Source organism: Labeo rohita, chromosome 24 (assembly GCF_022985175.1).
Source record: "Labeo rohita strain BAU-BD-2019 chromosome 24, IGBB_LRoh.1.0, whole genome shotgun sequence".
NCBI lineage: Eukaryota > Metazoa > Chordata > Actinopteri > Cypriniformes > Cyprinidae > Labeo > Labeo rohita.
Window position 1 is genome coordinate 8,314,278 of NC_066892.1, and position 144,179 is coordinate 8,458,456.

At 36.5% G+C, this 144,179-nt stretch overlaps 2 protein-coding genes across 16 annotated transcripts; both read right to left on the reverse strand.

Moving 5' to 3' along the window:
• Positions 1–12,180: 12,180 nt before the first annotated feature.
• ntng1a (netrin g1a) lies at positions 12,181–116,211 on the reverse strand. 15 transcript variants are annotated; one of them, XM_051098174.1, is made up of 10 exons: positions 113,736–114,473; positions 105,404–106,074; positions 68,188–68,831; positions 39,545–39,717; positions 29,946–29,972; positions 27,296–27,340; positions 26,035–26,094; positions 24,466–24,633; positions 20,650–20,784; positions 12,181–14,340 (listed from the first exon to the last, which is right to left on the reverse strand). In XM_051098174.1, the coding sequence occupies exons 2-10, from the start codon at positions 105,647–105,649 to the stop codon at positions 14,096–14,098; spliced, it is 1,743 nt and encodes a 580-aa protein (XP_050954131.1). In that variant the 5' UTR covers positions 105,650–106,074; positions 113,736–114,473; the 3' UTR covers positions 12,181–14,095. The 15 variants fall into 15 exon arrangements, with proteins under 15 accessions (XP_050954131.1, XP_050954121.1, XP_050954119.1 ...); XM_051098164.1 differs by lacking the exon at positions 24,466–24,633 and having other exon boundaries at positions 12,182–14,340; positions 26,035–26,091; positions 113,736–114,472; XM_051098162.1 differs by lacking the exon at positions 24,466–24,633 and having other exon boundaries at positions 12,182–14,340; positions 113,736–114,472.
• Positions 116,212–122,218: 6,007 nt separating this feature from the next.
• prmt6 (protein arginine methyltransferase 6) lies at positions 122,219–123,703 on the reverse strand. Its single transcript, XM_051097614.1, has one exon. The coding sequence runs from the start codon at positions 123,637–123,639 to the stop codon at positions 122,572–122,574; it is 1,068 nt and encodes a 355-aa protein (XP_050953571.1). The 5' UTR covers positions 123,640–123,703; the 3' UTR covers positions 122,219–122,571.
• Between the last annotated feature and the right edge of the window lie 20,476 nt (positions 123,704–144,179).

A 144,179-nucleotide genomic window follows, 5' to 3' on the forward strand; every position in this document is an offset into this window, starting at 1 on the left:
TATTGGGGTGTTATATCTGTGATTCATGATCTAAATGTCTGCTACTATGGAACGCCAATGGTTAATTTGAATAAATCTCAAACAATCAGAATAATTACATTTCACCATATAAAAATGAGGTTCAATGTTTCTGTTTTTGATAACAAACAAACATGTACATCTGCATCCTAACTCAAGTTACTGTCAGATGTGTATTTCTAAGAAGGAGCACACTGCAAAGTGTGCTGAAGATACAGTTTGAAACAGTATCACTCATTAGAACATGCAGAAACTAAGAAATTAAATGTTTCTATTATGATATTTTTTTGTAGAGGAAAAATGACTGGAAAAGTGTAGAAGTGTAAACGTTTATCATGTTCTAACCACAAAGAGTAGTTCAAAACCACAATTAACCGTCTGGTTTCTGAAACTTTTACTTTGGAGCAAAAATCTTTATTTTATTGAATTTTCTTTATAAAATAAAGATAAATCAAATCTTTATTTTATTTATCTTTTTAAGACTGAGCTACAGTTTTGATTTCAGCTAGTCTGTCTTTGACTTTTACTTTGTTGTTTGAGCTCCTGTCAATCTTTTATTGTGTATTTTATTCAAAAGGTCATGGTTTTATGGTGCTTTTGTCACTTTTTTGTAGCTTTAGTTCTCATTCACTTTTATTATATTGAAAAACAGAGCCAGAATATTCTTCAAGAAAGAATCTTTTGTGTTGCAGAGAAGAAAGGAACAACATAGAAATGATGTGAGGGTGAGTAAATAATGAATTTTCACTTTTGGGTGAAATTTTCCTTTGCACTTCAAAACGCCGGCGCAAGAACACAGTTGGGTTCATGTTGTCCCTTCAAAACGTCTTGGCATGGTGGTGGTACACTTTGAATTTTAAATCCAACATTCACAAGATTATACTAAAGTCTGCGGCTCAGAACCCGTGACCTTTGGATTCTTCTTTGTTGCACTGAGTAGCAACATTTGTGAGAAAAACATGTGCCTTTATAATAATGTCCCGGGTTGCACCATATGTTGTTCACTGAAAAAAAAAAAAAAAAAAAAAAAAAAAAAAAAAACCCACTAAACCCACTTCCCTTTTTTCGTGACACTTTTGAATGTCTGTCTGTGTGCATAATGCAAAATCCATCGAGAACAACTGCACAGTCGGGAGTGTTGGCAGGCAGACAGAAAGCACATGAAATTACAGTGTTTGTATTCCCCATGGCTCGTATTCAGCGCCAAGAGCTGGTTTATTAGCCAAAAACCTCACACTGCCAAACGTGACTAAAGGTAAGTAAGATCTGTATCTTTTCGACTTGCTCTGAAGACTGATGCCAGATTTCCTTCCAGTTTCTGATAGCATATGCCAGTTTCTTGCCAGTTCTGCTGGCAAATCTTGCGTTGGTGCTTGTGTCTGCTTGCGTGTGTTTGTATCATAGACAGCAGTGATTAAATGGAAAGCAAATTGAGAGTTTTGCTAACACAGAAGTGATCTTATCAATGTCTTAAACTGTGCTCAGACCTGGTAAGATACCAAAGTTAACAATGAAAAGTTATGCCATCCACATTAACGTTTTACTGTTACTGTATGTAAACAGTTATGTCATTTGATTGGTTTCTTTTTTACCAATATATGCAATATATTTATTTATTTGTACAACAGTTTTTTTCTGGTCCTTGAATCTGATTGGCTGAGAGGAGTGTGATATTCTAGTGATAACAGCACTCCAACCATTTTTACTGTTTGTATCACTCCGCTTGAGGTATTTCTCACATCGAGTCTCATGGCGGACGCCCAAATCTACTATAATTTTATACATAATGTTGTTTTCATCATGGAATGTAATTTTAAAGTTTTTAAGGTGAGAATGTACTTGTTTAGACATCAAATACACAGTTTGTTAATAAAAATAAAGTCTATTTGAAACTTTTTTTCAATGTTTTCGGAGATGTGAACTCCAGCGGGCGTTCAGTGCTCATGAACCTGCTGAGAGCAGCCTTATCTCGGCCAGATCTTCTGGAATTTACCGCTAAGTCTGATCTCTCCATATTGGTCAAACGTGAGATATAATTTGTTTTCAATACATCTAACGGGCAGTCTTTGGTCTCACTAATCTGTTATTTGTTTCAGAGCGAATAGTTTTGGCTGAGGGCAAAATCTCATCACATTATATTTTATGTCAATTTAATGCTGTATCTCAGAGTGCTGCCTTTGTACTTTTGACTGAATTGCCTAGCAACTTTTATGATGCCTGTTGTTGTTTATTAAATATTATTATTGAATAATAATAGTGCTTAAAATTGGGAAACGTGTGTGTGTTCGTGATGGGGATTTTTGTTGCATTGTTTCACCAAGAGATGAGTAAGTCGAAAGTAAAGACTTTTATATTGAAAGAGACTGGAAATAAGGAAGTTATTTTTTCTTTCAACAACACTTTGTAAGATGTAGCCAACAAATGTGCTGAACAGCACTGTCTTCGGAAATCACCCTTAACAGATGAAAGGATACTACGACAAAGATAGCGCTTTCCTCAGTGAACATTTAAACTAATGTTTTATTGTGAATATAAGATTGAGCTGAAGAATGAATGCAGGTAATCACACTCACTCAGTCCATCTCTCTCTCATAATACAGTGAGCTTTTAATACAGTAATACAACAAGCTTCAATGAAGAAACTCAACTTTCCTTCGTTACTAGTTTTGTAGTGACATTTTCACATTATTAATGGATGCTTGGTATCAGGTGTTCAACTGTAAATTTGAGATTTTAATCCGCAGTGGAAGGAAGTAGTTTGCACAAAATAGGGTTTTTAAAGACACTCCATTGTTGTTTCTTATCTATTTACACACTCGTGCTGTCAAACTGTTGTATAAACGCAATATCACACTCGTAGCCGTGCGATATGGCTGTATATAATGCTAGAAGTAAATTTTAATCAAATAAAAGTGATTTGATGAGAATAAAAGACATCTACATACAGCTGAGGTCAAAAGTTTACACACACCTTGCAGAATCTGCAAAATGTTAATTATTTTACCAAAATAAGAGGGATCATACAAAATGCGTGTTATTTTTTATTTAGTACTGACCTAAATAAGATATTTCACATAAAAGACATTTACATATAGTCCACAAGAGAAAGTAACAGTTCATCAATTCAACAACTGAAAATCAACAATTAAGTGTATGTAAACTTTTGAACAGGGTCATTTTTATTAATTCAACTATTTTTTTTTCTCTTGTGGACTATATGTAAACATTTTTTATGTGAAATATGTTATTCAGGTCAGTACTAAATAAAAAAATAACATGCATTTTGTATGATCCCTCTTTGTATGATTCTGCAAGGTGAATGTAAACTTTTGACCTCAACTGTATCTTACCAACTCTTCAACTCAACTTTTCAACTGTAGTATGGGAAAGTGTGACAGCGTACAGTATGTAGCATGATTCACCAAATAAAATGGGCCAGAGGTTTTAACAGGTCTACAGCAGCAGAAGCAGCTCTTATAGTTGTAGTCGTATCTCTGCGTGTGCTGCACTAGTGAGAGCTGCCGGTCCCCCTGAGAGAAGCAGGGAGGACTGCATTAGCCTAATAACGGACATCTGGTGGCCATTCATTACCTTGACCATCCTTGATGTCCTCGACCCGCAATGTCATTTTTCACTTTGTAGAGATCCAACTTTGGTCAAATCAACAAAGGAGATGGTGAAGAGGAGTGAAGCTTTACAGGGAGGGCAGAGGGACAGTGGTGGGATGCTCATTAGCTGAGTGGGTGCCTGTGGTGGGACGTCTTAGAAGCGCTGATCAGAGGGATGGACAGGTTGAGGGATGAGAGGCTCTGATCTCAGATGACCTCTGATTAGCTAAGGGGGTTTTTGTGCTTGTGCGACTCCGGACCTTTATGTTTTGATTTGCTGCTCTTAAGACAATCAGTTCAGCTTTATGAACAGGACTGCTCTGTCCTACCTAAACCTGCTGAAAGCTCATATTCAACCATATCTGTATAAATAAATGTAAAAATAAACTAAGAATTTTAAAAATAAATTAAAGCTAATTATTTTTTAAATAAAAACAAAAATATAAAGCGCATGAAGAATATGAAAACTTAAAGCTAATTCAAAATATCAATATATACTACAAATAATAAATCCCAATGTCATGTGGAAATGGAAATAAAGTTAGCTGTTTTACCATTAGCCTGGATGCTGCACTAAAACTAAATCCAGTATATTTTCTGAAATATATCAATAAAAGTGTGAGTTGTGCTTATAAAACTCCATGTTGCTATGCAGTTTGGTGGGTCATAGAGTTTGGACAAAATATTGAATCTTTCCTGAGCAAACACTACTTACAATTATTATGAACTCATATAACCTATGTTTATTTTCTATAGCGGCGCGCTCTTCAGTTGTGTAGGTTTGCTTTGGCCTTGAGCATGGTCAAAGACTGTCTGACTAATTTATAGTAACACAGAGCTGATAAAAGCAGTGAAATCCAGAATAATTTACCGTTTAAAAGACATTCATACTCATGTTTCCTTTACATTTTTGGCAGCATTGCTGCAAGACATAAAGGACCTGAGAGAAATATATATTGCAATTACGAGCGTTTGTCGCATAAGGGTAATTCCTTTTTTGCAATACATTTTTATGTCCCTATCCAGTGTTGCTATGTTTAAATAAAACCACACGTGTTATTATCTTTAAATAAAAGTAAAACCATAAAAAAAATTGGAAATAAAATAAAATCAAAACAAAATATAAAATACAATAAAAATAAATTATTGTATTGTAATGTATTGTATTGAACAGAGATTAAAAATATATATATACAACAAAAATGTTAGCCAAAAAATATATTAGAGAAAAGTAACGGTTACATTTTTTTAATGTCCCCATTCAGTGTTGTTAAATAAAACTAAAACTATTAAAATGTTTTTTGAAAATAAAATAAAATAAAATAAAATAAAATAAAATAAAATAAAATAAAATAAAATAAAATAAAATAAAATAAAATATTGAACAAAGATAAAATAAATGTAAAACAAAAATGTGCCCAAAAATATATTAGCTGAAACTAGTGGTTAATTATTACTAACTACACTATAATAATATACAATTAATTTAAAAATAACACTCAAATATATATCTCATTGTAAAATATTAATTAAATAAATAATTAAATTATATTAATAAATTAAATTGATAAATAAATTATTTTTTATACTAACCTCAAACTAAAAATTTTTAAGGGAATGTATAAATGTTACATTTCATATTAATCATATTAAAATTAATTACATGTTTAAACATTGGGAATATTGCTTTAACTGGCAATCAGTTTATAAGTTTATCCAAAGCCTTTTTGATTAACTAGAGGGGGAACAACAGCACAAACATTAAGTATTAGCAATGAATTTAATACAATTAATTTGTATTTGTGATTGAGCCTGATTAGAGCACATTTCTGTTTTATCCTTTACTACAGAATTAGCAACATCTTTAATAGAATTACTTCCAAAGTTTTCAATTTTTAAAAGGTACCACATAACAGAAATGACCCACATAACATACAGTGGAGCCATACATGGCTGCCAGATTGATTATGAAATAGAAAGTAGTTACTCTAATGAGACAAGTATTAAATCATTCAGTCCTAACCCTGAGCCGAACTGTTATTCAAAAGTGTGTGTGTGTGCACATCCATCCATTGAAATTACATCCACAATGTCTGGTGTTCACACTTCTTGCTTATCTACCTCTGGAAAGGGCATGCCGTAGGTCTAAATAATGCATTACATCTTTAGTTTATCTTGGCCATACTGCAAAAGAAGTCTATTTCCCCACTGCCAGAGAAAATATGCTTGCAGTGCTGCTAAGGTGTCAGTGTGTGTGTGTACCTCTGAGACACACAGAGGGAGAGAGCGATACACAGCAATATACTTCTTGTATATTTGGATCTCTGAGTTTTGTATTCTGGAGAGGTGTGAAAAACTAACTCGGAAAATGGCAAGAATAATCTTCAGTCATACACCTGCCTCTGCCCCAGGGACTCGTCCGAGCCGGGAAATATTTTTATTTTTATTTGTATGCATTCGTCACATGAGGATAGGTGGCTTAATGAAGTTGTGCTGGAGTAATATGGACTACATTAGCTGATCACGTGTAGAAACTGGTTGGCCCACAATTCTTCTGTAATGAAAACACTATTTAAATATGCATTCAATCATAAAGAAGAAAGAGGACCTTTAAGTCTAACTGTTTTTCCATTGCAAAACTGTATATCAGTCCACTCATCTGAGTAACCACTCACTACTTTAATGTCTTTTATTACACCACTTTGTTATATTCAAACACAAGTTATTGTAGACTAAAGTGTTAAAGGAATAGTTAAGACAAAATGAAAATTAGCTCAACATTTACTCAGTCTCAGGCCATCCATGATGTAGATTAGTTATTTTCTTCATCAGAACAGATTTAGAAATTCAGCATTACATCACTTGCTCACAAATTTATGCTCTGCAGTGTATGGGTGCCGTCAGAATGAGTGTCCAAACAGCTGATAAAAACATCACTATAATCCACAAGTAATCCACACAACTGTTGTTTCTGGCCACATTATGAGTCTATGATCCATAATAATGCTTCCTCCAGTTAAAAAGTCCATTCCATGTTGTCCTCTCATATTAAAGTCCACAATTTAGAACTGTTTTTGGACTATTTTTTTATTGTGATGAGATGTTTTTAACAGCTGTTTGGGCTGTCATTCTGACGGCACCCATTCACTGCAGAGGATCTACTGTTGAGCAAGTCAAGTAATGCTAAATATCTCCAAATGAAGAAACAAACTTGTCTACATATTGGATGGTCTGAGTAAATTTTCAGCATTTTTTCCCCAGGCTAATTGTTTTGATCAACTTGAATGGGCCATTCTACAGAATTGGTGCAAACTGCTGTCCCACAACCAAAAAACTCAATTAAAAAACATTTAAGTATTTAAATCTTAGATTACTAAGATTCTTTTATTATCTGTTGAAACAATATATTTTAAATATCAGTAAGGTTAATACATATAAAATCATCATTTAGTGGGTACTTGCAATTGGGAGGTGGCTGTCCTGAACCCTAACCTTTCATGTCACTACCAAAACATGTTTTAGTCTATTGGCAGAGACTGATTTTAATATTAATATTTTAATATTTTTGTGTCACTCTCTCTCATAGCTACATGGTGTGAGTACATAGGCCCGATTATTTTGAGGTACAGTAAATGTGTTCAAAAGTATGAAAATCTGTGTGTCACTACCGAACATAATTTTTCTGTAATTGAACACATTTTTTTGGGGTGTTATTCCATAACATTTAGTTTTTATATGTGTACAACTGTTCAGAACTGTGCTAGCTAACCATGTGCTGATTAGCATCTTAGGTTCAAAATTATCTAAAATTGTCACAAGTGACATCCTTGTTTTTTTTGGGTGTTGTCCCATAAAATTATCACTACCAAAACAGTCACTATCGAAACACTTGGTGAAGTTTCAGTAGTGACATCTTAGTTTTTTGGGCATTTTCCCATAAAATCATCACTTCCGAAACATTTGGTGACATCTTTGTTTTTTTGAGGGGTGTTATCCCATAAAATTATCACTATCATAACAGTCACGACCAAAATATTTGGTAAAGTTTTGGTGGAGACACCTTTGTTTTTTTGAAGTGTTATCCTATAAGATTGTCACAACCAAAACATTTGGTGAAGTTTCGGTAGTGACATCTTAGTTTTTTGGGGTGTTATCCCATAAAATTGTCACTACTGAAACAGTCACAACTGAAACATTTGGTAAAGTTTCGGTAGTGACATTTTTGTTTTTTTGGGGTGTTTTCCCATAAAATTGTCACTACCGTAACAGTCACGACTGCAACATTTGGTAAAGTTTTGGTAGTGACATCTTTGATTTCTTGGGGTGTTATTGTATAAAATTGTCACGACCTAAACATTTGGTGAAGTTTCAGTAGTGACATCTTAGTTTTTTGGGGTGTTATCCCATAAAATTCTCACTACCGAAAGAGTCACAACCGAAACATTTGGTGAAGTTTCGGTAGTGACATCTTAGTTTTCTGGGGGTGTTATCCCATAAAAATCTCAGTACCGTAACAGCCACAATCACAACATTTTGTTAAGTTTCAGTAATGACAGCTTAGTTTTTTGGGGTGTTATCCCATAAATTGTCATTACTGAAACAGTCACAACTGAAACATTTGGTAAAGTTTCGGTAGTGACATCTTAGTTTTATGGGGTGTTATCCCATAAAATTTCTTACTACCGTAACAGTCATGGCCTCAACATTTGGTAAAGTTTCGGTAATAACATTTTAGTATTTTGGGGTGTTATCCCATAAAATTGTCACTACCGAAACAGCCACAACCGAAACATTTGGTGACGTTTCAATAGTGACATCTTTGATTTTTTTTTGGTGTGTAATCCTATAAAATTGTCACTACCAAAACATTTGGTGAAGTTTCGGTAGTGACATCTTTGATTTCTTGGGGTGTTATTGTATAAAATTGTCACAACCTAAACATTTGGTGAAGTTTCAGTAGTAACATCTTAGTTTTTTGGGGTGTTATCCCATAAAATTGTCACTACTGAAACAGTCACAACTGAAACATTTGGTGAAGTTTCGGTAGTGACATTGTTTTTTTTGGGGGGTGTTATCCCATAAAATTGTCACTACCGAAACATTTTGAATTTTCAGTAGTGACAGCTTTGTTTTCTTTGAGTGTTTTCTCATAAAATTGTCCCTACTGAAACAGCCAAGACCAAAACATTTGGTGAAGTTTCAGTAGTGACATCTTAGTTGTTGTTTATGTGATGTGGTCACTACAAAAACATTAGTCACTACCAAAACATGGGATGTTTTGTCAAAAATAAAGTATACTGAATTATCAACTAAGATGTTATGATAATGTAAACTTTCTGAAAATACGATATGATAACTAACTGCACAATTACAAGAAATGTGTAACTTATATTGTACAGTTTGCATACATACAACATTTGTGGAAAAAAAAATTTCAAGACGTTTCCAACTCTGACTTTGAACCAATTCTGTCGAATGGCCCATATAGCCTACATAAATACACCATTTTTAGCTGGATTGTTTCTAGAGATGTACATTGCCACTATAATGATTTATTATTGTGAGCACTCAGTGCTGTAATAGACTCTAAATGAATTCAGATATGATTCCCATTTCTTTTTACTCACCTTTTATCACCTCCTATGTTTAAATACACTGAAGGTTATGATTAATGAAGTTGGCGTTTTTCATATTTCGCATACGCTTGTGGTCTGTAGGGAGTCTCGAAGTTCCATAAATGTTTTGAGTTTTATTAAAATGTTCTTTAATATTATTCTTTGCGCTGGTGCTTCTACTCAGATTCCTACATTCTTATGACTTTTTCTTGTTATTGAAATGAATTTCATGCCAAGCAATCTTGAAGACCTTTTACATTTCCACAATGATTTGACCTTCAGGATTCTCCAGCGCTCACACATTCTCCAGTGCTATACTTCATTCATGTATTCTACCTTTAGCGTGCAAACATGAACCCCTCCACCTTGTTTTGCTCTTCATACAATGGGCTGAGCTTCTCCATTCCATCAAATCTGACAAATGAATGTCTTCTTGCAGCCAAATACCAAATGGAGTGTGTTTGCAGAGATATTCCCATTAGCGGCAGAGGGGAACAATATCACCATTACTCTTCCCAGAGAAGGACTTAGATGCCGAGCCAAAGTTGGGCTTTTGTTCTGCGAAGAAAAGCGAGGCACTGAATGGTGGATAATGATCTTACCGAAGCCTGATGGTCGTCTGAGGTTAGGTGGCGGTTCTTTGGGTAACCTTGGTTCACTTTTTTATATAAAATGGGTCATTTCAGAGACATATTCTGCAGTTGTTAGAAACAGAAATGTCTGAATTCTTGGTATTAGCTGATAAAAGTGTAACTTTGTAAGTTTTACCCTGAGTAGGAAACCATAAATCAAGACCCTGAAACGGTCAACGTTAAATGAATCCTCAGTTTTTCATTCCTGTTATCAGTGAAAAAGCTGGATGTGCCTGAAGTAAAAAAATCATCATGTTTACTGAAGCTGAACTTCTTAACAAATGGAAAAGCTGATTTAAAAATCAATAGGCTGCCTTGTTCAAGGGCAGATTAACTCCAGATGCGAGAAAAGTTCGACATGTCGCTTTAAGAAAAATAGAAGTAAATGTGATAAAATATGCAGAACTGGATCTTTTTTAGAAAATAATCTGCAATATCTTTCCTCCTATAAATAGGAGTGAACAACTGGAACGATGCAGCTGATTTTGGCTGAGCCTGTTTGTTGGCTTGGTTCAAAGAATTTGTTGAATACACAGTGGATGCGCTGAGTATATAGATGCACTGAATTGTTTATTCTCTTTGGCAGTGTTGCATATGTCTGCCTTGATAAAGAGAGTGTTGCATTTCTCAGCCAATATAACACAAATGTACACAGGGTGAACTCCATTTTTCTCAGCCAGGGAACAACTACAAGAGCATCTCTGGACCAGTTGATCTTTTTTTAGGGTGTATGGTTAAAAAAATCACTTTATATAACTTATATAAATGTACAGTTTCTATAGAAAATGTGCATTGTGTATTATTTAAAAAGAAAGTTTTACTAGGTATGTGCCTGAGCACTGAATCCGTATTTAGAAAGGCAAATAACACGTTCTACATGGTTAGCCGTTTGCTTGCGGTACAGTACATAAAATTTCACTTACCACATATAAATGTGTAAAATGTGTGGTAAATACTGCCGCTCCATAGTATGTGTGATTGTGAATCCAAACTGCATTCAAAAGTGATTTTAATACCCCGCTAACTAATGCCTGCAATTTATATACAGTATAATTAACCAATTATATAATTGTGAGAGAAAGCACTGAAATATATTTTTTCTCCCATCTCATATTTATTCTCCGAATTTCCTTTCCAAACACAGTATTCGGATTCGGGCACATCCCTTGTTGAAACTCACTATACACTATCAGTCAAACGTTTTTGAACAGTAAGATTTTTAATGTTTTTTTTTTAAAGAAGTCTCTTCTGCTTACCAAACCTGCATTTATTTAATCCAAAGTACAGCAAAAACAGTAAAATTGTGAAATATTTTAAATATTTAAAATAACTGCTTTCTATTTAAATATTTTTAAAAATGTTATTTATTCCTGTGATTTCAAAGCTGAATTTTTAGTATCATTACTCCAGTCGCACGAGCCTTCAGAAATCATTCTAATATTCTGATTTGCTGCTCGAAAAACATTTATTATTTTTATTATGTTGAAAACAGCCGAGTAGAATTTTTTCAGGTTTCTTTGATGAATAGAACGTTCAGAAGAACAGCATTTATCTGAAATAGAACCTTTTTGTAACATTATATGTCTTTATTATCACTTTTGATCAGTTTAAAGCATCCTTGCTAAATAAAAGTATTAATTTCTATTAAAAAAAAAAAACACCAAAAATTTTTTTTATCTTTCTGTTCATCACTAAATTCGGACAAAAAAAAAAAAATTGCACTCAACTGTTTTAAATATTGATAATAATAATGATAACAAAAAAATGTTTCTTGAACAGCAAATCAGCATATTAAAACTATTTCTGGAGAATCATGTGACACTGAAGACTGGAGTAATTATTCTAAAAAAAATGAATGGAATTAATTATATTTTAAAAATATATTCAAATTTAAAAGATATTTTAAAAAAGTAAAAAGTTTTCAAAATTTTACTGTTTTTGCTGTACTTGGTGAGCAGAAGAGACAATAAAAGTCTTACTGTTTATAAACTTTTGACTGGTAGTGTATATATACTGTTACAACTATGTATTTGTTGTAACTATGTAATCGAAAATGAAATAGCTCACGGTGTGTTGTGTAATTTGTTTATCAGTGTAACCTGTGATAGCACAAAGACTGTTGCAGGGATCGGCAATAATTGCTCTGCAATAAAGATGCAAAATATCACTTCAGCTCTTATCGAAAGTTTAACAAGTGAATCTTTCAAAACAACCATAATTTAGATAAATAATACTGTCATTTCTAAAACTGTCATTCCAATATAAAGAACCTGGAGAAAAAGTATCATTTATTGGGCGCTAATGTAAATTTCCAATATGTAGACTGGTTTATAACTAACATAAACGTGCAATACTACTTAATCCACATTTGTTTTGTTTTGAAAGCAGACACACAAACACATAAAATTACACAATTAGTATCCATATAAAGACAAATGCTTTTGAAGCATCTCCTTCATAATGAATCATTTAGCAGGCCCGAGTTGTCACACGCTTTATAAAGGCCGTAAAACTTTCTGTTTAAAACAAACCCGTGCGATAGATGGGCAGTTTACTCACAGGCAAGAGCAACTCCATAAAACAAGCTCTCAAACAGACATCAATAGCTGTTAATATTTAATTCTGCCCATCCGATAATGCGTTTCACTGAAACAAATCATTACTGTATTGAATTTGAGATAAATGGTGTGCAGAAAATTCTGAGGCTTAAAGCATTTTCCACTGTTCTGCAAAGTATGCAATTTATATGCATAAAGACATAAGCGATTATTTATCACGCTTTCATCGCAGGGACAATTTCGATTCTTCAAAGACAGTACAACACAGCTACGTAAAGTCCTTTTAAACTTTTATTCACTTAAATTTCTCAGTGTTAAAGCAACAAGAAAACATTTAGAATGTCCTTTGGTGTGATTCTTCTTTTTTACACGTCAGTATATATACTGGATGTAAACTGATATTCTTTGATGCCAGCACGTTGCCAATATACTTTAGGAAAACTTCACAATCCAACTGAAGGAGAAACGAAAAAGTGTAAATGAAATCAAACATAATCAGATATATTGAATTCAGTATGCACCTTGATTGAACGCACTAAAATGTTGCCCTTAAACACATTTCAGCAATAATACAAAAAAGTATATGTTCTACATTATCTTTACTCTGTCAAGAAAATAACTTCTGTATTAATACAAAAATTAAATACACTGATGACTGTCTAAGCACTTCATCTGTTTGGGTGAAAACATACATCTTTGACCGTGGCCTCAGCAAACAGTCCGTCACATTTCAAAGTCATGGGTTTTCAGTCATATTTTTTTTTTCAGAGGATAAGGGGGTGTGCCACATGAGTGTGACTAACATCACACAGACTGAAAGGAAAACCAAAAAATCATATATTTTTATATATATATAGATATATCGGGAAAAAAAATATCAAGGGTTACAGAATAACATTCACAAAAGCACAGGGTGGAGGAAGGACGGGGCTTTTGACACAAAGGACACTCTAAAGTTTGTTTTCGAAGGTGGGGTGGGACGTGTTGGCGGGACGAGCTCAATTTGAAAGCGGATCGAATGTGACAGTCTGAGTAGATTTCCTTATATCCACAATGCACTGACAGCAAAGAATGCTTGGTTCTTTTATCGCAAGTCTTTCTCCATATTATTACTGCTTCTTCTTCTTTTTTCGTAATTGCCAGTTCACACAATCCGGACGGTTTTCCATCGCTCCGTGTCACAATAGCCAAAAGCAGTCTACAGCCATCATGATACCCAGAATGGCTCAGGTGAGGGGCAGCAGCTGGCTTTACTCGTACATGCCGCTGGCTGAACGCAGCTCCCGTTGCCTTGGTGATAAAGGGAGGAAAGGGATGAGTCTTGTCCACTCCAATCCCTGTCACTCTCTCGTTCTGTTAAGGGGAGTGAGTATCTATTATGGCTTAGTTCACGTCTCTACTTCCTCTTATTTGCTTCATGAAGCATATGCTCAGGTAAATTCTATAAATAACACCTTGATGTTTTTTTTGAACTTTTTAGATTTTTATATTGAATCAATTTTTATAAATACTATTTTTATTGATGTATTATTTATTGTATTTTGTCTGTCATCCTCAGGAATTTCGCTTTGATATTTGGGCACATTCCACATGGCCGGCCGAGTGTCGGTGGGTCTGGTGCGCTGCTCATACAGAAGAAGCTGGACAGTCTGGAGATCTGCCTCTCAGAGGACTGTGGTCCAGCAGATCTCCACGAGGAAAACCGGACCCAGCAGCAAAAGCAGGAGCGGCCCAGGGGGGCGGAGGGAAGCCTGGCCCGAGTCAGACCCTCCGCAGCCGCCTGGCTCGTTCTCGCACCGCGGCTTCTCGCACAGCAGGCCGGTGTATGCTGGAGGACACTGACAACGGATGTTGTTCACACACACGCCGCCGTTTTGGCAACGCAGAAGTTCGTTGTCGCACACTCGGGCTGTGGCATTGAGAGGAAAAGGGTAAGCAGAAGACAAACACCCACACACACACACACATATAGGCTACACCCAAACAAGTATGAACACTTCTATGATTACATAGAGCTCTATCCTGAGATATCATATATTCATCTATTGCTGAAAATAGACAGAAATAGTCAATACAAAGTGCAGGCAAAGTATTGATTGAAATGAATCACAAGTAGAAAATTTAATATCATTATTAATAGAAATTCATAACTGAAAAAGATTTCAAAACTCAAACTGAGATTTGATTAAAAAATGTTTTAAAAAGGCCACCTCGAAAAAAGTAGAGAACCCAAACCATTAAAGGTAGAAGTCCACTTCCAGATCAACAATTTACAGATAATGTACTCACCCCCTTGTCATCCAAGATGTTCATGTCTTTCTTTCTTCAGTTGTAAAGAAAGGAAAACATTTCAGGATTTTTTTTCCATATAATGGACTTATATGGTGCCCTGAGTTTAAACTTCCAAAATGCAGTTTAAATGTGGCTTCAAACGATCCCAAATGCGTCTGTAAATGATCCCAGCTGAGGAAGAAGTTTCTTACACTCTTAAAAATATAGGTGCTTTAGAAGGTTCTTCACAAGGTTCTTCACAGCGATGCCATAGAAGAACCATTTTTGGTTCCACAAAGAACCATTCAGTCAAAGGTTCTTTAAAGAACTTTCTCTTTCTTGCCTTTTTAGAATCTGGAGAACCTTCTTTTGCCACAAAGAAACTTTTGTGATACAGAAAGGTTCTTCAGATGTTAAAGGTTCTTCATGGAACCATTTAGACAAAAAAAGTTCTTCTATGGCATTGTAAAACACCTTTATTTTTAAGAGTGAATCTAGTGAAACGATTGGTTATTTCCATAAAAATGATACAATTTATGTACTTTTTAATGTCAAACGCTTGCCTTGTCTTGCTCTGCCTGAACTCTGTTTTTCCCGGTTCACAGTCAGGGTATGTCGAAAAATCCCATTTCATGTTCTACCTCAACTTTAAAACCATCCTATATTGCTGTTTTACCTTTCTTGTTAAGGGTGTTTGATCTTCTTTGCATGTTCACTTTGCAAAGACTGGGTCGGTACTTCTGTAGCGATGTAGGATGATTTTTAAATGATTTTTGAAGTTGAGGGAGAAAATGTGATCAGAGTTTTTCAGCATACCCTAACTGAGCCAGAATACACAGAGTTCAGGGAGAGCAAGACAAGCGTTTGAGATTAAAAAGTATTTAAATTGTTTTTTTTTTTTTTTAATGAAAATAACCGATCGTTTTGCTAGATAAGACCCTTCTTCCTCAGCTGGGATCAGTTACAACTGCATCTGGGATTGTTTGAAGCCGCATTTAAACTGCATTTTGGAAGTTCAAACTCGGGGCACCATATCAGTCCATTATATGGAGAAAAATCCTGAAATGTTTTCCTTAAAAAACATAATTTCTTTTAGACATGAACATCTTGGACGACAAGGGGGTGAGTACATTATCTGTAAATTGTTGTTCTGCAAGCGGACTTCTCCTTTAACTTGATTTTTCCAAATCCATGACAATGACTTGCAATCTGCGTCCCATGGCGGCACTGCACCCCTCGGGTGCGTTAGTATATTTATCAACAGGGACACCAAGGCCAGACCTCGGACATAAGCTGTTGTGCAAGCTTCAGGCAAACAAATTCCAGCGCAAACTAGCAAAACCAAGAGACAAATAAAAACGGATGAACAAGCCATGCCTCTCACGTCTTCATCAAAGCACTCTAATCCTTCTGATTGGAAAATAATCATCACACAAAAGCTGACCTCTATCAGTCTGTAAAGAATGGTTCTGAGAGGTCTTGTGCGTTGCAGCATCTGTTTAATGGCTGTTACTGAGCTATTTTGGGATGGACTGAGCTGACAGGAAGAGCTGGATGATAGAGAGAGGAGGTGTAACTCTCCCAGTCATAACAGGCTGATTAGGGAGCTGGCAGAACTACATGGTCTCCAGCTTCTCTCTCTCCATCTCCTGTGTGGATTCAGGCTTTATGGTTGAGTCAGGGAAAAATGAGCCCCTGTTTGTGTCCATAATTCCCCCTGTTCATCACTGCCGAGTCTTTTTACGATGCAGATCAATCGTTCCCTAGTGAAAACCCACACTCGTACCACAAAACAAGACTCAGAAATTGTACCTGCAAGACGAACAAGCTATGTGAGTTATCGGCGATTAGCATGCATAAAGATTAAATGTGTTCAATTAGTATTAGTCTCATTAGCATTTGTAGGCAAATCATAAATTTCTTAATGTTTGGTCAAAATAATACTACTAATAATAATTTACAGTAAATTAAGTGCTAAATTATTTATTAATATTTGCTAAATTAATACATTCATCTAATTCACAACCCAGGCTCGTAAAAATACATGCCTCTTCTGCAACACAGTCATTATGTACCTTATTGCATGTTTTGCGGCAGTTTCAAAGTGAAATGTCCAGTGAGTGACGCTAAAACACACGTTCAATACGTGCCTTTGGCACGTTTTTATTACGTTGGAACAGGCACGTATTGCTGTGTGTTTATTACGCTGCTTGAGGTATGTACTGCGGCTGTTCAGAAATCAAAAATCAGGGTAGTGTCGCTAAATAGAGAAGCACCGAATGACTGACCAGGGACCAGGATTAGCCGGTTTTCCACATGAACGACCCAGACCGGTGACCAGCCAGTCAGTCTGCTTTTGGTTTGAAAGATTTTAATATTTAAAATATTAATCTTATAAAATTATTTATGCATTTAAAAATTTTGCAGTGTAAATGCATTGATAGAGAATATATGTAATTGAAAAGTATAGGCTTTTTTAATCAAAACTCTGTAACTGTAAATCGTACTTTGTGTGAAAAGGAATAAAAGTTTAACTGCCTCTAGTGTTAATTTCAATTGGAAACTGCAGTGATTTGTACATATAGGTATGTTTTTTTCAGTTTTGCATGTATATAGAGGCATATATTTCCAATGAACCTATGTTGCTAATTCAAGACCACCTGTTTCAGTCTTTGTCTGATCTTTGAAGACCTGTTGAAATCAGAGACCAAATGTACAAAAAAAAGTGACTGTGGACCACAAAACCAGTCATAAGGGTCAGTTTTTTGAAATTGAGATTTATACATCATTTGAATGCTGTATAAATAAGCTTTCTATTGATGTATGGTTATTGTATTGATATATGGTTTATGTATTAATTGTTAGGATAGGACAATATTTGGATGAGATACAACTATTTGAAAATCTGGAATCTGAGGGTGCAAAAAAAAAATCAAAATATTGAGAAAATCGCCTTTAAAGTTGTCCAAATGAAGTTCTTAGCAATGCATATTACTAATCAAAAAAGTTTTGATATATTTATGGTAGGAAAATTACTTAATATCCTAATGATTTTTGGCATAAAAGAAAAATCGATAATTGTGACCCATACAATGTATTGTTGGCTATTGCTACAAATATACCCATGCTACTTAAGACTGTTATAATGCCCATTTATGTGACCCTGGACCACAAAACCAAAGTCCTAGGTGCCTTTACTAAGCTATTTGTGTTTGAATTCAGATTTAAATTAGATTATCTAGATTGGATTAGAGTTTATCTAGATATTTTCTTAATAAAAGAATCTAACTAGAGCAGTTAAAACTGGTATAAGATTTACTTTGAAACAACTTTCACTCAGACATTGCTAGTAAATTTCAAAGAATTCCAAAGAAATGACAATAAATTGGATAAAATGTGAAATTTTGAAATCATGATGTGGCCATGACCATCTCTGAGCACATTTTTACCCTGTCTAGTCTGCCCTTTAAGAAAGAAATGATGAATCAAAAGATGAAACACAGCTGTATTTCTTATTAAAGCAAAGCTTTATTGATTCAGTGTTCTGGATAGGAGATTTTAAATCTTCTATATTGCCCCAAAACATGTTTAGAGTACTGTTTATAAATCAAGTGATTCTCAGAAGTATACGACATATTGACTGTTTGCAGTTGAGACATCAATGTTGCCTTTTACCAAACTGTTCATGAAAAGAAGATTGTAGCGAAAGAAGTAAAAGGTAATGAGTGGATTGTGTCTGCGGAAGGAGTTTTAGAACACCTCCTCTTTGAGGGAAAGAGAGCAAATTGATCGATTGCCTTTTCCACAACTGTGGCCTTTGGCAAAAGTGTTCCTGTGCTTCATCTGAAGAAAGACCTAAAAGAGGCACAGTTTTGCAGGTAATGTATCTCTCAAGAGTTTGGGTCTTTTTGGTTCACCCTGTGAGTTCAACTCTTTCTGTCTCCTCAGGTTGATATCCCCCGATGACCAGAAAAAGGTGCTGAGGCAAGAAGAGCGGCGTCAGTGATTTATAGCCATTATGGGTGCTAACAAACACCTTTACCTTTCAATGGAGGGGGGCATGGAAACTATTTACTCTGCTGTTGGTCCTACAAACAGTTTAACCTCTACAGCCTACACCACACTCTCTAGAGCCCACGTACGTCTAATATTTTAAGAAAGCAACTGTATGTTTTAAGCATGTGCACTACAAGCTGGAAAAACATGCTTAATTCTGCATTCGCAATTCGCTTTCATGTAAATAAACGGTAATAAGAGAATAAATCGAGCAATTCATTGGGTTTGCTTTTGATAAGAGGGATAATATTTATTGAGAACGACACTAGATTGCATGGTGCGCTGGGAAGAAAAGGCTTATTTGAAGAACGATTTCAGCTTTAATTGCATACCGAAATCTGCATACAGATGGACAAGATCTGGAAAATGAGCCTTTTGCATTTATCACACACATGTTATGGCCTTTGGGATGAGACGAATACAACAAACTTAAAACTCTTGTCTAGGACGTTCAACGAAAAGCATCTGTGTTGATGGCAACATCAAATAAAAATGGTTATGGTGCTTTACCGTAGTGCATACCATCGGCTGAAACAGTCACATGGTAATGCATCTTCATGTTGGTGAGTGATGGATGCTTATAAAGAGTCACGTCTCTTTATTTCTCTCCAATATGTCGCCCAGAACAGACAGTAATGGGAGTGCATTTACCACGTGTAAATTTGCAACTACATTGTAAAAAATAAAAAACACAATTTGTTGAGTCAGCATAAAATAATTTGTTACCCTGCTGCCTTACAATTTTAAGCAGAGTCAACTCAAATAAATTTAGTCAACTTGAAATGTTAAGTTGTACTAAGTAACAACTTAGATATTTGTGTTTGCTAAACTTAACAGATGGGTAACTCAAATCAACTCAAATATCTAAGTTGTCACTTAGTATAATTTAACATTTCAAGCTGAATAAACTGTTTTTGAGTTGACTGAACTTAAAATTTTAAGGCAGCCAGGTAACAAATTATTTTAAGTTGACTCAACAAATTGTTTTTTACAGTGTACATTGTAAACAAACAATTTGTTGAGTCAACTTAAAATAATGTTACCTAGCTAAGTACTAAGTGACAACTTATATATTTGAGTTGATTCAACTTTTAAGTTTTTAGTTTAGTCAACTCAAATACATAAGTTGGGTTGACTGAACTTAACATTTTAAAACAGCAGGGTGACAAACTATTTTAAGTTGACTCAACAAATTTTGTTTTGTGTTTTATGCTATAGCCTTGTAGTGTTGGTTTGAAAGCTGCACTCAATTCTATATACACATATTTACTAGACTGTCCATCTCACATTATTACAGCCAACGTCCCTTTGTGTTATCTGAGGCTTTGGTAAATGTTGACCTTTGATGCTGGAAGCCCATTGAAGAATACAAATCAATGCTTGACCTGCGGATCGTTTCAACCACAGCACTTGGAGCCAAGAGAGAAGAACCAGCCATCGCAGTGTGGCCATAACAGCAAACAGCGCAGGCGTCAAATGTTCTGCTCACTCCAAATATTAGCTCAGCTGCCTGTGTTCATCTGCGCAAATGCACATGCATGGGATTGTGCCCGGGGATTGTTTGCATGGTTTATCTCTGTGCTTGAGAAAAATTCTACAATAATACTATTAATAAAAACAATGCTGAGAAATGATTATAATAATTCCCTCAAAATGAATTCTGCAGTTAAACCACTAACAAGGCAGCATAACAGGTGTGACTGAGCCTCGGATGGAAGTCAGTCCAAGTCCAAGTGCTGTAAGCAAACCAAGCTGCTCATTCCCGGGTAAGCCAAAAAGAAGCAGCAAACAGAGAAAAAAGAAAGAGGGAGAGAGAAAGAGAAGGAGGAAGAGAGAGAGGCAAAAGAGAGTAGGGGACTGAAGCTGCAGGTTGGGTGGAGGTTCTACTTACATTTGCAGCCATTGTCCCACAAATATCCTGGCAGACACTCATGGCACTTAGCCCCTGTCGCTCCCTCCTTACATTTACAATATCCTGTGCCATTACAGCGATCAGTGTCTGAGCCAAAGGGATTACAATTACAGTCTGTAGAAACAAGACACACACATACACACAGTGGAGAGATGGGGTCTGCGGTCTTCAGCCTCAGATCAGCTCATGAATAAAGTCCCTCTGTTTGCTACACAAAAAAGCATTTTCGCTCAAAATGGGCCTCTGCTGCCTCCTTCATGCACATTGCTAGTCTACAAAGGACAGATTTATAACCCGTATATTTGAATATTTACCTCACATCTACCATTTCAAAGGAATAAAATGAGAAGCATCAGCTGGGGAAGGTGAGTGAGGGTGGAAAATGGAAACAATGACATTTAGTTTACTGGGGAAAACGAATGTTTCTGAATGTTCAACGTCCCATAATGCAAATGTCTAGACCATTACTGAATGACTGCATTGTGTATGCTGAATAATTTTACGAAAACGTAATTCTTTATTTAGTTTAGTGTCAAAAATGAGTGGCATGAAGGAATGGAACATACAAAAGAGAAACAAAGACAGACACTTAGTGGAGGATTTCTGATTAGCCAGTTCGCTTGCTGTCCACAAGTGCGTTAAAGTCAAATACTGATAACACTGATCATTTCTGTTCAGAAGTAACTCATAATTAAAACCTTTGACACTACAGGAAATGTCCTTGAAAGTGAACATTTTATTAAAGACTACATTAAAGGATATTTGCAGTACATATGACTTGATTTTTTTAATTATTTAAATGGTCAGTTTTGATTTCATGTTGACTATATGTGACCCTGGACCACAAAACCAGTCATAAGTAGCATGGGTAAATTTGTAGCAATATGGGTCAAAATTATTGATTATTATTTTATGCCAAAAATAATTAGGATATTAAGTAAAGATCATGTTTCATAAAGACATTTTGAAAAATTCCTACTGTAAATATATCAAAATGTAACTTTTGATTAGTAATATGCATTGCTAAGAACTTAATCTGGATAACTGTAAAGACAATTTTCTCAATATTTGGGGTATTAGCGTATTTTTTGCACCCTCAGATTCTTCAGATGAAAAGCTTATTTATTCAGCTTAATAATGCATACATGTATAAATCTCAATTTCAAAAAATGTACCCTTATGTCTGGTTTTGTGGTCCAGGGTCACATATGTTTTTGGCAATGTCAGTAACTTTTCAGGTCATGGATAACCCGAAGACATCTGGCCAATTAACCGGGGTCTGCTTATGGTGCTGAAGTGCCATTCAAAACCTGCATTTCTGGGATATCTGCAAAGACGACAAACAATTTGAGCAGATGTTGAGCTACTGAAGGGTTTTAAATATGCAAAAGTTTTAATATTATCAATTCAAAAGAGAATCTGATTAATTCTCAGAAGAACTTGGATGTGTAGCGTCAAACTCTGATGTGCGTAATGGCATTTCTGATCACGACTGCACATTGTTCTTAAAGAGCAGGTCATATGGGTTTTTGAAAAGTATCTTTTTTGCAGTTTGTAACGTAGCTATACTTTAATGTAAACAGTCTTCAAAGTTGTTAATCTATGTGAAGATGATAATGTGAAGAATCAGTGGTTAAAATTTTTTCCTACGATACCACAGAAATACAATTCGAACGTTTTGTTGTGTGCTTGTCATTTTACCGAGGACCACTTCTCTAATCTTGGCTTTTATCTTCTAATCTTCTTTATTTGGACTAACGCAGATAGCACACATACGTCTGCAAGATGTCTGTTAAAGATCACTTGTTTTAGAAAGCATCTGCTGCATACAAACATCTGACAGATGTCTGCAAGATGTCAGTTTTACATACATTCTAAATCATTAACATCTTAAAGACATCTAATAGACGTCTATTTCACATCTGATAGGAAACATCCAATACAAGTATTGCAGATAAGCAAACACTCTAAAAAAATATGTCTTGCACATGTAAATGTAGACGTCAAACAGATGTCTCTGTGATGTATGTGTGCTATCATGGAACAAGCGTCTCCAAACCACAACCTGTAAGTACGACTGATACGTTATGTGTACATTTTTAAGTGAGTGCTCAAAATATATAGTTTCTTGTGCTAATATGTGATGATACCTAGCTCAGCTTTAGGTTTCCAGGTAACCCACGATATTACTGTCATACTGAAATAGTTCTGATAATTTGCTGTCGTTGTTCTAATTACTGTTTAATAATAAAGAATGTAACTTAGACATATTTTGGTTTACAAACTTTGTGCTTTTATCAATTAGTCATGTTAGCACTCTAACGCTAACATAACCACCATTATTGTTTTGTTATACATTTATAGTTTAGCAGCTAAACTTTAGCTGTGGGCATGAATCGCTTGCATGTGTTAAATAAAATGTTTTTATGTCATTAGAAATGAATTGGAGCAATATATTATTGCTTTATGTAAAGGTGCTCAGGGCTGCCAGGTTTTCACAACAAAACCCACCCAATTGTCACTCAAAACTGGTCCATTGGCGTTAAAAACCATGTTCCGGGATGTAAAATACACGCTTTATATCGGGGTTTTCCCTGGTAAATTCGCATTCCAGGTGGTAAATATGATGTTTTTGGGATCGCTTCAACCCCGTGGACATCAAAAACAACCCCGGACTTGGCAACACAAATGGTAGCACTCGCTAACTTGTACAAATACTCCTCTCTGTGCCAATCACAACAGGCTTGGCCAGTTGACCAATCAGAGCCTAGTAGGCTAATGGAAGGAGGGGTTTACAGACATAAAGCTCAAAGCTAGTTCGAACGAACCGTTTCGAAATTACTGACAAATGACTCTATGTATAAATGTATATTCTGAAAAAATTACAATGATTTCTGAGCTTAGACGCATTTAAATCTGTTGTGACTCCAACACAATATTAGGACACTTTAAAAAAAACCACATGACCTGCTCTTTAAACATTCTTTTTCAGTTCTCTTACTACTTTTCAGTATAAATTCATCAATGTTTCGAACTCTTTACAAGCGTGAACATAGCCTTAAGGTTTTGCTACAGAGCAGATACTTGTTTTGCTTCTAAGTAGAAGACATTAATGCTTATTAATTATTAATGGTTTGCTAAAACACTCCCAAGATGCACTTTTCACATATTTTGACAGTTCTGTGACCCTCCTGTGACTACAGATATTGCTAGGTTGAGGTGGAGGTCAGAGTCTGTGACCTGTAACACCTAAAGATGTGTGTGTAAGTCACACAGCCGTGACCTGTTTCCAGACGCCTCTCTCGCCCTCTTCTTTCTCTTGCTTCTTCTTCCCAAGAGTGACATATGCAACACGCAGCACCTTTTTCCGTGGGTGCGAGCCCTCCCAGACACCTCGCTGGGGATATGTGATGGCAGACATCACCTCTGTCTCACAATGACACCTGTCTGGCTTTTGTTTTTTTATTTTCTTAATGCCTGTTCTTTTTCTTCCTTTTGTAGCAAACATTAAAAAAATTACACTATTCTTCGCTACAGTATCTGCTGTGGATCATCACATCATACTTGCTGGTTTTGTAGACTGGAGGGATGTGGATCAATGTGACTTTGCTGACGCACACAAGCATGCGTGAAGAGACTCGGGTGACGACAGAGGGGTGGACAGACACAGAGAAGGGAGTGAAGAGATGGAGGATGATGGAGCAATAGAAACAGAAGGCCAGATGGCAGATTTGGAGGTGAGGAGTGTGATGTGCGATAAGCCGTGTTGGTGGATGGGAGTGCTGGAGGACTGACCTATGCAAACATTCTCATCGTCCAGCTCTGCTGAGGCATTGCGGTAGTATCCAAGCTTGCACAGCTGGCAGTGCTGCCCTCTAGTGTTGTGCTTACAGCTCACGCAAATGACGGTGTTTAGCACCTCGATGTAACTGCAGCGATTGGAGTGACTGAAACATTCGCAGTCTTGCAAAAAGGGGAGAGAGATGTGGCTGTGTTTAGGGTAAGTGTGTGCGAGTCGCGGCGGCGCTGCAGAAGAGGGGCACCATGGCATGCGAGGTTTGGATGGTCTGAAATAGCAGAAGCGGTGTTAGATGTGAGATCACCTTAGGATGAATGGAGAAGCGTGTTGTTATTAGAGAGTTCGCCTCGAGCAAACCACAGCGATGGAGAGGAAAATAAGAACAGGAATGTTACATGGAAATCAAACACGAGCAGATGTAATTTTCAACCTCGGCAGAACGTGAGCGCACGTGCGATTTGAAATTTACATCCGCTGTATTTATATTCTATTGCTCATGGAGAGTTGTCACACAGAAATGATGGAAGGGTGAAGGAGCTGGAACTTTCAAACACGAGAATAAAACAATGGCTTCTATTTTCTATGCCCCCGAAATAACAAAGCCTCTCAGGTCGAAAACGGGTACACAAACTGTATCCTCTCCACAGAACTACTGCCATAAAAATGAAAGACAAAGCACTTTTTTCAGTATTGATTCTGTCAGCTCCAAAATGAGAAATAGCACAAGCAAATCAGAAATAACTTCCTATCTATTTCCCCATAGCCTCCAAAGAAACCAAACAACGTTTATCCAGGACCCGCAAGGAGTCTGTCCTAGTTTCAAAGTGAAGTTGAATCTTGACGCTCGGATGCTGCTCTTGGCATAACATAAACTTTACCCGTTACCCTGGCTTGCCAGGGACACTCGGTCAACCAACTGGCCGGCGCCCTCAACCCAACGGGTCTGACAAATCTTTGCGCACCGAGTTACGCTCATAAAGCCTCCACGTCCTTCCCTCCTGAGATGATTCCAGGGCTTTCGGGAGAAATGGAGGGCTTCTCATTATCGAGATCTGGATTGAGGTCAGGCCTCCTCTGCAGCCTTTTCCCCCGTCCCCCGACTGGAGGAGTTGAGACAGACATATCTCCTGTAAAGCTGCCTGGATATGTCAATCATCCAATGTTTTAGAGGGCCCACTTTAACAAAAAAATTGACGGGCTTCTCAGCTGTGAGCCACTGCGGAATTATATCAGATTCAATGTTCTCATCCAACCTCGGATCAGCAACATTGACTGAATGCAACCCATTGATTGACTGAAACACTTCCCGTCTAAATTCATCAAACTCTTCCATGATGGAGCTAATCATAAAACAATTAAGTAAACTCTAAAATCAATATATTTTCACTGGTATGTCTTGATGCAATGCAAAGTGGGAGTAGTAGGGTCAGGGGAACAGTAGGTGTTCTGCAAGTACAGAAGGTACAGGACTCACTCTGAATTCATTCAGGGCATGGTGAAGGGGGAAATTCGGACAACATACACTGACACAGAATAGTGAGAGTATATGAATCGAGTCCTCCTACCTCTCTTACTGTTTGCAACTTGTACAGAAGGAACGGTTGACAAAGCAACTTGAGGAGCTACTAGACAAAATAAAGACAAAATAAATCAAACAAAAACATATTAAATCAACAGAAACCCTAATGATGATACCTAGATAGCACACATACATCTGCAAGATGTCTGTTAAAGATCTCTTGATCTGGAAAGCATCTGCTGCATACAAACATCTGGCAGACGTCTGTAAGATGTAAGCTTTACATACATTCCAAATCATAAACATCTTAAAGACATCTTATAGACATCTGATAGGAAACGTCCAATAGACGTAGTGCAGATGAGCAAACCACGTAAAAAATATGTCTTGAAGATGTAAATGCAGACTTCAAATAGACATCTCTGAGATGTACGTGTGCTATGAGGGTATGAACATTACATACTGTCTGTACCAAAAGCATAACAATAAAACAAGAATGCAAACTATTTAAATCCGATAAAAAAGATACAAAAAGAACACAAGTTTGCACACTGCACATTCCATTCCCTGCAGCTGTTGAGGTTTGGAAGTTTTCGATGGCTTTAGAAAAGAAAAAGCCTGCATTGCTGGCAGAAACTGCTCAGCTGGCATTAGTATAGTTGAGCTTCCCAGGCTTCTTGTGTGAGAGCGCGTAAGGCTTAGATCCCTACGTCCCGCTGCCAGTCCGACACAGCAGCAGAACAACAGGGCTCAGAACAATCCCAAAGTTATCAGCTCATCATGCAGTCACAAACCAAACCAAGGGGCAATGTGAGCATTATGTCCTTTACTAACCTCCATCCCCCAATTCAATCAAAAACGTTGTTTACTCAGGGACGTTGTTTGCGTGATGCTTCTTTTTGGACATCTGCGCAATGGATTACCTTGAATCAGTCTACCTAAAACAGCCATGAAAACTCGCCAGCAGGGCTGAGAAAATTTTGAGAGGGCCCAAGAGAGAGCGCCGTGCCTAATTAAAAAGAAGGGTGTAATGCTTTAAATCATCTGTGTTTGTGTCTTTATGGCTGTTCAGCTTGTTTCTTAGAAATGCTGATTGCTCAAAAATCTCACAGATTTCAGACATGTCAGAAACTGGTTTGTGAAAAGGCAGAGAGAAGACGTTTGTCCATCTGGAATGATTCAGTACAACAAATATACAAAAAAAGAGACTAGCTGTCAGCAAACGTCTGCTGAGTCTGTTTCACTTTTACATCAGCCTAAAAATCGTTTTGTAAGGAAATTGTATCCAAGTTAAAAATATACCCTACCTTGATTTCGGTTAGCGACACCTAGGGATGAAATGTTCTGCCGAACTGCATGCATACAGGAGAAATCAGGTGTTAATTGAATGCACTGGCTGTCGGATGTCAGATGCACTAGGACGGGTCCGGTTTGGACTCATGTACACATAAACGGCTACAGATGGGTCATTCATAGAGTTGAGCTGATGAGAGTTCTCGATGAGAACAAGCAACCAATAGACCAATCACAGATCATCTCTAGAGATTGTATGTAATTGAGCTGTGTTTTGTGACTTACTCTAGATTAATACATGGGAATGGCGGCTGACAGTGTGAGACTGGATTGTACGCATGTGTAATCATGGTTGCTTACGATGCTTGTTCAGTTTATCAAATTGATTCTAACAATTGATGGGAATATCCTCATAATTACATACAATTCATTTCCGTAGAGGCGGAAATATTAAGGCTGGGAATGGAGCGGTCTCGTGTCAATCTCAGAGGCAGCACTAAAGCGAGAGGACCAAACCAAACGGCTCCTTCCATCCAACACAAACATGGTTAAGTCCCTTACGTGCTGCTTCATGGTTGACCTCAGTGTGTGGGCACGTGAAACGAAGACAGGGTGCAGGAATTCCAGTGAGGACACGTCTATGAATTTGAATTTGATTTTTTTTTTTTCCCACCAAGGACATAGCATGGTGTTTGGGGACTTGGAATGCATGCACACGCAGGTTACTGACAGAGGAAACCCATCTTGAAGACCCATTATGAAATGGCCTCTATGTCCAATCACATTGGGAGAAATGACTCTTTTTCCATGTGATTTGGGGAATTCCGTGAACATAACTATGAGGTTTCAGTTCAAGCTCCGGTAATATTTTATGACAGAAATTAAAGATGAACAACAAATAATTTCTGTAGGATTAATACGAGAATGTGAGTTCAGGGTGTGTCAACATCATAAAGCGCTTCTCTCTTTCTTTAGATTAGTATTTGGTTTGTCATCTCATTAAAAAAACAACCAAAAATAATGTTTTCACAATTATTTTGAATTGTGGTTAGCCTTTGGCTTTAATTTGTTAACTAAAATAAATGGATCCATCAAACTAATCCAATATTTGGAGAAGCACTTTTTTCCACAACCCTGTCATTTTTTTAACCCAGTGAGACACAAAGAGTGAGCATGCAGCAATGGAAAACCATTGGAGTCACTATCAGTTTGTAAGAGATCTGACCTCAGAGTGATAGACAAATCCAGCTGTCCTCTCTCATTACATGACATGACACTCGCACACACAGAAGCCACTATCGTGATACCCATGGGACCGCGTTGAGAGCTTTATTATTGATATAAAACGTGTTTCGTATTAGTAAGTGATTAGGAGCGATGCTCATCGCATCTGCTCTTCATTAATGTTTTTGTTAGTGAAAATTTGGATAAAAATTGGATAAATGAGAAGTGACAGATTTTAATCATTGCCATCCCAGTAATAAAATGCAGTCCTGTACAGCCAAAATCTCATCTTAAAATATTAATTTAGCTCTAATGCCTGCATTAGGCAATTCTGGCAGGCTTAATAAACTTGAAATAGAATTGGGAAAAGTCAATAAAGAATTCAATTACCCTCAAGCAACTCTGAGGAAACTGCAGTGTTTTCTTTTTCAGTCTCGGGCATAACATCTCCATCCTCAAGGACACTCTTTACAAGCTCCTTCTATAGTTTTGTGAAGGTGGAGAGAATGTTGTTTAGAATTGTTATAGTGATAGTCAGAGGACAGGAAGTAGCATCAAGCTGTTTGGAACCCTAGTTGAATTGTGAGTGCCTCCTCTTTGTGTCTTTCTGGATGGAGGTGTAAATTCACCATGAGGACAGTGAGTGAACGTTCATGGTACAGTAGCATGACGTTTGAATAAGAAATGATGGAGTGAGCCCATGCAAAAAATGGCACAGCACAGGCCATGCTATACGGCCAATCACAAAACACACTTGAGGAGAGGAGGTGAAAGAAGTGTCCACTTGGTTTGACATAAATTTCTGATTAAAAGTGCAACTTATTCTTCTTTATGCATATAATCAGACTCCACGTTCATTATTGAATATTTGATTTGTGTAATGTTATTCCATACACCTGTGATATATTATACCAATCTATCCAAAGAGGAAATGTGTATATTTGTCCTGGACCCATGAGAAGTCAAGCGTGTGGAAATATTCAGGGCTCTACATGCATTCTGACTTGTTCAATATCTCAATAACTGCGGCTCCAGTTTTCACATTCAACCTCCCTGCGCCTGTAACTCTATCTGTCTGCTGGCTTATGAGGCCCCTGGCAGGACCAGATAATACCACACAGACATGCATTTCTCATATTAAAATGATCTCCCTCTTTTTATACTTCAGATGAGATCCTGAACTGCTAAACATCCCCTGTAGCATTTATAATACATGTACAAAAACAATGCGTGAGTCAGCTTTTGAATTAGTCTGTCCATAAACTTAACTCCTGTTATAATTAACATCCAAACGCTCAGATTAGGTTGCACAGTTTCCAATAGATATAATGAAAATCAGAAATGAACGTTTAACCAGAAGTGGACCTGAGGTGAAGTGAGAAGCAAAGCTGTTCATCTCGCACTTCTTGTTGATATAGATCTATGAGTTTGTTTACTTACTAACTGGACCAACACTATTTGGCAGACCTGGAAGAGAGATAAGAGAAAAGATTATATTAGCAACAGCAAATAGCACTAGAATACAACAAATGCCAATTTTAAAATGTAAAATGTAACATCCGGACCATCTCTCACTGCACTTGCTACAGAATCTGTACGAATAAACAACCATGACACAACTATTTCAAACAACTGATAAAGTCAGAGAGCTTCTTTTGCAATAAAAAAAGCATATCCAAAAGAAGGAACATAGTGTTCAATCAGCTTTCGCAATCATTTGAAATTTGGAAAAGAGTCAATGATTTCCTGTATGATGGAATCTTGGAGACAATGCTCTGGTGGCAGAAAGAGATCTGAACTCATGCCCCTGCCATGTGCCATCGATCTAGTGTGTGCCATCTAATCTCTCTACCTGATCTCTGCTTCACAGGGACAGTTAAGAGCCAAATTTATGACCTTTGGAAGGAGGGCTGAGAAATGACTAGGAAAATAAAGGCTGCAGGCACCTCCAATGAACACGTGTGAAGACTGAGTCAGAAAGATAGAAAGCGGAGAGAGTGGAGAGGTCAACCTGCATATAAAGTCTAACAATAACAGAGTTTTGCCTTGAGGAAATTGAGAAATCTTGCACACTTCTCTGACTTAAATTTTATATGCAAACTATAGCACATGGGAGTTTTACTTACTGCATTGTTCCATTTTCACACCTTTTGTCCCATAAAAAAATTCTCTGACCCCCTATATTCTCTGACCCCCTATATCCCCCCCCCCCCCCCCGTGGACTCCCTCGGGTACCAAACCCCAGTTTGAAACTCCTTGCTTTAAAATAAACACTTGAGTAAAATGTCAATATAAAAAAATAAAAATGTATATATGCCAAATTATATCAACAGTGCAACAGCAACAGAAAAAAAGTGGTTGCAAGAGTGTTCTGTGTGTATTTTTTTTTTCTGGGTGATTTATTTATTTACTTAAGATATTTATTGTGACCTTGGACCACAAAACCAGTCTTAAGTAGCACGCGTATATGTGTAGCAATAGCCAAAAATACATTGTATGGGTTTTCTTTTATGCCAAAAATTAGGATATTAAGTAAAGATTATGTTCCATGAAGAAAGTTCGTAAATATATCAAAACTTAATTTTTGATTAGTAAAATGCATTGCTAAGAACTTCATTTGGACAACTTTAAAGGTGATTTCTCAATATATATATATATTTCTTTTTTTTGCACCCTCAGATTACACATTTTCAAATAGTTGTATCTCGGTAAATAATGATGTATCCTAACAAACCATACATCAATGGATAGCTTATTTATTAGCTTTCAGATGATGTATAAATCTCATTTTAAAAAAAAAAGTTTTGTGGTCCCTCTTTCAACACAAATCTATGAGTTTTTTTCTATTTTAGTTTTTTTACATGATGGAAAAATTGTCTCATATTGATGCTACATCTGACACCACAGAAACACATACAGACGTCTCGATATACTCCAAACAGCATCAACAGTGTAACACAGCACCTCTCATAGAACACTGTCCGCTCTCTTTGCTTTAAATACAGTCAGGCTTTTAGTCAAGGTGCGCATTCATCCTCACGATTCATGTAAGTGCAATACAACCTCTTTTTAAATTTATTTATTTATTCATTTCTCCTCTTCGGAGTTGGACAGTCGTCCGCCTGAGACGGACGCAAAATATCATGTGTCATATCATTAGATTACCTTTCAATCACAGTGGTTTTCAGCCCCCCTCACCTGCTGGAACTCTCCATTATGTCGGGGAGCAGGAATCGAATTGTGAAGCCTGATGCAGAAACACATTAGGCTGCTTATGTTTATTGCATACTCCATTGATTTTTACCATCTGAACTTCTGCACTCTGGGGGTACTCGAGTCTCCAGGATCAACCATTGATGGGCAGGAGTGTGTGTGCTAAATGAATACACATCCTGGAAGATTTTTTCCATTTTACCCACTCCTTACTTTACATGTCAGGTTGTCATTTTTATGCTGTTGGCTGTTTAACACAGCTGAAATATTATCTGACAAAATGTGACAAAATTCTTGAGGCCTGTCACTGTGGGTGTACCTTTAAAGCGACAATTTTCTATCTTATCTAGCCCTAAAATATGCATATTAGTACCTTAGAGTAGTAATGTGAGGCCTTAAAGGATAAGATCACTTCCAGAACAAAAATTTACAGATAATTTACTCACCCCCTAGTCATCCAAGATGTTCATGTCTTTCTTCAGTCGGATGTTCTCCATATAGTGGACTTCTATAGAGCTTGCAAGTTTGAACTTCCGAAATGCAGTTCAAATGCAGCTTCAAATGGCTATCTAGCAAAACGAACAGTTATTTCTAAAAAAACCTGACAATTTATATACTTTTTAACCTCAAATGCTCCTCTTGTCTAGCTCTGCATGAACTCTGTGTATTCCGGTTCATGACAGTTAGGGTATCTCATTTTCTCCTCCAACTTCAAAATTGTTCTACATACATTACCTTTTTTGTAAAGGGTGTTTAACCATCCTTGTGATGTAGGATGATTTTAAGTTGAGATGGGAGTTTTTCAACATAGCCTAACTGTACTGACTTGGAATACACAGAGTTCACGCAGAGCTAGACAAGACGACTGTTTGAGGTTAAAAAGTATATAAACTGTAATTCATTTTAAAGAAATTACCAGATCGTTTCAATAGATAAAACCCTTCTTCATCAGCTAGGAACATTTAGAGCCCATTGAAGCTGCATTTTGGAAGTTCAAACTCACGGGCACCATTGAAGTCCACTATATGGAGAAAAATCCTGAAACGTTTGCCTCAAAAAAAATAATTTCTTTAAGACTGAAGAAAGAAAGACATGAACATCTTGGATGACAAGGGGGTGAATAAATTATCTGTAAATATTTGTTCCGGAAGTGAACTTATCCTTGAAAGCAACTACAATGAACCATTTAGGGATAAATAAGTTAGAAAGACGTCCAAGAAGGCACAACTTTCACACATTTATATACTGTATATACTCATTTAATGTTCCTTCTATTCAAATTTTAAACAAATACGTCTTTGATTTTGTGCAAATTCACCTTTCCATAAATTAATAACAACCTTTTCTCACAATCAAGCAATTATGCTGTCAAAATACACCTATAACGTTGTATGAACCTGCACAGAATGATAAAGAATAGACAGTCTCTGGGGGGGAAAAAACCACCCACACACACCTAAACACATGTTATACTGACAGTTAATTTTTCAGGCTTCCTCCCAGAGGTTGACGGGACGTAATTAACCCAACCTGGGCAAGATACCAGATCTGTCCTGCCCTACATAACACACTCACTCGCCTGCCAAGTCATCCAGCTTGAGGGATTCCCGCTGGACAGCATGAAAATTGTGACGACTTCCCCTTTTTTGCCATTTGAAAGCCAATCTGTTTCTTAACCGCCCACTTCCGTCGCTAGCGAAAGGACTGCGATGCTTTATTTCACGTTTTGCGTTGGAAACGGAGCTGGTCGGATTGCTGGTGGCCTCATTATTGTTGTTCTGGTAGAACAACATCCTGACCTTCACAAAGTCTCATCTCTTTGCTTTTTCCATCCACCTGGACATTCCCGTAAAGCTTATCTACAAAACTTCCACCCTAGGCAAAGTTTGTAATTGCTTTCCCTAGCTGCTTACATCTCCTGGCCATCCATCATCCGTTTTCTACCCGGACATGAGGCGTGACATGCACAAGCAACCGCGTGGCTCAAAACGAGAGGAGATGTGACAATCCACACCGGTGGAACTTGTCGTCCAACCTCTGCTACAGTAACGGCGCCTCCATCCGAACGTCTAGATTTGTACGGGAGATGGCAAGTATGAAAAAGTGACTGGGATGAGTCACAGTCACAGTTAAGATTCTGGGAATGCGACGCATGGCGGAAAATCCTGTGATGGAAGAAACAAATATTTGAAAGAGAGATTACCGTTGCGGCAGCACAGAGAAAGATGTGGAAAAGGCAGAGTAAACAAACCAGGTCTCATGGGGGAATAAGGAGAACATAACACAAAACAAAGAAAGAGGAAAAAAGATAGAAAGTGAGCGTGAGCGTAATATGCTTTCGGAGCTGACGCTACAAGAGTCAAGATGGAAATGGAAACCGTGGGGGTTGTGGAGGATATGCAGCCAGGGTGGAGATGTTAAAATGAATAATTAGATAACACAAACGGTACAAAATAACTCTCCTCTTCTGGGAGAAGACAAGATGGCCACCTGGCCCTTCAGATCGCACTAATTAGAGCATCCGTACGGCAGTGGAACGAGGATTGAGGACACACTTAATTACACTTCAAGATCGTTCATGTTACAAAACAAGAAAGGCAAACACCTTCTACAGGACGGAACTAGGAATAGTCTTACTCTCCGAGTGTATGTTTCCCTTCTATAAGAAAGTTTGCATAAGGATGGCAGGTGGGGGAGGAAGGGTACAGCTGTTATAGTTTCAGCCCAGGAACGAACTGTTTGATTCAAGGACGCAGAACAACGGCAGGCGAACACACTGACATCTGGCAGCCCTATACTTATGTACACTAATTAAAAAACAAAACCAGCCATCAGTCGTACACTACGGCGCCGTTGATAATAATTTACTCTCATTGCGACTGTCATCTCCAGATGCGTTGGGCTGTCTTCGCTACCTAGGCTGAACGGAAGTAAATGAGGTATTATGAATCTCCTCCCCCGGTGGATCTCGCTCAAGCGTGATTTTCAAGGCTCCCGTTGTATGCCGAGTGGCATTTTGTATCCAAATAATTAAATGTTAAAAAGCTGTAAAATCAATAAGTTGCATAAAAGCTTATATCATGTTCAGCTTTTATCCTGGCGGACTGAAGCCGAGGTCAATGAGGAGCGATAAAAACCTTTACTGAAACCGTGTCGGGACACATCTCTCTCTTTAAGTGCTTTGATCGCGAGTAATTTACAAGGCCAGACCGGGTTGATTTGAAGTTTCATTTGCACAGTTTAATCCTGGCAGGACAAGAGGAATTAGTCAGTTCTCTGTAAAGAAGTGCTGTCTTAAAACCACAGAGTATTACTCAGCAGAGACGTGGAAAACAATTAGCATTGCTTGCTAATCCACCCGGCGTGTTTTTAAACGTAAGCGCTGTGTCGCTGTGTTTGGGAAACAGCAGGCGCGGTGCAGATCAGACCTTATTTTGACTCGTGTCATGAAGTCCTACATCAATCTGACAAGCTATAAAACACACAAGCATTAGTCAAGTTTAAGAAGGCATTTTAGATTCAGATCAGCACGGGCCAGAACACTGTGTGTGAGTCCCATCGCCACCTTTTCCAGGAGGGAGAAAATGGGGGCGCCCTCATCACTTCCCCTCTCCTCGAGACCAGAAATGGTCTGTCATGGCTAATTCCTGAACTGATCGCTCTCCGATTCGCCGTTCCGATGTGAAGCGAGAACCTAGACACTTCCCAGAAGTGTAAGCGGGCTTTGACGAAGAGTGATATCCAGCACTCCTTCCTCAATCTCAAGCTCTTTTCCTGGTTTGTCTGACCCAGTCAGACTAACTTGAATTACTCTAGTACCACCAGGGATGAGAATAACGGCGTTGGTAACACTTTAGAATACAGTTCCGTCATTAGTGAATAACTACACAGGAACAAATGACTAACACACCATTAACATTCCAGTAACTACTATTGACTAACAACAAATTCTGATTAATGAATCAGTAAGTAATAGTGCTCGGCTGAAAGTAGTAGTTCATTATTAGCTATTACTATATTGTTCATATCTCCCAAATAACTACTATATACAGGTTCATAATAATGTGAATGATGCTAAATGTATAATTAATTCTAAAGTAAAGATCATGGTAACCCACTAGTAATGACTCAGGTAATACCAAATACTTCAAAAGGAATTACTAATTATTTGAATCTGTATTCTAAAGTGAAGATCATGATAACTCTCTAGTAATGACCGAAATCATTGTAAGCTATTGAGGTATATGTAAGGTTTTGGATAGTATTGACTCAAGTATTACTACATTCTTCTAAAGGAATTACTAAATATTTGGATCCGTATTCTAAAGTGAAGATCATGGTAACCCACTAGTAATGATCGAAAGTATGACTATCCAGAACCTTACAATGACTTTAGTCATTACTAAAGAGTTATCATGATCTTTACTTTAGAATATGGATCCAAATAATTAGTAATTCCTTCTGAAGTATTTGGTAATATCCGAGTCATTACTAGTGGGTTACCATGATCTTCACTTTAGAATTAATTATACATTTTGCATTAATTAAATTAATTATGAACATGTATAGTAGTTCTCGGAAGTTCTCTGGGAGATATGAAAAAAAATAGTAGTTACTGATTAGCTAATGTGAACTACCACATTCAACTGAGGGCTATGACTTACTGAGTTAATTGTAGTTACTAGAGTGTTAATGGTGCATTAGTCATTTGTTCCTGTGTAGTTATTCATTAATGATGGAACTGTATTCTAAAGTGTCACCACGCATTATTTTTTTCAGTAACGAGTAATCAAACAAATTACTGTTTTCCTCATTACAACGCCATTCCCATTACTGACAATAAAATGCGGCGTTACTATAATTTATTATAATATTATTATAATTTTATTTTTCAGTTCATAATCTAGTGTGGAGACACACGACTAGCCGTCGCTTAGTCTCACACACACGCAAAAAAGATACAGGGTGAGAGAGTCTTACACCATGCAGAATTGACGCGCTACATGTAAACAATATTCTGTTGTATTTTCCTCTCAAAACTTCCTTTGGAGTTCTTCAGCTTTTAAGAACTGCCGGCTTCTCCGGTAGTAGGCGGAACTAATGTGCAAACGGCTGGCACTCACCTATTATCATCCCTGTTCTGATTTCAGCAAATCAGTTTGAGCGAATGCAGACAAAGCGATTAATATTCATGAACCCAGCAGCTCATTAATCCTTAGTGCGTTTTATACTGTTATTAATAGTAGAATTCGTAGTAGTTTTGTTATCTTATCAGTATAATTGTTTGTTTTTTTCCCATTTTTTATAGAAACACTAAATTACAAACTATATCTTAAGCACCACCACCAGTCCTAAGTTCAGTCAACATGACAAATATGCATTCATTCATGGTTATTCTAATTACTAAAGTTCTAATTGCTAAAGTTGAATGCTAAATTATCATAATACAATATTATAATGCTTGAGGGGCATCCAAGTTATTTGATTTATTTAAACATTTTTTAAAAAAGTAACACAGTAGTTACTTTCCCTGGTAATTAGTTACTTTATAATGATGTAACTCAGTTAGTAACTAATTACTTTTTTAAAGAAACATTTCCAAGACCGGGTACCACTACATACTATAAATTACCAGATTACCAAACTAATGCAACAACACCACTTTATAGGGTAAAAACAATAGCTTACTTGACATGCTACTCTGCTAGTTTTTTCATTGAGACTCCATTTGTCTTCATTGCCCTACCGTATGGTGTCAAGCACATGGAACTGTGTAAAATCATCTGCAATTGGTTTTAAAATGACAAACTGCCTTTCTCTCTGAAATATTATTATTGTTTAATCAAATTATTTTTAATCCAAAGCGGATGATCTAAGAGCCTGTCTTTTGCGGCATTATTACGTTATGGATTTCTCACTCTCCTCACACACTACTATAATAAGGGGTTTAAGGTGAGGCTGTGTTTTATAGTGGATTCAGAGTCTGCGCTGGCTTTTTTTTTTAATAATGTCCTGTCAATCTCAGTCCTTCAAAACACTCCACCAGCTCCTAGAGAGTCATGAGGTACAACAGCTGCCAGGAGGCAGGCGTCACTCCACTCATACACATGCATGCACACACAAACACAAACCTGAAAAGAAAGTTTTGGCATGCATACCGTTTTTGTGCATGATAAGGTCATATCTGTTGTATGTGCTGCTGTTTTTGTCCCAGAAACATATGGTGAATGTTTAATAGTGCTAGTTTACTTCTGGGCAAACATTCTGTGTGTTGGATTGAAGGCTCTGTCTCCTGCCATTTGAATTGAACTGCAGTTGTGGTGTAGTCCTCAGGCTGGAATTACAGACAGCACTGGTTTTCTAAAGGCTAACTGTCCTTCTGGTATAGTTTTAACATTTGACATGCACTGCTTTCTTTGAAAGAAAGGTCCTGCAAGTATTCGGCATCTTTTGGAAGGGTAAACACTCCCTAAAGCAACAGTTCAACCAAAAGCGAAGCTTACCCACATTACCATTTAAAAACTCTGTGACTTTCTTTCTTGTTTTGTGTTTGTATTATTATTTTTTTTTGGACTTTTGGACTTTTATTGAATGAAAATAAATAAATAAATAAATAAAAATAAAATTGAAACCTTATTAAAAATATCGAACAAAAAGTAAGACATACAAGTTTGGAACTACATGATGGTGAGTGACAGAATTTTTTTTTTTTTCACTTTAAGGGCAAAAGAAGCTTTGGAGTTGCCATGATGGCCTGAAGCCCCTCTTTCAAAATCATTAAAAATGTTAATTATTTGAGCAAAATAAGTGGGATCATACAAAATGCATGTTATTGTTTATTTAGTACTGACCTGAAATATATATTTCCAGCATTTTTGTGTATTTGAATCCTTTCCAACAATGACTGTATGATTTTGAGATCCATCTTTTCACACTGAGGACAACTGAGGGATTCATATGTAACTGTTTCAGAAGGTTCAAATGCTCACTGATGCTTCAGAAGGAAACACAATGCATTAAGAGCCGGGGGGGTGAAAACTTCTGAACAGAATGGAGATGTGCACATTTTCCTTATTTTGCCTAAATATCATATTTTATCATTTAGTACTTCCCTTTAGAGGCTAAAGAAGATAGTTACATGTTTCCCAGAAGACAAAATAAGTTTAATTTACCCTGATCTTCAAGTACAAAAAGTTTTTTCACCCCCGGCTCTTAATGCATTGTATTTCCTTCTGGAGCATCAGTGAGCGTTTGAACCTTCTGTAATAGTTGCATATGAATCCCTCATTGTTTGAAAGGGTTCAAATACACAAAAATGCTGGAAAACCAAATAATTAGTTGGACCAAAAGGATTTTTCTGAAGAACAGCAGGCAGTTTAACTGTTTAGGACAAACATGAACAACTATCACTAAACAAAAAAACGTCCACAAAAAAAAGGTGTGGATCATTTAGGTAACAACACAGTATTAAGAATCAGGGGGATGTAAACTTTTGAACCGGTTCATTTTTTATCTGCAGTACACGTTTAGTAATTCAATGTAAATAAATTTGAAAAAAGTATGTTTGATAGCCCTTCTTAAAGTTTAGAAGTGACTGTGTTGTTCAACGTTTGGTGTCAGAGTTCCTGTGAGGACCTGATTTTTAACTGGAAGTAGGGTAATGGCTTCTGGGGAGACACCATGAGCGCATTGTGAAAGTAGGACAGCAGTAAGAGAGATGGTTTATGGTCAGAGTAAAAGGACATGTGAGCCTTGTTATCCACAAACACAGAGCCCATATTGTTCTTTCCAGTAAGTGGAATGGGAATGTGTGTGTGTGTACTCACAGATATTTGCTGTGCCCTTGGGGATGGGGAGATAGGATCCTGCGCTCCAAGCTCTGGCCTGATAATTCCTCTTACAGCGGCCACAGTCAGGCCCCGTGGTGTTGTGCTCACACTCGCAAGTCAGTCTCTCTTTGTCAAAGATGCAGCTGTTGGCGTGAAGGTTGCACTTGCACCTGTCACGGTAAAAGAAAAAAAAAGAAATAAAACATATGCCCTTGTGGATTTTCAATCGTGGAGTTCAATTACACCCGAGAGGGAGAAAAAATTGGAACCAGCACTTAGAGACCAGAGTGACCTTGTAAATCATTTGCATTTCAAGTAAACGTGCATCTGCATGTGGGGGTATTCTGAAGCTTCCAGAAAGTGACTTCAAAACCTTGCACATGGTGTCAAGGATTCTGCAAAATCCACATCATTATTTTCCTGTTTTTTCTTTCCTCTCCAAAGATAGGTTATTTATAATTACCCCACTGGAAAAGAAATAATTACATACAGGTCACACTTTCAATGAGAGACAGAAAACAGTTAAATAATATTAAAAAGTATATTTGCTGTATATGTTGCACACTTTGAATATTTACATATATATATATATATATATATAGATATATATATATATATTCTATTTAATATCCTAAAGTACTCGGAGGCAGTCATGTTTTAAATGTTACTAGTAATACATTCAGTATAGCCACTGAGGACAAACCTCATGCAAGCATTTGTCTCGCATACACTCTATGCAGGGAGGTTTGCTCCCCCGTTTCCTCTGTAAGCACGGAAATTGATTTTGTATGCAGGAAGGCGAAAGATGGATATTTCTGTGGCACACATACAGTACTGACGCAAAGAAATGTGATGCAGTTATGTGAAACTGTTCTGCAGCTAGTATAGAGTAGCTTAACTTGTTCATATGTGTGTCTGTTCAGTTCACCTGTGATTCTTGCTTGTAATTTAAAAAGAAATGGACCATTACTTGCACACACACACACACACACACACATATACAGAAGGTTCAAATGCTCACTGATTCTCCAGAAGGAAAAACGATGCATTACGAGCTGGGGGTGAAAACATTTGAACAGAATGGAAATGAGTACATTTTTCTTATTTTGCCTAAAACCCATTTGAACCTGCTGTAATAGTTGCATATGAGTTGCATACGATCACTAAACAAAAAAGCACAGCTGTGGATCACTCAGGTAACAACACAGTATTAAAAATTAAGTGTAAACTTTTGAACGGGGTCATTTTTATAAATTCAACTACTATTTTTTCTTGTGGACTATATGTAAACGTCTTTTATGTGAAATATCTTATTCAGGACAGTACTACATAAAAAATAACATGCATTTTGAATGATCCCACATATTTTGGTAAAATAATGAACATTTTGCAGATTCTGCAAGATGTACAGTATGTAAACTTTTGATCTCAACTGTAAATATACTTGAGTACCTGGCCCACTTGCTATAAACATTTTACATTATTATTATAAACATCCTCTCACAGATGCTGTCCATAGCTAGAAAAAAACACAGTATCATTCTAACAGATTAAAGTAACACTGTAAAAAAATCAAAAGCTGATCAGTCGCTAGTCTTTGATCTAACTCTTTCCAGACTGAGGCTCCTTGCGGATTACGGGCATAACCAGGCGCTTGATGTCTGCCGTCTCTCTTTCTCACGCAGGTGTACGGTCTGCCCTGCGTGGGCACAGAGGAGCATTATTAAAACCATTAAAACCGGTGTGTCCGGAGAGATGTGCGTGCAGGGGCTGATAAATGTGATGCACCGAATCACGTTTGGAAGTGACAAATGACTGCTCAGGCCCCGCAGGTATACACCGGCAGAATAAATGAGAGGGCATTATTCTCCAGACACCCTGATTTGCATCTCATTATCTATAGGTTTTTTTTTTTTTTAATTTAACAGAAGGGCATGTCAAATCTCAAGATTCTAGGACATTCACTTTTGAAACTGGCACCTGTCAGCCAAGCATGAATCTGTTGCTTCTGTGAAATGTCAGCAAGCTTGCACACATAAAATCTCCCACCAAATAATGACATATGATGCAAATTAGTCACTGATATTATAGTGGGTCATTAAACTGCATATAAACAGCGAGTAATAGACTTCTGAGACATATTAAAAGCACACAAGAGTAAAAACCATAAAAACAGGCTGTTTTACAGTGACATGCAACATTTCAAGTGGGCAACGAGGTACTTATTCAGGAAGAACTATGCACTGCGATGAATGGCTCACCGGCTTGAACTAACAAGGCTGGTCCAGTGACTGAACAAAACAAAGCCATCGAGCTGCAAGGACTAAAAGGCATGCATGGCATTCTGATGAGGCCTCCGTGTTCAGTTCAGGTGGAGGTCTCAGATTCCACGCTGCACTCCTTGTAGCTTGACCTTCATATCCTCTTATCACCAGTAACATTTTAATCACGGTGTTGATACGAGGCAGAGCTGTGCTGCTGATGTAATGAAGGGGACACAGCAAGGGCCCGCCGGGTCTCTTTGCCGTCGGCATGGTAGCATCGCTAACAGAAACGAAACATTCTCGTTCCAGTCTGGTCACCAGGGGAGACGGGGTGCAATAGCTGCCTCAAGGAGAAGCGCAGTAAAAAAATATATTTAATTAGACTTTAATGCCAAAGCTGCTCTCCAGGGCTCTGCCATAGAAACTGTCTGTCTTAATTTAACCAGGACTATACCATATTCACAAACACTACCTTGTTCTGATAAAGGATTACGGTGAATGTGCATGTGCATTTCGCTTGTGAGTTTCCACAAGTCTAAAATGCTGTTAAAGGGACTGTCCAGTCAAAAATAAAAACAATATAATTATTTACTCACCTTCATGTCATTCCAAACCTGTATGCATTAGTATAGAACATATATATATTGACAGTAAGTGTATATATATGTGTGTGTATATATATATATATATATATATATGCTGTCAATCATTTAAAAAAAAAAAAAAAAAAAAAAATATATATATATATATATATATATACATATACATATATACATATACATATATACATATAAAAAGTATATATATATATATATATATACACTACCGTTCAAAAGTTTGGGGTCAGTAAATTTTTTTTCATGTTTCTTTTTTTTTTTTTTTTTTTTTTTTTTTTTTAAGAAATTAATACTTTTATTCACCAAGGATGTATTAAGTTAATAATTAAAAGTTTATTAAAAGTTAATAATAAATAATTTACATTGTTATAAAATATTTATATTTTGAATAAACACTGTACTTTTTAAACTTGTTATTCATGAAAGAATCCTGAAAAAAAAAAAAAAAATCACAGGTTCCAAAAAATATTTGGCAGCACAACTGTTGATATTATCCAACATTGATCATTCTAATAATAAATCCGCATATTAGAATGATTTCTGAAGGATCATGTGACACTTAAGACTGGAGTAACAGCTGATAAAAATTCAGCTTTTCATCACAGGAATAAATTCTATTTTAAAGTATGTTAAAATAAAAAACATTATTTTATATTGTAAAAACATTTTGCAATATTACTGTTTTTTTTCTATATTTTTAATCAAATAAATGCAGCCTTGATGAGCATAAGAGACTTCTTTAAAGACTATTACAAGTCTTACTGACCCCAAACTTTTGAACGGTAGTGTATATATATATAGTTTTTCAATATAAATATCAGTTGTGAGTAAACTGCAAAAATGAATCGCCTGCATTAACTAATTAATTGCACATCTTTTTCTGAAATTAATCACAATTAATCAAGATTAATCCCACCTGACATTATTTTTTAAATATATATATATATATATATATATATATATACACACACACATATATATTTTTTACATTTTTTTAACATATTTTTATATATATACACACATATATATTTTTTTACATTAAATAAGCGCCTGCATTAATGTGCTACTTTTGACAGCACTAATATACAGCGTGTACATATATATATATATATATATATATATATATATACATACACACATGGTGTCAATCATTTGGAAAAATTGACTAATTAATTGCACATTTTTTTCTGAAATTAATCACATTTAATCGTGATTTTTCCCATTATTCATTAGTTTTTAAATATATATATAAAAAAAGTTTAGTTTCTGAATGAATCCGCGTTTTGAACGAATCACGTGAACCAATGATTCAAAAGCCCATTTATAAAGAGAGCTATTTACTTAATTCCTGAATGAATCAGGCGTTTGAAAGAATTGAATCGAATGAGTAAATGACTCATAAAAACATTTACCGTCACCTGTTGGCGGTAAAAAACATTAAAAGGATAGTTCACCCAAAAAATGTTAATTCTGTCATAATTTACGAACCCTTATGTCATTTCAAACCTTTCTTTGTGAAACATTATTTTGAAGACTGTTGGTAACAAAGCTACATACAGAGATGTTTTTCAAATTATCTTCTTTTAGGTTCTATAGTTTATGATAGGCCGTTGCAGCGTAAGTGTTTATGTGCAATAAACAACATGAGAGTAAATAAATGATGCCAGAATCTTCAAGTTGTGCTTGTTTTAAAAAAAATGTGAAGGTCACTGTGTAGATATAAAAGTGTAATTCTACTTAGGTTGTGTGATCAAACAGATGGCTAACATGCTATAAAGAAGAATAATGAAGGAAGTTTTTGTTCAGTCTGCTTTGATATAAAAAAGTTTAAAGGCTGAATGTCCTCCTTGAAAGGCAGAAGGCAGAACATGCTGCTAATAGTGATTTATTTATTTATCTTTTATTGAAATACTAGCCTCGAGCGTAGAGTCTATGACCTCCAAAATAATGGAAGGCTGATTGACAATAAGAGCGCAAAACAACATCGTACTTTCTCTCTTTAAATGGTCCTTTCAACTGACCTCTTGAAAAGAGGAGCTCATCTTCATCAATTTATATCTAATCTGCTCTCGTGCCAATTCGGAAACTGACAGCAAAACAGCCCCGGTTCTCAAGCCGCCTTGTGCCGTTCCGACTTATCAGGGGATAATTATTAACAATTATCTCCAAATGAAGCTTACACATGCACGGCTAAGCATGCTGATCCAACCACAACAGGCTGAGCGAAGACAGGATGGCCTGTGAGCGAACTAACTAAGTGAAGTAATTATGTTTAATTAAATGTGCAGGTGTTATTGTAACACGGAGAACAAGGTCAAAACTCTCACTAAAATAATTGTTTGCTCATGTCAGCGTATAAAAACCATTGTGCAAATTGTAAAGACGAGGAGGCAAAACTAAACAATGCAACAACAATGCAATGCATAGAAAAAAAGTGTTGCTGAGTAACTGGGATATTGCATGGCTTTAGAAGACTTGGAATATAGTGTAAAAGCCGTATGCACTAATTTAACATTTTTTAACTCTTGCCCCGCCAGCATTTTTGAAAAAAATTGCCAGCAACCACCATCATTTTTGATGGTTTTCACTAAAATTTCATGGCCTCCAGATAGGATGGCCACCTGGCAATACCTCTGTTGCTTCCTGATTTGACATTTCACTCGCTAATATTAGGCAGTTTTCAATTATACGCGGTTTAGTGCTGATGATTGCATTATTTTTCATATGCATATGCATACATACGAGATAGCTCATTTCGACGTCTTCCTGGTCTGTGTTTTTGATCGGCACGTGTATAACAGTGAAAACACAGAAAATTCTGTGTTTGGCAGGAAAGCGTTGTCTCATGAATAACGGAAAATTCCATGTCTGGCAGGGAAAGAGTTAATGACCTTCTGTGTTCTACAGAAGGAAGAAAATCATATGGTTTTGGAACAACATTGGATTGAGAACATTATTTTTAATGAATAATGCTAACTGATCAGTTGACAAAACTGTCAAAATATGACATCTAACAAGTCCTTTGGAATATATATTAACAATAAAAGCAAAATACAGATGTTTGTAGTGTCTACTGCAAGGGACTTGGAGCACAGAAAAAGTATTATGGTTCTGAAATGGACTCAAGTGCCCAAATGCAGAACTCAGATGTGTAGCCATTCAGGTGTGGTATCTTGGGCTTTTCAAGGAACAATGGCTGAGCTTTTGAAGCAGAAGGGAAAACTGCAGTGCTGGGCAGTGCTGCTTTCAAACATCCAGTTACTTTGAAAACGTTCAAACTAACAGATCCTGGCCAGAACAGTGTTACATTTCTGTCTTTTTCTTTACTTTTTTACCATCCATCAGTAATTTTGTTCAGGAGCATTTGAACTTGCTTTCCATTTATTGAAGATGTTGGCTGAATTTTGATGATAGGTTTGAGTTTTCTGGGGTTTGCCTGACTGTTTCTTTTCTTAGTTGATGCAGTTGTGCAAGCTTTCCAACCAGGTCTCATGATGAAAATGTACCTGTGGGAACATCTTTGCGAGACGCAAAATATGTACCAGTACATATCACTGCAGTTTCCAATAGAAATGTCCACTGAGTGGTGCTAAAAGAGTGTTCCCCCCTCCCCCCCGCAAGCATTCCATTTTAGCTTGTTTTTCGATCTCTCATCTTTTAGCTCTTTCATCGCTAGTCATGTTTTTCACAGGATTCATACCCAAGGATTCCGTATCCTAAGTCCAACTCTGCGCTGGCTGAGCTACTGAGCAAGCTTGTAATGTCCGGAAAACATATGGAGCTGTAATCATAACTGTGTATGAAAACGATTACAAGTGCTCACTTTTTTACCGCCTCTAGTGGCCATTTCTGTTGGAAAGTGCAATGATATATAATTATTGGTATGTATTTTGCGTCTTGCGAAAACGTTCCCACAGGTACGATTTCATCATGAGACCAGGTTTGAAAGCCTACACGAATGTTTCAACTACAAGTAGAGAAACAGTCAGGCAAACCTCAAAAATCTCAAACCTATCATCAAAATTCAGCCTACATCTTCAACAAATGGAAAATAAGTTCAGATGCTCCTGAACAAAATTACCGATGGATGGTAAAAAAGTAAGGAAAAGGGCTGAAATGTAACACTGTTCTGGCCAGGATCTGTTAGTTTGAACATTTTCAAAGTAACTGGATGTTTGAAAGCAGCACTGCTCCTAGAGGTATGTTTTCGTCATGAGATCAGGTTGAGGCTTTTGCATATTTAAGAAACTTGGTTCAAAATTGTTTCTCCAAATATTTAAAGGGGTCATCAGGTGGAAAACTCACTTTTATAGTTGTTTGAACATAAATGTGTGTTGGCAGTGTGTACACAAATATGATAAAAATCCACTTAGTGGTATTTTTGTAATCTTTATAAGAAATATCCCCTTTTTCAAATCAAGCCATTCTCAGCTTTTTATTTCTGTGACATCATACCAACAAAGGCTGCTCACATTATAGTTGGCTGACTAACCGTCTAACCGTCTTACCTTGGACCCACCCTGAATGAGCTGTGAACAGTCCGACTCCGACCGCCATTGTGTCTACTCTGGTGCAGGGGGAGACAAGAATGTCTCTCATTGAGCGATTGAGGTGTTCTATTATTGGATGTAATATCTGAAGACACAGAGGATTAACATTACTTTCGTTTTAGACAAAAATGCGCCCGGCGATCTACATAAATGCGTCTATGTTCACGAGAATCATTTGTGATCCAGCTTCACCTACAGCAGAAGTGAGTATAAGGGTTTTTATGCATCTTAATAATGTGCTAGTTAGAAAGTTTTGCAGCTAAATGCCGCTAACGTTAACAAACCAGCTTCTCACCACACAGAAAAGATGGGCGGAGTGAGAAGAGCTCATTAACATTTAAAGGAACATGTAATAGAATGGCTCACTCTGAACAGGGCTTATTTTGACAAGGTAAAAGGGTGTTTTTTTACACCACCACTAAGAAATTTTACCCAAAGTATGTTATAGACTTCTCATATTAGCTTGTGGAAAATGGGCATCCGATGACCCTTTCAAAAGAACCCTGCTCTGATCCCAGTCCATATAATGCCAAGTTCTTCAATACCTGTGTCATCTGCTGCTGCATATCAAAACAAGCTTCAAACTAGATGTAGACATCAACTAAAATGAAAGAGGTGAATTTCTGAATAGTCTGCAAATTCTGTCATAATTTACTCAACCTCATGTCATTCTAAACCTGCAGGTTTGCTTCTGTGGAACACAAAAGGAGAAAATATCTTCATTTTGTTCATACAATAAAAGTCAATAGGGTCCAATGTTGTGTTAGACCACAATGACTTCATTGTATGGGCAAAAACAGTTCAAAGTCATTTCCAAAAGTTCAAATGGTTAAAAAACGTCCTTTAAAATACCCTTATTTGTGTTCCACAGAAGAAAGAAGATCATACAGGTTTGCAACGACATGAGGGTGAGTAAATGATGACTGTTCCTTTAAGGTATCCTTCAGACAGATTTAGTTTACTTCCTGTTTAACAAGGACATTGAGGCCCATTTTTTATTTTTTAAAATGTCTCTCCACAGCATGTATCACTAATCCCACTGCATCTGCCTTTCCCCCCTACCATCAAGGTAGAGACAAATTTTCCCTTCTCTGTAAAGTGTTTACTTCTCCATCCACTGTAAAGTGATTACTTCAGCCAGTTCTGACTCTTTGCGATTGGCTGTGAGCAGCAGCGTGTCATAGGCTGACAAGGTGAGGCCTGAGTACCGTACCTCACTCTGAATCTGAGATAAATGAAACAGGGCATCTTGTGTGCTGACTCTAATTGCCTCCTGACAAACACAGACAACTGCTTCGCAGAACAGCACAGGAAGTGAGAAGTGAGTGCAATCTCTCTGAGACAGATCTGTGCAACTATTGCTTTTTGCTAAACTGCATGGACTTGACAGCCAGAGAAGTTACAGTCAGGGACAGCTTAATGCTTTGGGGAGCAAAGATGACCAGAAACCACACTCCTCTGGGTTCAACTACACGTAACATGACTTACTAAAAACAGTCTCTAACAACCTGCACCGCATTAACCTTCTCACTCAACCGCTAATGAGCTACAAACATGACAATTCAAGTGGCCTTGGTGGATATGTAATGGATATTCTTTACTCTAAAAAGAGAGCTGTTGTCTAAGGCTGTAGGCTTACAACTATCAGACAGCTTCACTTTTGCTAAATAACAGTGTTTGCAGGATGCAGTGAGGAGCTAAATTGGAATAAATCTGAATGACCCCGAAGCCAAACATTGCCACTGAAATTACAACACTACCTACAATTCATTTAACAATTTAAGGAACATTTAGTTGCCCTACTTTTGTTTTATGAAGCAGTCACAAGCTATTACGGATTGTTAATGTAAGCCCCAAGACATTCATATTATTCAGGGGTCAGTGAACTAATCACAAGATAAAGAAAAGCTGGAAAAACTGGATCTGGGCTAACGCTGCATTCAATTCAACCCAGGAAGTCAGAATTTTAAAATTTCTATTTGACAGACAGGTTTATTTTGTTCAAGTATAGCTTATGCAAAACATACGTGACATATAAAAAAGATGTATAAAAGCATGAAGGCGCTTGATCAAAAGAAATGAGTTTAATAAAAATGATAAATCAACAGGCTGCTGTATAAATCTGTATGAAACTTGTGTATTGTATTGGTGATAATAAAGGCAGACTTTGGGGAGGGTTGTGAGATAAATGTCAAGGAGATTCTGCTAAAATGAAGCAAAAATATTCCTTCATTTCTCCTTGAGCATACCTTCACCAGCACCAAAGTGTTTTTCATTTCCTTCTAGCACATTCAATCTTAAAATAAGACTGAGAAGCTAAAATGTCGCATCTGTAAATGCAGCATACCTAATCAAAATACTTCTAAATAAAACTAATCATTATTAAAGTATCATACAGCACTGAGAGTGGAATTTATTGAATTGCAATTAATGCAGCACAAGTAATGCATATTAGGAAATGAAGTGTTCCTTCAACCAGGTCCACTAAAAGTTAATTTATTGAATATGATAAAATACGTCGTTCTAAACCTGCAAGACCTTTGTTCATCTTCAGAACACAAACTGAGATATTTTTGATTAAATTGGACATTGTTAAAATAGTCCATGTGACATCTGTGATTCACCCATAATGTTACAAAGCTGTGATAATACTTTTTGCACGTATGGAAAACAAAAATAATGACTTTATTCAACAATTTCTTCTCTTCGGTGGACACTTTTGGAAACTTGACTATTTTAACAAAGACCTTTCCAGGCCTTGAATGTCTCAGTTGCATTGCTGTCTATGAGTCAGAAAGCTTTCGGATTTCATCAAAAATATCTTAATTTGTGTTCAGAAGATGAATGAAGGTCTTACTGGTTTGGAATGACACATGGGTGAGTAATCATTCCGTTACAAAAAAGAAGTTTATTCAAGTGTGCTATTAGTATACTTCTTTTAAACTACAAATAGGAAAGTGTACTTTCAGTCCACTTTATGTACTTCTCAGAAATGTGACCCTGGACCACAAAACCAGTCATAAGGGTCAATTTTTCAAAATTGAGATTTATACATCACCTGAAAGCTGAATAAATAAGCTTTCCATTGATGTATGGTTTGCTGGTTTGCTGGACAATATTTGAACTATTTAAAATCTGGAATCTGAGGGTGCAAAAAAATCAAAATATTGAGAAAATCGCCTTTAAAGCTAAAGTTCTTAACAATGCACATTACTAATCAAAAATTAAGTTTTGATATATTTACAGTATAATTTTACAAATATCTTCATGGAACATGATCTTTACTTAATTTCCTAATCATTTTTGGCATAAAAGAAAAATCAATAATTTTGACCCATACAATGTATTTTTGGCTATTGCTACAAATATACCCTAGCGACTTAAGACTGGTTTTGTTGTCCAGGGTCACAAATGTGCTTAAAATGACATTTAAGTACACTTTACTTATACCTGGGAAAAAGTATATTTGAGCAATACTTGTGCTCGGATAATCTGTGTTTTCATTGTTATATGATAGGGGGCGCTATTGCACATCTTCTGTGCAGAATTTCCAAAAATATAAGTGAAGTTAAGAAGAAACCAAAACAACAGATACTTCCACATTTAATCTAACACAATCGTCAGACATAAAACAGCATCTAAACCATGTAAAACAGTTTATAGTTTACTGAGATTATAAGTGTACTAAAATGTTTAAAAAGTAATTAATTAATTAAATACTATCAGTATACCTGTAAGTTCACTTGCAGTACCAAATGAAAACATAGATGTAAACTAGTTGTTTACTACTGTTACACATAAAGTATACTTAAAATTATACTTTTATATATTAGAAAGTGGGTCAATTTAGTTCCAAGAAGTATTGAAATAGTACACTGATATTTGTATATATACTACATAAAGAATCCTTAAAAAATACTTTAACTTAAGTATACTTTATAAAATAAATTTAAGTATACTTCTTTTGGGTAAGGGTTGACAGAATTTTCAATATTTTAAATTAGGGCTGTCAAATGATTAATTGCGATTAATTGCATACAAAATAAAAGTTTGAGTTTGCCTAATATATGTGTGTGTACTGTGTGAAATTATTATTTATATATAAATACACACAAATTAATGTATATATTTAAGAGAAATATGTTATTTATGTACAAAATATTTTTATTTATATATATATATATATATATATAAATTATATAAAAATTATAATAAAATATACTTGCAAATATTTCTTAAATATATGCATAAATGTGTTTGTATTTCAAATACATAATAATTAAATACAGTACACACACATATGTTAGGCAAACTCAAACTTTTATTTTGTATCCGATTAATCACGATTAATCGTTTGACAGCCCTATTTTAAATATATAAATAAAAGTTTAAACTTTCTGTTTGCTACCTTCAAAATTAGGAATTAAACTGAAGTCATTTTCAATTCAGTTTATTTTGTAGTGTAGGATGAGTAAAACTGGTAAAACTAATTGGTGTTGCTTAAACATTTGTAAAATGTAAAGACAAAGAGAAAGAAATTCCTATTCATCTGCAGATCCCCAGTCCGGTTTACAAAGCATCTTACAGCGCAAGCAGCAGAAAAGCCCTTATAAGCCTGACAGGCGAGCTCAACACACGCCAGCCATGACCATACAGACGACATGGCTCTCTCTGATGGAGTATCGCTGCGGGAATTCGTTTTAAGCAAAACTCACGAATCTGGCTTTACCCAGCCAATCTGTTGTCTCGTTTCCCGTCCCCTTCACACCACTGCAGCAAACAGCTTGTGTTTCGGTATTATCATTCTGGAAAAACAAGGGTTCGTGACCTTCTTCGATTGCTGAATGTGTAGCGTGGCGGATGAGGGATGTATTTAAATCTTAATGTGTCGGGTCTGAGGGAGGCGGGTGAGGGGAGGTCGGAGGATATCTGCGTTGTAATGATGCATGGCTGTATGGGGCTGGTGAATTGGCCTGGCTCAGATTGCCAAGTTCTCCCCAGACGCTCTGATTAAAGACTCTTAATCCATCATCAGAGGCGGCCTGAACCGCACAGATGTGCTCAGGGTCAGAGGGCAGTCCGCGATCGGAATCCTACAGCGCTTTGCGTCTTCATCTGTCCCGTACAACAGGCATCAGCCCAGAGTGAGGAGAGAAATATTAGATGTAAGCACCTCATAAATTCTTTGCTAAAGCACCTTTAGACAGAATAGACGTTCAGAACGAATGTAAAAGCTTCCCACGCATAGCTGATTGAAAGAAACATCACTGTAATCTAAAGCAGGGTGACGTACTCGAATGTTGTGTGTGTGTGTGTGAGGTTATCAGAGGCAGAAATGTTGAGTGAAGGTGAGGTCAGTACAGGGATTACTCATATATATCCATCAACAGACATTTTATAAGTGATCATACCTCCCCCCTTACTAATTAAATATGTCATGCCTATGAATGTAGATGCTGTCAACAAATAAAAAAAGAAAGCTTACATTGAATACAATGGGCTTTATTCCTGAAAGTTTCCTACATATAATGTATGAGTACATACAGAGAAATTTCCATTAAAAAACTTTTTTTTTTTTTTTTTTTTTGCTCTTTCAAATTACTTTGTTAAATGAGCTGAAGCAATATAATCTTCAACATTTTGTCGCAAGTTAATTTCATTATGTTGTAATGTCATTTCATTTCATAACTAACAGGGCAGTGGAATCTGTAGTTCCCCGTTTGCTTTGCATTGGACTGCATTAGGAGCGTAAATGTTGAAATCAAGTGTAATTTAATTTATTTTAAGGAAAGATAAAGACTATCTAGTGTTTCATGTTCAGTTATGATGCAGAATGATGCAGAAAAATTAATATTTTTGAGTTTTAAAACCAATTGTGTGGAAATTTTAATATCATTTAATTCAACTGATTCGAAATCATTAAAATGTTAATTATTTTACCAAAATAAGAGGGATCATACAAAATGCATGTTATTGTTCATTTATTACTGACCTGAATAAGATATTTCACATAAAAATGTACAAAACACAAGTCTCCAAAAATGCCAAGTGTCCCAAAAGAGAAAATAATAGCTGAATTTATAAAAATGATCCCGTTCAAAAGTTTACATACACTTGATTCTTAATACTGTTGTTCTTTTGTTCTTACCTGAATGTTGTTTTTTTGTTTAGTGATAGTTGCTCATGAGTCCCTTGTTTGTCTTGAACAGTTAAACTGCCCGCTGTTCTTCAAAAAATCTTTCAGGTCCCACAAATTCTTTGATTTTTTCCAACATTTTTATGTATTTGAACCCTTTCCAACAATGACTGTATGATTTTGAGATCCATCTTTTCACAGTTAGGAAAACTGAGGGACTCACATGCAATTACTACAGAAAGTCCAAATGCTCAAGGATACTCCAGGAAAAACCATGCATTAAGAGCCAAGGGGTGAAAACTTTTGAACAGAACATTTTTTCTTATTTTGCTTAAATATCATATTTTTTCATTTAGTACTGCTCTTCAGATGTTACAGAAGATAGTTACATGTTTCCTAGAAGACAAAATAAGTTAAATTTACCCTGATCTTCAAATTCCAAAGGTTTTCACCCCCTGGCTTTTAATGCATCGTGTTTCCTTCTGAAGCATCAGTGAGCGTTTGAACCTTCTGTAATAGTTGCAAATGAGTCCTTCAGTTGTCCTCAGTGTGATTAGATGGATCTCAAAATCATACAGTCATTGTTGGAAAGGGTTCAAATACACAAAAATGCTGAAAAACAACAGATTTTGTGGGACCTAAAGAACAGCGGGCAGTTGAACTGTTCAGGACAAACAAAGGACAAACAATTATTATTAACAAAAAAAAAATATATATACAGATGTGGATCATTTAGGTGAGAGCACAGCATTAAGAATCAAGTGTATGTAAACTTTTGAACTGGGTCATTTTTATTAAAATTCAGCTATTACTTTCTCTTGGGGACTACATGTAAATATCTTGTTCCGGACAGTACTAAATAAACAATAACATGCATTTTGTGTGATCCCTCATATTTTGGTAAAATAATTAACATTTTTAATAATTCTGAAAGGGGGATGCAAACTTTTGACCTTAACTGTATATATATAAATAAAAAATATATACACATATTTACAACAAAAACTAATAAAAAATGACAAAAACACAACAAATTACAAAAAATTTAACTAACATTAAAATGAAACCAGCAAATATACAAATAAAATCTCATTTAAAAACTCTGATAGTGTCTTATTGATACTAAAATATCACTGTTACACGTGCAGGAAGTGTCTCAATTCCCTTCTCAGGTTTGGCTCCAGTATATCGCATAAATGCAAAACAAAAATTGAAATTGTTAGGCGATGCATACAAATAGTTTTTTTTTCTTTTTGCACCAGCTAACATTTTTCATGTTTTACGAATGAGGCCAACTGGATATAATCAAGCGCCTTAACATTTCAGAAAGCAAGAAAGTGATTAATGATGACCCAAACTTTCCTCTTCAGATAGAATGACATAAACTTAACCCTGATTTTGACACATTAACATAATAATTCTTTCCTTACAGTGCTAATCTGAAAGGAAGGCTAATAGCTTTATTCCAGTCAATGGCTTTGAATGGGATAGGGATTTTGTTGGAACCTCTAAATGGGATCAGCCTTCCCGGGGTAACACTGTGGCTTTGCTGTAAAAATCCTCCCTTCACCTCAGTATCAGCCGTGCTTACGGTGCTAAGCTGTGTATACATGCGCGTGCATGTATGTGTTGCGTGCATGTGAATTTGCACAAGGGACATCAGTCTGCGTGTGTTGATTTTTCACACTGAGTTTGCATACTCTAAAACACGTAATTAATCTATTTGTGGTGTGATTGCACACATGTTCCTTTGCTGAGCGCTCTGTAAAGGAGGAGGAACAGAATAAGGGCTGTGCCATCTGTGAGTGATCAGGTCAGAGAGAGATAAAGAGAGAGACGCAGACAGAGACGGCGTGAGTGAGTAGAATGCAAATCAGCCCTGCCTGGGAGGAATGAGTCTTTGTGACGGTGTGAGAGAAATGTGCATCTAAACAGTGATTCAGACTCGTGCTCAAGACATATTCACACTAATTCCCAAGGCACTTTCACAAAACACACATGAATCGCTGGTCACATCAGCTGCATTTAGCGTGCACTTGAAATTACTGATTTCAAAGTCAATATGTGCTACATTTGTGCTTGTGAACACACTGGCCCTCTGATCTGCAAATTGCTGGGGAACGTTAAAATATGCAGCACCTTTCACATGCCTGCTTTTTTTTATTAATCTTAATATTTGATGTTGTCAACACTTCTTTTTAAAGCCCTTTTTAAATGAAACATTAGCAGCAGGTTTTTATTTTTAAAGCAACTGCAAAAAATGTCACCCTTTTGATTCTGAGATATATTTTTAATAGCATGTGAAATGAATAGCTGCACTGCATCTGTTACATCTCGTTTCTTTACAGAATACGGGTTGTATTAAATGTATGCTTTTCCACAAGGTGGACTGGCGTGCTTCCACACAGTACTTCAAACAAACGAGAGGGAAAAAAACCCCTGAAAAAACAATGTCTGTCTTTAGTCTAAACAGAGGATATTGTTTAAAAAGGGTCAAAGAGTACATAATATAAGCAGACTGGTTTGCTTACACCCTCTAGGCTATGGTCTGTCTCTCTCCTCTGACTGAATGTGCTGGATCAGGCAGTCGCTGGTAATCAGTAAGGGTGTCTAGAGGCATCCAAACGTTCAGCATGTTATCATTAACACAGTTCTCAGTCAGTCAGCACAGTCCCAAAAGACACAACATTCTCTTCACGGAGAAGCGAATGCATTTCCCAGTCACTGGTTGGCTGTTACATTATTGATAAGTCAGAGTGGTTCAGCCGTTCTTCTTACTTAAAGTCAAACAGGTGAAATAATTATCAGCATGTTTACTAGGCTGCCGGTTGCTCAGGTCTTACAAATCTGGAATGCAACCGCGGAATGTTGCGTAGATTTTTTTTTGTACAAATTTAATGAGGACAACACTCAGTCTCATGAGCTTGGTTTCTTTTTGATGGACTTTCAAATACATATTTTAAATCAGCGGTGGATGCGTGTGTTTATTCATGCATCAACCAAAACTTCACCTTCTGTGAAACAAGTGAAGGAGAAACCACCCGAGCCACAACACTGACAGACTTTGCAACTGAACACATACAAAAATGCGCAAATTAATCTCATATTTCAAAGCAACGTCATTTTCGTATCATTTAATTATTACATCAGCTCTGTTTTCAAAACCTAGTGAGCTATTTACCTAGACAGAAGTCACAAGAATTCACTGACATGCTCAATGAAAAAATTATGAGAAATATTATGTGGGATGCTGCATTTAAATGAAGCAGCCTATGTGGACAACAAGGCAGTTCACTAGGATTTGAGACAGAGCTAAAATGTTTCTACTACTAAAACGTTTCTATCTACTAATACTGACACATATTCACTAGAACCTTACTATATATATATATATATATATATATATATATATATATAAATGATATATATATGCAGTGTCAGTAGTTCTCCGTGTACTGTGTGACTGACAGATGGCTCCTTTCTGACACCCACAAGTATTTGCCTGTGCTTGTCTCACAGAGTGGAGGTTACAGTGCATGTGCCAGTCAAATGGTAATATATATATATGCACGCACACTCTGTACGAGGCTTTCGGTTTAATACGCATTACAAACCGTACAATTCATTGGAGTAATCCTACACTCTTAAAAATGAAGGTTCCAAAAGGGTGTTTTTGCAGTGATGCTGTAGAAGAATTGTTGGTTCCCCAAAGAACCTTTCAGTGAACCGTTTTAAAAGAGACATTTTGAAGAACATTTTAAAAATCTAAAGAACCTTTTTTGACTATAAAGAACCCATTTCTGAATTTGAAAGGTTCCATGGATGTTCAAGATTCTTCAAAGATACCAATAAAGAACCTTTATTTTTAAGACTAAGGTAAAAGTCAAAAGAAAAAAATATTTTTAAGGTCATGCAGTACTTTATGATGTTAGCTGATGTTAAAAAAAAAAAAATAATAAAGGAAATTTCTCTGGCATTTCATTGTTTTTGCTATATCAAAAATGTACCGAACCACGACACTTACCGAACGTACCAAACCGTGAATCTGTGTCGTAACGAGCCGAATGAGAATTTTGTGGACCGTTACACTCCTAATATACACTACCGTTCAAAAGTTTGGGGTCAGTACATTTTTATTGTTTTTTTCTTTTTTTTTCTTTTTTTTTAAGAAATTAATACTTTTATTCACCAAGGATGTATTAAGTTAATAATTAAAAGTTTATTAAAAGTTAATAATAAATAATTTACATTGTTATAAAATATTTATATTTTGAATAAACACTGTACTCCTGAAAAAAAAAAAAAATCACAGCTTCCAAAAAATATTTGGCAGCACAACTGTTGATATTATCCAACATTGATCATTCTAATAATAAATCCGCATATTAGAATGATTTCTGAAGGATCATGTGACACTTAAGACTGGAGTAACAGCTGATAAAAATTCAGCTTTTCATCACAGGAATAAATTCTATTTTAAAGTATGTTAAAATAAAAAACATTATTTTATATTGTAAAAACAATTTTCAATATTAATGTTTTTTTTCCCTATATTTTTAATCAAATAAATGCAGCCTTGATGAGCATACGAGACTTCTTTAAAGACTATTACAAGTCTTACTGACCCCAAACTTTTGAACGGTAGTGTATATATATATTACAATTACAACATATATATATTATACACATGCACACAGTCTTAAAGGTCCACTGAAGTGCCTTGAAACACGCAGCGTTATTCTATGTGGTGACGTAATTTCAACTGAAACAGGAAAACATTTATATCTGCTTGGCTACTCGGTAAAACCGCATTTGACAGCTTATGACAGTCACAGTCTAATAGATTACCCTCTATATTCAATATCAAACAAAACAGTGATCATAATCATGATGTGGCTGTGTAGTTTTGAGTGTTTAATATATGCCGATTTGTGCATATCATCCGCTCCCTGCAATTGCGTCTCTGGACCTGAGCCAAAGCCCGGAGTAGACTGTGCGCGCTGCTGCAGTTCGCCTGACACAACGCAAAACCAGACCTCATTTGCCCCAATAGAAAGCATATTTACGCTGTCTGAATCATTCCCTGTCACCTACATTGAGCATTACATGTCATTCACACTACAGAAAATACTAACACTGTGAACAAGTGACCAGCTTCAACGTCTATTTATAGTGTAGGGGGCGGGACGCTTCGGATTCTAGAGCGCATTTGATTGTACAGAAATTTTGATGAGAAGCATCAAGTGCATGAAGTGCATCGTGATGTCATCAAAATCATTGATCCATATTGGCGGCAGTGAGAGACTGTAAGTTTTGAATGCTTATATCTTATAAACGCGAATTTTGTCATTGTTTTGGAGCACACTACCTTACAGATAACCGTAAGGCTAACATATTTATACTAAAAGCCAAAAAAATGTTAATTTTAATTTCATGGGGACTTATAAGGCCAAAGTATACTGTTTACGCGTGCACGAGGGACAGCGTACAGTGCACGTGACACAAATTTCGTCATCGGAAGAGTATGTGTGTACTGTACGTGCACCAACCATTTTTTGTGATTTTTGTACTTTGTACGTGTAGGTCGTACATTTGCATTTAAGTTATTTTGCAGTAATCAGTCGTTCCACCAGGAGGCAACACTGGCCAGGCCAATTGTTTCACAGTAGTAAAGGAAAGTAAAGAGACACAACAACAACAACAAAATACCGAAGACTGCAACAACAACAAACACCCACAATGACAAGCGCTTGTGAGCGAGAAGGTATAAGACAGCCCAGCTTTGGTTTAAAAGGGTTCAAAAATATCAGATATCAGTCATAACTTAACATGAAAAAATAAAGCAGACACTGGACATGGATGAAGCTTTCTAAAACGCATGTGTCGGCCGTCTGCGATTGCGCACAACATCAAATGGAGTATAGTTTGAAAGGCTACGCGTTTGATAGTATACTTTGGGGTTTAAGTAGCAAGGGTATATTTGTAGCAATAGCAAAAAATAAAAAAAATTTCTTTCATGCCAAAAATCATTAAGATATTACGTAAAGATCATGTTTCTATTACGTAAATTTCTTACTGTAAATATATCAAAACTTAATTTTTGATATATATATATATATATATATATATATGCTATTAATGCTAATGATACAATATGTTATATAATATATGTAATATATGTTAGATTGCTATTAATTTAAATTAAAGGTATTGGTATCAACCACTAAAATTTTATTATTGTGACAAACCTAATACACACTCAATAAATGAATGCCAAAATGACCAGATGACAGATGCCCGCTCTCTTAAGCTCTTAAATATCACCACCACGAAATGGTGATATTTGATTGACGTTTCCTCCGGGGTGTTGACGGAGTTTAGTTTGCCATCATAAATTGCTCCTTTATAATTCATAAAATCAATTGGCCTGACAAACAAAGAGCACGCCAGCATTTTTTTTTTTACAGGAGCTAATTAAACATGTGAACTGCAGAATGATTCGCATGAAACAGAGATAGATTAGCCCTCCCCCTTTCAATTCTGACCAAGCACGGCAGTCACGCATCAACCCAGCACGACACACACACACATGTACACACACACACACACACACATCTGGGACCTGGCAGCTGGGCTAACCAGATATGACGCTTTCTGCTTCTGTTTTGCCGCACAACCCTTCTCCTCTGCTCTCCCTCCTTCTACTCCTCATTTTTTCTACCTCTACGGACTGCAGGTGCTCTGCTCGGGGAACTCTCAAAGCAGTGGGTATCTTATTATGGCGAGGCGATGGTGGAGAGAGACAGAACAGTGAGCCCCATGTGCTCTGACAGGAAATGCTGGGCAATATGTGAAGCTCTTTGTATGAAAACCACAGGCTGTGAAACACCAACAAGCAGATCTGTTATCCGTAAATAAGTTAAAGAGAGTGCACAGGTCGGGCAGAGACAGAGGGAAAAGATGCAAGAGCAAAACAAATAGATTAACTGAGAGATTTTCTGGACTGCAGGAGTGGCAGTGTTTCTGTTTTGTGACTTGTTAAGATGCTTTAAACGAGCTTCTGCGGGTCTAATGGTAACGGGTTGACAAGCCAGGTGTCACCTTCCATTACCTTGAGTGATGCTACCTGTCTGCTGTTCATTCATTCTGAGAACTACAACTGCCTGCTTAAGAACAACAAAGAAGATGAGTCATAAAAAGACACTGTTAGGCTTTTGCGAGAAGAAAAGCAAACAAATCATTTACTATTTTATAATTGTTCTTGTTTTTATTGTATTAATACTCCTCTTTTTATGAATGTTTTATATTCTTAGTACCAGCACCAGCATGAAAACTCTTTATAAAATGGCAGTGGTCTTCAAAATCAAGGTCAGCGTTTAGGCAGATGTGGACAGGGATAAGCAGATGCAGAGAACTGAAGGACTAAATGCACTCATCAATCAAAAGAGAGCAGAGTTACTCTGAGGAATTGTGGGAAATAATCCTTCACCTGCATTCCGTTTAATTCCCAAATCGTTGAAAGGAGAGGTCAGCTAATGCACTTTTAATTTTCACCAGTTTCAACTTAAAAACTTAAGTTCAGCAGCCGTCTTAAATTTTTAATTTTAATTTTAAAAATTAAAAAAAAAAAAAAAAATATTTAAATGTTAATTTTTTTATTAGCTTTTTTTTTAAGTCTAGTATGCTCACCAGGTTGTATTTATTTGATAGAAAAAATGCAGTAAAAACAGTTTACTGTAAAATATTATTGCAATTCAAAATAACTGTTTTCTATTTTAATATATTTAAAATAGAACTTATTCCTGTGATCCAAAGCTAAATTTTCAGCATCATTACTCCGTGTCACATGATCCTTCACACTGTAAAAAGTTTTCACCAGTTTCAACTTAAAAACGTAAGTTTAGCAGCTGCCTTAAAATTTTAAGTTAAATTAACTTAAAAGTACAAGTCATTTCAACTCACAAGTTAAATCATCTTAAGAGTGCAAGTCAGTGCAACTCACTACAATAAAATAAGTTTAAATGACTTGTAATTTTGAGTTGATTTAACTTATGAGTTGCAATAACTTGTACCAGTTGAAAGTGGTAAAACGTTTTACAGCAAGCAAGAGAGACTGAGATTCTGAGAGAAAATAAGCTGGTAGCACGGGTATATTTGTAGCAATAGCCAAAAGTACATTGTATGGGTCAAATTTATCAATTTTTTTTTAATGCCAAAAATCATTAGAATAAATTTCCTGCCGTAAATATATATCAAAACTTAATTTTTGATTAGTAATACGCATTGCTAAGTACTACATTTAGACAGCCTTAAAGGCTATTTTCTCAATATTTCGTTTTTTTATATATATATAATTAAAAAAATAACAATAAATAATATAATAATTTATAATGAAGAATAATAATGAATAATATTTTTTTAAATAAGTTTAAATGACTTGTAATTTTAATTTGATATAACTTATAAGTTGAAATACTTATGTATTTATTGTTTTTTTTTTTTTTTTTTTTTTTAATGCCAAAAATCATTAGAATACATTTCCTACCATAAATATATCAAAACTTAATTTTTGATTAGTAATATGCTACAAACTTCATTTGGACAACCTTAAAGGCGATTTTTTCAATATTTTGATTAAAAAAAAATAATAATAATAATATAATAATTTATAATAATAAATAATATTTTTTAAAATAAGTTTAAATAACTTTAATAAATTTTTAAGTTGATTTAACTTGTGAGTTGAAATAGCCAAAAATACATTGTATGGGTCAAATTTATCAAATCCCAAAAATCATTAGGATAAATTTCCTACCATAAATATATCAAAACCTAACTTTCGATTAGTAATATGCATTGCTAAGAACTTCATTTTTAAATAATAATAAAAAACTAAAATAAATAATATAATAATTTATAATAATCATAATTAATACTTTTTTCAAAATAAGCTGAAATGACTTGTAATTTTAAGTTGATTTAACTTATGAGTTGAAATAACTTGTACCAGTTGAAACTAGTAAAAACTTTTTTCAGCAAGCAAGAGAGAAAATAAGCTGGACATTTCTTGAGTTGGCTCAAGGGATGCAGTGACAACAGCTATGTATCCACAGGGTCAAGTGTGTATTTTTACACATTAAATTGTTTTCTTAGCTGAGTTGACGCCTTGAAACGCATTTGTGAATAACATGATGACTGGATGATGAATGAGGTGCCAGAATCAATTGGGTGTGTAATTACACTTCATCATTTGGATCTCTGTGCTCCGATTCTGTTTCTCACAGTAGAAACACACACACACATACACAGAGTCTCATATTAACTGCCTGGGCAGCAGCTTCCTGATGTGTCAATGGTGTTAAGAGGTCAAATGGAATATATCTAAATCGGTGTCCATATCAACCAATATAAAAACTTGCACTGGAATTCTTCCATTTCTGTAACAATAGCACAAAATCAAACGCTTTAAATAAAATCAGAGAAATGCAAATCGGATTGCAATCATCTGAAGCCGGGAGGTTATAACATGATTAGATTAAGTTTTGTGGTGAAAGAGCATGTGGAACAGAAGACTGCTGAAACATCAGATGACCGGACCAATGAAATGTGCTGATGTGGAAGAGCTGAAGTGCCGAGCGCAGCACATGAGATGGCAAGAGGAAGATACAGAGCGGAATGACTTATTCAGGAAGGGATGGGGTGGGGGGGTGTGGGGCGAATCTCGAAATTAGCACAAATAGATTATCTGTCCTCCGGTTCCTGGCCTCAGCACGGCCCAAGCAGGCCAGAAAAAAGAAAAAGAGAAAAACACATTGACTTCTCAGCGAACGACTGCCTGTCCGAGCAGCCAAGGAGGACCGCAATTAAACGATCAATCACCGTATCATCGATCCCCGAGGGAGACAACTGTATCCGGGCCTAACTAAAAATGCAACGGTTTTGCACAGATAACAGAAAACCATTTGAAATGGAGCAAGGGCTCTGTTTTCTTGTGTAAATAGATTTACACATACTGATCATGTTAAGAAAGTACAGTTTTTTTGTGATACACTACCAAAGTTTTTGAACAGTAAGATTTTTTTGATTTAAAAAAAAAAAAGTATTTTCTGCTCACCAAGCCTGCATTTATTTGATTCAAAGTACAGCAAAAACAGTAAAATTTTAAAATATTTTAACAATTTAAAATAACTGTTTTCTTTTCGAATATATTTTAAAATGTAATTTATTTCTGTGATCAAAGCTAAATTTTCAGCATCATCACTCCAGTCTTCAGTGTCACATGATCCTTCAGAAATCATTCTAATATGCTGATTTGCTGTTCAAGAAACATTTTTATTATTATAAATATTTAAAACAGTTGAGTACATTTTTTCCAGGATTCTTTAATAAATAGAAAAATCCAAAGATCAGCATTTATCTGACATAAAAAGCTTTTGTAAGATTATATGCTATACCATTCAAAAGCTTGGAGTCAGTATATATTTTTTTTATTTTTGGGAAAGAAATTATAGAAATTAATACTTTTATTTAGCAAGGATGCTTTAAATTGATCAAAAGTGATATTTAAAATGTTACAAAAGATTCTATTTCAGATAAATGCTGTTCTTCTGAACTTTCTATTCATCAAAGAAACCTAAAAAAAATTTCCTCAGCATAATAATAATAATAATAATAATAATAATAATAATAATAATAATAATAATAATAATAAATGTTTTTTGAGCAGCAAATCAGAATATTAGAATGATTTCTGAAGGATCATGTGACTGGAGTAATGATGCTTAAAATTCAGCTTTGAAATCACAGGAATAAATTATATGTACAAAATTGAAAACAGTTATTTTAAATAGTAAAAATATTTCAGAATTGTACTGTTTTTGCTGTACTTTGGATCACATAAATGCAGGCTTGGTGAGCAGAAGAGACTTCTTTAAAAACATTAAAAATCTTACTGTTCAAAAACTTTTGACTGGTAGTGTATATATTTAATTTATATAATATTTTATCATATACATTGATCCTCTTTCAGTCAATAAAGAAATGTCAAAATGTTAATAACCCACTGAAAGACCTTCTAAATGAGTGAACGAACCAGCCAGTCGCAAACTACTAAAACACATTTAATGCTGATCTGTAAGATTTGCTTATTCAATTTCTGTCCTGACCATTAATAATGTAGCACACAACGATGCATCAATCTAAAAAGACAGCATGATAGTTGCGATTCATAAATTAAAAGACTGCCTTTTAGACATGGCTGTTGAATGAGACATTTACACCCCTCTTTATCCTCACTGCAAGCTAACCAGGAACAGTAGGAGTCTTCGGTTCTCCTGCAGAGACTACGGTTGAGAGAGAGGGCTGATGTATAATGCATACATTATACATCAGAATGAGTGAGGGCCAGCAGTGTGTCAGAGGAGACAGAGTCAGACTCAAGCTGTTCCTCCAGGAGCCTGCTTCATCCCTCCTTTAATTACACTCTATTGATCAAACACAGATGGAGGGGGGAATGAGGGATGAAGTAAAAGACAGAAAGAAAAAGAAAGACAGAAGGACAAGGAGAAAGAAGTGTTGTGTGTAGTTTTCAGACTGAGAGCGAAAGAGACTATTACTATTGCTGCAGTATCTAGTATATACAGTGCACAGTATGCAAATTTTGTGACCTACTACATTTGCCAAAATGCTTACTACATGAAATAATGTATGTCAACATGCAATGCTTAAATTTCCATTTCCAGAGCAATGGATGAACCAGAAGTAAATTTAGCGACAAAAGTGTAGCTGAAAACGGAAAATGACTATAATTAATACAATTATATTAAAATATGATTATACTAAAATAACACATAATTTTACTGCTTTATATTTATATTTATAAATATCTATATAGAATATAATAGATTCAATATAGACTTGATAGAAAATAGAATATAGTCTATAACCTATTAGGTTTTACAGTGCCTTTACACTTCAGATGAAGGACAACCTAATTTTTCTTTTTTAACAGTTTCTCACACTAAGGCAACACTGCTCCAATGTATTTGTATTATTAGATAGTAATCTACTCTTCCAAAACGTACATACGGTTGAAGTCAAAAGTTTACACACACCTTGAGGAATTAGCAAAATGTTAATTATTTTACCAAAATAAGAGGGATCATACAAAATGCATGTTCTTTCTTTTATTTAGTACTGACCTGAGTAATATATTTCACATAAAAGATGTTTACATATAGTCAACAAAAGAAAATAATAGTTTAATTTATAAAAATGACCCAAGATTCTCTGTTTTTTCAGCATTTTTTTTTGTATATGAACCCTTTCCAACAATGACTGTATGATTTTGAGATCCATCTTTTCACGTTGAGGACAACTGAGGGACTCATATGCAACTACTACAGAAGGTTAAAATGCTCACTGATGTGTCAGAAGGAAACACAACGCATTAAGATCCGGGGTGTGAAAACGTTTTGAATTTGATGATTAGGGTAAATTTAACTTGTTTTGTCTTCTGGAAAAAGTTTAACTATATTCTGTAGCTTTTAAAAGGCAGTACTAAATGAAAGAAATGTATATATTTAGGCAAAATAAGAATTCTTAATTCTTAAGAATTCTTAATTCTGTTCAAAAGTTTTCACACCCCGGCTCCCAATGCATTGTTTTTCCATCTGGAGCATCAGTGAGCATTTGACCCTTCTGTAATAGTTGCATATGAGTCCCTCAGTTGTCCTCAGTGTGAAAAGACGGATCTCAAAATCATACAGTCATTGTTGGAAAGGGTTCAAATACACAAAAATGCTGACCTGAAGGATTTTTCTGAAGAACAGCGGGTTTAAAAAAAAAAAAAAACAGCTGTGAATCATTCAGGTCACAACACAGTATTAGGAATCAAGAATCAAATTTATGTAAACTTTTGAACGTCTTTTATGTGAAATATCTTATTCAGGTCAGTACTAAATTAAATTAACATGCATTTTGTATAATCCCTCTTGTTTTGGTAAAATAATTAACATTTTGCAGATTCTGCAAGGTGTATGTACACTTTTGACTTCAACTGTATTTGACCCTCATAACAAAATTTGATACTAAATCAGTATTAATAATTATGGTATCTTCATACAACAAACAGTAGTGTGTGACACTGGTCTAAAGTGTGCATTCCCTGCTCTTTTCTTTCATTTTTCTGACCTACTTAGCTCTCTGTTCTAGGGCTGCATCTTGGCTCCTTTGTCTCATACCGATATAGACTGAAACTCTTCTGAGATCAGGAATTCCTGTGCTTGGGGTCATCTCCCTCCTGCCAGACTCTAGTGGCTCGTGCACTGTGAGGCAGAAACACATTTCAGGGGATGAAGGAGCGTATGCTTCCTGTGAGCACTGTGAGCATGTGGAGGGAGATGAATCATGATTCTCCATGACAGGGAGGCTCAGAGAAAAGCCCACAACACCGAACATGCTGCTGAACTCTGGATTACCTTTTTAGAAACAAGACGACAAGTCACTGCTCTCATAAATATCCGTCAGAGATGACACTCACCGATCATCACTGTGCACCATTAATGAGAACACAGCCTTGAGGGAAGTTTAAAATTTACAGCCTTCTGTGATCAACTGTCATCTTCACCCAGTAACAGGTTTAGAAACATTCACATGCACAACACACGGCATTGTACACTTTGATGTGAAACATTCTTTATTATTATTATTATTATTATTACTATCAATATTTAAAACAGTTGAGTAAATTTTTTTAGGATTCTTTGATAAATAGAAAGATCCAAAGATCAGCATTTTTATTTATTTTTTTGGAAAATAATTAACACTTTTATTTAGCAAGGATGCTTTAAATTGATCAAAAGTAATAATAAAGACATTTATAATGTTACAAAACATTTCTATTTCAGATAAATGCTGTTCTTCTGATTTTCTATTAATTAAAGAAACCTGAAAAAAATTCTACTCAGCTGTTTTCAACGTAATAATAATAATGATGATGATGATGATGATGATGATAAACAACAATAATAATAATAATAATAATAATGTTTTTAAAGCAGCAAATCAGAATATTAGAAAGATTTCTGAAGGATCATGTGACTGGAGTAATGATGCTAAAAATTCTGCTTTGAAATCACAGGAATAAATTACATTTTAAAACATATTAAAATAAAAAACAGTTCTTTTAAATATAAAAAATATTTCAATATTTTACTGTTTTTGCTGTACTTTAGAACAAATAAATGCAGGCTTGGTGAGCAGAAGAAACCTCTTTAAAAAAATATATATATAAAAAAAATCTTACTGTGCAAAAACTTTTGACTGGTAGTGTACAATAAAACAAAATGACAGAGCGATTCACCTACATTAGGTACTTAAATTAGGTTTTCTTTGAACGAATTAGCATCTTTATTATTGACCTCAAACCCTAATGAGCTGGACAGGTAGGGACAGACGCGGAACTTAATCAAGTCTCCTTGTTAAGACTGAAAGAACTGAACATGTAAAGGTGAGATGAGATGGAGGCGGGTAAGGCCCCTGATACGTGTATAATTAGAGAATGAACTCCTGTTTATAGCCTGGGTGTCAGAACAGTGAATTTCACAGTCTTGAGATTGATCACAGGGTGTCAAATTGGAAAGTATATTTCAGAACACTGCAAAAAATCCTGACTATGCAAGACTTTGGTAAATCATGAACAATCTAAAAAAGCTTTCTAATTTCAATAAGGTTCTCATTTCGGAAAACACGCACACACTGAAATTAAAGAGTTAATAAGAACAGTAGCTCTTGCTGGATTCCCAAAGTACATATTTGCGCTTACACTAAATGTTTCCCCCAGATTGTTAAAAATAATTGTAAGACCAATTCACTGTAGTTCTGTCTAGCTGTTTAAATAAATCAAGCCTATGCATAAAATATGCCCCTAAAAATATAAAGTGAAGTACACCTACCCTGCCTCCCAATACACAGAAGTACAGAATAAGAAATGGTTTGTTAAGAGAACAAAAAAGAAAAGAGCCGTTGGCAATCCCCAACTAAAATTTGACTGCAACCAAGTTAAATGTCTTACCTGCCATGTACTTTAATGTCAGAGATGGCGTAGAAGTATCTGGAAAGGTTGTTCTCATCCACCATGGTGGCGCCCGTGGCAGGTCTGAGCAGACGTATGCGCAGATCAGTGATGGTGAAAAAGTCTCTCAGGTTCTTGGTGGTGTCCAGTTGTCCATAAAGCGAGGCCATATTGTGCAGCTTGGGCCCGGCGAACAGTGCGAAACGGTCTTTGATTTCAAAGCGTACGGTCTTGTCGTTCTTCCACACGTAGCCTCTGGAATATTCCTCGGTGCAGATAATGTCCAGCAACGTGTGCTGGGTAATGTCCTTCACCGTTTTGGGCTCCATAGTGAAAGCATCAAGGCAGTCGGTAGCATAGAACTGGTAGGGCTGCCAGCTACGTCCATAGTCTAGAGACTTTTCCAAAACCATCTGCTCCGGCCGACCTGACTCAAAAGTGATGACAATGTCGTCGGTCAGCTCAATGGTTTTGTTCCATGACAGGGTTATGTTGACCGCCAGAGGTTTAGGGTATTTCTTCCAGGAGCTGGACTGCCAGAAGGTGGTGGGGTTGCGGCCCTCAAAGTCAAACATGAGTTCAGGAGGGTGGGCAAGCTCCTCTGTGGCTGCGTCGCACTCGTTGTTGCACATATAGGGGTTTTCCTACAAGATAAAGAAGGCAACAGTTAAATAAGAATTTATAAAACAGTGCTGTAGTGAAGGCTAATGAAACAAAGGCGATTCATAGTTCAAAAGCACTGGCCTTGGCGGTACATGAGCGATATTATGGATATTAAGCAGTGGTAGAATCTATTCTCCAGCTGTTGGCTAAATCCAGATAAGGACTGGCCATTAAACACCCAAAGACTCATAGATCTTTTATAGAGCCATTTAAAGTCAAGTTCCCTCATGCAGACAACCAGTAAAACCAGTCTTGTTTAGCACATAATTTATGAGGAGATTATTCCCTGTTTTAAATTCAATCCATCAATCCATGACAATAAGGAGAACAGAGAGTCTCTAAAGAGGTAAAAATGGACAGTGTATTCATGTTAAAATGCTCATTAAAAAGAAAAATATGAAGGTCATACTGACAAAATGTGAATAATACACTCTCCCAGAGTCATTCTTTTGCATAAAGGCTACCTTGCTCTGCACCTTGAGGTAAGGACACCCAAAGAGGCACTGAAACAAGAGTGCGTACAGACCGTTGATGCTCTAATATCAACTATCCTTCCTATCACCATAGCATCTTCTCAAACTAATCACTGTACTGGTATGTTAAGCTGTGCCACATGCTGGCATTCACTAAGCAGGGGCTCGTGGGGCTGTTATATTGTCGGGTGGCGGTGGCGTCCTCCAGGAAATACCTCTCAAGAGAAACAAGCTCCAATTTATCTGAACAAGAAACACAGCAGCTGATTAAGTGGGAGATGTCTGTCTCTCTGCGGGAATCCGTAGGCCTGGACGCTGGGGAAGAGCGCAGTGATAAAGGATAGGTGGAGAAAGGGACTGCGGAGAAGAAAATGAGCGACACAGTGGCAGAGAGGTACACGGGGGGAAAAAAACTGAGTGCTTCTGTTAATAGGCTTTTCCTCTTGCCTTGTCCTCTAAGGCAATGTGACAACGAAGCCCTGACAACCATTTAACCTCTTAATTCTGACAAAGTGGCATTAATATGCTTTCCAGCCAGTCCTCTACAGCCATGCACATAAGCCTGGAGAATGATCAGACCCACCAGTGAGTCCACATGTCTTTCTCTAGACCATCCAGTCAAGAGGGCAGTGCTGTTCGCTCATGCTGTTTTGATGTGTGTGCTTCAGGCACTAGCCCTCCTATGGTCTAATTGGTGTCTACAGTACTGTATATTTAACAAGTGAGCATCACTATTGCTTATACATGGAGTGTGTGATTAAGTGATTTAAATAAACCACTTCCCCAAAGAACTGAGCTAAATTAAGCTAAAAATTGTTTTGTTTTGAAAATGAATGATAACTCGCATTGCACAGCTTGTTGAGGAGAGTGCAATTACTTTTCCTCCTGGCAGACAATAAAATTGGAAAACAAATTGCATTGACTTACACTGATGCCATATTTAGAAAGACTTGACGAAGGGCAACCATCTACAGTAGGAAACACCCAGAATTCCCTAGCAACTGCTTAGCTATGCAGTAAAAAAAAATCTGAAGATTTTATTTGGTGCATAGAAATCTCCATTTGACCACCCACAACAACCTAGTAAAGTATAGTAAAGTACGTTTTGCATGGGCAAGCACAAGAAAAATTGTTATTTGCTGCAAGATTCCGGAGCAATGAGTTATTTGTATAGATCCACAATATTATCGGACCGATATTGGAATCAGCTGATAATGGCTTTAAAAGATAACATCGGACCGATATGAAATATTATGCCGATATGTATTGCCGATAAGAGGAATGTGCTCAGGGTGTGCTAGCAATTAGATCAGCAGAAGTCAGCAGAAGGGTTGCCAGGTTTTCACAACAAAATCCACCCCAATTGCTACTTAAAACTAGCCCAATCGCATTTTGGAGGGGGTCCCCCGATAAAATTCGGATTCCAGGGGCTAAATATCATGTTATTGAAGTTGCTTTAATTGCAATGAGGTTGCATGAAAAACAACTCACGGCAACTGTGTTAACTGTTGGCAAAACTGGTCAGCAGTATGGCTCATACTTAAAGCAAAGTTTTGCCTGAATTATGAATAAAAAAAAAAAAAAAATCACAAACATGACAGATGTAAATTAAATAATTTTATCAATACTGATTTATTCATTAATGTGTAAAAAAATTATGAGCTCTAAAAGATTTTCAGAATTTTTGTAAAATCTTATAAAAATATTAAATAAAAAAAAAAAAAAATTGTTAAGGTTACCACTGCATTTTTCTGGGGGAAAAAAAATGCAGTGATTGCTATATAGTTTATTTATAATTATTTTCAAAGCTTTAATGTACTTTCATTATAAAAAACTTTTGTATTGTTTGTTTTATTCTAACAAATACGTTCTTGTTACTAACCAAAATTAAAAATTATTTGCTTTGAATTTCCACACAGGACAATTAAGGAAATTAACACTTGGTGTTGTTTCCAAACAAAAGGAAATGTATCGGTATCGGCATCGGCCAAAATGAGTTGGAAAAATATCGACATATCGGATATCGGCAAAAATCCAATATTGTGCATCCTTAGTTTTTTGGCTACCAAGCACAATTTAATAAAAACAGAAGACTGCAATGACACAATGTACACTAAAAGTATAATAAAACACCAAGGCTAGTTATGAAAATAATTAGTATGAAGGAGATAATATCTATGTATCTCTTGTATATATCACTTGTTGTTTCAGATTGTGCTTGGCTAGGACACTGTGTAAAAAAAAAAAAAAATCAAAAGCAAGATCTAAAGCAAAGCCACTACAGAGAAAGAAAAATGTGAAAGAGAGACAGTCAGAGAGAGATTTCACAGTAATTGTAAAGAATCAGCCTAAGCGTTCAAACACAGCATCTCCACAGATATTATATTTAAGGTCCACAATTTAATTTTATTTATTTATTTTGCAACACACACACATAGCCCCACACTTCCTCACAAGCTTTTTCATCCACAGGACTGTAATCTATGTTGCAGCTGCAAAAGTAAAGGCTGATGTGAGGAAATAGGTTGCACATTAATCCCTTATAAAGATTAATTAGGTGTTTTTCTTCCCCAGTCACTGCAAACCTCCTGTTTATCGGAGAGAGACATCACCTTTAAATGCAGCCCTTAAAAAGCAAAGTTTCCAGTTCTTTCATGCCACTGAGAGCCTTACGTAAAGATTAACTCACATTGACTCACATTAGAAAAACTGACATAGCTGCCACATCGACAAAGATCAGTAATTACTAAAGACATTTCTATTAATCCTAAACTGATCAGGACACCCAGGATACATAGACCAGGGCTAGGGAATTTGACAGCTGAGCGCAGCTGGAAAAGCAGACAGCTTTCTGTGAATTGGTGCTAATGACAGTGTAAGGCTCCAAACCGTGTAAGGTTAATCCCATCCACAAAGAGCTTGATGAAGTCTGATGAGCAAGAAAGAAGGCCAGAGACAGAAAGCGAGGCGAGGGAAAGAAAAATAGAAAGAGAGATGCGCTGCACATGGGCTGGTTCTAATCCGAGCCTGTTGTCCCCATTAAATGTGTTCTGGGTAATTTCACACCAACAAACACGCACGCACTCGTCATGAATCACCTCACACTTGCTTCCTAAACACAGCCGTCCTACAAACGCCGTTTGTCTGTTCAGCGCCCGGCTGAGCGTTTTTTTCATGGCTGATCACACATCGCTGTGGAATGAAGATGTATTATCAAAGCAATAATTTGTCTCAAACAGAAGAGTGCAAATGAAAGCCATGTCAACAGCCTGCCTCTTCACAGCCACAATCAACAGTGTATTGCTTATACTCGGTAATGACTCCCATTATTTTCCTGCTGATAATCTCACACATTGCAAGAGCAAGACTGAAGGCACTTTCACATGACTCATGTCAACATTTCCCAGTGCACTGAGCTCTACGGAGCGTCAGCAACTTTGCCTGGCATTAAGGGTATTGTAGCATGACTGTCAGAGATCAGACAGTATTAACTATGACCCTGTTTGCCACTGACCATTTGAACTGCAGCCAGTGATTACAGAGGAATTTGCATGACGTATCAATACATGTGTGGTGCATTGGGGTTGTGCACCACTCAGAATTTAAATGAGAATGGCAATTCCTGAACTCCAATTTGAATTTTAAAGCAAGGAAGTTAAATTGAATTAAAAACTCAAAGAACTATAACAAATTTTTAACTATACAATAAGACAATCTTCGAATACTGCCTTGACAAAGCCTTGTTTGAAAGCTAAAAAGACCTGAAATTTGAAGGTTTATGGGACCTCTTACTGTCATTCCAATTCAACTTCCTGTGGGTGTGGCCAGTTCAATTCAAATTCACATTTAGTAAACAAATGGTTCACCCAAAATGAAAATTCTGTCATTAATTACTCACCCTCATGTCGTTCCAAACCCGTAAGACCTTCGTTCATCTTCAGAACACAAATTAAGATATTTTTGATGAAATCTGAATGCTTTCTGAACAGTGTTAATTTCGCTAACGAATAATTTTCGTCAACAGCAATTCGAAAATGAGACGTTAACGAAACAAAAACTCATTTTGACAAAACTTTGAAGAAAATCTATTGACATTTTCGTCAGTTAATAAAAATGAGACGATTCAGAGCAAAGCTGCTGTGTGGTTAGGAGGTTAGATGCGTAAGTTACATTTGCTGCATGTCTCATAAAATGTTAAAAAATGTTAATATCTTGGAGTAGAAGAAAATCAGACATAAATTTGATGATGCAAAAGAGAACTCAATTTGGTCCGGTTGTCTAAGCGCAGACATCGAAGCAGCACAAGCGCACAAGTACTCTTTCGCAAAATGATGTTGAATTGTCGGTTTTGATGAGTATTCATGTAAACACACTCGGTTACGTATTGGGAGAATGTAAACAGTTGGGAAAATACCGGACGTGTATCAGTACATTGCATCCATGTATTCAGTTTTATAAAGGGACAGCAGCCTAATTTAGTTGCTACTGTCTGTGGCATTGATGTTAATCAAGCAACAATAGAAAGACAGGGAATCACTCAATGCTCTTGACTGAATCACTTTAGTAGCCCGAATACAGATTCATCTAAATTTATTTGTATAAATAAATATGTCTGGTTGAAAGAATGAAGAATGTGGTAAACAAGTTGTTACGAAGACTGTGTAATTAGTCTATATAACCATTGATATTTCATTGAAAAGACCATGTTATTGTTTCTTTATGAGAAGTGGTTTAATTTCATTTTAATATAAAGGCATGTTGCGTGTCACTGCAGTTAAATCTGTCTATCATGATAAAACCTTAATATCAAACCTATGAGTTTGGTCATTTTAGAGAAATGCTTAATAAATACATTACACTATAACTAAACCCATTAGATTTTAGCCAAATAAATCTACTGTAGATTAAAATCTTATGATATTTAGTCGACTAAATCTAGACAAACTAAAAACAATTCAAATGACTAAAATATGACTAAATCTAAATAGCATTTTAGACAGAAGACTTTGACTAAGACTAAATCAAAATTAACACTGTTTCTGACACTGCATAGACAGCAACTACCACATTTAAGGCCTAGAAAGGTAGTAAGGACATGCTTAAAACAGTCCATGCAACATCAGTGGTTCAACCTTAATTTTATGCAACTACGAGAATACTTTTTGTGCGCAAGGAAAACAAAAATAACGACTTCATTTAATTTCTTCCCTTCGTGGTAGGTGCGTTGTTGTCTATGCAGGATCAGAAAACTCTTGGATTTCATCAAAAATATCTTAATTTGTGTTCTGAAGATGAACGAATGTCTTGCGGGCTTGGTACGTGATATCTGCTGTATCTTTCATGTTGAGGTCAAAGTGTTCCATGAAGCTTGTGTAAGAGATAGACTGAAGCCCTGTCACAAGTAAAAGGGCATCAACGTCATTACTGTCAAGACAATAGTAGTATTTTAGGATCAATCTTGACCGAGCCACATGAAAAATTATTATTCAGGTGGGAATTTCTGGTCGAGGACAGAAGTGAATGAGATACGACTGTCCCACCGGCAGGCAAGGCTTCAGATTACCAGATCACCAATGTGACCGAGTATAAATTTACTGCGGCTGACAGCAGACTGTGATATATAGGACCAACCAATCAAACAAATCCTTTTGTGTGACAGATGTTTGTGACATGTTACCCAGATCACAGACTCTGTTGTCTCTGTTTCTATTTCTCTTTCTTTTCCCACTCGATGGTTCACATATGCGCACAGATGCGCACACATCAATATGCATCGCAACACAGCAAGCGTATTGTCTGTTCCATCACTCTCTTGCCATGCTTTTCACGTATTTGATTGTGGCTGTTTTGAGCTCTTCAGAAATGACAAATAGATCAATATCGTTTCATTGGAAATGAAATTACTATGCAGCGGCCACACTGAGATCGGTGCTCACGTTGTGAAATCTACTGTGTAATTGTCTCAGCTAAAGGAGAGCAGTGTGAAGAGCGATTTCTCCTCGATCGTTTCAAATGTTAATGTCTAATCTGTCAGAGGCCGTTTTGCCAGACCGCACGACAGGCTGAGGTCAGGGCATTTGCATATCTCTTATCCTGGCGCTAACATGAAATGATTTAAATCAAATATGTTCACATGACACGACATTAGCCACTAAATTACATAAGAGCAAATTTGATTTTAAGAGCACGGCATGCAGGTGTTACAAATAAACATGAGGGTCTGGGCATGTAATTTCCCTCGATCTCTTTTTCTCTTTCTGTCTCTCTCTCCCTCCCCAGACTGCGGTTAAATCCATCACTTGTGCATAAATGAGACCTTGGTGGAGGGATAGATTTCTCCAAGGCCCTCGGTTTGATTGAAGCTCCGACTCCTTTTCAATCTGCCTCTGTGCTCTCGCAAGCACCTTTGAGCTCGTCCTGCAGAACGGCCACAAACGCACTTGGGCTTCACCGCAACGCTGCTTGAATACAGGAAACACAGATTACTGTGTGTAATAGACCCCAGGATAAATCCCACCAAGAATTACATTCACATTTTCAAACTAGAGGTCAGCGGGACGAGATAACAGACAAAAAAAGGAAGGCAGTTCAATCCTTACCTACCAAATGCATTGACACATAAACACTCTGCCGGGATTTAAAACGTAACAGCATTTTAAACAGACTTGTTCCCACAGGTTTTGGTGAGAGTAAATCTAATTCAAGAAGTAAATGAGGTGAATGATGTGAGCTGATAAAATCTAGTTAGTGCTGCATGCATCACTGCTATTATTGCTCATACTTATTTCAACAAACCGCTAAACTTCAAATGCAAGTAATAAACTTTTGCCCATAGTTTACAGACCATGTGTGCTACAAGCAATGAATGATGAATCAATAAAATCATGTAGAAATGCACTGATCGACTGGCCATGGAATGGAATTATCAGATTTTCTGCATGATCGGCCTGAACCGGTGACCAGCCGGTCAGTCTGCCGATTCCAAGTCCTTCTGATAAGGCGACTGATAATGCATTTACATTATTTGATATTACTTTCATGCTAGAATAAAGATATTTACAATATATGATTTAGGTAAGCAACACTGCACAACGTTTACCCGAATATCAATACGACTGCAATGTGACACTGATTTTATACAACAGTAGTTTAATAAACAAGAAGTTAAAATTAAGTGACTTACGTTTTATAAACAATACTGACTGTTTTTGCTCAATTTCATTGGAAAAAAAAAAAAAAAAGCCACAGCAGAACTGTTGTTCTCCAAGCAACACAAAGTGGCGTTTCATTACTGAATAAATGATGAATCAGCCATTTGAACAAATGTTGAATGAAATGATTCACTTATTCAAACAGTCGTTTGCCCCCACCTACTGGTAGTTTAAAATTATCATTGCATTTTCCCCAATATTTCTTATTTGTATGTTCAAAAAACATTTAAAACATCTTACAAAATTATTCATGCATTTGCAGTTTTGCAGTGTAAACACATTTATGGCACCTCAACTTCATAAGTCCGTGTAAATACATCTAATTCCACTTCACGTTCTGTTTCTTGCAGTGGAAATATGGAGTTTGCTGACACTGATTTTATTTGAATGGCTACAACTTTAGAGTTTCTTATTATTTTAACTGAATTAATTGAAACAATGTAAGAATTTGATTTGAAAGATGACACTTTTAATAAGGTTAGGGAAAAAAATTACCATTTATAAATCTAGTGGGAAATGACATCTGTTTTGTTATATACAGCAACTCCTTTTCAGTTAATTGTTATTTCTACATTTTTCCAGTGACAGAGCACTTTATTTTGAGAGTTGTTTAAGTAAGAGAACATCTGTAACTTAGTCCAGATTGGGGGAATTGTAATGCTTAATAATTTAAGTTTTTTTTTTTTTTTTTTTTTAACAACAACAACAACAACAAAAAGTATAGATTTTTATTTGTATATAGAAAGAAAATTGGAATTGCTTGCAATTGCAGTTGCAATTGATGAATCTCTTAAATAATGCAGCTTTGACTTTTATTTTTCTTGGATGATAAAATGACCAAAAAGAATATGACTGATTGATTGACAGATAGAACGATGAATGGATTGATGGATGGATAAAACAATGCTCAGAACACCCCAGCAACACCTAAGAATCATCTCTGTGACAGGAGTTTTCTGAGGCTTAACACAATCTGCTGAATACTGTTCCTCTGTGTATTATAAAAAATCCATAACATATCATTTTAGATGGTCTGGGTGACTTCCCTATGGACACACAGTGAGAAATGAAAAAAATATTCAAATTCAAATTCAAAAACACCACTTAAGAGGCTGTATTCACAGATGCAGATCACACTTACTGGCTTCCAATATGTCAAGGTGATTTCTTAAGGGATGAAAAGTGAATGGCTGCCTGCATTCTTACAAAATGAACTTAGTAAAGCACGTAAAGCACCGTGTGAGAGCAGCGCTTTGAAGATGAAGCCTCATTCTTACATCAGTTGTTTATCAAAAGCTCACCACGGCTGTAATTATTAATGGCTTTCTGCTGCCATTTAGCGTTTAAAGTGATTACATGTCAGATCTTGAGCTGATGTGTTGTGACAGCAGAAATCTCTGGCTTGCAGTTGTGTCTGTTTGTTGTGCTGGGTCAGCACTGTCAGGGCCAAAGGGTTCAAACTCTTATTGCTTAAAAATGTGTGTACGAATGAAGTCAGGACAATGTTAGATGCTCCACCCCTAATGTTCTGAGTAGTAATAAGGAGAACTTCAAGTGGTGGTAATTATTTCCTCTTTTCAATGCCATGAAGAGTGTCCATTTCTTTTCTTCATAAAAAGACTCAGTCATTACATGCAAGGAAGCACCCAGAGCTGATCTCATTAGACAATCACAAAAGATCAAAAATACCACACAAAGTTGTCTGATGACCTGCCTCACTCAGTTATTCCTTCTTTTGATCTGTCAGAACTAATCAGCAATATTACTACAGAGCACAAAATCACCACACACACATTATAGTTAACATGAAATGAAAAAAAGTCTGACATACCAAACATGCACTTCCGGATGCAGTATCATGAAAAACTCACTTATATAGCTTAATATAATGTAAATGATGTATCTTACTAAAATACGTAGTAGAAAACCCATGAAAGATTTATGTAGTTTAAAAAACTGCATTGTTTTATACATATTTTGGACTGTAGCGGGCGCCATTATTTCAATGATGCGGTAGTGCAGTATTGGTGCTACCTTTTGCTATTTTTACCGCAACACAACTCACAATGAATTAATAAAATACATTGACCAAAGCTAACGAAAGAGCCTATAGGTGGTGATGGATACAAGTGTAGGCTCAAATCAAATGCCATACCATTGATTTTCCCCACAAGGAATCTAAACACCCTGAGTATCAAGTGAAATCTGCGCTGAGAAACTTCAATGGCTGCGGCATCATGACAAGCATCTGCATGTTTACATCGCCCCAGGATGGCATCTAGCATTTCTTGTCTCAGCCGTTTGTAAACTCTTTCGTTGGCTATGCACTATAAATAGTGCAAATAGCTATAGATTCTATTTACAGTGTTAAAATAGCAGAATTTTCTGCTATTCAGAATATTTATTGCAAATAGAGGCAATAAATTTCTGCTATTCAGAATATTTATTGCAAACAGTATGCAATAATAACGTATTAAGTGTAAATTATAGTTTTAATTCAAATTATTCAATGGATGCCACCTTATTGGGACAATAAAGCACTCCCTACACCTACTCTAACCCTAACCGATATTTTCCACTTGAAAAGAAAGGAAAAAAGTTCGCCAAAAGGCGAATTCGAACCCTGGTCGATTACTACAGAGATGACACAGAAGAATACAAAAGTGGCTTGTAGGTGTAATTTCATGTTTAATGAGGCTCAGAGGTGGCATGAGTGCAATCAAATTCATAAATTCATGTTGAGATTAATGTTTTAAATATAACATTTTGGATATAGAAATATTAAATGATTTAAACAAATGAAAATATACTTTAAAAATAAAAATAAAACTGCCAGTAGGTGGCAGAAAGTCACTGATTTAATTACTGAATTATTCATTCATTTGATTCATTCGAACAGCTGAATTATTCAGGAATAAAGCAAGTGACTGTCTTTATGAATGGGGAATTGAATCATTGACTTACTAGATTTGCTTAAAAATGCACATTTATTCATAAACTAAACACCGCTGTGTTGTAATGTAGATGCGCAGCGGCTCAGTTGTGAGTTGTTTAAAACTATTTTTGACGATGAAATAGAGCAAAATCAGGCAATAGTGTTATAGTCAGACAATGTAAGTCACTTAATATCAACTTCTTGTTTATTTAACTGTTGTATTAAATCAATATCTCATTTACAAACTCCCTTAAAAATCATTAAAAGCTGTCGCTTATCTTAGTTCATCACAATCTCACAAAGCTACATTAAGCTTTCTCAGCGACTGAAATGGTCGCACTGTAGAGCCCTGCAATGAAGGCTTTCCGAAAAGACTAGTATTGAAGGATGGGGAAACACCAAATTTATTGGACGTAACAGCAAATTTGAAACATATAATGAGAATTTGAAACAACAATGAGTTACTCATTTCACATTTAAAATTATGTTATTTAAATATAGAAGCCTGTTAGCCCGTTTAATTCTAAGGGTATTTTTGATACAAAATTTAGAAGTGGTTCAAATTAAGAAATAAAGAATTGGCTCGTTTTAAATTCATGAGTTTGAATTTGAATTGCATTGGCCACATACCAGATGACATACCAGAGGATAAATTTATTATATTATTATATGTTTACTATACTATAATTTACTAATTTACTATATTGTTATATTATATGTAAACATTATATGTTTATAAACTGATTAAAGCAGATGCATTGGCTTGTACAGAATTATTCACACACTCTTTCATCGAGCCACCCACTGGGAACATCCACATCATGAGTCTCTCTGCAGTTAACAATGCATCATTCACAGTGCATGACCGGGGCCACGGTGTGGGTTACTATGGCAGCAGTAGTTGTAGAGGCTAAGGCTGTCCGTGGTGTCTTAGACCTGATAATCCTGGCCTTGTCTCAAACTGACTGACAGATCATATTTCCTCTTTCTTCAGTCCTTCTCCCTCTGTGTTTTCTTCCTTCAGTCAGACGTACATATTTTGCGTGTCTGCTTCACCGCTACGGCTGAATGAACAAGTGTCTCTGTGCTGACCGCATCCTCCTCTGAGGGCGGCCAGGATAGAAAACTCATTTCACGTAGGTAAGGTGTTCAATTTCAAAGCGTTTCCAAAAGACTAATATTTTTATGATAATAGTAATGCGCTAGATGTGAGGAGACAAGCGTTGGTTGAAGCGATCCGCAAATCACATTGCCGCAATTCATAATGTCTCATAAAGATCTGCAATGTGGACCCATATTGTTTCTGCCAGCTACAACTTGCATTTTAAAAGTCATTTTTCAGCCATGTCATTGGTGAATCTCTGTAAATAGCAGCCTGAGGGTTTCATTCGGAATAATTTCATAACAGCTCTATGGGATTTGTATCTTTTTGACAGAGAAATTGTCCCTTGATATGAGAAATCTCAGACATCTAGAACAGCCATTTAATTCACGATATAGTTTCCGCTTAATTAAGAGTTGCTGTGCAGACAGGGAGTTTTACATTAATTACTGTTGGCTGTGAGATCTTCCTTTGTGTTTAATCTAGTTTATGTTGCATGTCTGACAGTCTCGGAATTGCAAAAGGGTTTGGCTACTGAATGTGTCAAAAGAATTCAGTCAGATGTCCCTGTTTGACACCTTCTCCATTCCTGAATATAACAAGCTTTGTGGCTGTATTTTGCTCATTTTTTTCTCAGGATTGGAGCACTGTGGGATGATTAAACTCAATATGACTTTGAATGTCGTCAGTGTGTGGCAGACAGCTTCAGTGGTCTTTAAATTCTGCTCCTACCACCCCTGTAGATCAGTGAAGCCTCTTTGGCCCATCCACCGGGGATTCTTTTACTCTTTTTCACCGCTGAATGTGAAATATGATTGACAGATGACTCTAGGGACCAGAGCACAATCCTCTGTACTCTGCTAGACTTATTCATGTGTGCACACAGCACACACACAAGCATCCTTTGTGTTTACAGAGACAGGGTCTGAGAGAGACAGACATTGAGAAAGAGCACTGCCTTGTTACATTGCGCAAAAAAAGAGAGAAAAAACATTTAAAAGGTGAATATGCATTCTCATTGCATTTTTTTTCAGCTTTCCCCTGTGTAATGAAACCAGGATGTCTTTCAGTCCAGACGGACTTATTTGCTTCCTGACAAGCTGCTATTAAAAACTTTAAAAGGACCAACTTGGCTGATTAACTCCACTCCTCAGAAATAAAAGATGAATTAAGCTCTCTTAAAGTGACTAATTAAGCCTTGAGACTAATCTAATGAGACAACCCAGAAAATAGCATGAAAAGCCTTAAATTCTCATTCTACACTTGTCAGGGCTCAGCTTGGGGGTCCACAGTGTATGTAGGGAGTTCAAAGTGTCATCATACAATAGTACAGAGATAGAACTTTTCCATAATTCGTAAAAAAAAAAAAAAAAACTAAAAATTCAGATTATTTTTAAACGTTGTTTTTCTCTACATAAAGTGGCTCCATGCAGGTTTTGAAAAGCCCCATTCAATAAAAGAGTGAATTTGAATTCCTGGAAATTTATCAAATGTTCTGTGTAGAAAACAAGACAGTCTAGAATTCCTCAGTTTGAATAGATACAAAAATGCTTCCTTTTTTGTTTTACATCAAAGGCTAAACTATTTCTTCTCTCTTCTGGAATAGTGAGTTCACAACAAACAACTAAAATACTTCAGACGCTGGAAATAGCATCCTAACAAAACTACTGCACTGTTTTCAATATTGATAATAATATGAAAATGTTTCTTGAGCACCAAATCATCATAATAGGATGACAATGACTGCTGCTTCAGCTTTGCTACCACAAGAATAAATTACATTTAAAAATATATTAAAAAACAGTTTTTACTTTTTGATCAAACAAATGCATAAGTAAACTGATTTTGCTTTATTTCGTCATCAAAAATAGACTGAAAGTCACAACCGAGCCACTGCTCATCTCCATTCAAACACAGCAGTTTCATTTATGAATGAACGTGTATTTAAACTAATCTAGTGAGTCAATGATTCAATTTCCTATTAATAAAGACAGTCACTTGCTCTATTCCTGAATGAATCAGCCTTCTGAACAAATCAAATGAATGAATGATTCAGTAATTAAATTAGTGACTTGCTGTCACCTACTGGCAGTTTTATTTTTATTTTTAAAGTAGCTTTTTAGTTATTTAAATCATTTAATATTTCTATATTCAAAATTTTATATTTAAAACATTAATCTCAACATGAATTTATGATTTTTTTTTCATTTGACATAAAACATGATATACTTTTAATAAAGTTAGAAAAAGTGCCATTACAAAGGTAAAACAAAATTCCCCTGTAAATCACTTTTTAGGAGTCAAATGTCACCTCGTAATGGAAAGGCTAATTTTTAATCAGATTTTTTGATTATTGCTCCTAAAAGCAAGCGTAGATCAAGCATAGTGAAGTAAATTTATTCGTAAAAATTGTAGGGCAGCACTGACAAATTTCTGTCTTTCTAATTGTTTCTGTGTGTTTCTTTGTTTTCATGGTGAGTACATTTAAATTTTTGGGTGAACTCTTTTAAGGGTAATATTTTTCATATGCTGAGTTGAATTAAGTGTGTCCCACATATATATATATATTTTTTAATTTATATATATTTATATATATATATATATATATTTAATAATCTAAAGCCCTGAAAGAACTTTACGAATTTTTTTAAATCCATGAACACACTATAAAAATAATAAAACTGTATGAACCTGCGTAACCCTGCAAGCACTTCTACCCCACATTTATTAAATAATTTATTCCTGTGTTTTAAATCTCTGTTACAGACTGAACATTCTGCTATATCCTCCTCCTTCTGTCTCAACCCTTCTTTCCTTTCTCTGATGTTTATTGTCAAACTTTTTTTCATTATTGATGTTTATTGTCAAACTATTCCTATCTCCTTTTCTGCTATTCCATCTGTTTCTCCAGCAGGCCCCTTAGCTCCGACTCTCAGCCACTTCTCTCGGCTCTGTCTGACACATCTCTCCTTGAGATCGATGCAGCTGACAGCTCCGACTGAAGTTCTGTGCGGGGGCTTGTGATTTTTAGATGCGAAACAGCACAAAAAAAACCCTCCCTATCCTCGGCTAAAAGATCTTTCTTGTGTTTTTCTCTCTCTCTTTATGTCACTTTCTCTAAGAGAGAGAGAGAAAATGTCTTTCCTTCGGTTTATATCTGAATTATTTCATTAGATATGACTCAGAGTGTAAGGCCAGAGGTGGAAGTGGTGCACATGTGTCTGGAATAATGCTGGCTTCGCAATATAAGAACTTGACCAGCTCTGATGCAGCTATTCACAGACGCATTCTTACACATACACAGAGGAGCGATCTTTCCTTCCCACACTCACTATACCACAGTAGCACCTGTCTGTGCTATCTGCCACTGTATATTTCATGTCTCAAAGCTGCCCCAGATTCTGCTACAGACTTTTGGCAATCGAAAAAAAACCTTTCTTTTCTTTTTTGTAGCCACAAAGGTTTAAGTTTAGTATGCAGATTAAAAAAAAGCATTGCTGGTCAACAGCCAAAATTTTAGATGTTTTTTCTCCACAGAGGAATGCTGTTGTGTTTGTGTCCTCACAGGCTTAACCATGCTGGTTCACCAGCTAGATTCAGTTAAAACCAGAAGTAAGCTACTTTAGCACCTGTGCTGTCAGCAAGCCAGGAAGTCAAGTCAAAGAACACAAAAATCTAGAAAATCACTCCCGGCAAGCTTTGACATTACATCTTTCTGAGGTAAAAGGTCAGACCCCGCAGCATCTTGCATGAGTCAGGGTGAGGTCCGAAAGTGTTTTATACACCCTACGCAAAGCCCTTTGAGAGAAAACATCATCAGCCATCATTTTAAAGAGTATTCTAAACAAAAGCTTGCTCTGAAATGCCAAACATTTAGCAAAAAAGCTTAAATGATTCCAAAATCATTTTAGATAGATTGATAAACATGCATATGTGAGCATCTATCAAGTCTTCTTCACTGAAAAGTGAGCAGTTCTCTCCAGCGGAGCGTGTGTGGGGCTCTAGCCAGCGGCAGAGGGAGGTTGGCTGTTGGCAGAGAGGTGTGATATCCCTGCCAACCCCCCTCTATCCCTCCGCCCTCTGATGGGAATATGGAGCTCGCTACAAGTAATTAAATCAGGCGCCATTCAGCTGCATAACTGCCTAAATTACAAGAATGACAGTGAAAAGGAAACATCAAAAGAATCGCATTGTGAATCTGTAATTGGTTTGAATCTAATTTGGCGTGCTACTGACATATTTGCAATGAATATCTTTAGGTTTTATCTACAGCACAATCAGTAATTTGGTATGTAAAAGATTATTTAAAGATATCTGGTGCCATATAATGCTATGACAATTCAACTGAACGGACACTTCAGAACCATAGGCTTGATAATGCAGTCTGGACATGCATGAGGTTTCTCTTTACTCAAACTGTGTTTAGCTGAGACATGCTGTGAAAGCGATCCTTCATTTGATGCTGGCAGACAGAGAGGAAGTGAGAATGCTCAGGCTGAATGTAGACTGGAGGGTGGTTTTAACTGTCCTCTGTCAGACAACACTAGAGATCACATTTATCAAGAAGCAAAAACAGGTCTAGGGGTAGAATGCATACAGATAGCATGCACACATGTACACAGTTGATGTGGCACTCAATCTGCAGTCATGTGGTTCTGTAAAACTTGTGGTTTATTTACTTACGTTTTTACAGACACTAAAATGCACAATACTGGCATATTTACAGCAACTAAACATTATGTACTTATGTATTTTCAGCAGCATACTGATGACACCTAAAAATAAATGTAATTTTTTATTTAATTGGCATTATTTTATTGTTATTGTTTTCAGTTGTCATATCAATGGCATTATGTTTTCAGTTGCATTATTAAATTGTTTACTCGTTTACCACTTAATATGAAATTTCAAACATTTCGATCTGTTCTGTGTGATTTCTGCTGCCAGCTTTTTTCAAAGAATAGGCCTACATAATATAAAACAAGACTACACTTTAAACCCTTAAAATGAATAACTTTTCTGGAATCGTTTAACCATTACTTATCATGAAATATTTACTTTGTTTGCCATGGGACACAAAAGGCATTTTCTCTGTTGAAAAAAGATCCATAAAATACACCAAAGATGCAACAAAATTAAAAAAGGAACCAATTTTATTCATGCGCTGTGATCCAAATGTTTAGAATCCATACGATTGCGAGGAAAAGTCCCAAACTCATTTAGCGATCTTTATCTCCATTCTAAACAGCGACCGTAAGCATCAAAACCCACTTGTTAAATTCAAATGTTGCCGCTTCAAGAAACGACAGGTTTTATGGCAGGAAAATCAAACGCTCATTGGCTCTCGCCTGCTTTGTCACAGACTGCGACATGCTGTGTTTCTTGTGAGATGTGTTTGAATGAGAAATGCGCGCCTTCATGGAGTGGATCTGGATAATAATCTGGATAATATTTTCAGCAATTAACAACTTAAATTCTGCTTTGCATCTCACACAAACCTTCCATATTTCGCCAAAGAGGACTACAGCTGCAATGCATCGTCATTTGGACTGCTTTTAGGACTGCTTTTGACACTTCTGCATTCAGTAAATGATTGTGATTGCACCTATCTGTCTGTCATGTTTTTCCTTTTAGAGTACAGAAATAGTTATGGTTAGGTTTAGAGGTTGGAGTGGGATAAGCGACCATATATCTTTTTAATGCTATATTGTTACTAAAATGGTCATTTCCCTGCATATTTCGGTCTATTATGTTTTGTATCTTTTATATTCGCTATAAAATAGCTAGGTTTAGATTTGGGGGTAGGTTAAGGGGTCTAAAAATCTAAATCACTTACTGATAAAATGATAAAGAAATGCATTGATACAAATACAAATCTTAATGATAGAAAAGATAGTTATGGTTAGGTTTAGAGGTAGGAGTGGGATTAGTGACTATATAAATATTGTTTTAATGCTCGATTTTTACTAAAATTGTCATTTCCCTGCATATTTCGGTCTATCATGTTTATATCTTTCTATATTCGCTATAAAATGGGTAGGTTTAGGTTTGTGGGTAGGTTAAGGGGACTAAATATCTAAATCGCTTATCGATAAAATGATTAAAAAAACATTAAAAAAAGATACATAAATATTTTACCTTTTTAGCTAAAAATAGCGATTTGTACATTTTAAATGCAGAAATATTCTAAATTGTATGTTTTAGCATTAATAAAAGTATCTTTTGTGCTTGTAAATGTTACATATTAATATCTACGTATAAACAATGAGACCAGGCTGTCTTCAAAAACTCTGGAGACAAACAATACTGCGACTAACTATATACCACATACTCTTTCTACAAATAAAACTGGCACATCACACAGCCTTGAGAACATATTTTAATATCCAAAGTAATTGAAAGAATTAGTTCACCCAAAAATGAACCTAGAACAATTAATGAGATTACAATTAATGATTAGTGAAAAACTGTACAAAAAACAACAACAAAAAAAATCATCGTTAAGGCATTTTAATTTAAATCAATCACTTTTGGACAAAATACCAGTCCATCATCCATAATAACACTTCCTCCAGTGAAAAAATTGTTTGAAATGTTTTGATCTGTGCATATTTCTCTTGTTATTCAGACAAGAATCAGATATATTTGATAGATTTGTTTAGCACAAACATTCAGCTTTTCACTTCACACAACATTAATTGATGGACCGATGCTTTTCTCAGCTGTTCGGTCTCTTATTTTGATGGCACCCATTCACTGCAAAGGATCCATTGGTGAGCAAGTGATGAGCAAGTGATGTAATGCTAAATCCAAATCTGTTCCAAAAAAAAAAAAAAAATCATCTACATCTTGGATGGCCTGAGGTTGAGTACATTTTCAGCAAATTTTCATTTTTTAGGTGAAATATTCTTTTAATTTAGCAATTTAATTAGAATTATGTAGTGTTAATTACAGACTGGTTTTTGATAGTAAATATACAATTTATAGTGATCAATTCATACATATATTTGTGAATAAAAAAGGAGTCGTTTAGCTGTATGACCAAAATAGGAACAGGGTGTCCATCAAATGAACGACAGAACTGAGTATGACGTGCCACATCAGGTGCTTCCAGTCTAGACAGCTTTGCTGATTATAATGGGAGCGATCTAATTCTGTTTTCTAAGTTGGATTTCTCAGACAGACACTGAACAGAGGTAGCTGCTTACTTGTCAAGAAGAACAAAGCATCAGTTAAGAATAATGTAAAATTAGATATAGATATCAAATTAGATAAATATTCACTATGATTTCAACGTTAATTAACTGCATATGTTAAATGCATCAACACTTTAATTTTGACATCCTGTCAAAATATAACCTCACCATCTACACTTTCCATTGCTGTGTGACAATCATCTACTTAATTACAACAAGAAATGCAACATATTTAACTACATAATCTTGGTAAGTGAAACACCCTCCTGGGAAAACCGCACTGGCTTTTATCAAGCAATCAAACAAAACCACACTAAATTAAAAGGCAATGTGGCCACTGTGATAGTCAAAGGAACAAACGCGTGTTTGCTTATTAATTTTTAATTGTTGCACTTAACTGAATTGTTTCACAAGGTAATGCAGCACCATGCTACTTCAGTTCATCTCCTGAGTGTTTCTTAGTAAATCTGAGATAAATCATGTACGCGAGGCTCCTTCGCTCTCGAAGATATTTTTCTTGGTAATTCTGTGAATGGAGGTAATATTTGTTTCTAAATTTGTGCTGGCAGCACCTACCTGAAACATATCTCAGTAACCACAAGCCCTAATAAGAGAGGGGGAAAAAACACTATAATAAAATTCTTCACTGGCAGCATAAGAAAACAAAGCACACAGACAGAGAAGGAGCTCAAACTGTGTCACTTATTGGTTTCCATGTTACTGCTTGTTTTACTGTTGTTTCGTAACAGCTCTGTAGTGACTCCCGAGCGACTGAGCACACAAAACTATTCCACACAGCTACAACACAAAGCGTCTGCGGCTTTGTGATCATCTAAATTTATCTACAGAAATCAATAGCCCTAATGTGTGAAAGTGAAGAACATCAAACGGAATAGAATGAGACGATGTGTATCAGAGCTCGCTGTATTGGCTGATTTTTAAATCCTTTTTACGTAAAACACAAAAGAGGCTTAGAAGAGATAGATAATTGGATGCAAAAGAAGGGAAAGGAGTGCCTACAAATTCTGATTAAAAACAGAATTACTAATTGCAAGAAAATGAGAGACTGATACTGATATATATAAAACATTTAGACACAACTTCCTGTTAAAGGGCTCTACGCTTTCTTTCTTTTTAGGGGCACAGTCAAAATTTCAGGAGCACCTTCTAATCAATAATAATAAAAAAAATTAATTATATTTTGTACGCTTTTTAAACAATAAAGAATAAGAACAGGTAGAATAAGAATAAGTTACCAATCAAATGAAATCAGTATTAACAAAATTAATTTGTACTACAGAGGTGGTACAGAACAACACAAAAGTGACTTGTAGGTATATTTTTATAGAATTAATGAGGCTCAGAGGTGGCAATATAGAAATATTAAATGATTTAAAATAACTAAAAAGGTACTTTAAAAATGAAACTAAAACTGTCAGTAAGAGGCAGCAAGTCACTGATTTAATTACTGAATCATTCATTCATTTGATTCATTCAAACGTATGAATAATTCAGGAATAAAGCAAGTGACTGTCGTTATGAATGGGAAATTGAATCATTGACTCACTAGATACGCTTAAAAACGCATTCATTCATAAACTAAACACCGCTGTGTTTTAATGGAGATGCGAAGCGGCTCAGTTGTGACTTGTTTCAAACAATTTTTGACGACAAAGCTAAATCAGGCATTAGTGTTATAGTCAGACAATCTTAGTCACTTAATATTAACTTCTTGTTCATTAACTGTTGTATTAAATCAGTATCTCATTTAGAAACTCCCATAAAAACATTAAAAACTGTCACTCATCTTAGTTCATCGCAATCACAAAGTTTCATTATAATCAACGAAGCTCTCTACATTGCACAATGAATCTCTTATTTACACTCTCTCTACACTTTGTTTATGAAAGGATTTGTGAGATATGTCTGTGATACATTACTCAACGCTGTAAAACACGTAGAAAACTTTGAAGCTCCCCTTAGCGCAAACACAAATATGCTGATCGGGTCAGTCACACTAGTGCTCCTAGAAATTTTTCATAGTCGCACACGGTAGTTTTCAGTTGCAGATGCGACTGAAATGGTCGCACTGTAGAGCCCTTTGTTAGTGCCACTACCATATCTAAATTAACCCCCACACCTTTGCCTTCTCACTCTCTTCTCTCTTGTCTCCCAAGGCTGATTACTTCCCAGGTTGGATGTCATTTATCCCCTTAGCTGTCGAGGTGTGGGCCAGACTCCTCTCAGCTCTCTGTCAGCTCTGAGGGACCAATGTTCTAAGGTTGTGACCGTGGTTAACTGGCTGTCCTTTTCGCCCACCCTGGGACGGCATGCGTTGACACCATGAGTCAGCCTCCTGTCTGCTCCTGCACACCCCCTGGGATCCACTGGTCTGGCTGAGGATATTGAGACTTATTTTTCAGATTCCATGAAATTATAGTATATCGCTGTCAAGTAAATGAACATATTTGACTACAAACTGTGTGAAATGTCATGATGGCAATGTAATGGCCCTGCTGAGATAATGTGTAATTGTTTACAATTCAACGCAGCAATGGATAATATTTCATATCAACAGATTATGGGTAATTCAAAGTGTTTTTAGAGTCATTTTTTAAATATGCAGCTCAGACCAGTGCATCCACGGGGGGCAAATGATAGATCGTTTTGAATTCAGTGGACCCAAACCCATCTGCTCTTGAAACCAAAAGCAAGACTTTTTGATGACTCCCAAAAGACACAGAAAAAAATAAATGCATAAAATTCAGATGCGCTAATTGAGGAAAAAAGAAAACTCAAGATAAATAAACTAAAGGTGCTGGTGTTTGTGACAGCTGTCAGCAGTATTATTGAGTGAGTTTGTAATTGTCATGCAGCGGGCGGTTCACGGCCGAAAGGGAACGATTGAAGATGTTTTGGTGCTGCCAGTCAGAGACATATCAGCCTTCCAAAATGATCCACTGAATATTCATTAAGTTTAGCTCACTGAAAAAAAGAGGTATGCCTAGGGTTGCTGCAAAATAAAAGCTGCAGAAACATTAGATGTGTGTAAGTTAATGAGCGCTGGTGTTCTTCTGACCTCCTTTCATAGTGGTAGCATGTCTATGCATTTTCATTATAGCTCAGTTATTTAAATGCTGTGTAACGGCAGATACAGAAGGCTTTTTGAATTATGCATGATGACGTTGACAAATTCAGATATTCTGAGCTACCACACAGAAGTGCTCGGAATTCTGTAGATGAACACATTAAGTCTCTTAATTAATTGAAATGTATTGGAAACATTTATTTAAAAATAAATAGTGCTATTTAGCTAGATATTTTACTACATATAAACATAAATTCAACATATAATGTCATGGAACACAAAAAAGTTTAAAAAAGAACAAACTTGTCTAAAATAAGTCTAAAAATAAGTGAAAATGAGCTAGCTATATACACATATATTTAAACTATGTAATAGTTAACTATGTAATGGTTTAGCTCTAGAAATAGCAAAGTGGGATAAACTGAACAAATTGCTGGTACACTGTAAAAAACAATTTGTTGAGTCAACTTAAAATAATTTGTTACCTGACTGCCTTAAGATTTTAAGGTCAGTCACCTCAAAAAAAGTTTAGTCAACTTGAAATGTTAAGTTGTACTAAGATAACTCAGATATTTGAGTTGATTCAACTTAATTTTAAGGCAGCTGGGTAACTTACCCAGCTTTTAAGTTTAACAAACCAAATTTTTTGTTCCGTCAACTCAAATGTCTGAGCTGTCACTTAGTACTTAACATTAGAACTTAACATTTCAAGTTGACAAAACTTATTTGAGTTCACCAAACTTAACATTTTAAGGCAGCAGGGTAACAAATTATGTTAAATTGACTCAACAAATTGTGTTTTGTTTTGTTTTTTTACAGTGCACACTTACAGTGTGATGTATTTTTCACTGCGTGAGAACATAACGTGTAGCGGCATTGTTTGTCCGAGGGCTGGTTTTTGCAAAGGGGTCAATTATACATCCGTGTGCATTCCTTATACAATCAGTGGTTTGTATAAAACGACTGATTAAAGCATGTTAGAAGGCTACATCTATTGATTTCTTTGTCATTATTTTAGCTCTTTTCTGTGCCATATGCCCATTAGAAGTTGAGTAACAGTGGTCAAATTGCCACTATGGGAAAGACTTCAAGAAGTAAGGCAGACAGAACAGTGTTCAGAAGAAGTCTAGAATGGGATTGTAGAGGCTTTGCTTGTGCTGTCTTTGGTGTACATCTAACTTGGACTTCCAAAATGCAGCACTAAGCCAGTCACCCAGACAGCTGCCGGACTACATATCACCACTGCATGCTAAGAAGGCTACTTCAACCTGAATGCAGTCACACACTTTGATCCAGAAGCTGAACCTTCAGCCTTTATGTCTCCTCTGCCCGGATTTGAATCAGTCACACTTGAAGGAATGGTGAATGAAGAAGTGAATCCCCCTGTGAAATCACCTGATGCCCAGTGTCAACAGCAAAGCTATTCCTGTTCCACTTTAAGCCTAGATAAGCAACACAAGCAAGCTGATGGTCATACAAAGATAATATGTGACCTTGGACCACAAAACTAGTCCTAAAGGAGAAGTCCACGTCCAGAACAAAAATTTACAGATAATGTACTCACCCCCTTCTCATCCAAGATGTTAATGTCTTTCTTTCTTCGGCCATAAAGAAATTGTTTTTTAAAGGAAACATTTCAGGATTTTTCTCCATGTAATGGACTGATGTGGTGCCCCAATTTTGAACTTTCAAAATGCATTTCAAATGCGGCTTCAAACGATCCCAAATGCAGCTGTAAACGATCCCAGCCAAGGAAGAAGGGTCTTATCTAGCGAAACGATTGGTTATTTACATTCAAAAAATACAATTTAAATCATTTTTATTCTGAAATGCTCGTTTTGTCTTGCTCTTCCTGAACTCTGTGTATTTTGGTTTACGACAGTTAGGGTACACTCTTAAAAATAAAGGTGCTTCACAATGCCATAGAAGAACCTTTTTTGTATAAATGGTTCCATAAAGAACCTTTAACGTCTTAAGAACCTTTTTGTTTCACAACAGGTTCTTTGTGGTGAAAGAAGGTTCTTCAGATTATAAAAAGGTAAGAAAGAGATGGTTCTTTAAAGAACCTTTGACTGAATGGTTCTTTGTGGAACCAAAAATGGTTCTTCTATGACATCACTGTGAAAAACCTTTTAAAGCACCTTTATTTTTAAAAGTGTATGTGGAAAAACTCCAATCGTATTTTCTCCCTCAACTGCAAAAAATCATTCCAAAATCATCCTCATTCAAAATTTTCCTCGGCTGGGATCATTTACAACCGCATTTGGGATTGTTTGAAGCCGCATTTAAACTACATTTTGGATGTTTAAACTTGGGGCACCACAGAAGTCCACTGAAAATGCTGAAAAATGCTGAAATGTTTTCTTCAAAAAACAATTTCTTTATGACTGAAGAAAGAAAGACATGAACATCTTGGATGACACAGGGGTTGAGTACATTATCTGTCAATTTTTGTTCTAGAAGTGGACTTCTCCTTTAAGTAGCACGGATATATTTGTCGCAATAGCCAAAAATGCACTGTATGGGTCGAAATGATTGATTTTTCTTTTATGCCAAAAATCATTAGGATATTAAGATATTATGGTCCATTAAGATATTCTGTACATTTTCTACCATAAATATGTCAAAACGTAATTTTTGATTGGCGATTTTCTCAATACTCTTTTTCTGCACCCTCAGATTCCAGATTTTTAAATAGTTGTATCTCAGCTATATTGTCATATCCTAACAAACCATTAGTGTATAATGTATAAATTTCAATTTCAAAAAATGACTTTTGTGGTTAAGAGTCACAAATTCTTCTGGGTTTAAACCCTCCAACCCAAGAACAAAACACTTAAAAACATTCTAAAATTACCCCAAAAGATCAGCTGGATGAGAACCGAAAGGTTTATTGCAAATTAATCATCCACTTAATGCATATTTGCATACAATAAAATGAACGCATTCCAATGAAATAAACTCAAATTAATGTAGAGAAAATCAAAATGACAGCTAAAAGGCTCCTAAAAGGGATCTCTTTATTAAAAAGAGTTTACACTAAATGATTATGGCAGAAGACATGCGTAGCCTTCCAAATTGCCAGTTTAAAAATAGACAGCCGAAACAACTTTTGACGGAGATAATTCTGTGGAAAGGCCTGTCGACTGGGGAGAAGAGCGGCTTATGCTGTGTTCTTATCTACGAGCAGAATAAACCCCGACGCCGTGACACATGGCACGCTGGCACACACCTCTGCTTTCATCCATTCTCTGAAAGCAGAACAGAGTTCAAAAGCATTAGCCGAATTCGGCGCCAGTGTAAAGCACGGCTAGAGATCTTTAGCGCTCACATACTATGACATTCTAAATAGGTTTGCTCTCAACAGCAGACAAAAACACACTCTGATAACACTGACGTCCAAGCGAAAGTGCTATTAATTGGCAGAAGGCTATTATAAAGTTCACAGAGAACCATTTGTAGCATAACCTTGTTTGCCAGTCACAAGAATAGGTGGTGTAAAGTTTTTTAATTGAGCTGATCATAGTTAAGTGTAAACTACACCGACGGTTTTAGGCAACCATTATGGGCCTGGCACTCATGACTCACTCTAGAGGAAATGTTTGAGGGGAAATACATTAGGAGGAGTAATTAGGATTATTAGCAGGGTGTAATTTGCTCAAGAGGGAATAAAACAAATTGCTGAGGCGTTTCTAAGCTAAATCGAAAATGAATACAAAATTAACGGCATGATGAATAGAGGGATTTTACAACTGTTGACACGAAGGACCCTGGTGTCACCACCAAACCGCCTAATGAGCGGAGAACGCCGCAGGGTCCAGACGTATTGTGTCAGATACTGTAAACGCTGACCCGCGGTTTTCACGCAGCCGTCTTTTCCATTCATATTCTCTGAGGTCATATTCACTTGCCATATGAGTTATTAAATAAAAACAACAGAGCCATAATCAGCACTTGCATGCATCTGATTTGGGATTTTTTTAAAAATCAGCAATTTGTAATCATTTTTTCTGAATAAGGGATGATGGCTCCAATGGGAGTTTTTGCTCTGAGCAAGTCGGTCCTCAATACGAATTTACATTCTCACAAGTTTTTCCTCATGCATGCAAGGTTTTGTTCTTCTTTCTCTAAGGCTGCTTCACTGTGAAAGAGCAGCCTGAAACAATAGGAGCTACTGCATGAGAAAAGGCCCTAATGAGATTTCTACAAATTCCAGCATACATCAGAGAAAATAGCCCGTAGTATGGCGGCTGTCGTTTTGAGCTATGAAGTTTGGTGGGGAGGGAGAGAACGAACACATTAAACACCATTAAAGAGCCCCTTAACACGCCCCGAGATGAGCCGTTACTCCCAGAGCAACATCTGAAGCTCAATGTGTGTCACTAAATCACTTCATTTCTATTCTCTAATGTGCAGCATGAGGATACGTAATACATTTTAAGCCGAGGCTTTTGAAAACGACGACCCGCTGAAGTTACGAGAGCTTCGCTTTACGTTGTCTTCCCTAACTATGAACAAAGATACATCTCCCTGTAGAATATATACGTGGATAGCCACTAAAAAAGATGAATAATGCCCTTGGTTTCTTCTGTGAGATAATTAAAATGAAAGAAAAGGATAATGAAAGGCAATGCTGCATTAGACAAGCTGTGTGGTTTGTGGTTAATAATCAGTATAATCAGTTCCCTCCCAAGTGCATCCAGACTATTTAGAATAAGTAAATGACAGAAATTGGTAATTTGGAAATTGGAATGGTCATGATGTCACATGACATCACATTTTTGAAGAGTTTATTTGCAAAAACAGACATCTAACACAATAAAACACAATAAAAACATGATAACATAATAAAACATGATTTTTTGAGTTATCTCTCTTTGCAAATAAACTCTTCAATCATTTAAAACATCAGCTGAAAAAACAAAAATCCAACAAGATCATAGAATGTGGTCTTTTTTCAGAAACAAAGATATATAGGGCAGAGGGGAGGAGTTTAAGAGAGAAAAAAAAGTCAGTCTAAACAAAGGGGAGTGAAAAGGAAGAGGTTTAAATGCCAGACATGTTGCTGGCTGCTGGCTGCTGCCTGCGGGACACAGACTTGCAGACACTGCAGTCCATCCACCAACAGACTCAATTTACAGATTGGAGAGCAGCAATAAAGAGCTAACAATCTCACTACAAACAGCACTTCTGTAACCGCTCAGTGTCACGTCCATTGCTCTTCCTCTCCTCGCCCTCCCAAGAAACTGTAATTTGCTCCTGTTTTTTAATCAGGGTCTCACTAATTAAATGAAAGCTCTTGGGCCTCTCCTAATTTGGTCCTGGGACAGTCTCATTTGCACAGTAAATACTGATTTATATCAAAAAGTGTGTATGAGAGCTGCTGGTTTTGTCTCTTTAATTAAAGTCTGAAACGGACTGTTCTTGAAAATGCATGGAAGCAGGAATATCATAATAAACAATCATGTTTAGTCAAGTAATATGGTTAACAGGCCACAATTAAGAGTCAGAAATGCTCTTCTGGAAGTTTTTTTTACTTCTAGAACACATCCATTAAGTGACTTAAATAAAGCAAGTATCATAAATATGTGACCCTGGACCACAAAACCACTCATAAGGGTCAATTTTTTGAAATTGAGATTTATACATTATCTGAAAGTTGAAATAAATAATCTTTCCATTCATGCATGGTTTGTTAAGAATAGGACAATATTTGGCCGACAACTATTTTAGGGCCCTATGATTTCTGCAATGCGGAAAACACAGACGGAATCGTTGGAATCCTGTCACAAAAATGGAATATACTGAATAACACAGAATGTCATGGAATTTGTCAAAGTTTGGAGGAATTAATCAAAGGTTGGTCATTACATTTTAATCAAACTACGATATTGACTAGTATCTGTAAATATTAAGCCGCAAAAATACCATTTAAATATGAATCCTGCATGTTCTGCGTGTCTCTGTATTATGAATGGCGCATACACGCTGTTTTGTTTACTACACACATACTGAAGCGCACATGGCGCGTGTTGACTTAAGCGTCTCGCTAAATGAGGGCATAAATACATGAATAACATCTCCGGAACTGCTCTGAGCGTCACTTAGTGAGCATTTGACCATTCCATTTGAGTAAAACTAGTGTCATATCATATACACACACAACTGTAAAGGTAGTCATGGCAATCCGTCAAAATAAAAGTCTGGTTTGACTCCGGTTTAACATTGTGCCAGAAATATATTAGCATTGTTCATTAGAATTTACAAAGCCCAGATAGCACACATACGTCTGTAAGATGTCTGTTAAAGACCTCTTGATCTGGAAAGCATCTGTTGTGTACAAACATCTGGCAGACATCTGTAAGATGTCAGTTTTACATACATTCTAAATCATAAACATCTTAAAGACATCTAATAGACGTCTATTTGACATCTGATAGGAAACGTCCAACAGACATATTGCAGATGAGCAAACTACATCTTGCAGATGTCTTGCAGATGTAAATGCAGCTGTCAAATAGACATCTCGGAGATGTATGTTAATAGTAAATCCCCTTTGCTTGCCAAAAAATAAAGTTTGCTTCATTTTCAATAATTAAAAGGTTTTATGCCTTCATTTGATAACCAGAAATGTTTAAATACACATCACAGAATTTCTGAGGGGAATAAAATCATAAGGCTATTTTAAGAATAGATTTGAATAAATTAAGTATGCATTCAATTAATCAGATATGCTAAAACACAGAATTTGATAATAAAACATGGGGAGAAAAAATAAAATGTCATAGGGCCCTAAACATGTCATTTTTGTTAAACTATTAATAAACTGATGTAAAATTGTATAAGTTTCATGATTTTAATTAATTAGACATGCTTTTTGATTAATAAAATTTAATGAACCATTATAAAGGAGTCAAGAGAAGTTAAAATGGAAAAAAAAAAAAAAAAACGGAATCCAGAAAAATTAAAACTGAAATAAAGGAATTAAAAAAAATAAAACTGATTTCATAGGGGCCTGGAATCTGGAATCTGAGGGTGCAAAAATCTAAATATTGGGAAAATTGCCTTTAAAGTTATCCAAATGAAGTTCTAAGCTTATTAAAAATTAAGTTCTGATACATTTACGATAGATTTACTTAATATCCTAATGATTTTTGGCATAAAAGAAAAATTGATAATTTTGTCCCATACAATGTATTGTTGGCTATTGCTAAACATACCCATGCTACGTACGACTGGTTTTGTGGTCCAGGGTCACATATTTGTATGCAGTTTTGCGCTCTTCTGCAGAGGCGGTGTTACACCTGACTGTCGACCGTAGGCTACTAGCAATAAGCTCGGAAGCACATTAGCAATTCATCAAAAAAGCAAATGTCATTTTGCAGCAAATGTCTAGGGAAATATTTAGCATTTGATTCTCAGTTCTGATTGCATTGTTATTGATTTCGAATTTTCTCGGCAGTGCCTGGGACAGACGTAACAGATCATTGCATTTTTGAACTGTCAGTCAGTTGAGGCGCTCTGTCTGGGGGCCAGCGAAGACAGCCAGAGTCTCTCTCTTTCTTTCTGTCTTCACACGGCTCTCAGAAAGAGAGATCCAGCCCTCGAGGCCTGCAAAGAGCCTCCTCAGCCCTTTTCTCATCGGCCGCTATCCCTTGAAAAGACAGCTTTTTCCTTTTCTTTCCTCTCCTTGAAAATGAATAGCCCTATTAATCCATCCTCCACTGACCATTCTGAAAAAGAGAGAAAACGAGCGAGATGGCTTGAATTGTGTGTTTGTGAAGTTTCTTTTTTTCTTTTTTTTTTTAATCAATCCCTTTCACCTCAGTCAAGAAACGTAGCTGTTTGTGGTCCATTGCCCATTTAAGGAGATCAATTTATTTATCGATAAGGTCCTTCTTTACTCAGCTCTTTCTGTCTGTCTCCAATTAGTAAATGGCTTGGCTTTGACATCTAGAAACCACACATACTCATTAATCTCTCCATCCCCTCACACATGCACAACAGGCATTTAATGTGGCTGGAACTGTGGATCTGGCCCGGTGCAATGATACCGGTCCTCGTTCTGCAAAGAGGATAGGTAAATTATTATAGGTGTCTCAGTAGTTAGTGTGCCTGTGATCCATGAGTCTATGTTTAATGTGTGAGGAGATAGTAGTTTATTATCTGGCGCTTATTGAATCATTTCCATTTCGCAGCCTTTTCCGCTTTCGAATGCCAAACAGATTGTGAAAATCACCATGTCTGCACAGCCAACACGAGCATAATGGTGCTAGTAACACAGAGAGTGAGAGGAACACAACAACAAACACAGAAAGAAAGAAAGAAAGAAAGAAAGACTGAAGGAGGGAGGGAAGATCTGTAGCCTAAAGGAAGAGACAGCAATTAAAAGTAAATGGATCCCAGGGCCCCGTTTCAGATAGGCTACTACAGAATTCTGCCTATTCTTAGAAGCCGTCCTCAGAGAAGGTTTGAGCTGAGAATTTTCCATGCGTGATGAACTGTGGAAACCAACAAAAGCCCCATTACCAGGAGAGGGATTTAGCCTCGTCTTGCATTAGGGAGGGAGAGAGAAAAGAAGCCCTTAGTCAAATGGAATACATTAAAGAAAATTCCCTGTGTCATAGAAATAAAAACTAGAAGGCAAATGACGGTGCTCTCATTATCTACAAGCCAAGAGCTCCAGTGGGACATATTCACAGAGCAAATTACAGACCAGACAAAATGATTTTCCAATATTCTAATGCACACTCTGACGGTGACTCAGAAATGTTTGCGTTAATTTAAGGTTATGATTTTCTAGTTGAGTCGCATCCGCTACTTTTTTCTGTGCCATTCTGTGAGAGTAAATGTCAGGATAAATGTTTATATTAATATCATTTTAGCTTAAGCCAACTGTTCTTCCTCCAACCTTTACAAGAGGAAGATAAGATGGTACACTATCTCCATGTGTGTACGTGTAATGTATGGCGCTTTGTTGTATAACATAATAGGACATTACCAATGGCTGGTTCTGTTGTCCTCTCCATTCTACTCATTTTTTGGCAGGTACAAAAAAAACTGATGAAAAGTTGTCAGCGTGCATTATGGGATAGCAGCATTGGGGAAATACATTCTTATCTTGTTGTAGCAGCCAGTATGTACTTAATCCATGTCCTGATAGAGTTAAGATAGAACAAGAAGCTTCTACCGTAGGAAATACTACTTCCTGTTACTGCAGGAACGATATCACCGGGGTGAATACATTCAAAAAGTGTAAACAGCAAACAGATGTGTGTTTTGTCATGGTCCAAACTGCTGCCCATCCTGTCAGGGCATTTTCGTCTAGTGGCTGGGAGGGGTGCCACATAGGGCTAGATAAACTGGATAAGAGTCAGGTCACAGAATTAAAATGAATAAGCAGATCACCGTTAGTATGAATGCAAAGACAGTCGTTGAAGCTTATTGAACAGCACCCCCGGTGACACACAAAGTAGAGCAGCTAATAAAGCATAATACCATTTACTATGCCCTTCTCAAAGTATCTTTTGGTTGCAACAGCTGTTTGAAGACCAAAAGTGCAATTTCCACACTTCACCCTTGATCGTGGGTTTCCCTGTGATCAATTTTCTAACATAAAACCCCCAAATTTTTATGGCTCTTCTATCTTCGGTGACAGAGGCAAAGGGATGGGTCAGAACACACAGGCATACAGTCATTCTGCGGGCCCCCCGGAGCAAGCAGAGGTTAAGTGCCTTGCTCGACGTCTCGCGCAAGGGGGAGATCCTTCAGTACTATTTGAGCCAGCTGTTTTCATTTATGATGCCAAGCCACCAAACAGCTGAGAGTGTACAGATATGGACAGCTGTGATTCAGTCCTTGCAATGCTACACGTAAGTACAACATAGGCTCATTGGAAATATGTGGATCGTTCTATACTTAGGGGTACATTTAGAATTTGACAATGTGAAGAAAAAAGTTTTCCTGTTTCCCAAAAACAATTTATATTGTATAAAGTGCTATACAAATCAAAGTGATCTGTAGGAATATGTGCATAAAATACCATCCATGTTTGCTACTGTCCATCATGTTACCTTTACTGGGTAACACAGTTGACAGGTAACTTAGTTGACATTTTTAGTGTTTTGGGCCTATACTCAACATGAAAGCCTAGAACTACTTAGCATATGGTATGTTTACACATATATTTTCATAAACAAAACATACGTTTTAGTTAAATTGTCTTTTTCTAAAATTTGCAGCAATAATACTTGTGTAACTGTTGACAGTCAATATATCCACTCTTGACACAGGTTTGCTAGATTAACCAATATTAGGGGAAAGAGAGAGAACATAACTTCTAGTGTTTCATCCATGTGGTTCTAGAGGAAATATCACAGTTTTGATTAATAAAGCCTAATTTTCACATAATTACTTGTAGAATTTTATGTTAGGACATTAAAACAATTTTAACATCCTGCGTCATTTGAAAACTGATACTTTTGAACTTCTTGTCACATATACAGCTTCACATGCATTTCTTTTCTCCGGGACAAACCCTGTGAAACAACGGTTCAACGAAACAGCTCAGATCCAAAGGAAATTAAAAATAGCACGGCTGCATCACTAAATGTGTTTTTATTTAGGGTGGCCATATTTTTGTTTTCAAAAAAAGAGGACTCCCCTCCCCACTCATATTAAAACTATGTCATTTCCATACCTAAACTACATATTTTACAGTGACTGTTCATGTTCCTACCACAGTGGCCATCCTTCACAAAACTACCATAGTTTTATCACTGGTAGAAGGCAAAATGCTTTAATACAAGCATTTCAGTCAAATGTAATTAATGCAATATTTCAAACCTTTAACATACGGAAGGAAATCAACCTGCCGCAAAATTTGGCAACCCTGCATTCAAAGTGATTTAAATACTCTGATGCACAAAAATTCTATTCATTATTAGAATGTTTGCAGGAGCGGGATTAAGAAAACATGCAAGGCTTTAATACAAAAACGCACACAATGGATGGCGACTGTAGAAAGCAAAAGCCGAATCCTGGGCATATGGACGATTTCCCCCCGGAATAGACTACTTCTGGTCTATATTTGAGTAGCAATTGGGTTTTGTTGTGAAGACCTGGCAACCCTGTTAATTACGGTGTTGAAGAAATGTATATAGAGGCACACATTTTCATGAGCCTGGGTTGCATAGGTAGTGATAGATGCGAACAAACTCCTAAACTTCAACAAAAGCCTAAAATCAACAATATAGTGAAGAATGTAACATGAAATATGTTTTCATACATGCTCTAAGTCTTACATTTTTATTTTAGAGGGCTGTACTAACGCCTCCCTAAGAATGATAATTTTATCTGATGTGTTCACTTTTGAGTGTTAGGCTCTGAGCCTTTCTATCAGCTCTACAACTCGGCTAAAAAGAAAACAAACAAATATATCAATCATGTGGCACAACTCCTCAGATGTTTAACAGCTCTATTGAAAAGTAATTAGTTTTTCAATAGTGTTAAAATGCAAATATTTGCCTCAGTCCATTCATGAAAGTCAGCACTTTTGAAAAGCTGCTTTGTGGTTGGTTTTGTGCAATCTCTCAGCATGAATTCGGCATGAATAAACTATTTGATTAAAGTCGAATGTCACCATTTGTCTGCGACTACACTGTATTGGCAGGAGCCTTTTCCCCTCGGCTTTCATCGAGACGCACATTTAAATATGAGAGGAGGCATATTGTAGCTGACAGCACACTCAAATCTCACTGAAATGTCAATGCTAAGCCACTTGAGGAATGGCACCGCTCTGAGAGAAGGCTGATGAACCAAAATGTCTTCCATCACTCCCTGAGCTCTGCAATATCACGCAGAAATATGCAGGAAAAGGTCAGAATTATATATCAAAACATAAATAAAGCAGTGTCACTTTATAGAATAATGAAAGCTTGAGTAATGCTGCAATGGGACAATCTTCAGCTGAAAGCCATTGTGATTTTTTAACCACAATCTAGTTTTCTTTCTGTAGCTGTGTAATTGTTTCATTTTCCTTATTAGAAACTGCTCGCTGTCATTCAGTTCTTCTTTCTAGGACATATGATGAAAGGAGAGGTCTTCTGGGGCTGTTGCATTAGTGAGGAGCGTCTTTCTGAATTGTGTCAAGCAACACGACTGATGAACAAGCTGTTTGAATTATATCTAACTGTAAATATGAAAACCATTGCCAAATTTGTTTCAGTGGTTCTTTATAGTGATACAACTGCCTGTACTGATAGCCAGAGAGTTCAAATCCAATATCAAGGGGCAAGCGTGGAAAAAAAAAATCAGAGCATGATGAGTGTGAACATTGGGAAGCAAGGTGACAGAAATGGCTGATAGCAGTGACCAGGCTGGAGCTGTTTGATTTAAGTATAAAGATAGTGGCAGCACAGACCAAAGCAGCATTTTAGCCAGGTCTTAAATTTATTCTAGCAATTACTGGCAGCCAGCGCAGAGACCTGAGCAGAGGTGTAACATGAGAGAATTTCCAGAGGTTAAATACAAGGGCAACTTTTTGGATAAGCTCAAAGGGTGGTGAGCATTTATCATGAAATGCTAGAGAGATTTCCTTTAAAATTTCAGATGTTGAGACATACAGGTAGTGAGCAGTACAAAGTGTTCTGCTATAAACAGAGAACCAACTATTACCACACTAGTGAGTATACATCCTCAACTGACTTGCCATGACATGCTATCCAAGTCTAGAAATATTGGCATTAATTCCACAATTTTGGACAACAAAAGCACAAAACGTTCAGAGACTGCACGGATTCAGCTTAAAGAGCGTCTGAGCAGACATTATAATGTGGTGTAGGGCACAAGGGTCAAGTTTTTGCCATAGAAAAGGGTCACCACCCATGGCAGTATAAAAGCTTTTCACAAATGGATCTGTCCGGCTTCCTGCACTTCAGATTGCAGGGTAAAGCATCGGTCTCTCCAGTGCATGTTTTTTTTCCAGCCCGGAGCGGGTTCGCTGTCTGCCTGCGATGGCTGTTGCGGGTCTAATCAGAGGAAACAGCCAAGCAGCCTCAGAGAGGGAGAGAGAGAAGCCCATGGCCAGCCTGAGTAGAAATCAATTACGGAGGATTGAGCTCTTGTATAAAGAACACTAATGGCAATGGCCGGAAATAAAAGAATGATTACAGACATCATAAAAACTGTTATTGGCATAATCAGTATATCTATGTAATGTCTGCTGCCAATTTATGGCTAACAGCTCAGAAATTGATCGGTCTCGATGCACTGGCAGAAAAACCGTGTGAGTTTCAAGGCTGGACAATAGCAATTTATACTGGTTGACAACAAGGGGGCCTGATCAACTAGCGATAGCAGAAATGTTTTACAATAAATATTTTGAGTCTACGAACAATATTTCTATTATAACTGCCACAGACATTTTATAAGTAATACTGGAGCCAGGAATGAAGGCAGGCATGACCACATTGCATGCTGTTTGTCAGTCATCTGTTATTGCAATAATAACTGACTGGTGTGCTGGGGTGAAATTATGTGTCAGATTTTTTACTCCAGGCCCTTGGGAAACCAGAGAGCAGAGCTATATTGTGACAGTGACCCTCCAAAATGGATAACAGCCCTTGCTCTAACCTTGAGAATCTATCAGAGAGAGTCAGCATTTTCAAAAGTGCCTCCCAGATATGGCTCTGAATAATGTATCCTATGAATAAAACACATTAGCGACAAAACATACTGAATAATTCACTTTTCACTCTCTGCACGCCAGATATTAGGTCCTCTGTCATTCAGCGGACTCTCATTGGACTGTCCCACTCCACTCGCTATTTTCACCTCTTAAATACTGTAAACAGCCTCTCACTCGCTCTTTGAAACTGTAGTAAAACTTTGGATGATACGCACAGAGTCTACGAAAAACAGACACACGCATACTACCAAAAGTAACACTGGTAACCATTAACTAATTCATAATAGTGCAGGCCAGGTGAGTTTCAAAGAACCGTGTGTAAATACACAAATGACATTTTACTAATTAAACACTTAGACTTGCCCATAAAAGAGGTACAGCTCACCTCTTCAAAGAAAGCCAGATTTTTTAAAAGTGCCTCTTTCATCCATCTCTCTCTTTCTTCTTCTATCTCTAACTCTTTTATAGCTTTCATTTTCACTGCTAATGACAGACAGCATTTTGTCCACAAAGACCTAATGAAAGCTTCCACCAAAGCTGAAACGAGATAATTAACCATATAAATTGAAACAGTCAATGACCCGGCACAAGAAGTGGACAGCACTTACACTGCCACAAATGTGACGTTAACTGAGGTTTCAGCTGTTGTAGCAGTTGGCGTAAATGAATGAAATAGACTTTGTTGGGTATTTGTGAGCACCTCTTAGTTGTAGATTACGCAGATCCATCCCACATCCTCAAAACTGTTTAACCTCAGTTATAGTTTGCATGCGGCACCATGAACATATTTGCATATCAAATGTGAAGCACATTAATAAATGATATAAAATGAGATGAAGCCACAGGTAGTCATTCACTCACCAGGGTGCAGTAGGTCTCTGGTGGGTCTCCACAGGTGATGTTGGGTGGGTCAAGATACACTTTTAGGTACTTGGTCATGTCCGCTGCTTCGGGCTGACAGGCCATGTAATACCAGGTCGGGCCTTCGTCCGTGTAGCCATGTGACTTGCACAAGTCGTAGTGTCCCCAGGTTGTGGGATAGTGCTGCGTGGCCTGACAAACACTCAGCCATAACGCCTGCAGTGTCAAGAGTAGCGGGAAACGCATGGCTGCTTCCTTTATTCGGGCCGCCCCTCTAATAGACTATTCACTGTGATGTAAAGTATCCGTCTGCTCTCTTCCTCTCAAAGATGCACGAGAGAACGAGAGGGAATGGAGAGGAAGATCTGGCTCTGGTTTACAAAATAATCCAACTTTTGCTGAACGTGGGACTGAAGAGGTGCAGCAGCATACCAGCTTCCCTTTGGTCACTGTAAGGTCGTCAAGCTTAATGCTTCTATCTCCACCTCTGGTCTTTTTTGTGTCCACTGGGAAGGGGCAGGGTCGAGATAAGAGAAGTGATCGGTCGGGCTGGAGAGGGAGCAAGGCTTCTGACACTCTGATGAATCGACTCTCTGGCTGGATGTTGACTGACAGCCGTCTCAGCTTTGCCTTCTGTCAATCATCCTCTGTTGCAGCTTGGCATCTGCACTCTGCACAGAAAAATGAGAGAGGTGATGGTGAATATCAGTTAGGGGATAGAGTTTGACAGCGAGGGGAAATTAGTGCTTCGACTCCTATGAGGTGGTGCCAGTCAGGTGTCTGGTGAGCGTCATGAGAAGTATCAGATATCTAAAAGGCCATCAAAGAAAACGTGATCTTGAGAACTTTCATGCATTCACTCCTGGTGTTACCCATAATCCCCCTGCAGTCCTGTCCTCTCTTCCACTACACTCAAATGCTCTTTTGTTACTGAATATAGACCGAGAGCTACACGTAACGCTAAATGAAATTACAGGATGTAAAGGGTTCAGGTCAGAACTCAGAGAATAAGTGCAGAGCTGATGATTGCTTAGATGCCTTTTGTATGGGAATTGATGAAATTGTGAATAGGAGGCAAACTCACGAGGTTACTCTCACAAAAGTTACTATAGAAACACATGTTATCTGCTGCTCAGCAGCAAGCTGAAGTCACTTCGGAACCCCTAAAGGAGGCCTGTAAACTGCTTCTGTAGGGAAATAACAATGTGAAATGCACAACATTAAATGCTTTTTCCTTTTAGAGTAAAAACCAGCTAACCAGCTAAATATTTCACAGTATGCACTGCACATATAAACCACCACCACTGACGCTTGACGGATTGTTTACACACATCATTGAATCAAGGTTGATCTGAACTCGAACCAATAATGTTTATGTCAGTTACACCTAACTCGAATTTATATTTTACTTACTTTTTAGGTAAATATGAAATAATTTATGGATTCCCATAGATTCACGCTGCTTTAATCTTCACTCTAATGATTCTACTGTAATGAACAGATATTTCATCTGCGTTCAGCCAGAATCATCCAGTGATTCATTCTCTGTATAGACAGTAGGCCTGAAAGTATAAAGCTGCAACAAGTAATGGAATTTGCAGGAAAAAAAACTCAACAAACACTTCAACAGAGTTCTGCTTTTATCTGTTGTGCTTCAAAACAGTAAAATGATGCACTGAAAGGAAACCAAAATACAAAAGAAATGCTACACAGACAGAGAAGAATGGTCTTGTGAGATCTGAACAACTCATTCACATTGTGTTTTACTGTATTTGATACTAAAACCACAGTATATAGACCAATTCATAGTAGATGTCACAGCTGCGTCACTTGCAGCTGTGCACGCATAGTGGTGGCAGAAAAACACTGGTAACAAGTGGGAGGAAACGAGTAAAATCCATGGAATAAGAGAAACAAAAAAAATTTGTGCCTTTTGATGCCAGAATCGGAATGCAAATAATTTTTATAGAATACTGTCATACTGTCATGGACAGACTATGGATGCAAACTGCTATCATTACTCTACTTTTAAAGCATAAATTTGATTTAAACAATATGTCTACATAATATTCACATATGCTGTTCGTAGGGGACGCATTGTATTAGCCCTACACTTTTACAGCATGACATTATATTTAAAACTATTACTATTAAGATTTTACATAACATTTATTTATTTTATCTGAAATCTGACCACTGTTTTTTTTTTTTTTTTTTTTTTTGCAAATGGAAGTTTATATCTCCTAGCTCAGACTTTATAACTCGATTTAACTCAATACTAAGTTTGTCAATTCTCAGAGAAAAAGACTGCTACTTGAAAAGCGTTAATTTTGGCAACCAGATAACCTCCGCCCACAAAAAAAAAAAAAAAAAAAAAAAAAACTGTTTGCAAACACTGAATTGGTCTACTACATGGCATACACTTATTATGCTTAATAAGTTGACAAAAAGAAATTTAAACACCATAAATGGTGCTCTTTTAACATGGAAAACCAGACTGATATCTACATTTTGCTTTGTATATAAAAAAGTTAAGTTTTTTTGTATGTTTTTTTTATGACAGGACAATATTGGGCCCAATATACAACTATTTGAAAATCTGGAATCTGAGGGTGCAAAAACATCAAAATATTGAGAAAATCATCTTTAAAGTTGTCCAAACACAGTTCTTAGCAATGCATATTATAATCAAAAATTAAGTTTTGATATATTTATGGTAGTAAATTTAAAAAATATTTTCATATCACATGATCATTTTGAACTATACAATGTATTTTTGGCTATTGCTACAAATATACCTGTGCTACTTAAGACTGGTTTTGTGGTCCAGGGTCACATATGTCTATTTACAGGTTTTCAACAATGAGGTATTTACTAAAAAGGAAAAACCTGAAATTTGTATTCCCCTTTCATTCCAATGGCCCTGTCCTTTAAAACAAAATTGGGTATACTTTGGCAATACTAATTTCATAATGAGCCAATTTCCAATAACTATCAGTGTTTTGTTGTACATGTAAGTTAAGATTCTTTTTTTCAGGTGGTCACTATACCCTACATGCAATGTGTAACCACTTCTCCGATATGAAATGTTTGTTAGATTCAATAAGTTTGTAACCCTTTGGCTGTCTGCTAAAAGCAATCAATACAGAGCAGTCATCCACGTGCGTTTCGCAAAACCACAGATTCTGCACAGCACAGCTACAAAATGAAGAGAGAGCAAAGGTTGCCAGTTCCCCCTGATGGAGGCTGGCAGGGGGATAATTGACGACGACCTACCAAACGTTCTCAAAGCGGGGGCCAGGAGCGTTTTAGTGCTTGTTAATCAGTCTGTTCAGTCAATACAGATGCTGACCCCACACTCATCCCGTCACCAGCCCCATAGTGATCAATTAACCTCGTGAGCCCCAAACGAGGTGGGGCGGTGAGTCAGATCACAGTGCGGACCACCCTCAGACGGGAGCTCTTTTCTCACCAGAGCAAAGCTCATGCACATTCTAGTGCAGAATGATAATTCGCACAATCGCTGTCACTGTAAAATCACAGAACAGGAAGTTGAGCGGGGTCGTCTGTAATAGAGCATAATCTCCAATTAGAAAAACATGGAGCATGAAATCACATTCTGACTGTTGACCAAAGCTGCCTAAATAAAAGGCTGTTTGGTGCCAGTGGATGAAAGAGTTCATCATAACTGAATTTATATTCAGACATTTTAAGATCAGAGATGTACTCAATCTTTGAAAAGCACAGATTAGTTACATTAACTGTAATAAAAACCAGACCAAAACCATGCCTTTAGGAAGGGAAAAAGAAAAACAACATTGAAAGAAAGAACACCATTCAGCCTGTTTATCTCACCACTTGACTTAGACATTTAACCTATGGAAAAATCCAAATGTAGAATTGGAAAAGGTCAGTTTTTTATGAATCTTAAAGTATGGCCATGTCCTATTAAAGCTCATCACATCCATCACAATGACCATTATCTAGGATTATGGATGGAGGGCGTGATTAGATCCTCCAGATTTAATAAGGACAGAGCGAGGAGACAGGGCGGGTAAGACGGAGACAGCAGGAGAGAGAGAAACAGTAGGTGGGATAGATCACTTAACAGCTTTAATGTTGAAGGCGGGGGGCAAAAATTGGCAAACTTTTGGCATGCAGCTCTCGACGGGCACAAAATTCATCCGAGACACTGAGGGAGACCGAAAGACGAGGGATGAGGGAGGAAAAGAGGACAGTGTAATGAGCCATTAGAGATACAGAGAGGATAAGTGTCTAGGGCACATTAAAGATCACACAAGCCCGCTTGTTATCACTTTCCATGATCCATATACGAGTCCTCTTAATTATTCTGCGCTGCCTCCGGTGATGTGTCTGGCACGGAGTGCAGGATGCATTATGACACAGAGCGGGGTGATTTGAGGCAGGTCACCTCATCTAACATCTATTTGGTTTAACACGGGACCCTGATGAGGGGATTCACAAACAATTACATTATTTAATCCCACTATTACAAGGAAGTCATATGCGTCATCTGCAAGGGGCCTAGTTTAGCATGGGGGGAAAACAACAACTATAGTTATAGTTATTGTTATAGTTACTGTCTCTCTCTCAAAGCAATTCAGCAACAGCATAGGTGTGATTTGAGAATTTGAATTAAATTGTTTAGCAAGAAATATTAATCATTATCAGAGGCAGATAAAATATATAATATATAAAAATATTATTTTGCAAACCTTGAAAACTTTTTTTTTTTTGCTTTAACTGTAAAATCAACAAACAAACATACAATCAAAAAACCTTTAGCCTAACCTAACAAGATTTTCCTTTCCTTTCAAAATCTAATTTCTCTTCATGTCGCCTATTGAAAACAATTTTCAAGGCCTCCTTGCAGTCAACAAACCAAAAACCACACGGCAAACACGCATCCTTTTTCATGTAGGTGAATATGTACACTACCAGTCAAAAGTTTTTGAACAGTATTGTCTCATCTGCTCACCAAGCCTGCATTTATTTGATCCAAAGTACAGCAAAAACGGTACAATTCAGAAATATTTTTACTATTTTAAATAACTGTTTTCTATTTGAAAACATTTTAAAATGTAATTTATTCCTGTGATTTTAAAACTGAATTTTTAGCATCATTACTCCATTCACATGATCCTTCATAAATCATTGTAATATTCTGATTTGATGCTCAAAAATGTTTATTATTATTATGTTGAAAACAGCAGAGTAGAATTTTTTCAGGTTTCTTTGATGAATAGAAAGTTCAGAAGAACAGCATTTATCTAAAATAGAAATCCTTTGTAACATTATGTCTTTGTCATCACTTTGATCAATTTAAAGCATGCTTGCTAAGTAAAAGTATTAATTTCTATCATTTCTTTATCATTATATTAAAGAATCCTGAAAAAATGTACTCAGCTGTTTTCACATCTTTATGTAGAAAAAACTCTAGACAACCACATCCAGTTCTCAAAAGTCTTGTGAACTAATGTTCTGAATGTGTTTCATGGTCTTATTTCAGTAACTTAAAGATTTTAGTTTTTCACTAACCATACATAAATGTTGTTTTCTCAAAAACACAAACATGTACATTAATGTTGCTTACATATTATTGTAGCCCAGTTTGTGCTGATTACAATGTAATCAGACTTTATCCATTAATATGTTTTTAAGATACTGAAAAAAGCACAAATGTGTGGGCATGTCAAAACTTCTCCAGGGCCCCAAAACACCCTCAGACCCCAGAGGGTTAAATATTGATAATAATAATAATAATAAATGTTTCTTGAACAGCAAATTAGCATATTAAAATGATTTCTGAAGGATCATGTGACACTAAAGACTGGAGTAAAGATGCTGAAAATTTAGCTTTGATCACAGGAATTACATTTTAAAATATATGTAATTAGAAAGAAGTTCTTTTAAATAGTAAAAATGTTTCACAATATTACTGCTTTTGCCATATTTTGGATCAAATAAGTGCAGGCTTGGTAAGCAGGTGAGAATTAAAAAAAAAAAAACATTAAAAATCATGACTGGTTGTGTATTTAAGAACGGGAGCTTTACCAGTAAGCCACATGTTAATATTTTATTCAAACCGATAAATCGTTCACAGATTTCATATGACCTTTACAGGATCAGAACTAGCGGCTCAGATTTCCTCATCCATTTTATGCTGTGAAGCACATCCTTCCCTTTCTTGGTGTCCACTTCGATCTTGTCCCCTGGGCTACTGAAGCATGCCTTCATATCTAAATCTCACTGACGCTCATAAACATCAGCTCTGCTTAACTAGACCTACTAAAACAGACACAATTTGATTATACATCAAATTCTATAAAGCACCCTCCGTCTGCTATCCCGAAATCCTTTTTCCTGTCGCCACATTTCTCTCTCTGTCATTCATGTCTCAGTCTGTGATAGAGAGGGAGGTGCAGCGCTCGATGAGATCTGCGCTCTCGGGATTTCAGCGCCCGCCTGCACGGGATCAGTGATTCTACCATAAACAGCCTGCCAATATGACAGGTCTCATAAATAAACATTGAGTGCAGCAGGGAGTGAGTATGTTTTGCCTAAACATGACAGCCCAACACATACACCCACAGAGTCTGATGATCTCTGCTCTAATCCAGACTTATCCACAGCACAACCATCCACTCCTCCGTGTCACCTCTTCTAATATTCAGGTGCGAGAGCTTTCTTTCATCGTAATATGTGGCAATTGCAAGCAGAAGGCTTGATGACGGCTGCATGTGACTCAGCCTGTCAGCGGAAGGCAAAATCAAAGCGCAGGTTTGTCTACACTCCATGAGTGCTACTGAACCTGGCAGACCTCCTATCCCATAATGCAATCTGATTGTCTGCAGCAGACAGGTCCCTGGCCTCGGAAGAAAGGGATCTCCCTCAGCGCAGCTGCTAAGCCAGGCTTGACTTCTCCCTTGCTTGCTCTTCGTTCTCTCTCCTCGGTGTGTTCTGTCACTTTCTGTTCATGTGTGAAGGCACAGGCCGCTTGACAGGGCGACTCTCGACTCTAGCAATGCCATTTGAGTCGTGCAGCTTAGCTTCAGGGGTTTGTTTCTCAATCTCCGCTCACAAAAGCCCCTATAAGGCTTGTGTTGTCACAGACCTTCTCCTCTCCGCTCAAGACATCACCAAGCGCACACTTCGCTGCGACATCGGAACATGTTATGCATTATTAAATATACTTTTCCTAAAAGGCTGCTGTGGCATTCAGTTTTCGTCGCGATATGTCAGACTGCTCAAAATATCCCACTGGAGAACGAAGCTTGAAATCATTATCTTGGGACGTTGAGAATAATTTTGTTCGCAGCTCAAGTGCATGCTGTTATTTTTTCTTTCCGGCTACTTTCATGATTGCCACTGCTAAATTTCAGATGTAATGTCATAAACTTCTGATGATGATTGATACTTACAATTCCCCCACTCACCATAGGAATATTTTGTGAGAAAGCATGACTAAAACAAAACCTGCACTCTGTGCCTTTTCGCTTGAAGGTTGAATAAAATTGTAGACTGCAATGACAATTGCACTGATTATGCTAAAAATCAACTGTTTTATGTCAGAATCTATTCTGGTAGCTTTCTGTCTACCAGCTGAGCACATTTTTATGAACAACAACATTGTAGGTTATAAATGTATATGGTTGCATGCATGCAACCTTATGCATCACGTCAACTTGTTCAAATCAAATCTGTTCAACAGTCGCTTAATTATTAATTCAGTTTGATGTTTAAAGTAAACTTGCATGCAAAATAAACCAAACACGGACACTACACTAATCATACTCCAGCATAATTTGCTAAACTCTATTTAAACATTACTGTTTAATTTCATTATGTTTATTAAAGATTTCCATTCAACGAAATGGCCTACTTTGACAGATTAAAACAAATTAGAGCATAGCAGGTAAGAGTTAACCGTGCTTGAAAGCAACCTGGTCATCGAAAGACAATAAATCGCATTATAGCCGCAAGGGGGCGCTTTCATTCGCATTCTCTCATAGGAAAGTCCGCTCTCCAAGATGCTGAAATCATATTCGTTTCGCATAAATTTCTACTTGCGTTTCGCAAATACGTTTTCCAGATGGCAGAATAGCTTCTAAATAACAGTATCCTAATAAGTAGCCTCGGTACCAGGCAATAAACCACAAAGTATTCAAAACGAATTAAGTGAATGAAGGCTGAGGAAAGTTGAACATGCAACGAAATCACATTACTAGATCGCATAAGTAAAATATTAACTAACGTATGGTGCACAACGTAACGTATTCACACAAAACTTGAAAGGAAACGGAATACTCACGTTAATGAGATTCACTCGAGATGTGAAGGGTCCCGCGGAGGGCTGGGTGTTCAACAAGTTCATGAATGACCATAGAGGATCCTCTTAAAGACGGCTTGTTAATCTTAATGTGATGAGTTCGGGGAAAAAACGGAATCCCCCCCACCTCCACCCGAACTAAACGGGCTGACTAAACACAGCGACTGAAAGGTGTCTTGCAGCACGTCAATCTTTTCTTAAGTCGTGTGCCACATCTCTGTGCGAGACGATACAAACGCGGAGGTAAACTTCAAATGAAATATCTTCAGTACCAGCAAAATGAGCATACATTCAACCTCTGCGTGTCCCAAACTCACAAATTCCACAATTTCTCCTTCTTCATCGTTTTTTCTTTTGTGGGTCTCATAACAATCACCTCAGAGCGAGTAACCGTCCTCCTCACTAAACTTTAAATAGCCAAGGGTCCGTTCTTCCTGACGTTTTTTTTTTTTTTTCAACCGCCCTCTATCCAAAAAAACAAGAGACTCCCTTCTTGTTTGCGGGGACAACGACAAACAGTTCTTTTTGTGATATTTTCACTATTTCCTCGACGTTTTAGACGTGACCGAGATACGAATCGCACCAATTAGACGATAATATCCTCACGCGCATTCCCCCACGCGCACGTACCGCGAGTGTTCGGCGGGAAATGATGGCTGGGGAAGATTACGCACTTGGACACTCCACACACTCTCTGCTTTTACACATCCACTCAGCCCTCAGTGTTTTCTGCTCATCCTCCCCCTTTCTCTCTTTCAGCAGTTTAAAACTCAGATGGGACTTAAGCAAAGACACAAACGGGACAGAAAACAGTCCTGTTTTTGTGTGTTCTATATAACAATGGCGAGGGAAATGGGCTACAGATAGTTATATATTTCTCTCTGATGTAAGGATTTCTTCACTGTAAATACTAAGTAGGATATGCCATCCACAGGGTCCTAAAGGCAGCATTTACTTAAGACTTATTATGTTCGAGCTTCTATTTTTGGTGATTGTGTACGTAATGCATTATCTAGATTCAATAAGAATATGATGCTGATTAAGTTTGTAGCTGCTTATTTAATTAAAAAAAAAAACTGCTGTAAAATATCACATAATATATTTTATTAATACAATTAATTATAACAACCAACTAAAATGTGCAATATTAATATAACTAAATTAATGTATTAAAATTATTATATTTACTTTATGAAGAGAAGGTTTAATGTTTAAAAGAAAAGTTTAAAAATCCAAGGAACAAATTAAATAATTTGCTCAAAGTCACACAGATCAAAAATAAATGTAATAATAATAAACAATAATAATAATACCTTTTGAGCTATACTGAAGAGAGCATGACTTGGAAATGTAGATTCTAGCTATCAAAGTGTCTGAGGTAATGTCTACAAAGTAGAAAAAGTTCAAAAAGAAGTAAAATTAATTAATTAATTGTTAGAAACTATAAAAGCATCACTGTTTGGAGACGCTAAAGTAACTATGATGCATTGCAAAAACAGATTATTTTCAGGGTGATGTTCCAGCCTATAAACTGTTGCAATATTTTTTATTTTTTTGCAAGCAACAGCTTAATTTCTGCCAGTAGCTAAGTTCATGCACCCCATCAATGTGCAATTAATTAATGCCACTTAACAATATGGCATTAATATTTATGAAAATACCATCTTATACAGTGTAAATGCTTCATAACTATTGTTGTAACTCTACTGGTCCTTTAAATACATATAAAGAAACAGCTAGTGATAATCATTAATCTCATAAAGAGGCAATGAGTTCAAGCTCTGCTCATTTATGTAGTTGCTGTCATTCCTTTTATGGAGAACCAATAAACTAGAATATTGCTAGTGCGTGACATTTTGCATACAAAGTGATTGTGCGTTTCCCTTTTAAACAATATGAGTGTCTAAAGTAAAGAAAGCATCTTACAAGTGTTTTACACCAGGCAAAAGCCATAAACAAAAAGAGAGACACAAGTGCGCAAAAGCGCGTGGTAGATTTTACGCACTGCAGGCGAAAGAGAATAAAACCATCAATTAAAAAATAGCAGTTTTGTAATCCATAACACTCGTATTAGATTAGCGTATTAAAGGAGTTACATTCAAATGATGCTTCAAAGAAGCCGGCGCGCTCATAACGCACATCAAAAGTTTGGGCGAGACGCACCCATTAACCACGCATGCATTGAGATATAAAGTCCTCACTGATCTCACCTTCACTCGAAAGCTTCACTCCAAAGCGTCAATCCGAACAGTGCGATGAGATCTCATGTTGCACGCCGATATTTGACGGCTTTCAATCGGGACATCTTGGAGACGCGCAGGTGCGGAGCTGAACTCAGAGGCGACCACTCTTGTCCTCGGCTCCGGGAGAATGGTGGTCTAATCGAAGGCACAAATGGCACTTCAGCGAGTCAAACAACTCAGCAAACAAATGCGACGGCGGGGAAACACTTTTCCGGCTTAGTGTTAGGTTTTGGTGAAGCCTTATTTCTTTGGGCTGGATGTGACAGATGAGATGCCTGGGGAAGGTGGGATTATATTCAACATGTGGCGAATGGTCGGGGTGCGACTTGATTAAAAAATATTACACATTTTAAACGCATTGATAATACTATTATATTAAACGTAGCGATAATACTATCAAATATATCACGAAAAAAAAAACGCATTAAGCACAGGTTGCTAATATATATATATATATATATATATATATATATATATAGCTCAGTGTCAAAAGTTATTCCGTTTATTATAAAATCTATAAACTTTTTGGTTTGTTTTCTTTATTCATAACTATACATTCAGAAATTAAAGCAAAAGTTGTCCTCAAGATATTCAAAAAAAAAAGAAAAAAATCTCCATAAAAAGGACTCCACTTTGAAAAAGCGAATGACTGGTGACTTCAAAACCACTATGCTTCAATGCATGTGTGAAATTAGCATGTGGACATTATTTCTGTGACTGATTTGCACCTGCACATCTAAATTAGTGATGGAAAAGGAAGATAAATTTTCTGTCACGGACCATTTAACCTAAAAGTGGCCAGTCATTAGTTCAGACAGGAAGGTCAAGGCGCTGGTACGAAAACCTAAATGCTGCTTGTCTACATAAAAGAAAATTGAAGACGACTGCATGGACTGCTGAATAATTCATGTGAAAAACATAATCTACATTGCTTTTGGGGTGACTAAAAATCTGTTCCGCCTATAATTATCATGCAAGTCAATCAAATAAGGCCATGTATACAATCAGATGATGTATATCACCAACTGTTGTGCGTCTCCTAAACACTCACTTTAAAAATCAATTGATATCCTTCCTTCACAGACGGGGCAGATGTGTTTACCATTTCATATTCCGCATAGCCATGCATCTTAAAATCCATCGTAAAGTTCAATAGCTCGCTGCCGCTGCAACTGACACGGACAGACGATCACATGACTGCATCAGCCAGTAGGAGATGCAGCCTGTGTTTCCTTCAGTGCTGTCATACCTTTCAGTTATCTGAGAATTGATGACTGCCTCTCATGTGGCTCATCACTGTCTCTCACATCTGAGAAGAGCTTTGGGTTTCATCTGTTCCGTCCAGCGCATATCTGTCACATGGTAAGAAATATGAAGAGAGATCACTATGAAGTGAGATGTTTCCACAGATGGTTTAACCCTTATGTAGACAATAACATGTCAAAATCTAATCAAAGTCTAATTCTTCTTCTGATTTTCCAATATGATGCTAACGCTGATTTATTGTGATTTTACAGTGGAAGCTGGATATGCACTCTTAAAAATAAAGGTTCCAAAATGGTGTTTTGCAGTGATGCCATAGAAGAACCACTTTTGGTTCCCCAAAGAACCTAAGGGAAGAGTTCTTAAAAGAACCATTTTGAAGAACATCTTAAAAATCTAAAAAACCTTTTCCTCATTTGAAAGGTTCCATGGATGTTCAAGGTTCTTCATGGAACCATCAATGTTAATAAAGAACCTTTATTTTTAAGAAAAATCAACCCAAGAAAGTCAACCCTTCAAAACAGATTTTAAAAGAAACATTTCTCCTAAATTTCTTTGATAGGACATTTGTGATCTCTTATGACCATGTTAAAATCTTTATGCAAATCTTATTAAGCCAAATTAAGCAAAACCATAGTAATAGTTCACCCAAAGAAAGAAAACCCTCAAGTGTCCAACACTGTGAAAAAAAAAAAAAAAGTCCGTAAAATTTATGGTAAAAAAAACTAGCATCTGAGGTTGCCAGAATTTTAATGTAAAAATATGGCAGCAACGTTTTAGGTTTTACGGTTCTAACTTAAATTTACATTTAAATACCGTAATTTAATTAACTGATTTAATGTTAATATACCAACCTATTGAAGTACTGAAATCTGTTTTGTACCTTTGTAATACAATGATAACCACCAAAAGCAGGTGTGAATGAGAAAGTCACATTTCGCTTCCTAAAACGGTATACTATAATTACATGCAATGTCCAATACAGTTTTTCACTGTATATACTAGGGAAAATTAACAGGTTTAACAGTCTTTTACCATTAAATTCATGGTCATTTTTTAACAGTGAAGATAAGTTTGTTCATTGGAACAGAATTTATCACTTGCTCACCAGTGGATTCTCTGCAGTGAATGGGTGCCGTCAGAACGAGAATCCAAACAGCATCACAATAATCCACATGTAATCCACTCAACTTTAGTCTATCCATTAAAATCTAAAGTGAAAAGCTGTGTGTTTGCATGCAACAAATTTATCATGAATTCAAACTGTTGCTTCTGCCTAAAATATTGTCTAATTTCGTCTATAATATTGCTTTCTCCAGTGAAAAATCAGGAGAGAAATATGCACAGATCAGGCCTGTTTAAAAGCTAAAACCATTCTAAACAAACATTTCAGTGGATTTTGACAACAGGGAACAAACCTTTTCACTGGAGGAAGTAATATTATGGTTTGGTATTTTCGCCAGAATACAACATTTTTTTTTTTTTTTTAACAAACATGCAGCTTTTCAGATCACAAAACATTAACTGATGAATTAGAGTCATTTGGATTACTTGTGGATTACTACGATGTTTTTATCAGATGTTTTGACTCTCATTCTGATGGCACCCATTCACTGTGGTGGATTCAGTGATGTAATGCTACATTTCACCAAATCTGTTCTGAAGAAAAAACAAACTGATATACATCTTGGATGGACTGTCAATTGTCATATTTGCCTACACTGAAAAAAAATGGTGTAGAAACAATGTTTAGTCAGAAATTGCTAGTAAATTTCATAATTACAAAGACAGAAATTAAGAAGTTGAAATAAATGTGAAACTTTGCTAAAATAGTATTTTATTTTTTAGTACTACTACTCCAATAATCTGTTTTATTTACTAAGAAATTGTTTTTTTGTGGTAATGCAACTAATTGCAATACTAATGTCTGTGCTGGGTTGCCTCACGGCAATTCGTACATATTTTACGAGGTGGCTAATTTGTACGAATTTGTATGACCTCACTTGTACAAATTCATACAATTTTAGCGAAACATACGTATTTTACGAGTTGCACAATACGCACAATTTGTACGAATGACCTACACCTAACCCCACCCATAAACCTACTCTTCACTGAAATCGTTCGAGTGAGGTCGTATGAATTAGCCACCTCGTAAAATACATACAAATCGGTCGTGAGATAACATTGGATCTGACCTAACTACACAGACTTGTGAACGTTTTTCTAAACTTTATCTTAAAACTGTGTACTTAGTGTTTTTCTACTTCTTTTTTTCCCCACACAATAATCATTATTTCATTCTTGTGTCATTATTTACACTGTTGTGTTGTTCCAGACCTGTGTGCATTTCTTCCATGGAACACAAAAGAAAACCATCGACAGCTAACAACACTGTAAGCCACTGAAGGTCAAACAGGTTTGGAACGACACAAGGGTGAGTACAAGATGACAGAATTTTAATTCTGCAGGATGAACCATCCATTTAACTTCCTAAATTCTTAATGTCTTCAACTTCTAGTCAAGAGCATGTGTGACATTTAAACATAAACCTCTGCTAAAAATGACAAGCACTGTAAAGAAATTGTGTCACATAACAGTGAATTTCTAAGACTGAAATAGTACATAAAGCCTTCTGGTGAAATGTATGTGACAAAGCCGTATTCACATGTGTTTTAAGCCTGGTACTTTTCAACACGTTCCAAACCGAGCACCATAATCATGAATTTTTATATCGAGCTCTAGCCTTTGGATAACTTTATTGACATGGAAATATGCACAGCAGCAGATGATGTTCCTCCAAAACTGATCTCATCAAACATAAAACACAAAACCTCCAAATCTACAGTAAACATAATAACCCAACAAAATTAAAATTTGTTTTTAGCTAGCGTTCATTAAATCCACTGCCTTTTAAGGACTGTACGAGGGCAGATATCACATCACGAGAGACCTTCTGTCACTGTGGCTTATTTTAGTATGTTAATGAAAGCAAACCGGCTTGCTAATGATAATGATGACAAATTGTCACTTGGCCATGGAGATCCGCCCAGTGCCTTGGGATCTGGTCTTCTAAATTAGGATTTGTCAATAACAGGCTTCCAATTTGTCTTCTCACGAATCAAAAATATTGGTTACTGTAACTGGCAGGCAGCAAATGATTTCTCCCGGTTTATTTACAGTATCATCATTAGCATACCAGGGGGATGTATTGGATAAAATGATATGCCTTTGTGGATAAAACTCATTGAGGCTGTCTAGGAGACAGAGACACAGCTCTGATTTAATTTGCTCCTTACTGTCTACACAACTATTAATAGCAAGATTCAATTAGATGCATTTAATTCTTGAACATGGGAAGATATTTTGATCTACTGGTATTAAATGGAATGCATCAAATCAAGCGTGGCTCTGAAGTGTGTTAATGACACCTCGCTCCAATTAATCGTGACATAACAACATGAGCTCGCATAAATACGAAGAAAATTAATGTACTTTGCAACAAATCACTCCTGGTGATTTCGAGGATTAGTAACTTCTCGCATCTGAATTGCATTCAGTGATAATCCAAATCACGGTTAATAAAATGACTAATGATAGGTAATTGCGCTTAAGCGTATACATACAACAAATGAGAAATTAGCTTTGAATGGATTCCAAGGCCACAAATGTCCATCCGATCAGGCCGTATACAATTCCAATCAGTCATGACTTTGCATAGCCCGTACACACTACACTAAATATTTTGTTACTATGTCAATAGTGTTCCTGGTGCCAAAGCCACTGTAGAGACAACAATGAGATAAAGTTATGCACCATTTAGGTTGCTAAATTGTGTTCATTAGGTAACTTTAATAGGCTATAAACTATAAAAGAGCGTGGCCAGAATACAACTTACTGTTGCCTCTCAACCTGCAAATGGCCTTCCAGATTCTCCATACTGGACCATAGTATCTCCAATCCTCTCACTAAAACACAAAGCAATGCTTTAATCTGAGTAAGTGCATTTAGTAGGTTGCAACCCAAAAATGGGTCACAGGTATATTCCAAAAGGAAAAAAAATGCTAAATGCAAATAATAAATGAGAGTAATTATATGCATTGGCATAGATGCAAAACACTGTATGTGAGCTTCTATGCTTTCAAAAGGATAAAAGATGTGCATCCAATTAAACGTTAGTTTGATCACCTGATAATATGTGACTCTGGGCCACAAAACCAGTCTGAAGTAGCAAGGAATTATTTGTAGCAATTGCCAAAAATACACTGTATGGGTCAAAATGATCAATTTTCCTTTTATGCCAAAAACCATTTGAAAACCAGAATATTAAGTAAAGATAATTTTCCATGAAGATATTTTGTAAATTTCCTACCGTAAAAATATAAAAACATACTATGTGATTATTAATATGCATTGCTAAGAACTTAATTTGGACAATTTAAAGGCGATTTTCTCAATATTTAGATTTTTGTGCACCCTCAGATTTCAGATTTTCAAATAGTTGTATCTCAGCCAAATATTGTCCTGTCCTAATAAACCATATGTCAATGGAATGCCATATATTCAGCTTTCAGATGATGCATAAAAAATGGTGAAGAAACACTTTACATTTAGAAATTGCTAGTGAATTTTACAAAGAATTGCAAAGACACATTGATTAAAACATTAAAATAAAGAGAGAGTATTTTCTTGAAAAAAAATCATTGTTTTATTATTATTATTTTATTTGTTTATGTTTTTTCTTTCAACAAATGCTAATACTAATGGTGTTGGGTCACCAGCCAATCCAAACCACAATGATCTAATCGTGCAAATACTTTACATTTAAACTGTAAGTGATTAGATTATAGCCATTTGTTCCTGACATCCCACGCCACTCTGGCCAACCAAATCTGGACTGATTTCCTCTTCAATCCCTGATAAACACTTCTTCCCACACAATAAAGGAAATAACAGAGCTCAGGCAAGCACTGTTTATTTTTTATAACGTTGTGCATGTGCTGTCCAAAGACAGGAGTTTATATCAGACTTAACATATCGAATTCCAAGCAACAATTCATAGTGAATTCTGTGCAAAACCAAGTGGGGAAAACCAAAAACTAATCCAAAAGGAAAGTTCATGAAACTTATTTTAATCTATTATCATAATTTAGAACTAATCGCACATTATTTAAATAACACACGCCCAGAAAAACAGAAAAAGTTCCTATTGCATAAACTGAAATTCTGAAATGAGAATGATGATAAAAATTTCAGGAGCATTCCTTTTATTTGACTAGGGAAATAACTAAATAGAAACAGCGTCCAAATCTTTATTTGACTTCTAAATACTGATCAGGAATCGAAAAAGTTTTGGAGTGCTTTTTCTGTTCACCTATCACATAGTCCACACGGATGCATATATGTCTAGAATTCTCCTCGGAGGGATGCAAACTGATCTCCCCCTCAACTTTAGTGTCCTGCATCACATCCACAGCATCATCCAGATACAGCACAGCCTGTTTCCAGTGCGTCTCTGGTTTGAACGGAGACGTGGAGAGCACCAGGGCCTTCTCCTCAGCGGGGAAAGTCACTGTGAACCACACGCAAAAGGCGTGGATGGAGGACGAGCCGAAGCACTGGCAGCTGAACACGCCCCTCACATCTCTGAGCTGCTCGAGTGTGACCGTGTTCAAATCCAGTTCGGCAAACTTGCACGGGTGGGAGAGCACATCCTCCACCGTCACCGGGTTCACAGTGATGTCTTTGTTCATGATGCACTTCCTGGCAAAGTCGGTCATGCAGGACATGTCCACGCCGTACTGTCCTTTAACGGTGCTCCAGAAATTCAATCTGCCCTCCACCACCAGATCGTTTATGGGAGCGATGTAAAGATCCGCCCGGGACGGTAATATGAGGCCGCCGGGTTTGAGCCACTTATCCCGGGCGAAGATCACCGAGTTCAGCATGGATTCGTGGAGCAGCGCGTAGCCCATCCACTCGCTGACAATCACATCCACCTGTTCGGCCAGTTCGATCGTCTCTAGTGTGGCTTTAATGACTTCGATTCTGTCCTCCATCTGATTCAGTTTTACGATCCTCACAGCCTGATCGGCAATCGAGCTCGCTTCGACTGCATACACCTTCCTGGCACCCGCTTGCGCACAGAATAAGCTCAAGACGCCGGTACCGGCTCCCACATCAAGCACCACTTTCCCCTCTATTGACTTACTGTTTTTAAAAATGCCCATTCTGTACGTGTTAGTGCGCACAGTGTCTGCAATCATCTCTTCGTGAATGGTGACATCGGAGTAGCTGTCAAAGTACATGTAATCCTCTGTGCTCCTGTCTAGTTTTCTTTTCTTGGTACCGTGCTGTGACATTTTCCACAAGTTTGCCATGCGTCTTTAATTTTCCCAAAGTAGCTTCCGGATCCGAAACGCAATTTGAAAGGCATCATGGGAGATGTAGTTTTTAAACACGTCAATGTGAACCGGAAAGAACGCCAGTTCGTTTTGAATTAAACTACACTTCCCATTAGCGGCAGGAAAGTCTTACTAAAACGCATTTTATCTTTGTTTATATATATGTTTTTGTTAGTTTACTTTACTATAATCGTTTTTGCCTTTAAGAATTTAGCTTAATGTGACAACCTCCCTTTAACAACATGCGGAGACAACTCCCATCCCAAAGATAATTCATAAAGCAGTTATAATTACTTAGTTCCACAGTGCATGCAATTATAATCAATCCTGTTCTAGATCTATATGCAAAACAAATGTACCACTAACACTTGTTTGTCACAATATATCCATGCCGTTATTTAAGTTAATGCTGCATGCTGGCCCACACAAGTAAGTGGATTAAGCATGATAAATTCTCTTCTTTTTACAGCGAGTGTCTAGCACTGCTGTCTGCCTGTTTGGCAGTAGTTCCAGGACAGCTGTTTAAACTGACTGTGCCCAGCTGTAGCTGTACTAACATAACACCAGGGCTCCGTCTGAGCCAAACCGCATTTTCCACCATGACGGATAGCATGATCTGCTTTTAACCTTAATAAAATAGCACTGCCTCACCCTCGGCCGTCACTCTCCCCGCACACGCTAAAGGCTACACACTGACAGCAGGCTATTCCTCTTGAATACAGTGTGTTTTATGATTTCTTCTGCTTTATCTGTGGTGATAAATGTTCGCGGTTGGATTATAAGATCTGGCCTTTTTTCAGCATTGTCCTCAAGTTGAACTCACAGAGTAAGAGTCGTCAAAGGTTATTTGGTTATTTTTACATGACGCATATACACAGTTCTATAATTAAGTATACATGTGAATGGGAATTACAGCACAGAAAAAATGCTTGAAGTGAATTCATGCAGCAGTTGGGATGAAATGAAAATTCAACCTATTTACTGTCCAAATGCACAATAATAAGCTTGTTTTTCTGTTTTTTAGGTCACACAGATTATTTGACAATCTTAACCATTAGTTAAATAGCTATTTAGGTATTGTTTTAGCAAACCAGCATTTAGTCTGGCTTCATTCTGGTACTTAAAGCTCAATTTCACCAGCAAATCAATTCCTGGCCTTATTGAATATCTGTTTCACTTGGAAATAAAGACATCAACAAAGGATATGGGAAACATATTTTAGTATTTTGCATTTGCGCTATTTTTTTTCCTGACCCGCAACCAACTTTTGGGTGACGACCCACCAGTTGTGAGCAAATGTATTAAACTTTGGTGTTTTGCAAAATTTCTTCCCACTGTTTGTCTCTTTTTCCGTATCTCCCTTGGGTAGTTTTGAGTCCTTGCTACGATAACACACAATTTAAACAAAATCCACATCCTCTGAATGTTTTTACACATTCTGAAATGATTGGAAAATAAAAAAGCCCTGTGTGTTTGCACAGACATCGGCACCTGATCTCGCTTTAATTAAAATTGCACATCACTGTTTGCCCATCTAAAGCGCAGACTCTGAGCTGATTGGAAGGGGATGGACTGGCAACGAAGGAAGAGACTTTGCTCAGTGGTCCTGAAACATGTCTGGAAAGCCTGAGATAATTTCAGAGCGGAGAGATGGTGGCTTCTGCAAAGGGAAGAGACTGGTTGTTCAAGCATGAGTGTAACAGCGGGAAACCAAATCACTTTGGACAATGAAGGATGTCCTGAAAACATTTGATAACACAGCTCAAGCAGATTTTTCCTGGGTGGCTCATGTTGTTTCCAATCCGCCTGCTGAATCTTGTTTGGTTGGATCAGTTAAGGGTGAGGACATGTGATAAGTCTGCTGAAAGGATGAAACCAGAAGGGGAAGTCGCAATCACTGCAGCGTATTGGTGGTTTGATTCAGTTATAGCAGTGCCACCCTGGCGGTGCGAATCTGATTCCTATCTGAAGCAGCAACCTGTCTAGCAGTCAGTCAAAATGTTTCTTTCAGTTCAATAAAACAACGTTACCCTCAGTTGTGCTCTCCTTTTGGGAGGATGATAATGTACAAACAGCCTTTTTACTAACACGGATCATTGAAAAAAACCTGCTTCTACCTACAGTACATGCTTGCAAAACTCTGCAAACATGCTAATATGCACCTAGTTCCAGTTCCAGCTTAAATAACCACTAGTGGCAGTAAAACACCAACAATTTTTAGTCTATTTCACACAAATTATGATTACAGGGGCATTTTATTGATTAATAAAGACTTATTTTTGCTTGGCCCCTTTCACAATGCTACGCTATGACTTCAAAACACTTTTACCACATTTCATGATTTGCAAACTATTACATTTTGACATTTGGATCATATAATCAGCTCCATTTTCTGACATTTTAAATTTGCTCGGAAGCTCACCTGGTGGCTGGGTCAGAAAGCTATTGGATTTCATCACAAATATCTTAATTTGTGTTTTGTAGATGAAGGAAGGTCTTATAGTTTTGAAACAACATAAGGGTGAGTAATTAATGACAGAATTCTAATTTTTGGGTGAACTATCCCTTTACTAATTTGCAAAATACCTCGACAAAATAACCAACACAAAACATTGCCAGGTTACTTGATCAGTTTGGGATTAAACTAAACGTCTTTAGCGCCACTCGTTGGACATTTCACTTTGAAAATTAGCCGAAACATTCAAGAAACAATGTAAAACGTTTTGAAGAAATGTTGCACTTATGTCACAATCTGGTCAGTTATCCGGACACTCGGCCATATTGGCGATACACGGATGTAAACAACAGCATGGATTGCACGGTTAATGCATTAATAAATTTGTCGTTCTGTTAAATTTATGTCTAAACCATAGAAACAAATTGCTAAATCATATAGAGAAGGATTTAGTAAGCAGGCGCAACATTTTGACAAACTAAGTTAACAGGTGGTAAAAATGTGTATGAGCAGTATGATTAAGATATTAATCTAATATTTCACCTACCTGACCGGAAATGATAAGAACAGACACGAATGTTGTCAAGATTCTTGCCCTGGAAATCCTGATTCAGTTTGGCCAACGACAAACGCCTTTTGTTCCTCATACAGTTTTTTGTACTCTTCTCCTTGATTTGTTAGAAGTTTGGGTAGACTATAGTACTCCAAATGTTTTTCCCAGTCCAACTGATTAGTACAGCCCAAAACATGACTATAATTGACTATTTATTTGAGCCGCAATAATATGCAAGTTTCGTTCGGTTCAGTGCCGCCATAACGCGTCGTGAAAAAACAATACCGTGACAAACCAGCATAGAATGTTGCCAGATTTCTCGATCAATTTGGGATTAAATCGAACATCTTAAGTAGCGCGGGTATATAGCAATATCCAAAAATACATTGTATTTCAAAATGATCTTTTATGCCAAAAATCATTGGGATATTAAGTAAAGATCATGTTCCATGAAAATATTTTGTAAATTTCCTACCGTAAATATATCAAAACTTAAGTTTTTGAGTAATAATATGCATTGCTAAGAATTTCATTTGGACAAATTTAAAGGTGATTTTCTTAATATTTTGATTTTTGGCACGCTCAGATTCCAGATTTCAAATAGTTGTATCTCGGACCAATATTGTCCTGTCATAACAAACCATACATCTGAGGAAAGCTTATGTATTCAGCGTTCAGATTTATAAATCCCAATTTTTAAAAATTGACCCTTATGACTGTATTTGTGGTCCTGGGTCACATTTCACTTTGAAAATGTGGCGAAACGTTCAACAAGCAACGTAAAATCATTTTGATTTACAATGAGCCTGTGGTTATTTTTAATGGAGATTCTCCTTTGTTAAATTATCAAATTTATATATATATATATGTGATATATATATGTGTGTGTGTGTGTGTGTGTGTGTGTTTATTATTATTATGGGGTTAGATAAGATAGGATCACTCAGAACAGAACCGGGGTGAGCGCATGTGCTAACCGTCTGCCTCCACTTTAAAATGCAGCATCACTGCAAGATTACTAAAGCTTGCAAAATGATATTAAACACAATGCATGAGGTAACACCTCAATAAACATTTGAAACTGATGAGCAATGCAATAGACATACGTAAACACACTAAATCGCCTCCGGAGGCGAACCTAGAAATCGGTTAAATGAAAGAAAACTGTTAAAGTTTTATGAAACCACACTCCCATACAAGTATTTCAAAACGTGTGCCCGTTTGTGTGTGCGTCTCACTTCTCTCGGCAGCTGCTGTCGGAATTCGTGTGCCTATGGGGAAATCCTAAGTGCTGACAGCAGGACTGAACCTGTCACCTGCCTGACCATCGTCTGTGGCTCTCCATCAGCGTCAGGCCTGCGGGCAGTACTGCCTGCCAATCTGCCCACTGTCACGTTGGCCTATTCAAAAATAAAACCCTTCTGAGAAATTAATATGTGATGCTCTGGCCGAGGATCGATTCCTGCAGGATCAATGTGGAAGTGCCTTGATATTTTACTCTCGTAGTGAGGTGCACATTAGACAACAGCAGTTTGTTGAAATCTGCGTTTTACTGAACATTGATTATGGCCGCAATCTGTTCCAAACTGACAGATGAGTTGATAAATAAGGATGAGAAAAGACATTGTTTAGCTTTGTAAGCTCAACGAGAAAACAAAATACAGATTTAAAGCACGTTGCATTTTAGACTTAGGCCTGTAGCAGTAACTTTTCAAGAGGAACTGTTTTTTAAGCATACTTAATTTTTACTGTAAAACAAGGCAAAATACTGATTAAGAAAATGGTCACGGATCTTGCCCCTTCATTCACACTTGAACCCATTAATCAGTTTTACCAAAGACCTGGAGGTACTCAGCATCCAAGAATAAATTGCATTACATTGTTACTTGATTAAATGACACATTAAGTTCACATGTTAGGCCCATAAGGAAAAGACTGACATCTTAACCGATCACGTTTCACATTGACACTGTAAAGGTGAAAAAAACTTAAAATGGTTTCACTGAATAATTAACTTAAATATAGGGCTGTCAAATTTACAGGTTACTTTAGTACTATCAATTATGTAAAAAAGATTTACAGAATTAACTTTCACAGATAAATAGTAAGGTAAGATTACTTTCATTTCTTTTTTTTTTTTTTTTTACCATACATCACACAAAACCTCATCTCAACAAATTTAATGAATTGCTATGCTCTTTTTAATTTTGTCATTTGTGACCCTGGACCACAAAACCAGTCTTAAGTAGCACGGGTATATTTGTAGCAATAGCCAAAAATACACTGTATGGGTCAAAATGATTGATTCTTCTTTTATGCCAAAAATCATTAGGGTATTAAGTAAAGATCATGTTCCATGAAGATATTTTGTAAGTTTCCTACCATAAATAGATAAAAATGTAACTTAATTTGGACAACTTTATAGTGGTTTTCTCAGTATTTTTATTTATTTATTTATTTATTTTTGCACCCTCAGATTTCAGATTTTCAAATAGTTGTATCTTGACCAAATATTGTCCTATCCTAATGTATCTCAATCTCAATTTCAGAATATTAAATCACATTTAATCTAAATAGCATTATTTGTGAATATAGTCAAAAATGTTTTGAGGTTAACTGATATGATTTTGTTTCTCTGGAAAATAATTTTCTATTATATTATACTTTACATTAATGTTTTTAGACGTGTGGGGTAAAAAAAAAAAAAATTTTTTTTTTTTTTTTTTAATAAAAAGATAAAATTAGACCTTTGTGGTAAAACTAAATGACCTGAGTGGCATGTTGTTATTTTTTATGTAATATTTATTGTAATTCCTTTTTTTCCTAATATGAGTTAGATGTACATTTCAGATAACTTTGCTATTCATTAAAACCTATAGACTGAATGAGTAAAATTATTAAATATGAGAAATTATACAATTATACAATATGTATACAATATACAATTATACAATTAAACAATATGTATAATATTCATAATCCTTTACATATACATTTACATTTTAGATTAATCTCTTTTAATAATAATATTAATAATAAATAAATAAAAAAAGAAAAAGAATAGTTGATTTGGTATTTTACATTAATGACACAATGATGAAAATATATAGATATTAATAAGAATAATACCAAAAGTCATCTGTAGATTCTGTAGGTTTAGCCGCGGGGATTTTTGCACCAGATAGGAGGCCTTCTTACCACAGAATAATTGTACTTTTTGTGGTATGACAACTAAATTAGGGAATCTTTAAAGTTTAAAATCAAAAAGAAGACTGTTCTTAAATGGGTCATGAAAAAAAATTCTCAATGGTAGTGTAACACAACACCTGTTTTACCTTGTCAAAAACAGCTCTGTTCACTGCAAGCCTTTTTGGTGCATGTCCCTTTAAATGCTAATGAGCTCTGCTCACCCCACCCCTTTCTTAAGTGAGATGACTGTTAATTTTAGGCACATTCATGGTGGAAATGGCTAACTAGCACATTATTAGGTAAGTGATTTGCAAAGATTCATTAAAACAAACAAACAAAAAACTTATACCCACTTCATCTGTGAAGCAGGATTCACAAATGATTCGCACAAACATAGACGCATTTAGATGCATCAGGGGGCTCATTTCCTTCAAAAACAAAAATGAACCTCTGCAGCTTCAGCAGCTCAGATGTCGGGAGTAAATTATGTCTGCTATGTTCATTATTATATTCAACAACAAAACACCTAATTTGCTTAGGAGACATTCTTGTCTACTCCTGCTCCGGCATCGAAACAATGTCCGACTGTTTACAGCTTACTCGGGGCAGGTCTACGCTAAAACGCCAGTGTCAGTCAACAGACCTGGGAGGGGCCGGTGTAGAACTACATCACTCTGCCAAGAATCTGTGAATGGCTTGATTTGAGAAAGTGGTTATGAATTATAAGGATTTAAAAAAACATTTTTTATCATAATAGGGTGGTTGTGTACACACACTGACAAGACACATTTCAGTTCAAACAACAAGTAAAATTCATTTTGCATCTGATGACCCCTTTAAAGTGCCTACCTTCCTCCATTTTGCCCTATACAACATGACCACTGATGACAGCTATTTTTGTTTTCATCATCATGCAGTATCCAAATATTTTCTCCTATACGGTAAACAAGAATACCACAGAATCATCTGACAAGATAATTGTACCAATCCTGTAGCATGTACAACATATACACCCAGAGACCTGAAGAAAACAACATTCAACACACACAAACAAAAGAAAGATCATTAACTGTGAGACCAATTCAAGTAACCACTTTTCTTTGTTTCGCTGTGGTGGTTCATGGTTAGAAGGTATTTACAGAAGAGATCTTCCCCACTGGGCTCTAATCAGCATGGAAGGACAACACACTGACAGTCTTGAGCACAAAAAGCATCATATGTGACTCTCAAAACAACTGATTTGTATTCTGAGCCTGATTCAATCCTATTCTATTCTATTCAATACACAAATATCATGTTTTAAGTTCAAATATTATCAGTCCTATGCTTAAACCAAGAAACCATTTGCCATGGGGTAAAAATCTTGTTATTTTAGCCAATTAAGCTTCTCAAGTAAATGGATCTTGTTTTAAGGATGTTGTATAGTGGAATACTGATTAAGAATTTTTTTCTGTTTTCAGTATAAAAATCTGATTACCCAAATAGGAGGGGGAAAAAATGCAACGAGAGCAGCGTTGTAGAGTGCCAATTAAGCATCAGATAATTTTGTGGTGTTTGGTTTACGGTTTGCCAGCGTGAGGTGAAATCTGTGCGTCTATTTTTACTTCCAAAGGCTTGTATCCCACTGTGTTCGTACTGGACACTATCAGAACATCACCAATTAACAGGCAGGTGCTAATAAGGTAGACACCAGCCAGATGGAGCAGAAGATGAAAAAAAGAGTCTGTGAGACATTGCTTGTTCTTTTTATGATCAGAAATCAAAATCTACTCCTACCTGCACATCTAAGTGTAACTAGAGAAATGGTTCTCAAAAGGAATCTCCTACTAAGAGGAAATTATTTATTTATTTTTAACCGTTTTTTCTCCTTGTCTGAATTTGGATGTGGATTATTCATATTCTACTCACATACACTGGACAAACATCAAGGCATTTAATGGGAACCTATTAATTTGGTATAGCTGTCTTGAAGCACGATTAGGTCTATTTAAAGGGACAGTGCACCAAAAATGAAAATTCTGTCATCATTTACTCACACTTATGTCATTCTAAACCTGACTTTTGTTTATCTTCGGAACAAAAATGAAGACATTTTTAATCAAAATCTGAGTCATTTCATTGTCCCTTCATTAACGGTCTACACTGTAAAAAATAATTGGTTAAGTGAACTTAAAATAATTTGTTACCCCATTGCCTTAAAATTTTGAGTTCAGTCAACTCAAAAAAGTACTGAGTGACAACTTAAATATTTAAGTTGATTCAACTTTATTCAACTTAACTCAAAATTTTAAGGCAGCTGGGTAGCAAGCCAAGCTTTTAAGTTTAACAAATCCAATTTTTAGTTGAGTCAACTCAAATATTCAAGTTGTCACTTAGTACAACTTAACATTTCAAGTTGACTAAACTTATTTGAGTTGAGTGAACTTAGAAATTTAAGGCAGCAGGGTAACAAATTGTTTTAAGTTGACTCAACAAATTGTGTTCTATTGTTTGTTACAATGTATGGAACTACCACTTTGATGCTTTAAAATGTTCATAATGAGATTGTAAAACTAATCCATTTGAATTGATTTCTTTATGTGGTGGTGAATGAGTGGTTACAATTTAGACATTGGGGGGAAATATAAGGTTATTCCAACTACAGAGGTCCATTCAAAAGTCTTATATGAATGTCTTGTTATGTCTGGCAACATACACTTCTACAGTACCAGACTATTGAAAAAGGCAAACCTCTCTCCAGGAAAGACTGAAATTAAACTCCTTGAAGTTGCTTTCCACAAACCTGACCTTGAAGGTCTGATAAATAAAATCAGTGACCCTCAGATGGCTTTGCAAGGAACACGACTCTCTTGAGTGAGCCACAGCTGAGAGGGTTCTTATGAGACGTCTCCTTATAGCAGGCTGAATACAGGACTGGGCTCATTCTATAAACAGAGAGTTGTCTTTCATAAGCAGCCAGATTGAGCCTGTGAAGAAAACATGAAGAAATAAAAGGAATCCATTTAGTACATTAGCAGGAGGTGTAATTGGTAATATTTGTTTATGTAATTGCATATATTGATTTTGGCTGCGATGATCAAAGTTAAAATTAAATTAAAGCATCGATGAGCTGTTGGAAATGTATACTTTTGAAACCCATTTCCAGTGCTGTGAGCACTGAAATGGATGGATAGACAGATAGATGGATGGATAGATAGATACTCAACTCAAAACTCAACTCAAAAGGTTATTTTTATCACATCTACAGGCTCTCTGAGTTGGCATGTTGCAGTTCGTACCTCTCAGAGCTTTGGTTTATTTACACACCTCCAATCACCGTTGCAGATCTGGACAAGAACACGTTTGCTTTCTTATTCTCTGCGGCCTGTGGACTTTTCCCACTTGCGTCTCTAACTCAGAGATTCTGCTCCAGGTGTTGGGATATCAGCAAACACTCCTGGGTATCTCCCTTCTTGGCCGCTGAGTTGTTTGTGTAAGCTGTGTCTCTGTTAGGTGCTGTGGAGGACTCCCAAGGCGTTTAATCTCCCCAATACCACAGGGTCTTAAATAAATCACAAGTGTGAGTGATTGGGCGTTGGACACAGTGGACGTTCGACAGGACTGTTCCTGACAGAAATCACTATTTACCTCAGGTATGCAAGGCATGTTCAAGGTTCCTACAAACCACTGAAATATTAACACTGCCCACCTGCACTTTTTCTCCTCTCTGTGAATTATACAAGATGGTCGCAAAGTTCTAGCCATTTGCTATGCTACAGTAGTTAACTTACAACTGACTGTCAGTACACCCCTTACCTCATTCTCACTTGTTATCTATCTATCTATCTATCTATCTATCTATCTATCTATCTATCTATCGTTGGGTGGATGGTTGGTCAAACAGACAGACAGACACATAGACAGATATATAGATAGATAGAACACTAAAAGAACAACTGAATGATAGAACAATAGAACTAATGATCAATTGAGCAAACGAACAATAGATAGATAGATAGACAGACAGACAGACAGATAGATAGAACAATAATAGAACAACTGAATGATAGAACAATAGAACTAATGAACTAATGAGCGAACAAACGAAAGATAGAAAATAGATATATATATATTATCTATAGATAATAGAACAACTGAATGATAGAACAATAGAACTAATGATCGATCGAACAAACAATAGATAGATATAGAGATAGATATATAGATAAAACAATAATAGAACAACTGAATGATAGAACAATAGAACTAACGAACGAATGAGCATATAAACGAAAGACAGACAAATAGACAGACACACAGATAGATAATAGAACAACTGAATGATAGAACAATAGAACTAACGATGGAATGAGTGATAGCATGAACGAATAAATGATAGATAAATAGATAGATAGACAGACATGATAGATAGATGCTAGATAGATAGATAGACAGAACAATAATGAACAAATGAATGATAGAATGGTAGAACTAACAATAGAACGAACGACACAATGATATAACGATAGATGATAGATAGATAATAGAACAAATGAATGATAAAATGGTAGAACTAATGATAGAATGAACGACAGAATGATAGAACGATAGAAGATAGACAGACAGATAGAACAATAATAGAACAAATTAATAATAGAATGGTAAAACTAACAATAAAATGAACGACAGAATGAATGATAAAATGTATGAACGCAGTAAACGAATGATAGATAAATAGAACAATAATAGAACAACTGTATGATATAACAATACAATGAATGAAAGAAAGACAGAACTATAGAACTATAGATAGACAAAAAGATAGATAGATAGATAGATAGATAGACACTCTGCTCGTCTGGAATTCTGAATCCTAGAACATTCTATCTATAAAGAATCATATTAAACTTGGCAGCAAAGTTGCTGGCTGGTAATGTTTTGCAGTGTACGCCACTGCTGCTGAAATTTAGCCTGGGGGAGCGAGTGATGGCCCTACACAACCCTCAACTGATGGCTGTGGGCATGTGCCCGCAGGGCACCAGAGTGAGGACAAATAGACTGCTGGACCTACAGTAACACACACTGGCCTTTATCAAGAACAGAAAGTGCCAGTATCTCTATTTTAATCCAGCTATAACTAACATAAAACCCCTGCATGAATGTGCTTTAGCTTTATTGATATTAGCTTTGTTCTCTAAGCGTGCCCTTTCATTTAGCATATTATTTCATTAAATCAAACAGGCACACAGTATTTTAAAAGTTACTGCTGAATAGCCTCCAGAAATCAGAAATAATTTCACTAGCGATGATAGAATTATCCAGTGAAGTATAGGGACACGGACAGCATGGTGGAGAGCACAGCGTGTCGTTCCGTAACACCCTGCTGCATTCAGCTAATAAGCCCTAAATAATATCCTGTGACCAGCTTGGCTCTTTATCACTGGGATTTGCCCTGTGTAATAAAGTCAAATTAAGCTGGATCAACCATTTTAAACTGCCTCCACAGTGCACACACAATGAGTCTCTGGACACAATGGACTGTTGTTAGCTGGCTGCTCATAAACCACTGGGAATTATGCACACACAAGCATTTCCACTGACATCATACATCCGCTCTCAAATGAATGCAGATGGTTCCTATTTCAGAGATGTACTAACAAAAAGTCTTGATGCCTTGATGTTATGCTGTTATGTAGTCAAATTCCTTAAAGGGATAGTTCATCCAAATTGAGAAGTCTCACATCGGTTACTCACCCAATGTCATTACAGAGTGCAAAAGAAGATATTATGAAGGACGCTTCAATTCTTTCAACCCAGTGACTTACATTGTAAAGACAAAAAATGACATCTTCTGTAGAGAAAAGTAAAACAAACTAGATGAGTAAAGTTTGAGAACAAATGTTGTGTTGGCATGAGAACACCTAATCTGAAAGTTTTAAGCAGTTGTAAAAGTATTAGTTGATGTTGCTATCATGATTCAGCACATTTGCTTACATGATTTAACATGTTACCATGTTTTAGCATGATTAGCTTGTTACTTGCATTTTTATAGTCTGATTACAATATTGTTAGCACGATTAGCATGTTCTTAACATGTTGTTAGCATGGTTAGCAAGTTAATAGCATGATTCTAGCATGATTAGTAAGTTACTAGTATGTTCGTAGCATATTAGCATGCTACCAACATGTTAATAGCATGATTACCAAGTTGCTAGCATGTTTCTAACATGGTTAACATGTTACTAGCATGTTGTTAACATGATTACCAAGTTGCTAGAATGTTGCTAACATGATTATCATGTTACTAGCTTGTTGCTATCATATTTCTAGCATGATTATCATGTTACTAACATGTTGTTAACATGGTTAGCATATTACTAGCATGTTGTTAGCATGGTTAGCATGTTGTTATCAAGTTTCTAGCATGATTATCATGTTACTAGCTTGTTGTTAGCATGTTTCTAGCCAGATTTGCATATTACTACCATGTTAACATGATTATCATGTTGCTAGCATGTTTCTAGCATAATTAGCATATTACTAGCATGTTGTTAGCATGATTGACATGTCGCAAACATGTTTCTAGCATGACTAACATCTTACTAGCATGCTGTTAACATGATAACCAAGTAACTAAAATGTTGCTAACTTGATTAACAAGTTACTAGCATGTTGCTAGTATGATTAACAAGTTACTAGCATGTTGTTAGCATGATCAACAAGTTACTAGCAGTTGTTAGCATGATTAGCAAGTTAACATGTTGCTATTATGAGTAACAAGTTATTAATATGTTTTTAGCATGATTAACAAGTTACTAGCATGTTGCTGGCATGTTTTCTAACATGGTTAACAAGTTAGTAGCATGTTACTAGCATAATTAGCAAGTTACTAGCAGTTGTTAACATGATTAGCAAGTTACTAGCATGTTTCTAGCATAATTAGCATGCTATTAGCATCATTAGCATGTTTAAACCAGCTAAAACCAGTTGATTCAGTAAAAAACAGCAAAACACCAGCTAAAACCAGCCTAGGCAAAAAGCCAAAACCACTTTAAACCACTTTAAAACCAACCTGGGAGACCAGATAAAGCAGCCATTTAGCTCAGGCTGGTTTTAGTTGTTTTTTAAGTAGGAAGTTGTTAAGCTTTGCTATAGCAATAAACAACTTAGATGGTCTCTTTGTATAAAAGTTTTCACCCCTTCAATCAAAGTCTATGGGATTTTAGGCGGTTTTGATAGTTTGGTTTTCGAAAACTGTAACCTAGATCAGTTAGAAAAGGTATAGCAACTAAATTCAGTCCAGTCTGAAGGTCTGACTTGAGTTTTGTGGTTGTAGCTTTAAAGTTCTAAGAAAAGATACTGACTAAGTTTTGGATCAGAAGAAGAAGAAGCAGCAGCAGCTTATATAGCAGATCAGTAAGTTGGCTTTCCCAAGCCAACTTAATGATGTTAGAACTTTTATTTTTGTACTTGTACATTTACTTCAACATGAGGATCATTCACTTTGCTTCAGTGTTCATTCACATTTACTAAACATTCATTCATTCGGACTGTGGGTTGAGAATCTCAAGTGAGCAGACTTACCAAGAACGCAGACTAAATATGCTGACACAGTATCTAAAAAAATAAAAACACTCTCCATAAAAAATGTCCTTGTTACATTTGGATGACTATGCACTTGTAGCTTAAGAATGCATGTTTTGAATCCATAAAATGACATGAATTGATTAAAAAGAGGAAGGAAGAGGAAACTTGCATAACTCTCCCCTCCAGATTTCATGCAAACCAAATGAGACGTAATAATGTAACATGATAGATTAAGCACATCGGTCACCATTCTTTGCATAATTTAAATCACATAATGATCTATATATAACCATTCAGAATCTCCTCTCGGAGTCTATAAATACAGTGGGAAGCTACAGTGTCGCTGACATTTGTATGAGCGCACTAATGACCAAATGAAGAAAATCTAATACTTTTGCTGAAAATGGCTAAACTAAAGTTTCCTATAATAGAAGCCCATTAGATGATGGATACCACTCCGATCTCTGATTACGCAATAAGGTGACGAGCCAAATTCTTTCAAAGGACAGGGTGCAGTTTTAGAAAGACAAAATAAAAGTTGACCTTTTTCAACTTGTTTTTGCAGACACTATCAAACACAAGAGTGCCAGACTTTCAACTTCGAGGTAATGGGCTCTCGGAGTCACTTTTGTTTCATTTGCCATCAGAAATGTTTGAATTATTGCACTGACTTGTTTAGGTGTCGGACAGGCTGAAGCATCAGATCTTGACCCATGCATTGCAGCAGGTTTCTTTATCTGTGGCATTACAATTGGCAGCTCCGCCGTTGGCCACGAATGAGACATCACACTTCAGTTCCGCCCAGCGCTATCTATATAAAGGGTGCAGAATCCAGTTAGCAACAGAAAGGCTTTGTAAAAAGGCTTTTTCAGTGCATCTAAACCTTGCTCTCCTCTGCTGCACAAGGTCCCACTGCTCTTCAAGGTGACTAATTTCATTTCCCTGATTTAAGTGACCTTTGGCAGAGATGTTTTGACTGTAATGATTTCCTGTCCCTTTTGCTCAGCCAGTAGAGCGTTCTGAGTGGACAGGGGTTCTGCTTTATGTCCCGGTGGCTCAGATAAAATGTGTAATGAGTTGTGCAGAGATGTTCGTGTGACTGAGGTAGTGACTGCCAGATTTGACACTTCAACCTATGGTCTCAACTAGCATTCACCCCATCAATCTCAATTTACACTTTGAAGCGACGGCAGTGGGCCTGGCAAAAGATTTTAGAGTTGTTTTACTTTCCTACTGGTGGCGTTTAGTGATAGTCAGATATGTTTTTAGAAGGATCTGTTTATGACCAAGGGGTTTTCATGTTTTCAATAAAGTACCATCCTTTGCTTATTCTTGTAGAATACAAAAAGAGTTTTCTATACAACAAAAATGCATAGTGATTTTCAGGGTTTATTTAAAATTATATATCAGACTGGGATTTGAACCTAGGTCCCCCTAAACAAAACTAATTGACCCGAGTAACACGTCCTAGATTTTTCACAAATTACATTTATCTTCTCAAGGTGCTTTACATAAGAAGACAAAAAAGATATAAAGGTAAGAATACTAAAAATGTACAAGGATACAAATGTTTTAATTTTAATTTTGAGAACTTTCTAGCTTGAACAGGTTCAAAAGGAGCCTGAACTGCCATGCCCTCTTTAAGCATCTTATTAGAAATATTGGTAACACTTTACAATAAGGTTCATTAGTTAACATTAGGTAACTACATTAGTTAACATGGACTAAAAACAATATCTTTAATGTTAATAAAAATACAGACTTCAGTGTTTTTTCATGTTAGTTCACAGAGCATGTTTAGTCAGCATGAAATGTTAAATTGTACTATGTGTAAACTTAAAATTAAGGCAGCACTTTTTTCTTTTTTTTTTTTTTTTTTTTTTACAGTGCACTGTAAATAACACAACTTTAAAAATTTGTTTCAACTTAAAAAAGCGTTTGTGCTGCCTTAATACTTTAAGTTTACTCAACTCAAATATCCATGTTTTCATGTAGTACAACTTAACACTTCATGTTGACTAAACTTACAATTTTAAGGCAGCACGAACACTTACTTTTTAAGTTGAAACAACTAATATTAGTGTACTTCTTCAGCATTTATTAATCTTAATGTTAATTTCAGTATTTACTAATGCATTATTAAAATCACAAGTTATGTTTGTTAACATTAGTTAATGCTCTGTGAACTAACATGAACAAACACTGAAGACTGTATTTTTATTAACATTGACAAAGATTAATAAGTAAGTTGTTTCAATCTATAAAAGTAAGCGTTCCTGCTGCCTTAAAATTTTAAATTTTCTTAACTCAAATATTCACGTTTTCAAGTAGTACAACTTAACATTTCATGTTAAATTTTAGGGCAGCACGAACACTTACTTTTTTAAGTTGAATCAATTTTTTTTATTTTTTTTATTTTTTTTTTACAGTGTGTGCTCATGTTCATTCATGTTAGTTAATACTGTACCTTAACTAATGCTAACAAATAACACCTTATTGTAAAGTGTTACCAAAATATTATAAAATTATATTATAATAACATAAACGTTCCAAACATTTTTTCTTTAAAGGAACAGCTCACCTAAAAATGAAGATTTGCTGAAAATGTGCTCATGCTCAGGCCATCCAAGATGGAGTTTGTCCATCTTTAAGATGAGTTTGTTTCTTTATCAGAGCAAATTTGGACCTGATCACTTGTTCACCAGTAGATCCACTGCAGTGAATGGGTGCCGTCAGAATGAAAGCCCAAACAGCTGATAAAATAATCACAATAATCCATAAGTAATCCACACAATTACAGTCCATCAATTAAAGTTTTATGCAATGAAAAGCTGTGTGTTTGTAAAATAAATCCACAATTAAGACATTTTTAACTTCAAACTGTTGCTTTTGGCTAAAATTTAAGTCTATAATATTACATTCTGCAGTGAAAAAGGTATCTTGTCTGATTTAAGAGAGAAATATGCACAGATCTAACACTGTTTACAAGGGGAAACAATTCAAAACAGTTCTAAACAAATATGATGGTGGATTTTGATGTAAGAGCCATGTGGAAAAACCCAGCATATGCTGGTTAGGTATGTTTTGAAGCATGGCAGCTGGTTTGAGCTGGTTTAGTGAGTACATTTTCTGCAAATTTTCATTTTTGGATGAAGCATTCCTTTAAAAAATCTAAAATAATAATTAATGAAACTGTTAATTGCTAAGAGAAATCAGAACCTTTATACTTACCACTAAGTGTTTTTCATACTTCACACTGTAAGCCAGTGTTGTACTTTGCATTTCCGCCTCTCTCAGCCAATGAAAGCATATATTAGTTCAGGGCAATTTTCGGGTCAACTCTGTAGGGCACAAAACTTTCCGGTGATTTCCACATGGCACAGATGTCCTTCGGAATTCTGCATTAAGGCACAAAAACAGATGGAAGGTTTGTGATTCATAAAATGTGAGGGAAAAGAGGGAAAATACAGACAAATTGTTGAGTCGTTTGAAAATGTATTCATATTCCGTTCTCGCATAGCACACAAATTTTTCATTCCTGCGAAAATGACTCTGTAGCAGACTTTTGATTTTTTTGACAATATTGAACATTAAAGTTATGGCAAAGTCGTCCCCTGTAGCCAAGCTTTTCTCATAACGCATGTGCTCATCGATGCAAAATGAGCATTTTGCAGTACCTGATAGACAAATGGCTTGGCCAAGCTCTCTGGGGGCACTGCTCTCTGGAGAGGAGAGAAATATTTGATGTCAGGTAGCTAGGGCTCTTTACGTGTATATTAATACAGGCGGCATGAAATATGAACACACAGTTTAATATGGTTAACATTGAGTTCTCCATACTGCCTAGTGCCGTCTTGGAAGCATGACCTGGGGAAAGAGTGGCTCTTTAACGTATGAAAATGCACTCTTTAAGTGCTTTGTTCCACTCTGGAACGGGGAGGGGAATCCGGAGGCAGCGAGCAGCCTGGAAGCCCTGGGAATATCATCTTTAACAAAGAGTCTGTCTTAGACAGGCACCCAGCAACCAAAGAGCTCATCTCAACATTTCAAAAGTATTCCACCATGTTTCATATCCAGTGGCTGCTCTCGGAGCATGGAGCTGAATTCAGAAGTCATAGTTCTTTGTTTTTTCTCTTTTTTTAACCTGGTAAGAAAAGCCACAGCAGTAACTCCAGTGTGTGGATAATAGTCTTCTCATTCCTTTTGAATTGAAATCAGCCCACAAGTGTCAAGCCCATCCAAACATGCCACCTTCTTTATTATTTTTCCATCCCAGTTGATTTTGAATGTAACCTTCTATATAAATAAATCATTTAGGATTACATCACAATGGATACTCTGTAGTGAATAGTGAATGGGTGCCGTCAGAATGAGAGTTCAAACTGCTTATAAAAGCATCACAATAATCCACAAGTAATCCACACCACTCCAGTCTACCAACTAATGTCTAGTGAAGTGAAAAACAGCGTAACAAAGACGTTTTTACCATCAAACCATTGCTGATTTAAAACCAAGTCCTGATTTAGGAGAGGAATACTGTATGCACAGATCAAGCACTGTTTTAGGTGAAAACAGCCCAAAACAGTATATATAGTAACATTTTTATCAGCTGTTCGGACTCTCATTCTGACGGCACCCATTCACTACAGAAGATCTAAAGGGGAGCAAGTGATGTAATGCTAAATTTCTCCAAATCTGATAAGGAAACAAATTGAGCAAACTTTCATTTTTTTGACATCCAAAAAAATTCGCTATTTAAAAATACAATGAAAAAAGATTATTTGGTTGACAGACAAGTAGTAAGTCTTGTTAAGGATTTTAAACGGCATACACTTTGAATAGACATTTATGCTCCTCGGTTCAGTCAAGCTGTTAAAGGCCTGTGTGCTGACTCAGTGGCCCTGGAGGCTAGAAAGAGACTGGACCATATAAAGCTCTGCTGCTTTCATGGGATACAGTCACACCTGCTTCCCACAGTACTACTGTATTCCAATTATAATGCTGCATTTAAGAAAGAACAGATGAGCTGTTGGACTCCTGGAGCACTTCCTCTGTCAGCACATCGAGCTGCTCGGATGAGTGGCTATCACAAAGAAAAACCCAGTTCCTTTTTGGATAAATTATACTTTGGGAAGTTAATCATCCATTCTTTTTAAAATAGTGTTTGCTTTTCAGATAGAGTCCTTTCAGAAACATTGTACCCTTCCTTTACGAGCTTATCATATCCTGAAAAAACAGTTTAGGTGACCTGAACATCTATTTAATGTGTACACTACTGTTCAAATGTCTGGGGTCAGTAAGATTAATAATAGATTATTAATTATTCAGAAAGTAAGCATTAGTCAAAAGTGACTGTAAAGACTTATATACTTTTACAAAAAAAAGCTATTTAAAATAAAAGCAGTTGAACTGTGTATTTTTCAAAAAAATGTTTCTTAAGCACCAAATCAATATATACAAATGATTTCTGAAGAATCATGTGACACTGGAGATTGGAGTAATGATGCTAAAAATTCAGGTTTGCAATCACAGGAATAAATTGTATTTGAAATACATTCAAATAGAAAACAGCTATTTTAAGTGGTAATAATATTTCACAGTACTGCAGTTTTTACTGTATTTTTTATTAAAATTCTAGCCTTGCTGAGCATAAGAGACTTCTTTCAAAACATTTATGAACCTGGACCACAAAACCAGTCATAAGGGTCAGTTTTTGGAAATTGAGATGTATACATCATGCGTTAGAATAGGACAATATTTGACCAAGATACAACTATTTGAAAATCTGTAATCTGAGGGTGCAAAAAAATAAAAATACTGAAAATAAAAAAGTTATCCAAATAAAGTTCTTAGCAATGTATATTACTAAACAAAAATTAAGTTTTGATATATTTATGGTACGAAATTTACAAAATATCTTAATGGAACATGAATTTTACTTAGTATCCTAATGATTTCTGGCATAAAAGAAAAATAGATAATTTTGACACATACAATGTATTTTTGGCTGTTGCTACAAATATACCCGTGCTACTTATGACTGATTTCATGGTCCAGGGTCACATTTCAAAAACAAATTTTACCAACCCCAAACTTTTGAAATAGCTGCTTTGATTTTTAACTTAAAATTGTAAAGGTGAAATAAAAAAGTAACAAATGAAACAACAAAATAACAGAGCGATAACTAGTGTTGCCAAGTCTGTGGTTTTCCTGTGGAATTGGGCTAGTTTAACACTGTTGCCACAGGTTGTTTTTGATGTCCGCGGATTGAATCGACCCCAATAACGTGACATTTAGCCCCTGAAATGCAAATTTACCTGGGAACCCCGTCAAAAGAATGTGTATTTCATTCCCCGAAACGCAGTTGGGCGGGTTTTGTTGTAAAAACCTGGCAACCCTGGCTATAACATTCATGCAAACAGCATAGTTTAGATAATTTGGTTTTATAAGAACTTGACTTGAAATGTTTAAGAGTTCACATTGAAATCTCTGACTTGAGCACAGTTTAAAATGTTGAGATCTGTAAAAGAGAAACACATGGGATCTTGGCACAAAAACCTGAGAAGCTGATTACTTAATCATAACCTTATTCTCCATTTACTCCCATTGCTGTCTAAAAGAAGCATCTGAAATCTTGAATCGACCTGAATCTGCTCATGTTCAGACATTTACCAGATGTTTGTACACAAACAGTCTATGCTTTAAATATGCTGTTTTAAATGATAACATTCTTTAAATGGAACACAATGCTTT

Coding starts and splice junctions, on each gene's coding strand:
- ntng1a (XM_051098174.1), bottom strand. CDS start 105,649: ATGCGTTTCCCGCTACTCTTGACACTGCAGGCGTTATGGCTGAGTGTT. Junction 20,785..24,465: donor CGATGAGAATGTTTGCATAG/GTCAGTCCTCCA, acceptor TTGTTTCTACAG/ACTGTAATTGTAATCCCTTT. Junction 14,341..20,649: donor GTGGGACAATGGCTGCAAAT/GTAAGTAGAACC, acceptor TCAATGCCACAG/CCCGAGTGTGCGACAACGAA.
- prmt6 (XM_051097614.1), bottom strand. CDS start 123,639: ATGGCAAACTTGTGGAAAATGTCACAGCACGGTACCAAGAAAAGAAAA.